Source organism: Quercus lobata, chromosome 5, assembly GCF_001633185.2.
Source record: "Quercus lobata isolate SW786 chromosome 5, ValleyOak3.0 Primary Assembly, whole genome shotgun sequence".
NCBI classification, from domain to species: domain Eukaryota; kingdom Viridiplantae; phylum Streptophyta; class Magnoliopsida; order Fagales; family Fagaceae; genus Quercus; species Quercus lobata.
Genome location: NC_044908.1, coordinates 72,212,289 through 72,354,652, shown reverse-complemented (window position 1 = coordinate 72,354,652; position 142,364 = coordinate 72,212,289). Strand labels below are relative to the sequence as shown.

At 35.9% G+C, this 142,364-nt stretch overlaps 13 protein-coding genes and 1 long non-coding RNA gene across 21 annotated transcripts; 7 read left to right on the top strand and 7 right to left on the bottom strand.

Annotated features, from left to right (window-relative positions):
- Positions 1-12,497: 12,497 nt before the first annotated feature.
- LOC115989296 (stigma-specific STIG1-like protein 1) lies at positions 12,498-12,941 on the bottom strand. Its single transcript, XM_031112970.1, has one exon. It carries the CDS (start codon positions 12,939-12,941, stop codon positions 12,498-12,500), a length of 444 nt encoding a protein of 147 aa, XP_030968830.1.
- An 809-nt stretch (positions 12,942-13,750) lies between these two features.
- Positions 13,751-14,987, top strand: LOC115991076 (cytochrome b561 and DOMON domain-containing protein At5g35735-like). Its single transcript, XM_031114823.1, has 3 exons — positions 13,751-14,153; positions 14,346-14,600; positions 14,706-14,987. Exons 1-3 carry the CDS (start codon positions 13,893-13,895, stop codon positions 14,985-14,987), a joined length of 798 nt encoding a protein of 265 aa, XP_030970683.1. The 5' UTR covers positions 13,751-13,892.
- A 15,405-nt stretch (positions 14,988-30,392) lies between these two features.
- Positions 30,393-33,624, top strand: LOC115988571 (pyridoxal phosphate homeostasis protein). Its single transcript, XM_031112140.1, has 7 exons — positions 30,393-30,706; positions 30,954-31,020; positions 31,116-31,162; positions 31,501-31,588; positions 32,558-32,691; positions 32,781-32,879; positions 33,265-33,624. The coding sequence occupies exons 1-7, from the start codon at positions 30,476-30,478 to the stop codon at positions 33,343-33,345; spliced, it is 747 nt and encodes a 248-aa protein (XP_030968000.1). The 5' UTR covers positions 30,393-30,475; the 3' UTR covers positions 33,346-33,624.
- An 8,058-nt stretch (positions 33,625-41,682) lies between these two features.
- LOC115989295 (pentatricopeptide repeat-containing protein At4g04370) lies at positions 41,683-44,657 on the top strand. Its single transcript, XM_031112969.1, has one exon. The coding sequence runs from the start codon at positions 41,985-41,987 to the stop codon at positions 44,238-44,240; it is 2,256 nt and encodes a 751-aa protein (XP_030968829.1). The 5' UTR covers positions 41,683-41,984; the 3' UTR covers positions 44,241-44,657.
- Positions 44,658-46,283: 1,626 nt separating this feature from the next.
- Positions 46,284-48,725, top strand: LOC115988742. Its single transcript, XM_031112361.1, has 3 exons — positions 46,284-46,438; positions 47,284-47,307; positions 48,055-48,725. The coding sequence occupies exon 3, from the start codon at positions 48,060-48,062 to the stop codon at positions 48,489-48,491; it is 432 nt and encodes a 143-aa protein (XP_030968221.1). The 5' UTR covers positions 46,284-46,438; positions 47,284-47,307; positions 48,055-48,059; the 3' UTR covers positions 48,492-48,725.
- Positions 48,726-49,936: 1,211 nt separating this feature from the next.
- Positions 49,937-53,122, top strand: LOC115988738 (peroxidase 29-like). Its single transcript, XM_031112356.1, has 3 exons — positions 49,937-50,192; positions 51,908-52,265; positions 52,684-53,122. Exons 1-3 carry the CDS (start codon positions 49,980-49,982, stop codon positions 53,085-53,087), a joined length of 975 nt encoding a protein of 324 aa, XP_030968216.1. The 5' UTR covers positions 49,937-49,979; the 3' UTR covers positions 53,088-53,122.
- A 1,569-nt stretch (positions 53,123-54,691) lies between these two features.
- LOC115992002 (glycosyltransferase BC10-like) lies at positions 54,692-60,741 on the bottom strand. 2 transcript variants are annotated; one of them, XM_031116036.1, is made up of 11 exons: positions 60,492-60,741; positions 60,038-60,378; positions 59,846-59,962; positions 59,080-59,180; positions 58,817-58,888; positions 58,583-58,664; positions 57,693-57,773; positions 56,929-56,970; positions 56,310-56,369; positions 55,913-56,059; positions 54,692-55,359 (listed from the first exon to the last, which is right to left on the bottom strand). In XM_031116036.1, exons 2-11 carry the CDS (start codon positions 60,353-60,355, stop codon positions 55,195-55,197), a joined length of 1,185 nt encoding a protein of 394 aa, XP_030971896.1. In that variant the 5' UTR covers positions 60,356-60,378; positions 60,492-60,741; the 3' UTR covers positions 54,692-55,194. The 2 variants fall into 2 exon arrangements, with proteins under 2 accessions (XP_030971896.1, XP_030971897.1); XM_031116037.1 differs by lacking the exon at positions 60,038-60,378.
- Positions 60,742-61,646: 905 nt separating this feature from the next.
- On the bottom strand, positions 61,647-71,324 carry LOC115991976 (leucine--tRNA ligase, chloroplastic/mitochondrial). The gene is made up of 20 exons (XM_031115990.1): positions 70,816-71,324; positions 70,226-70,370; positions 70,077-70,133; positions 69,274-69,393; positions 69,089-69,193; positions 68,742-68,965; positions 68,510-68,576; positions 68,271-68,425; positions 67,779-68,043; positions 67,438-67,632; positions 66,541-66,620; positions 66,194-66,256; positions 65,976-66,057; positions 65,542-65,619; positions 65,369-65,470; positions 65,068-65,240; positions 64,741-64,918; positions 63,822-63,899; positions 63,354-63,485; positions 61,647-62,287 (listed from the first exon to the last, which is right to left on the bottom strand). The coding sequence occupies exons 1-20, from the start codon at positions 71,199-71,201 to the stop codon at positions 62,045-62,047; spliced, it is 2,928 nt and encodes a 975-aa protein (XP_030971850.1). The 5' UTR covers positions 71,202-71,324; the 3' UTR covers positions 61,647-62,044.
- A 1,870-nt stretch (positions 71,325-73,194) lies between these two features.
- On the bottom strand, positions 73,195-79,618 carry LOC115991978 (lysine-specific demethylase JMJ25-like). Of its 2 annotated transcripts, none has more exons than XM_031115991.1 (13): positions 79,386-79,618; positions 77,843-78,343; positions 77,595-77,707; positions 77,403-77,502; positions 77,176-77,308; positions 77,036-77,099; positions 76,244-76,943; positions 75,499-75,828; positions 74,374-74,781; positions 74,227-74,299; positions 74,064-74,149; positions 73,837-73,956; positions 73,195-73,618 (listed from the first exon to the last, which is right to left on the bottom strand). In XM_031115991.1, exons 2-13 carry the CDS (start codon positions 78,335-78,337, stop codon positions 73,541-73,543), a joined length of 2,700 nt encoding a protein of 899 aa, XP_030971851.1. In that variant the 5' UTR covers positions 78,338-78,343; positions 79,386-79,618; the 3' UTR covers positions 73,195-73,540. The 2 variants fall into 2 exon arrangements, with proteins under 2 accessions (XP_030971851.1, XP_030971852.1); XM_031115992.1 differs by having other exon boundaries at positions 73,221-73,618; positions 77,849-78,343.
- A 10,407-nt stretch (positions 79,619-90,025) lies between these two features.
- LOC115992448 lies at positions 90,026-99,324 on the bottom strand. 4 transcript variants are annotated; one of them, XM_031116644.1, is made up of 8 exons: positions 99,233-99,324; positions 98,762-99,032; positions 97,315-97,539; positions 96,667-97,098; positions 94,419-96,547; positions 93,271-93,595; positions 92,155-92,388; positions 90,026-90,696 (listed from the first exon to the last, which is right to left on the bottom strand). In XM_031116644.1, the coding sequence occupies exons 2-5, from the start codon at positions 98,939-98,941 to the stop codon at positions 95,990-95,992; spliced, it is 1,395 nt and encodes a 464-aa protein (XP_030972504.1). In that variant the 5' UTR covers positions 98,942-99,032; positions 99,233-99,324; the 3' UTR covers positions 90,026-90,696; positions 92,155-92,388; positions 93,271-93,595; positions 94,419-95,989. The 4 variants fall into 4 exon arrangements, with proteins under 4 accessions (XP_030972504.1, XP_030972503.1, XP_030972505.1 ...); XM_031116643.1 differs by lacking the exon at positions 99,233-99,324 and having other exon boundaries at positions 93,271-93,598; positions 98,762-98,959; XM_031116645.1 differs by lacking the exon at positions 99,233-99,324 and having other exon boundaries at positions 93,271-93,444; positions 98,762-98,959.
- On the top strand, positions 98,953-104,316 carry LOC115992449 (mediator of RNA polymerase II transcription subunit 7a-like). The gene is made up of 6 exons (XM_031116647.1): positions 98,953-99,543; positions 100,113-100,270; positions 100,654-100,723; positions 101,688-101,854; positions 101,942-102,015; positions 103,840-104,316. The coding sequence occupies exons 2-6, from the start codon at positions 100,136-100,138 to the stop codon at positions 103,898-103,900; spliced, it is 507 nt and encodes a 168-aa protein (XP_030972507.1). The 5' UTR covers positions 98,953-99,543; positions 100,113-100,135; the 3' UTR covers positions 103,901-104,316.
- Positions 104,317-108,036: 3,720 nt separating this feature from the next.
- LOC115989174 (formin-like protein 5) lies at positions 108,037-111,486 on the bottom strand. 3 transcript variants are annotated; one of them, XM_031112838.1, is made up of 5 exons: positions 111,380-111,486; positions 111,120-111,212; positions 110,919-111,020; positions 109,349-109,523; positions 108,037-109,161 (listed from the first exon to the last, which is right to left on the bottom strand). In XM_031112838.1, the coding sequence occupies exons 1-5, from the start codon at positions 111,410-111,412 to the stop codon at positions 108,350-108,352; spliced, it is 1,215 nt and encodes a 404-aa protein (XP_030968698.1). In that variant the 5' UTR covers positions 111,413-111,486; the 3' UTR covers positions 108,037-108,349. The 3 variants fall into 3 exon arrangements, with proteins under 3 accessions (XP_030968698.1, XP_030968697.1, XP_030968696.1); XM_031112837.1 differs by lacking the exon at positions 111,380-111,486 and having other exon boundaries at positions 108,037-109,071; positions 111,120-111,346; XM_031112836.1 differs by lacking the exon at positions 111,380-111,486 and having other exon boundaries at positions 108,038-109,161; positions 111,120-111,346.
- Positions 111,487-120,454: 8,968 nt separating this feature from the next.
- On the top strand, positions 120,455-121,489 carry LOC115988820. Its single transcript, XR_004091660.1, has 4 exons — positions 120,455-120,540; positions 120,749-120,971; positions 121,146-121,252; positions 121,332-121,489. It is a non-coding gene; the product is annotated as an uncharacterized LOC115988820 (long non-coding RNA).
- Positions 121,490-125,476: 3,987 nt separating this feature from the next.
- Positions 125,477-134,609, bottom strand: LOC115988819 (calcium permeable stress-gated cation channel 1). The gene is made up of 12 exons (XM_031112433.1): positions 134,228-134,609; positions 133,044-133,367; positions 132,786-132,944; positions 132,315-132,450; positions 131,843-131,944; positions 131,431-131,550; positions 131,248-131,328; positions 130,111-130,451; positions 129,771-130,016; positions 128,675-128,999; positions 127,606-127,839; positions 125,477-126,156 (listed from the first exon to the last, which is right to left on the bottom strand). The coding sequence occupies exons 2-12, from the start codon at positions 133,355-133,357 to the stop codon at positions 125,887-125,889; spliced, it is 2,328 nt and encodes a 775-aa protein (XP_030968293.1). The 5' UTR covers positions 133,358-133,367; positions 134,228-134,609; the 3' UTR covers positions 125,477-125,886.
- Between the last annotated feature and the right edge of the window lie 7,755 nt (positions 134,610-142,364).

Here is a 142,364-nt window from a genome sequence, read left to right as displayed (position 1 = left end):
CTTCTCCTCAGCTAGAGCAGAAGAAGGATCCTCCTGCCAAGGCTTAGCTTTTAGGTTTTTAATTTTTGTACTTCTCTTTTTTTTTTTTTGAATGAGAGTCGTCCTGTTTTTGTGTTCTTTTGTAAGGACCTCTCTTTGTATTGACCTCGGAATATTAATATAGAATGTTCTCTCTGTTTTCTATGGATGTATGCTGGTACCATCCCTTTATTTAACGTTTGCGACGATATAAATAAATATAAACGGTCGAGATAGAAAGGATGTCGTGCAGCGAATTTGAATAAGGGTTGCAATGATGTTAGACCGCACGCACACCTTGAAATGATTTCCCTTAAGTAATAATTTCTCCTAAGTCTGTGACCCGAGGAACCATGCAGGACTTAGGTTCTGTTTAGAACTTGGATAAATTGTCATAAGTAATAATTTCCCCTAAGTCTGTGGTCTGAGGAGCCATGCAGGACTTAGGTTCTGTTTAAAACTTGGATAAATTGTCATAAGTAATAATTTCCCCTAAGTCTGTGGTCCGAGGAGCCATGCAGGACTTAGGTTCTGTTTAGAACTTGGATAAATTGTCATAAGTAATAATTTCCCCTAAGTCTGTGGTCCGAGGAGCCATGCAGGACTTAGGTTCTGTTTAGAACTTGGATAAATTGTCATAAGTAATAATTTCCCCTAAGTCTATGGTCCGAGGAGCCATGCAGGACTTAGGTTCTGTTTAAAACTTGGATAAATTGTCATAAGTAATAATTTCCCCTAAGTCTGTGGTCCGAAGAGCCATGCAGGACTTAGGTTCTGTTTAAAACTTGGATAAATTGTCATAAGTAATAATTTCCCCTAATTCTGTGGTCCGAGGAGCCACGCAGGACTTAGGTTCTGTTTAAAACTTGGATAAATTGTCATAAGTAATAATTTCCCCTAAGTCTGTGGTCCGAGGAGCCATGCAGGATTTAGGTTCTGTTTAAAACTATGAATAGTTGCGAATAGACCAGCGGGCACAGGATAATAACGAAACAAAACATAGGCAAAGTCATTTTCATTAATAATAGTATCTTCTTAGGTTATTTACATTCCACGGTCGAGGTACAGTTTTTTCATCCAAATCTTCTAGATAATAAGCGCCTATCCGGGCCACAGACGTGATGCGATACGGTCCTTCCCAATTGGGCCCCAGCTTGCCCCAAGAGGGGTTTTTTGCGCTGTCGAGAATCTTTCTCATCACTTCGATCACCCGGACCTAAAGGTCGCATTTTAACATTGGCATCATATCCTTGTCTCAGCTTCTGATGATAATAGGCCATATGGATCGTTGCTTTTTCCCTTCTTTCCTCGGCTAAGTCTAGACTCCTTCCCAATAGCTTGTCGTTACTATCTGGGGTAAATGAGTTAGACCTCAGTGTGGGAAAGTTGTTCTCAATTGGGAGCACGGCCTCAGCCCCATAAGTCATCGAAAAGGGGGTTTCACTGGTTGACCGTCGCGGCATTGTCCGATAGGTCCATAAGACGTGTGGGAGCTCTTCTACCCATCTCCCCTTTGCCTCATCCAGTCTTTTCTTTAGTCCATTCACTATGACCTTGTTCACGGCCTCGACCTGCCCATTTCCTTGGGGGTAGGCGGGAGTGGAGTATCGGTTAATGATCCCAAACTCGCGGCAATACTCCCTAAAGTTCTTGCTGTCGAATTGGAGACCGTTGTCTGAAATGAGTGTGTGTGGAGTTCTGAAGCGGGTAATAATGTTCTTCCAGATGAATTTCTGGGCATCCACGTCCCAAATGTTGGCCAAAGGTTCGGCCTCCACCCATTTGGTGAAGTAGTCGGTTCCAACTATTATATATCGCTTGTTCCCCGCAGTTTTGGGGAAAGGACCGACAATATCAAGACCTCATTATGCGAACGGCCAGGGGCTGAAGAGGGGGTTAAGGACCCCTCCGGGCTGGTGGATATTTGGGGCGAACCTCTGGCACTGATCACACTTCTTGGCGTACTCTTGGGCCTCTCTTTGCATGTTCGACCACCAGTATCCTTGGGTGAGTGCCCTGTGTGCTAGCGACCTCCCTCTGGTGTGACTTCCACAAATCCCCTCGTGTAACTCTTCAAGTAAAGGCTCGGATTCTTCTGGATGTATGCAGAGTATGTATGGCCCAAAGTAGGAGCGCCGATACAGTTTGTGGTCCTTCGATAGCCAGAACCTAGGAGCATTCCTCCGTATCTTCTCGGCCTCCAATTTTCCCTCCGGTAGGATGTCATTTTGGAGGAAGTTTTTTATGGGATCCATCCAGCTGGGATTCTTTCTGATCTGATGGACCTGGGCCGGGTCTCTTCTAATGGGACTCGCTTGGACTAGATCTTCGACAAGGATCATTCGCGGCAGATTATGTGCCGAGGACGTGGCGAGAGTGGCCAGCGAGTCTGCATGGCTGTTTACACTCCTGGAAACGTGTGTCAGATTGAAGGATTCAAAACTCGACTATAGGCGTTTGACTTTTCCTAGATACTCTTGCATCCTAGCATCTCCAGCTTCCAGCTCACCCATCACTTGGCCGACGACCAATTTAGGGTCCGAGAATGCTTCTATTACCTTTCCGCCCAATCTTTGAGCCATCATCATCCCTTGAAGTAAGGCTTCATACTCGACCTCGTTGTTCGTAGCCGAGAACCCGAGTCTCAGTGATTTCTTAATGGCAGCACTGTCCGGCGATATTAAAACTATCCCGACTCTAGATCCTCTCTGGTTGGCCGCGCCATCCACGTAGACCTTCCAATGCAAGGTCCTCCCTGCTGAAATTGTAGCAACCGATTTTCCATCCAGGTCTTTCTTCTCGGTTATTGTTTCTACAGAGGGCTCAGCAAACTCTGCGACCAGGTCTGCGAGGACCTGACCTTTAATGGAGGATCTGGGCATATATTTAATATCGAAGGCCCCCAAAAGCGCACTCCACATGGCGATCCTTCCTGTGTAGTCGGCGCTTCGAAGCACTACTCGAAGGGGAAGCTGAGTTAGAACGATGACCGTATGCGCCTGAAAGTAGTGAGGGAGCTTCCGGGTGGCATGTACTATCGCCAGAATTGCCTTTTCCAAAGGTAGGTATCGCACCTCGGCCTCATGTAATGATTTTCTCACATAGTAAACCGGTCGCTGCACCCCATTATCATCCCGTATCAGTACCAGGCTTACAGCATGGGGAGCTACAGCGACGTATGCAAATAATACCTCGTCTGCCTCAGGGCTGGACATGATGGGTGGTCGTGATAGGTATTCCTTAAGTTGCTGGAAGGCCCGAACACAATCCTTCGATCATTCAAACCATTTCCACTTATTTATCAAGAGGTAGAAAGGTCGACATCGATCCGCTGATCGTGATATGAACCTATTCAATGCTTCGATCATGCCAGTGAGCTTCTGCACTTCTTTCGGATTCCGAGGAGCCTGTAGGCTGTTAATTGCTTTGATTTGATCGGGACTTACTTCTATTCCCCTGTGGGTTACCATATACCCCAAGAATTTCCCCGACCCAGCCTCGAATGAACATTTGGAAGCATTGAGCCGCAACTTGTGCTCCCTTAAGATAGCAAAGATTATTTCAAGATCTTTCACATGCTCGGACACCACTTTACTCTTTACGACCATATCTTCTATGTAAACCTCAATGATTTTGCCTAGCTGTGGCTCGAACATCCTGGTCATCATCCTTTGGTAGGTTGACCCTGCATTCTTTAGTCCAAACGGCATCACCTTATAGTGATAGTTTCCGATGGGCGTCATGAAAGCCGTCTTCTCCTGGTCTTCTAACGCAAGGGGTATCTGATGATAGCCCTGGAAGGCATCCAGGAAACTCATTCGAGGGTGACCCACGGTTGCATCCACCAATCGGTCGACTCGAGGTAAGGGAAATGGGTCCTTTGGGCACGCCTTGTTTAGGTCCGTGAAGTCCACGCAGACTCTCCACTTCCCTGTTTTCTTCCTTACGACTACCGTGTTTGCCAACCATTCGGGGTAAAAGACCTCTCTGATAGCCCCTGCTTTTTTCAGTTTTGCCACTTCGTCTCTTACGGCACTAGCATGTTCCTTTGAGGGGCGTCGGGGTGGTTGCTTCTTCGGAGTGGAAAATGGGTTAACGTTCAGGTGGTGACAAATAAGGCTAGGATCAACTCCCGGGGCGTCGTAGGCGTCCCATGCAAACACATCGACATTTCCTCTGAGAAATCTGACCAGTTCCTCTTTTTCTTGAGAAGGCAACTCGGAGTCGACCTGGAAAAATTTCTCCGGATCGTTGTTGACAGTGAATTTATCTAAACTTTCACACCTTATCTCCTCGGCTAGCCCATCGTCTTGCCCTGCCGAGGCGGCTGGTTGCTATAAGCTCTCAGGGGCCGAGGACTCGGCATGGGACCGATGCAAGATGGCGGCCACCATACATTGCCTGGCCATAGCCTGATCTCCACGAATCTCTTCTACTTGTCCTTTGGATGGGTATTTTACTTTTTGGTGAAGTGTGGAGGATACGACTTCTAGGGCGTGGATCCATGGCCTGGCAACTATCGCGGTGTAGGGCGAGTAAGCGTCGACCACGATAAAATTTACCTCCACCACCTCCGATCCAGTCTGTATAGGTAGTCTGATCTACCCCTTTGGCGTAACGGTCTTCCCTTCGAAGCTGATAAGGGGGGAGTCATAAGCTGTCAAATCCTCCGGCTTCAGGTTCAGCCCCTTGTATAAATCAGGGTACATTATCTCTACCGCACTCCCTGAGTCTACTAACACCCTTTTCACATCGAAGCCTCCAATTCTTAACGTAACCACTAAGGCATCGTCGTGTGGTTGGATAGTTCCTCTCTTATCCTCGTCCGAGAATCTTAGTATCAAAGAGCTTCCCTTTTTTGACCTTTTGGATTCCCTTTCCCTGTCCTCGGAGGGGAGCCGATCAACAGCCAATACCCTGGAGAGGGGTGGCCCAGTTCTTCCTGGTGCGGCGAGGATGACGTGTATCGTTCCGGTGGGGGGTCTTAATGACACGTCCTTTCGAGGCTCTTGCATTGCTTGACCGGGATGGCCACTCGAGGGGTGCAGGAGATTACGTAACTTCCCTTCTTGGACCAACTGATCTAGGTGATTCCATAGATTCCTGCAATCCTCAGTGGTATGCCCATGGTCCTAATGATAGCGGCAGTACAGATTCTGGTTACGTTTAGAAGGGTCTCCAGCCATCTTTCCTGGCCATCTGAAATAGGGCTCGTTCCTTACTTTCTCCAGCACCTGTTGTACTGGCTCCTTGAACACAGCATTCACCGTCTGCGTGTTACTTTGTCTAGCCTGTCGCGAAAAATCTCTCCTCGGCTGGTTATGGTTATATTGTTCCGACCTGAAATCATTTGCTTTGGGGGGAATGACCTTCTCCTTTCCCCTTCCTTGCAGCTGATCTTCCTCCACCCTTTTGTACTTGTCAATCCTATCCCTTAACTGATGAACGTTGGCAACTAGTTTACCAGTGAGAGATTTCCTTAAGCCATGCTCGGTGGGGAGACTGCTTTTGAATGTGCTGATAGCAACATTATCATGGTTGTCATCTAATTCATTGTATACCTCCCAATATCTATCTGAATATGCTTTCAGGGTCTCTCCCTTGTGCATGGATAAGGACAATAGCGAACTGAGGGGTCGAGGGACTCTGGTATTTGTAATAAAGCGAGAGCAGAAAGCCTGAGTGAGCTGCTTGTACGAGCCTATGGAATTTGTCTTCAGGCTATTGAACTACCTCATCGCCATTGGTCCCAAGCTGGATGGGAAGACCTTGCACATCAGGGCTTCATTTTGCGAGTAGATAGCCATTTTTTGGTTGAACTGACTAACGTGCTCTACCGGATCTGCTCGGCCATTGTAGACGGCGAACCCTGGTTGGTTGAAGCGTCGAGGCAGCTTAGCCCCTTCAATTCTATAAATGAAGGGTGACCTTGAAATCTGGTCTAGCGCCCTCTTCATAGCATCATTTCCCGAACCCTTGCTGGATGGGCTCTCATATTTCCGTATAGGGCGTGGTTCTCTTTCGTAAGAAAAGCTTTCACTTGGGGGGGTCCTTGACCTCCATCGGTAACTCGCATCCTCCCCATTAGAGGACTCACCTGAGCTAGAGGGAGATCGTTTTCGCTGCACACGTCGTAACTTCCTCTTCAGGTCATCTATCTCTCGCTGCATGGCCTGATGACTATTTCGCCTCTGGGATACGTGACTACCTATCTGGGTGTGACTCTGGCTCGTCTGGATAGTATGCACACTTCCCTCACGATTCTCTCTGCCGCCTGGGTTGGCAGGGTTATTTTGCCTCTGGGACTCAATGGGTTGTGTCTGTTGGGAGTTAGCCTGGTGAGGATTCTCCTGGTGTGGACCTAGTTCTGCCATGCTCGACCGCTGTGCTAGCTGATACCCTAGTTCTTCCCACAGACGGCGCCAATTGTAGGGACACGATTTTCGTTAACCCGGTCCTGGACGATCAGGCCCTGGCCAAAGAAATCCCACACAGTGAAATTTGTAGAGTATGGGCTGAAGAACTCGGTTCCAGTTGGCTCAGACAGTTCGTTACATGTCCTTAGTGGATGGAGAAACGTCAATCAAGAAAGTGGATGTCAAAGTGGAAGTTTTATTCATGGACAGGCTTTCATACAATGACTTCTATCGTTTTCTCTCCTCCCTCTTCTCTTTTTTTCCGTCCCCCTTTTCTGGGGGACTCTTACATATGATATAGGCCCTCTTTTATCATCTGGGCCCTACACTTATTGATCATCCAAGCCCCCACTTGAGTACCTGTCCCATTAGACGCCCTTACCAGTTCTTTGTGAGTTGCAGTGACCAAGGTAACACTGTTCAAGGGTCTTCTCTTCATTAATGCGGCCAGGAGAGTAGTTGGGGTGCATTTAATGTGGTGGTGACAGCCTTTGCTTGGATATTTTGAGCCTTCTTTCTTTTTACGTGTTTGGAGTGAGGGCTACAGTAATTGGGATGCAGCATTGATTTGGGCTTTGGAACATCCAAGGAGGAGTTGCTCCTCGGACGTGTTTTCTTCACCCTAGTTGGCTTGGGCAGGGATTATGGGCCGCGACGTCTCCTCGGACATAATCGTCCTCGGACGGGCCCAAGACCCAGCCAACTTGTTATTCTGGGCCGGTCCCCACAAAAAATATATAAGAAATAAAGATGAAAATTTTCAAAATCTTTTTTTTTTTACATTTCATTTAACATTATTTAAAAATAATAAAATATAAAAAAAGTCCTTAAATGCTTATATTCTTCACACACCATGACTTTTAAAATCTAATGAAAGGTTCGAAGAATTTAACTCTCATTTAATGCCTCTATTATGAAAATCAACAGCCAGTAAAATATGATAATAGTAAGAAACATTATAAATAAGAACATGAAAAAACTAATTAGCCACTATTATTATGGAATATATGTCTTTTTTTTATGCATCTAAGAAAATAAAATGTATAGGGTTTACTTATTAAGGTATATGTAAAGATTGACATTAAAAAAATATGTAAAGGTTTTTTGAAAAAAAAAAAGTAAATGTAAGGTTTTTATTAACTTAAAAGACAGTGAAAAACCAATTTTTAATTACTACAACCGTTGCTACTCTACAAATCACACACAACACTATATTCAATATCCTAAATAACATAATTAGGCCCTTTTGGATATACACCACCATATTCAACTTATAAATTACAACCCAAATCAATCATACAATTACACAATCAAAGCATGAACATGTAACATGTATTACCTTTTGAATTATTGCTTGGAATTTTCACAATTATTGAAAGAGAATCTCCAAATTTAATTTTTAGAAAACATTAAGACAAGGTGAATTTTATTCTTTTTAACTTCCATAGAAAAAAAAATATTACACACATTATTTCAACCCTTATGGAAAAGAAGGTTTACATGTAGCATGCAAAACGTGTTTAATTGACTTAGAGATGTAAAAATTAGTCAACCAACTATGGTAGAATTAAGATTTCAAATTTTAAATAAAACAATTCTACAATAATAAAAAATTATTTTGTGATAAATATGATTATGAAATGCATTACTTTTCATTAAATTAGTTCAAATTACAAAATAATAATAATAATAATGAGATCACCATAAAAAATAATCACGTGCAACGCGCGAGTCTGTGACTAGTTTCATTAAAAGTGCTCCCAAAGCAAGTCAAAGCTTTATGATAATTACAAGGACCATTGGTCACAAAAGAATTGAGGTCTAAATAAATATAATTACACATTATCAACTTGTCACATTAGTGGGAATAAAATCCACCACCACTATTAGATTAAAAAGAATGAATAGAGCCTCCTCTAGGATGTACAACACCTAAGGATCATCATTACAAAAGTTCAACCTCTATTAGTAATTTGTCTAACTACTACTGGCTACAAAAACTTGTCTCAAGAGATCGCTGCCTACTCTGAAAAAGTTTTTGAAAGAATGGGATAAGACCGATCCCCATAAGTAGCATAATTAATAGAGGTGGGGGAAAAGCAAGTTTCTTAATGATGAATAGTTTACAAAGCATGTTATAATTTGAGAATTTTCAAATAAATTCTACAAAACTATTTCCAATAATAATATGACAAGAATGATTGAAATGATACAACACAAAGCTTCTCAAAATGCTTGCATAAAACTACATTCTATATTTTGTGACTTTTTTTTTTTTTTTGGCTGGAAAACAAAAACAAAAACAAAACAAAAGCGGCAATTGTGTGAGGGGGCATTTTGTGGGGTCCACCCCTATGTAACTAAGGGGTCATTTCATATTCCCATTACACCACATATATACCTTCTCCCTGCTTTGGTGAAAGTGAGTTTTGATGTCGCTAAGAGTGAGGAGAAAACATGCTTGGTTGTAGTAGAGAGAAACCATAAAAGAGAGATCATCTTCGCATGGACAGAGCTAACACAAGATCAAGGTCTCTTAAAGGCAAAAGCAAAAGGTAGCAGAATGTTGGTGTAAGAATGCAATTAGAGTCGCGCTAAATGTGATTCTTCCTCTACAGAATGATAAATCTTCTTCTCATTGGTTGATCCAATAAATTACTAATTAAACTAAGCTAATTTTGAATTCATGCTCAAATTGGTTTGTAAATCATTCATTTAGAGAGGCGATTGTGTGACCCATAATGTGGCTAAATGGGTTTTTTTGAAATGTTTTGAAGGAAGAATCTAGGAGAGAGTTTCACACATATATACACTTAGATTAGGCTATAGTAGAATTTTTATCTTGTATATAAAAAAATTAGTTTGATAAATTCTATATCCATAATTGTTTAAAGTCCAAATCTTTTAATTAAAACTAACTTACAAAAGTGTGTGTGTAATGGCCAAATGTTGGGGAGATAAACACTTCAGGAAGACACCTTGAGTAGTTAATATAACATATAGAGACACCACTTGATCCAAAAATGCTTGAATCCAATAGGTATATCAGCTCAATTATGTTATATTAACCATTCATTCCTCTCATCAATATATATATATGAAGGTAGAAACCTTATGTGAGAGTGCATTAGTTCTTACCATGTGGCACTCTAATGCATTTAGCCTTTTCTTTTTCTTTTTTACCTTTTTTCATTAAGTATTTGTAGGGACAAAGTCTGGAGCCCAAGCCCAAACTGTATGGAATCCTGATCCAAAAAGCTCAATACAATGAATTTTGTAGAGTATGGGTCAAAAAACTAGGTTTAGATGAGTTGAGCAACGGCTTGCATGGGGTTAAGAAGCAATCAGATACGAATAAAAGCTATTATGATCAAAGGACCTTCCATCTGAGGAGACTAGAATTTTACCTATTAATACAGATCACTACATTAGAGTTCTTTTACATGCTACAGTATTCTCTTCTTCTTCTTCTTCTTTTTTCTGCCCCCTCTTCATAGGGGCTTTTCCACATTATATAGGCTCTTTCTGATCATTTGGATCTTACACTTGTTAATCACCTAGACCCCCACTTGAGCAATCATCCCATCAAACACCCCTTTCAATCCTCTATGAGTTGCGGCAGCCAAGGCAGCACTGTTCAGGGGTTTTCTCCACATTAATGTGGCAATAAAAGTAGCTGCAGTGCATTTAATGTGGTGGTGGCAGTTTTTCCTTAGATATTTTAAGTTTTCTTCCCTTTCATGTGTTCAGGGGGCGTACTTCGACTGTTTGAGCATACACTTAGTCTGGGTCTGCCGTGTCCGAGGAGGAGTTCCTCCTCAGACCTTCTTCTCTTTGTCTCCCACTGATGACGCTTGTAATGTAGATCATCTAAGTCGTATTTCTCTCCTCGGACTTATTAGTGTCCTCGGACAAGGCCCAAGGCCCAATACATTATTTTGGACCATAGTCCCCACAGTATTTTTTACAGTTACCCAAAAATTTACTTTAACTTATTTTTATTGTTATTTCATTAATTTCTCATTAATTGTCTGAACTTACGCCATAAATTTCTCTCTTCTTCATATCTTTTAGCATACCCACTGTTTTAATATTAAAAACAAAAAGAAACAAAATAATTGAGTTAGGCATACTTGAAAAAAAATAATAATTAACCTGATATGGCATTGGGGAGAGATAGAAAGGCACAAAAATGTTGTGGACTATTAAATGAAACATACTGTTTCACTATTACTAAAATAAAAGACATGAGATTCACAAAGCATTTGCAAGAGAGAGAAAGAAGAATTTGAAGGACCGTTTCCTCCATCATACTGGCCTCCCACCATCATCAAGCCACTGAAACCCCTACGGGTAATTTTTTTTCTACAACAGTTTTAAATCATCTATAAGACACATGTTCACACTATGTCTTAATGTTGCACTATCGATGAGTGAAAAGCGGCAAGAGAGTTAGATATACTTTCATTTTATGGTATGCAATTTATGACACAACATAGATTAGTTGATTTTCATGGTCTGTTACTCTTTTCCATTTATTTTTGGTTTCATGATTTAAAAAATAATAATAACAACAATAATCTTACCTTAAGAATGCTACAAATGTGCGGTAAATCTACTAAACTAATTTTAAATATCTCAAAATGTGTATGTATCTTTAATTTAGTTTACTATTTTATTATAATATATGTACAACATTCTCCAAAATTATCTTACATAAAATATCACAAAATTATCTGTGCATCGCATGAGCAACTTATTAGTTATTTTTTAATGTGTAACTTCACTCATATTGTACACCCAACACCAAAGGTTTTGCAAAGGATCTATGTCTTAGTTCATAATCAACCCCAGCCCTAAACATTCATTTTCTAAAAAGAAAAGAAAAAAAAAAAAAAAAGGCTAAAAGTAAAAAGGAAGTCAAGGAGAGAAAGAAACTTACACTTGAATTCACATGCAAGGGTAGTGACAATGTAGGAACGAGGAAACCCCTTAATACCGTGTACGGTACACGGTATTAAGGGGTTTCTTCGTTCCCTATGCACACCAAAGGTTTTGAAAAGGATCTATGCCTTAGTTCATAATCAACCCCAGCCCTTAACATTCATTTTCTAAAAAGAAAAGAAAAAAAAGGCTAAAAGTAAAAAGGAAGTCAAGGAGAGAAAGAAACTTACACTTGAATTCACAAGGGGAAGTGACAATGTAGGAACGAAGAAACCCCTTAATACCGTGTACCTTCCCAATGCACACGTAAGGAGTTTGACCCAAATAAAAATTTCTTATTAAAAGGCGTGCACCACATACCTGAATGTTTGCAAAATTATGGAAGAAGGATCACTTTAAACACTGTTTGACATTTGTTTGGCAAACAACTGGGAGGGAAAAATAAAATATTTTTAAATTCTTAGATGCACACAAGAAGAAGTTGGGACCAAGAATCTACTAATTCAGTGACACTACCATGGATTCAAATCTCACCTCCTACTGGCTGTAAGAAAAAATAATAATACAGTAATAAAAAGATGTTGGGAGAATTACTATGCACCACATTTCATAAAGAGAAAATTTTCCAAAAAGAAATACATATTTATCCATTCCCTATAAAGTTAAGAAATTCACGAAAGTTGGCCAATTTTTAGTGTTACAAGTGTCATGCTTTTAATTTTTGGGTTAATGATGGAGACCAATTATGAGGAGCTTTGTATTTCAGTAGCATTATTATACCCAAAACAACTGTGAGGCTACTTGTCTCTGTCATTATTTTGGCTAATAAAGGGGACAAATAATTTCTAAAAGTGAGAAAGATATCAATTGGACTGTCACACATTATGGATAATTTTGTATGTAAGAAATCTTCAAACAGTTTCAATATTTTTCTTAAATCATTTTCCCTTTGCATGAAAAAAAAAATTGACAGTTATATATATGCTTTCATGATGTAAAACTGAATTCATTTTGGCTCCACTTAACAATATCCTTGACATATATGGAACCAAGATTCAATTTTGCATGAAGCTAGAGGCATAAAAGTATTACAGTTGCATACTATATAAAGTAATGAAATCATGCATAATTGCACATCCCATAAACACATAACTCTCCCTTCTTGCACTTCTTATTGCACCCACCACAATGCCTCTTGTCAAAGGAAGTATTCACACATTTTCCCTTGCAACAAATTTCAGAGTACTTGCACTTCCATCCACAGCCACCACAGTTCATGCGATCGGTAATCACATTAACACATTTCTTATTGCAGCAGTCCCGCCCCGGGCTATTCTTCAGACGACATACCCAAGGAAACTTGTTGCAAGTCATACTGGCTGGCTGGTGATACTGTGAAAGAAACCGGCCCACTCCTCTTAAAGAAGCAGCTTCTTGTTCTTGGTTTTCAGGCACTGTGACTTGACTTTGCATGTCCATGTCTTCGTTATAATCTTCTAAATCCAAAGCTGCAACAATAGCCATTGCTGCTAAGAATAAAAAGAAAAGTGTGAGCAGCTTCATGGCTATATTGATAATAAAGCAAGGGTTATTATTGGGAGAAAGGAGGAGGATGTATGGACTTGAAATAGAACATGGGCTTATATAGAGAACTTTGGTTATAGAGCTGACAATAGGAAAATGAATGTTCACGTCTTAACTTTTTTTGTGTGGCTTTAATTCATGAGACGTATTGCAAATTACTGAATATCTCTTAAGAAGAAATCATTTGATTACAAATCAAGAAAAGTTGGCACTCTGTATCCCCAATTCAAACATTAAAAGATGACCAATTATACCCCATAATTTTGGTTATTAGTACTTTTCCCATGTCATGAATTGAGGAGGCTAGAAATTTACTTTTTCCTGTTTCAAGACAAATTGTTAAAATTGGGCCAATAAAGTTGGAAACTAGTTATATGCATCCAATCTCTCACTTGTTGTATGGCCCATATGTCTGCCTCAAAATTTTTCTAGTACTTTTAGTTTAGCAAATTTATCCTTCTAAACTAAATTCTATTCGAAAGAGTCATGATTACCTAGCACATTATTCCTAAATTATAGCAATGAGCATAAACCTCGTGTTAGATAATTTATTGACACTTATGTTTCCAAAGAATAAGTTATTCGAAGAATCGGAATAATATCTGATTGCTTTATTGCAATTGAAGCAATTCAGAAAAGATGGCCTATTTTGATAAGAAAAGCACATATTCCTAGCAGCTAAGTAATACTTGACATATGTCTTAGGCCAATAACATAGAATGTCCAACAAGTTTTTGATGGATCATCATAGTTTCATACAACATTACTAACTTATATCTAACTAGAAAGCAATGGAACTGACTGGAAAACAGAGATTTGATTGATGTTGCACGATGGTATTCCAGCAGGACTTTTTATACACCATAACAAGGTGTTAGCCAAAATTTATTTTGAAATCTTAGATTTACACACATTTTTGAAAGAGAGACCATGAATTCTCATTGCCTTATAATTCTTAGTATGATGTTTCCCCTCCATTCTATCTCTGCCCAAGCCACTCCATGCAATGAGGGGTGCTCTCTCATACAAACAAGAAGAAGAATTATTGCCTGGCACGTTGACTCCAATATGAAACACATGGTGCCTCAGATGCATGTCACTTCTATTGAAAGCTCAAATAGTGAAGCCACAATAGACCTGAGATCATGGAGGGGCCATAAAAACTGGCATCATCGTCGTCGTCTCAGAAATGTAAGATCAGCTATTTCTTAATATCCTAAAACTTAATTTATGATAAAATTATTTATCCTTAGGAATTAGGACCCATCTAAGAGGACTTCATTTTAATGCGGAAAATTTTAAATTCTAGATATTAGAATGTATTAAGATGTTACAATAAATATGTAGATCATACACATATTAACTATTTTCAGATTTGGACAGGCCTATATGGTTTTAATCGTTATAGGATGGGGAACTTTCTTGCCCATTGGGGTGATTATTGCAAGGTACTTTAAAAAGATTCCCATGTTAAGCAAGGAGTGGTATTCATTTCACATAATATTTCAGAGCATTGGATATATTTTGGGCACAATCGGATGGGTAACTGGGATATGTCTTGGAAATACTTCCCAACAATTTGCCAATAGAACACAACGCATTCTAAGTATCCTTGTATTTACCTTCCTAACTGTACAAGTGAGTTCAAATTTCTTTGTCCATTTGTTGATATCAAATTTGTAGTTTCATTTTTGAACCTGACTTGTTCCAACAATTAATTAACATGTTAATAGTGTCATTCAGATGCTTGCCATTTTTTGGCAACCAAAGAAAGAAGATGAATTTCGCAAATGGTGGCAGATATACCATCGTTTTCTTGGGTGTGCAGTAATTTCACTAATTATAGCAAACATATTTGTGGGGATCAATAACCAAAGTCAAGCTGAGAAATTGAAACTGGTTTACGCCGTAATACTCGGAGGTTTAGCTTTAATAGCTCTAGCATTGGAAATTTTCCGATGTTTTACGTACAAAATACTTCATCGTTCAATGGAATTGAACAGCAACATGTACACTTGCCCCTGAGTTTGACGCATTGTATATTTTTTCCCCATATATGATTCATTCTTTTCTTTGTTAGTTTTCTAATAAGAATTTTTATAATCATATTTAGAAGATTCGATTGGAACATAGCCAATCCAAGATAATTCGTGATTTATCAACCAAAAAAAAAAAGATAGATCACGATTATAACTCATTGCATGCACTCCAAAAAGTATCATCAAATCAATAATAATTTTATTGCGGGAAAATTTGAATCATTGATGTCTATTAGAATTATGGATAAATGATTAAATTCATTATCATTTTTTAACAATTTAAAATTTTGAAATAATCAATAATTTAACATGATATTAGTATAAAAAATTTTGAGTTCGATCCCTTTTAACAAGGCAAGAATAAATCATGATTACGCAAGTGACAAATCTCTACTCATCTAATTATCAAAGTATAGGGCAAAAAAAGTGACAAAAAATATATAAATGAAGGTACAAAAGTGATTCTTAAATAAACTAATTATTGTGTCAAAAGAAAACTAAATACTTATCCTGGAAAAAATTGGTTTTTGCCCATTTCAAAAAAACAATCTAGCATTTTGCCCTCTTTCCCAAATTAATTAGGGAAATGCCCCTTTTTTGAAACTCAATTTTCTCAAAATCAAGTTAAGCCTTATAGTGACATTTTTAAGAATCCTATAGTGATGTTTTAAGGACCTATAGTGGCGTTTTGTATTTGATTTTCATGAAGTCAAGTTATAGGTAAAAAAAAGAAAAAAAAAATTGCATATAACTCGACTTCATGGAGATCGGATTACAAAATGCCACTATAGGCCCTTAAAACGTCATTATAGGTTCCTTAAAACGCCATTATAGGACTCCAGAATTTTATTTTTTTTATAACTCGATTTTGAGAAAATTGAGTTTCAAAAGATGGACATTTCTCTAATTAGTTTGGAAAATTGGACAAAATGCTAGATTTTTTTTTTTTTTAAAGGGGCATTTGTCCATTTTCTCCTACTTATCCTACCTAGAAACATAATACCGCTACGTAGTAATATTTCTATTATTATTATTATTATTTTGAAAACTTGATTGTTAAAGATAAGTTAATTTGAATTTTGAATGTCTTGGTTTGAAAATTGAAATACAAGAGATACCAACAAAGCTACAAAGCCCTGAATCGAGGATCTTTCTATTCTTTTCTTTTCTTTTCTTTTCTTTTCTTTTCTTTTTCTTCTTCTTCTTCTTCTTCTTTCTTTCTTTCTTTTTTTTTTTTTTTTTTTTTTTTTTTTTTTTTTTTTTTTTTTTTAAGGTAAAGATGATAGAAAGTGTATTATATCATAAAAAAGTATACAACCCCATGCAGAATACCACGGGTGAGAGGGGCACCAATAACACTTTAATGCTGGGCCCATGAGCAACAAAAGAAACATTAAAAATAAGAGACAGACATAGCCATGTGAAAGGAAAAAAATAGGACATTCACGCTACTCTTTGTGCTTCCATAAAGCTTTGGTATTCCTCCAGTAAGCCTCTTGCTCCTTTCCAAATTATCTGTGGCTGAGGTTGGAATTGTTCAAAGTATACTTTATTCCTTGCATTACGTATAGCCCAAGCTGTGACCGCCCATGTCTCTAGTTCTTGCTTGCTCAGTTTAGTTTGCATTTGCTTGAAGAGAAGAAAAAAGTCACTGTCTCCATTACTGCATTTTTGGATTTTTCCCCTAATCAATGCCTAAATATTTCTTGCAAAGAGGCACGTCCATAATATATGAGTGGTAGTCTCAAGTTCTTGTTTGCACAGCTCACAAGTCAGTTCCACTCGCACTCGCCTGCGGTGTAGGTTGTCTCGGGTCGGTGGCACATTGAGGGACCAAATCACTTTCCATGTCCACGCATGAAGCCGAGCTACTGAATGTTCTGCCTTGGGCTGGTTTTTCAAGCGAACCACTACCTTGTAAGCTAACCGTACGGAGAATTTTTGTGCTCTATTTTCCATCCAACAAACAGAGTCATGAGAGTTAAGATTTTTTAAGGGCAGTGACAAGATCTCATTTCGTGTTTAAGGGCTGAACATGGCATCTATTTTTCCTCGGTCCCATTGTCTTAAGTCTTGGTCGATTAGCTCACAAACCTTCATATCTGGTGGTGCATCGTTTAGTGGTACAGGGGTGTGAGACAACCAAGGATGCGTGAACACTCCAATACTGCGGCCATCTCCTACCTGCCATCATGAGCCCTCTCTGATGAGATCCCTTCCTGCTAGAAGACTATGCCAAACAAAGGAAGGATTATTCCCCGACTCAGCAAACATGAAGGAGCAATTTGGGAAATAACGAGCTTTGTAAACTCGGTAGAACAGAGAGTGGTTTTCATGTATTAATTTTGAAGTACCATAACATATTAATTAAGCCACAAAAGCTCTTTTGACCTTTCATTTAAGCATCATGGCCCAATATCCTAGATAGACAATTCCAGTTGGCCCTAAATGGACCGCAAACACAACACCATAGTTTCATTTAATTTTAAATTTAATATAACATTTTCTGGTATGTTAATTTAGGAATGTTATAAAAATTTTGTGATGTTTTGTGTGTCCCATGCATAAATCATAAAAATATTCTTTGCTGATCAAACATAATCCTTAATCCCTTAAAAAATATGTATTAAAACCCAAATAATAACAATGAAATGACCCAAATAACAAAAATAAATAAATAAATAAAAAACAACCCAAACAAACAACAATATTAGACTAAACAACAACAAATGAACAAAATATTCAACAAAAAGCTCATTCAAAAAATAAAAATCTCTAATCATTTCAATTTGTAACTCATCTCAACATTTTTAGTTCTCCATTTATCTCTCATTAAGCTCTTTTAAAAATAAAAAATAGAGGAAGGAATTTGTAAAATTTCAAATATTTGAGTTTTTATTTTGTGATGTCGATATATTCAAGTTCTTTTTTATTAGATTTTTGTATAATTTAAGTTTTTTAATGATTATCCTAGGAAAAATTGTAATAATTTCCACTAAGGTGATGTGTCTACACTTCTCAATGTGGAAATCAGTATTTAGGGCCTTAAGGGATACTTCTAATATTATAGTTAAGTTTAAAGAAGAAATCGACTAATTGTATTATTCAAAGGGCCTCCTCTCAATATCGATGAGAGAAGTTATACATATATATTTATATACAAATGATGTGTTTGTACAAAGAAGAATTTCAAAATGATTCAAGGTGTATAATTATGAGTGGAGTGATTTTCTCTTGTAGCCAAATCATTTGCTAATCTTCAGTAACAGTAAGAAAGCCAAATATGGTGTTGATTGAGTGATGGCAGAGGATTTTGTGTGATTTATCTAAGAATGAATGATTTCCAAATTTGTTTCTCTGTTAATCTTTCCTTTTGTGTACTGCTAACTTTTCTTCTCCTTTAAAGTTTTGGGCCTTAAGGGATGGCCTGTAGTTAGCAATCCAACTAGAGATTCAGAACATCGAAGTTGAACTTGATGCTAGAGTTATTGTGAACTTGATTAATTCTACAACCATTGTTAACAGAGCCTACTCCTCTCTGCTCAATTATTGCAGGTCATTGCTAGATAGATTTTACCAAGTCCGAGTGGTCCATGTCTTTCGAGAAGCAAATAAGTGTGGGGATGCTCTAGCAAAAGGGGGCTGCTCTCTTCTTGAAAATTTTGTTGTTTTTGATGTTTCCCCCACTATTGAAATTTCATCTTTTGTTTACTCTGATGCTTCTGGACTGTATTATTGTAGGCATTAAGCCACTACTTTAGCCTCTTCGGCTTGTTAGTTGCTAATGCTATTTCCTTTTAACCCAAAAAAAAAAAAAAAAAAAAAAAAAAAAAAAAGGAAAAAGAAAAGAAGGTATAAACAAGAGCGTCTATAACTTGAAGTATTAAATATAATTTGCATTACCTCTTCTAGATTAAGTGGTTTTAGTTAATGAATTAGCACAAGCTTGATCTTAGGGTTTTAATTGGCATTCTCAAGATTGATGAATATGAAAATTTAGGTAAGTTTACAACATGAATATATATATAAGAGTACTGTCAGTGAAATGCTAACATGGCAAAATCTAGATTATTAAATCATAAAAGAGTGATTAGAATTTAAGAAAATATATTGGTAAAGTATCCTAGGAAATCTAGAGAATCTGAATCCATTTGAGATAGGTTCAAGTTACACCTTTTTTGGACCATTGATTTGTATTCGATCTAAGGGTGAAAAAACACTCATAGTCTTATCATTAATATTCTTTAGAAATTAGTAATTTAAGGCATTACCTCTTCTTATTAAAAGGAAAAAATAGCATTAATTCTCCAAATGGATTCATTGGACCCCAAATCTCTCTCTCTCTCTCTCTCTCTCAAATGGATTCATCAGACCCTAAATCAAAATTTTAATTGCTGGCATCTCTCTATTCTTAAACTTGAACTCAGAGAAGAAGAAAAATAGATAATTTTTTTATAATTTTATTTATATAAGCGTAATGTCAATTCTATGAAGATAAAAAAAGCTTACCTAGGTAGTACATTTAAAGCAACTTGATTGGACTCGAAATTAGCCTTTAAATTGTCAGAGTTATCGTGGGAATCGCTATGCTATTTGTTGCAGAAATAGAGTGGGAATTTTTGTGTGAGTCACCATAGCACTCGTGGGAATTACGTTTTGAGTTGCCGGTTGAGTCAATCTCACCATAGGACCGAATTACAACTTGATAAACAAGAAAAAAAAAATGAACCAAGAAATTCAGTTAAAACTTCCAAATGCTAAAAAATTAAAACAAAACAAAAAATATATGATCCTAAACTAGACATGATCAAATCGAGTACTAGTTTGACCTTAAAACCTACCCAGACTGACATGTAGATAGTCCTGATTGGGGTTCATTCAAAGTTAGGCTAACACATGCATGGATTAACCAATTTGGTACCAACTTTATCCCATAATTTTATCTCAAGTCTAGCTAATATGTTCAAATTCTAAATTCTAGAAGTTGAACTTGTCACTTTTAAGAGACAAGTTTCACTTTAACCATATGCCACATCATAATAGCTATTTCAACATTAAGAAACAAGTTACACTTGAACAACGTCATCTTTTTAACAAAAGAGTTAAAAAAAATAAAAATAAAAAAGACTATATTCTCAAATAACTTTCAAATGGTATAACTTTACGAAATAATTCTCATAATAAATGATAACAAAAATGTATAAATTATTTTGATTCAACTTCCTATAAAAAATAAATAAATAAACTCCCTCAAAAAAAAAATTCCCATAAAAAAAAAAAATAACTTGACAAAAAATAACATGGGTATATATTTTGAAAATCTAATAATTAAATTGTAATGCTTTTTAGACCCCTTAAAATACAACCAGAATAACCTAGGTAATTAGCCAAGTGATTACTTAGTCAAATTAACAAAATTAGGTTAACACAAATATATCATATCAATGTATAGCAGTGGAAAATAAAAAAACACAACGATATGATAACCCAGGAAACCAAACCAGTAAAAAACCTGGGGAGGATTTAACCTAGCTATCCTCAAGGTAAAAAGCAAATCCACTAGAAAGAATCGAAGTTTTACAATAGCGACTTAGACCACTAACATCCTATTGCTACCCATCAGTAGAAACTTACTGACACGATCACGTGCAAGCTCTGAAACCACGGACTCCTTCTTTCTTTGGCCTTTGCAAAACACAAACACCCACGTTTGTGACTTTGAAATCCCACTCAAAGGTTTAGCAACACAAACTCTCCTGTTTGTGACTCTAAGACCACCCTCGAAGGTTTAGATCATCAGCACCTTTGATGACTAGAGAAGGCAGCAACTTCTACAACACCGAATCTTGAGATTCTTCAAGGAATAACACCAGTAGAAGACATAAGAGAGCTTTTGGATACAAAAGCCTAGATCTACAAAAGAGGCACAAGATGCACTCTAATCTCTCTAAAAAACTCTCAAAACCCCCACCTAGGGTTAGCTTATAATGTCCTTTAAATACTGGAAAAAACGACTCGCGATTTGACCTTCAAACGGATAAGTTATGACCTTTTTACGTTTGCTGATTTTGCTAATATGCAATTTTCAATCAATCGAAAATCACTAGCATTAATCAAGTATCAATCGAACCAACCAGCTTGTAACTCATTTGTTTTTATCCCGAACTTGAGTTTTTTGTCTTGGGCTTCAATGTAGACCATTCTAAACTAATGAGACTTAGTTTTTGTCATGTTTTGTCATGGTTTGCCAACATTACAAACTCAAAACCTAACAAATTGTATATTTTTTATGTTTTTAACATATATGATGAGGAAAATTTTGGACTACCCTAGAAAGGGACGACTAAGACTTTCTCAAGAGGAACGACCGACCCCAACAGAGGGACGACCAATCCCAAGGGGATGATCGGTCCCAGGGGGATGATCAATCCCAACAAGGGATGACCCTTTAAAGGATCGTTAGGCCAAACGATCCCCGGTGTTCGGACGACCCATCACCTAGGGTTTCCCCACAGATATGTGGGGCCCATCCACACATCCTTGCATGAAAATTACTTGCACACTACGACCAAAGACCCTATCACACAATCAGGTCTCTTATATATGGAAAGGTGATCCCGAGTATCTTGGGACCCTTCTCTCTACAAGGAAATTCCCCCATATCAAGGGATTCAGGTCAGCTCACTACCACTATATAAACCACAGACCTTACCCTTCTTGAGGTACGTGAATTCTCCCTAACTCTTGTACTCTTGAGTTTTTGGAGATTCTTCTATTACTGACTAACCTTCAGAGGGTCTTTAGCCGATACCCCACTGATGCCCTTTGATTGGTTCTTCTTTTTTGTTCTTCAGGTACCTCCATTGGCACATGTGTGGACAATTAACTCACTGACGATTTTTGTGCATTATCAGTTGGTGCCATCTATGGGAAACGTGTGATAAGCCGTATTGCCATTTCAAAGACAAAGAATTGTATGGTCTAGATGCGATCAATGGCTACCACCAACCAAAAGATCGGGAACCCGTCCAATGCATTGAAGAGGCAGGTGCAAACCCTAGTCATAGCAATTGAACGACTCACTCAACGAAACCATGAGTTGGAATGACAGTTGGAGCAATAGAACAATTGGGAGCCGAACGATCAAAACAACAAGCAGAATAAGGACGAACGCAACAACGATCGTCCCCCGACAAATGACCATCAAGAGAGGGACGACCAAGAGGAAAGCAATGCCATCAGTAGGCGCAACCAGCAGGATACCAGTCGTCCCTCCGAACTGGAGGTCAGCGCATTGCCCATGGTGCAAGAGATGCAGATGATGAAAGAAAAGATGGATATGATGATGAATGCCATGAAGGATCATGTGTCCACTAGCTTGGACGAATTAGTCCATCGTACCGACTCTCCTTTCACTGCACCAGTTACATCTTTCCCCATTCCAACCAAATTCAAAATGCCTCAAGTGGAAGCCTACGATGGACCGAGGGATCCCCTCAACCACCTAGAATCATTCAAAACCCTCATGCATTTGCAAGGGGTCCCGGACAAAATCATGTGCAAAGTCTTCCCTACCACTCTTAAAGGGCTAGCCCGAGTATAGTTCAGTAAGATAGCTCCCAATACCATCTCGACCTTCAAGGAGTTAAGTGGCCTTTTCGTCACGCATTTCATTGGAGGTTAACGATACAAGAGGTCCTTAGCAAACCTCCTAAACATCAAGCAACAGGACGACGAGAGCTTGAGGTCATATGTCACTCGATTTAACAAAGAGGTACTACTAATCAACGAAGCCGATGATAAGGTCCTGGTCACTGCCTTCACCAACGGACTCCAAACTGGGAAGTTCCTATTCTCGGTTTACAAGAATAACCCAAAGACCATGGCTGACATGTTGTAACAAGCCACAAGTATATGAATGCTGAGGATGTCTTGATTGCTAGAGGAGGTGAACTAAAGAAGCGAGAGAAGCATGACAATCCCCATCCAAAGAAGGGAAGGAAGGTAGCCAGAACAGGCGATAGAAGGGACGAACGTAGGTCAAGGCCCCCACCAAGGCGAATGGCCAACTTCACTCCACTTAACGCCTTATTCGATCAGGTCCTGATGCAAATCAGGGCCCACTTTGGCATAGCCCAGTAAGCTAAAGGGGGACCCAAACAAAAGACCGAGAAATAAGTATTGCCACTTCCACCGCGACCATGGGCACAACATCTCTGATTGCTATGACCTAAAGCAACAAATAAAAGCCTTCATTAGACAAGGAAAATTATAATGGTTTGTAGGGCGAGAAAGGGCAAAAGAAAACCCACCGAGGGACAAAGAGCCAAACCGACTAGTTGAGGAGCGACCTAGGGCACCACTTGGAGAATAAGAGTGATCATCGAGGGAGGCACCACGATTGGATCCATGAGGAAAGTAAGGAAGACATACCTATAAATGGTGCAAAATGTTCAACTCACCAGTCGTCCGCCTAAGCTTTCTCGAATAGACGATCCGATGATTAGCTTCACTGAGGAGGATGCCCAACAAGTCCATCACCCACATGACGATGCCTTGGTAATCAATCTGACCATTGCGGACTTCAACACTCGACGAGTCCTAGTGGACAAAAGAAGCTCAGCTGACATCCTCTACTACCCAACCTTCCAACAAATGAGGATTGATAGGAAACGGCTGACCCCAACAAACACCCCTCTGGTGGGCTTCAGCGAAATGAAGGTCATGCTCGTCGAATCAGCTACATTGCTAGTCATCATCAGCACCTATCCTCAACAAATCACAAGAGATGTCACTTTCTTAGTAGTGGATTGTTCATTAGCTTACAATGCCATCATAAGGCACCCAACACTCAATTCATGGAAGGCAGCTACATCCACACATCACCTACTACTGAAATTCCCAACAGAGTATGGGATAAGAGAGGCCCGAGGGGATTAAATGGAAGCCCGGGAATGCTATGTAGCTATGCTGGAGATGGATGAACAAGTGACCACAATGAACATTGAAGAGTGATGGGTAAATGTAGAGCCGACGGAGGAATTGGAGACCATCTCCCTGGATGAAGGACACACAGATCAGGTAACTCACATCGACACACAGGCCAACCCTTCGATTCGGGATGGGCTAATTTGTTTCCTAAGGAACAACCTAGACATCTTCACTTGGAGCCATGAAGATATGCCTAGGATTAACCCAAGCATCATGGTCCACCATCTTAATGTTTCCCCATCCTTTCCACCTGTTCGCCAAAGGAAATGAGTCTTCACTTAAGAAAGGGACAATGTCATAGCCGAAGAGGTTCGTAAGCTGTTAGATGCAGGCTTTATTAGGGAGGTTTACTACCCTGAATGGTTGGCGAATGTGGTCTTGGTCAAGAAAGCAAATAGGAAGTGGAGAATGAGTGTGGACTTCACCAACCTAAATAAAGCTTGTCCAAAGGACAGCCCCCTCCTATAAATCGACCTCCTTGTGGATTCAACTGCCGGGCACCAGTTGTTAAGCTTCATGGATGCTTTCTCCAGGTACAACCAAATCAAGTTTGAATAGTCAGACCAAGAGAAGACATCGTTTGTCACTAGCCAAGGCCTTTTTTGTTATAAGGTCATGCCCTTTGAATTAAAGAACGCGGAGGCAACATATAAAAGGCTTGTGAACAAAATGTTCATCTAACAAATCAAACGAAACGTGGAGGTATACGTGGACAACATGTTGGTGAAAAGCAAGAAAGAAGATCATCACCTGAAAGATCTTAGAACGACATTCAAAACTCTTCGCCTCTATGGAATGAAGCTCAATCCTAGCAAATGTGTCTTCAGGGTATCGTCAGGAAAGTTCCTTGGCTTCATGGTGTCCCAACGTGGCATCAAAGCAAACCCTGATAAGATCTAAAAAATCTTAGAAATGAGCCCCCCAAAGAACGTCAAGGAGGTACAAAGCCTGAACGGAAGAGTCGTGGCACTCAACAGATTCGTTTCGAGGGCAACGGACAAATGTTTGCCATTCTTCAGAATTCTGAGGAAGGCATTTGAATGGACTGATGAAAGTCAGGAAGCATTCGAAGAGTTGAAAGCATACCTAGCATTCCCACCACTCCTAAGTCCATCCAAACCCAATGAAGAACTCTTCCTATACCTGGCCGTATCCCCCATAGCCGTCAGTTCAGCCCTTATCCAAGATAAGGATCGCATGTAGTTACTCGTGTACTATACCAACCGAGCATTAAGGGAAGCAGAAGAAAGGTATCCCCCATGGAAAAGTTAGCCTTCGCTCTGATCACGGTAGCCCGCAAGTTCAGGCCGTACTTCCAAGCCCATACCATTGTAGTTCAAACGAACAAGCCTCTTCGGAAGACAATGGATAATCTAGAGGCCGCCAGACGATTGGTCCTTTGGGCAATAGAACTGAACGAATTCAACATACAGTACCACTCGAGAATCGCGATTAAGGCCCAAGCCTTAGCTGACTTCATTGCAAAATTCATGACCGGCGAGACCAACGACTGAGGGGCGACCCCTTGGAAGGTTCAAACAAACGGATCGTCCAACAAACGAGCCGGAGGGATTGGAGTGGTCCTTCGATCCCCCAAAGGAGATATCATCGAATGCGTCATCCAACTCCAATTCCCAACAACTAATAATGAGGCCGAATACGAGGCCATTCTCATGGGCCTTGATCTGGCCAAAGCAGTTAGAGCCTCATCAGTTGTCCTTCATAGCAACTCCCAGGTTGTCATTGGGCACATCAATGGGGATTACGAAGCCAAAGGCGAATGAATGAAAAAGTACCTCGACTTGATTAAGAGGCAGACAAGTCAAACCTTTAAGGTAAAATTTTTGCAAGTCCCGAGAGGAGAGAACGAACACGCTGACAGATTGGCCAAGATTGCATCACAGAATACATTGTGATTGACCAACATATCCTATCCTTCGTTCAACAGTACTCTACCATTGGAGAGTTGGAGATACAGATGATTCCAAGGGGTGCTGCTGACTAGACTACTCCAATCATCGCTTACCTTAAGAACGGGAGATACAGATGTTATCGCTTATGTTATCACTTTCTTTCTTTTTTAAGTAGTTGACAGACCAACTTTTTGGCTAATTAGACAGCAAGTTATCGACATTTTTATCCAATTATTTTAAAGGGAATTATTATTACCTACAAATAAGGAAAGGCTTATAAAAACTGAAGCCCTATTTTAGGGGCAGACAGACGATTAAGGATGCCCTCGTGCACCTAATCCAATCCTAAGTCCTACCTAAGAGATGGACCGGCGATCAAGGATGCCCTCGTACACTTGATCAAATCCTAAGTCCCACCTAAGGGTTGGACAGACAATCAAGGATGTCATCGTGCATCTAAGCCAATCCTAAGTCCTACCTAAGGGTTGGAGCGACAATCAAGGATGCCCTTGTGCACCTAATCAAATCCTAAGTCCCACCTAAGGGTTGGACAGACGATTAAGGATGCCCTCATGCACCTAATCCAATCCTAAGTCCAACCTAAGGGATGACCGATGATCAAGGATGCCCTCACACACCTAACCAAGTCCTAAGTCACACTTAAGGATTAGATGTTAGCATACCTAATCTTGACCAAAATCCAAAAGGGGGTAACCCGACGACTGGGGGGGGGGAGGTAGAAGGTATTAGATGAGATGATCGACGAATCATCGGACTTGAGTACCTAACAAAGAAATAAAGACCGCTGAATCGGCGGTATACCGACGATTCAGTAATAGACTATGGTGAACCAACGATTTAACCAAAGTCGTACTAAATTGACGATCCAAAAGTCAGAGTAAACTGACGATTCAATAATGGATTATGGTTAACCAACGATTCAAATCAAATAAATTAACGATTCAAAAGTCAATGTAAACCGACAATTCAATAATGGATTATGGTTAACCGACGATTTAACAAAAATGTAATAAACTGACGATTCAAAAGTCAAAGTAAACTGATGAACATCAACACTTGCGCAAAATATGTTATAAAAGGTTAAAGTATGAAATGTCAGCCCAAAACAAAGGGCCATCATTGTTCTTAACTTACAAATAAAAAGCTAATAAAAAAAAGGAATACAAATAAAAATTTATTTTAAGGACCTGCAGAAGGATCGTCGTTAGCAATAGGAGTCATTGGGGAAATAAGCTTTATCTGGATTTGGGAAAAGTCCAGGTCTGGAAACATAAGGACGGTCTATTTTCGAAAGTCCTCAAAATCGTACCCATAGTAACCCCCTGTCTTATTGAAGTAGGGTTGAGATCCCTGATACTCCTCAATGGCCTCCTCTTTCACCTTCCTATATGCTCATGAAGTGCAGCTGCTTTAGACTTTAGAAAAGCATTCTCCTTCACCAAATCGTTGGCTTGGTAGGTCATCCCACTCAGCTTGGCCTTTAGATCAACCACCTCCTAGCCAAAGGTCCGAGAAGATTCCTTAAATTTCTTCAAGGCATCCACTTTGGACCTTATGCGCTCCTTCAAGAGTTTAATCGACACCTCCCTGGATGCACAATGGACCTGTAAAGCACGTATCCTCACCAAGCCCTAAGTAAGGAAAGATAATCAAAATCAGGAGAGACGATCAAAGTAAGGAGATGATTAAGGTAAATGGACGATCAAAGTAAAGCGACGATCAAAATAGAAGGACAACCTAACAGCTAAGGGACGAATAAATAGACTTACCCTCATCATATCATGGAGATCAGAGTCGCCCAAAAGGTCGGTCTCATGCTCCGAGCACTCATCTAAATTAGCGTCTTGAACAATAAAGCGGGCAGTGTACACGGCATATTCCTTATCCTTCACTAGCAAGGGAAGGGGAGGAGGAACGATATGACCTTGGGAGGTTATGAGACCCTTCCCAACTCCATGACGAGGAGCATCCGCAACCACCTCGCGTACCTTCGGACAAATGGATGAACTGTCGGCGCCCTTGCCCGATGATTGAATGTCAAGGGTGTGCTTCCTCTTCTTGGAGGCATGAGGGGCTTAAGCCGATAACCCCCCACCTTGGGCTCTTAAGACGGCGGCCTTCTTAATCTCCTTCTGTCTATTTTTTGGTGCTTGTTTACTCTTTGATGACTCCATCTCTAAAACCGACAGGTATATTAGAAAGTGCATGGGTCCAAGCTAAAACAAAAAAGCATGACGAATGAAAGAAAAGCACTTACGAATTCTCGAAAAGCGGTCTAGTCGTCAGGCTTCCTCTGTGGGGACGGATCCACCACAGTAGGCATGAAGCGTGTCTAAATTAACAAGCTTCTTCCAAGACCTCTCCTCAAAGGGAATCTCAAAAACCCTCTCCAAAAAGGCATTTTTCTTAGGAAGGATCATCGAGCAAGCTTTGGCTGAAACAAAACAAAAAATTAGTCAAATCAACGATAAGTGCATACTGACGACCTAAGAGTAAACTGACGACTCACCAGACTTGAGTAATTGCCCCCAAGAATGATCATAAAAAGACCCTACACTATTCCACTCGTCGGGGCTACAAACCCAATTAACCCCCCGCATTGGCCTTCCACTAACAATTAGAATCGGGCATGTCAGATATCAGCCTTAAGGCAAGCCGATGACACACAAAATTGTAAAAACCCTTGGATTGGGGAATTTCCTAGGGTTTGTAGCAATGGAAAAATTCCTCCAAAGTAAGGGAACGATTGCCCCCACTATATTGTCCCCATAGCACTTCAGCCCCGATGAAAATCCTCCAAGCGTTCAAGGCTATTTGACTAACAGACATGCCCAAGTAAGAGGCTAACCAACGATGAAGGGTGGTGAAAGGCAGACGAAGCCCCGCTATGAAGACAGCCTCGTAAAAGCCTACGTCGAATGACTTCCCATCATAACAATTCTCTCCTAAATCACCCTTCCTAATAGGCACATTGTCAAGTATCTGAAAACAGGGTCTTAGCCTACCAAAGACCTCGTCACTCATATCTATAGGAAAATCACGAATGGACCAATCGTTGGGCAAAATGACATCCCGCAGTCATTGTCCCGACAGGCTGGCCTCCCCTGACGAGGATTCTGAGGATGAACTCCTATCGAATATCGACGAGTCGTCGAAAGAATACTCTGGCCGAGGACTAGACAAGTTGTCGTCCAAACCCATGCAGATCGATGGGGTACGCTCACTCGTCGCTTCACTATCTCCAGACATCCCCCACCTACAAGCGACAAATGAAAACTAAGATTCTACTCCACTTCCTACGTGTACAAACCAACAAAAAAGAAAAGGAAAAGAGAGAGTGGAAAAGAGAAAAAGATAGACTGACAAAGCATACCTAAGAAACGAACGAATAATAAAACCGACGAAGTAGGTATACCAACATAGCGAAAAACCGACAACTGAGCTCTGGGATTAAGTTGGGAGAATTGTCAGATAATGAGGATAATAACGGCATTGGACTATTTATAGGATGACATAGCACAGAAAATGAACTGTTGCGATGCCTAATTCCATGAATTAGAAGGTGACACGTGTCACTAGCCCCATCAGAAAGACATAATTACCCCTAAACCCCTATTTATGACGCACAGAAGACCAGGCATTTATGTCAACTCCGCGACCTGTCAACCATCCCGACGACAAACGAAGTGGAGGGCAACTGATGAGAAAAATTTTAGAGCTACCCTAGAAAAGGACGACTAAGACTCAGAAGGGAAGAACGCTTCTCAAGAGGGACAACCAATCCCAGGGGGACAATCGGTCCCAGGGGGACGATCAATCCCAACAAGAGACGACCCTTTAAAGGATTGTCAGGCCAGACAATCCCCGGTGTCTGGACGACCCATCACCTGGGGTTTTCCCACAAATTTGTGCCCATCCACACATCCTTACATGGAAATTACTTGCACACCACGACCAAAGACTCTATCACACAATCAAATCTCTTATATATGGAAAGGTGATCCCGAGTATCTTAGGACCCTTCTCTCTGCAAGGAAATTCCCTCGTATCAAGGGATTCGAGTCAGCTCTCTATCACTATATAAACCACAAACTTAACTTAACTTTCGGAAGGTCTTTGGTCGATACCCCACTAGTGTCCTTTGATTGGTTCTTTCTCTTTTGTTCTTTAGGTACCTCCCTTGGCACGTGTATGGACAATCAACTCACTTACGATTTTTGTGCATCATCAATATATGTCAAATTTTTCATTCAAATCAAATTGTAATTACTATAAAGATTAATAAACTTATTTTATGCATAATTTAAGATTACAAAAACTTAAAAATTAAATATCACTTGATGATAATCATGACATAGTTACTAAATTTTTATCTTCTTAAAATTTTTCAGACATGAAGATGATTGGAAAAAACAATCTAATTAATTTGTTAAAATTCACCTTCAAACAGTGAAAATACATGAGAAAAGTTTAACATATATTCTTTTTATTCCACCTCCCGTTCCATTTCTCCTTTTTAGTTCTAATTCTGAACGGAGTGAGTTCTGGCATGGCCACCACCTCGGCCGCCATGGACGGCGTGGCAGCAGCAGCTTTCCAGTCCGTAATCCAACGTGTCCAACAAGCCGCCGAGCGGTCCGGCCGCCGTGGGCCCCAACAGGTTCGAGTCGTGGCTGTCAGCAAGACCAAACCTGTCTCTCTCATCCGCCAAGTCTATGATGTCGGACACCGTTGTTTCGGCGAAAACTACGTTCAAGAGCTAATCGATAAAGCTCCTCAGGTTTCTTTTCTTTTCTTTTCTCTCTCTTATTATTTACAATTTCTGTTATGTGAATGGGAATGAATGAATTAATCTCTTAGTTTTGTACCCCCAATGAAGTAGTCTCTTATTTTTGTAACTTTTTTTTTTTTGGTTTCTTTAAAGGTTCCAAATGGTGAAAATTGTGAATTGCTTCTGTTTTTTTGGGTTTTTTTGTGGTGGGTTTTGTTGAAAGTTATTAATTTTGGTAATTGTTGGGTGATTTCAGCTTCCAGAAGATATAGAGTGGCATTTCATTGGAAATTTGCAGAGCAATAAGGCTAAGGCTCTTTTGGGTATGCTTCTCTTTCTGAATAAATGATATCGTTTTGGTTGAGGAGAGTAAGTAGAACTTAATTGTTAATTAAGTCATGGTTTAATATTTGTGCAGCTGGTGTCCCAAACCTTGCAATGGTAGAAAGTGTAGATGATGAGAAGGTAATTATTTTTTTTGTTTTTTTTTTTTATGGCTTTCTGAGTTTCTCAGCTGAAGCATACACAATCTGACACCATTTTTCTATAGAATGAAAAGGTATAAAGTGAACCAAGAATGAAAAATTTTAAGAAAACACACACACACACACACGCATACTTCAATGTTGGTTTGGACAGGATAGAATGGCAAAAAAGAATACATGAGGCTGACTCTGATTTGTCCGTTGAGGATCCATAACTGAGCCCAACATATTGGGATTAAGGCTTTGTTGTTGGTGGTGTTGTATACTTAAAATTTGGTTGGTTTCTTTTTGATTTTCTACGCTTTATGTGTTTTGCAGATTGCAAATCAACTTAATCGTGTGGTTGCAAGCATTGGGAGAAAGCCTTTGAAGGTCTTGGTCCAAGTAAATACCAGTGGAGAAGAATGTAAGTTGATTATGTTTGCTGATTTTGTTAAATTACTTATATTTTCGTAGGTTTTTTTTTTTTTTTTAATTTGTTATCTACAGTGCATGATAAATTTACCTGTTTCTTACGGATTTGACTAGTCTGACTTAAATTCCAAAATCTGACCTTTTATGGCTGCTTGAACAGTAGAATGACATGCTATAACAATTAATTTGGTTATGCCGTACAACATTTTGTTTTTGAAAATCATAGTATCAATCAGCATTTGGATTAATATCTAGGTTTGTGATTCCTTGTTTATATGTTTAATTGTTAACCTGATTGAGTAGTAGTGGTTTGTAATCTGCATTGTAATATCATCTATTGAAAATGAGCTATGGTTTTATTTTTTTCCCCTATTTTTTTCATGTGAAGTTTTAGTACCTGTTTTATCCATAGGTGTGCATCATTTGTCTTTTAGCATTTGTGATTTGGTGATGAAGGTTAATATATCCATTCTCTCTGTGAGGCATCTTGTTTTAAGCATTCAATTATCACACAAGCTCTTGTGTATCTATATGCAGCCCCCCAACCCCTGGGGGAATTGTGGGTTATTTTATTCTATATGACTTTATGAAGTTTCTCGTACAGAGAATTTCAATTCGCATCCGAAATTCTTTCATTTGCTTTTCCATGAAACCTCAGAGTTGAAGTGTTCAATGGTTTCTCTAGAAAACTTGATTTTCACATAACCTCTTTGTTCCATTAAATCAGAAACCATTAAATGGATGTGAATTACTTAAAAAATTATACCAACTAACAATCTTAGCCACCCTTGCCTAATTTTGGTGGGAGATATGTTTGAGAGTCATGGTGGTTTATTGTCTGCATTAGATTCTGAACTCTTCTGGAATGGTTTTGTTTTTCAAACAATGTGAGTCATCACTCATCAATGCCAGGCTTTTATAGAACAATCCCAGTCATTCATTTTGTGTCATTTTGTTGCAGCCAAATTTGGGGTTGAGCCCTCTGGGTGTGTGGAACTTGCAAAGCATGTTAGTTTGGGCTGCCCAAACCTTGAGTTCTGTGGCCTAATGACAATTGGTATGCTGGATTATTCTTCGACCCCAGAAAACTTTAAGGTGACAATCTCCACATTATGCATGGTTCTATGATCGAAGTGTTTTTCCTTGTGCTTCCTGAATTTTCTAAAACCTGTCTGTTGTTTTAGGCATTATCAAACTGCAGAACTGAGGTTTGCAAAGCACTAGGAATTCCAGAAGAGCAATGTGAGCTGTCAATGGGCATGTCTGCAGACTTTGAGCAAGCGGTAAAGACACTTCTGCTTCTGTTCTTCATAAGACTATATTTCATAACCGATTTCTGGTTTTTATGTTTTGATGTTCATTAATTTTCTTTTGTTAGGCTGGGATTTTTAGAGTATCAAGGAATTGAATTGAGCTATTTATAGAGAATTGGACTAAGAAAGCATAAACTTTAAACAATTACACTCCTGCTACCATGTTTACTTGCTGCCTCATTTATCATTTTTCTGCAAGTCAAATGGTTCTAAAACTATGTTGATACATGGAAATGAACATTTTAACTTGACGTTGTATCATTATGTGGAGTTGCTTTGTGTGTCTATTCTTATACATGTACACTGTAATACTGGAGGAATAGACTTATGGCTTGAAAACTTGATTGTTTTGCAGATTGAAATGGGTAGTACAAACGTGAGAATTGGATCAACAATATTTGGAGCAAGGGAATATCCAAAAAAGCAATCAAATTAGCTGTTCAAACCCGAAAATTTATGGAATTATGTGCATTAGGCCGTAGAATTGTGGGCTTATTCTTGTAACCTTTTTACACATTAATATTGGCTTGGTGTACTAGGAATTCTATGGTATTTGCTGGTTGGATTTGTGATTCTTACTCGAATGGATCAATTCGACCAGAATAAATACTCCTTATGAGCATGTGCGTGCTGTTCAATAAACATTGGGAGTGCAACTGTAACCGTGAAATTTATGAGTGCTGTTCAATAAACATTGAGAGAGCAATTGTAAACCCAGGGGGTTGGCCGGGTTTGATGGGCTCTCGGTCTCAAAGTGCTTGTACTGGGCTCGACTGGGTGTGCTCCTTAATTCAAGTCCTGCTACCTGCACTTTGAAAAGAATTTCCTGGGCCAGCACTTTACCCCTTCGTGGGCCCACCCGGCGCGAACAGTGATTAGTCTCTGGTTGAAAGTCTTGAGGAAATACTGTGGAAAACCAAAAAAAAAAAAAAAAGCAATTGTAACACCAGTGCCAAAGATTGAGGTTGAAGCCAAAGCCAGAAATGGTTGATGCTCATTTCTCCAGCTTCTTTTGTCTTCTTCAATAAATCAGTATTTATTTAGAAAAAAGGGGTTTATTTCTTTCATGAAACAGATTGTGATCAGAGAATAAGTTCAATGATTCTTGAGAAGACCTTGAAATGAACAAAGACAGAACTTGTGAAAAGTTATCACATAGGAGCCTAATTTTAAGAAGTTTTATGGGGCCTCAACCCTCAAGTAACACCAATAAGTCCAACTTTTGTAACAATACCAGCGCCACAACCAATATTACCATGAATCACTCTGACAGAATCAAATTATTTGCAATTGATTACTTTCTATTCTGACCAAATAACCAAAAGGACTGTCTAAAAATTGTAAGTCATTAGAGCACTCTCATCAGGTGTGCCAAATGCCAAATTTGGCATTTGGCACACCAAAAACTATCCCTCATCAACTCTTCCAAATCTCAAAAAATTTGAGACATAGCTACAGTATCGTCTCAAATATGAGATGGTACGGACAGCCATGCCAAAATATTATTTGGCTTATTTAATTTGTTTTTTCTCTCTTTTCCTATCAGATGTCTCTCTCTATTATTTTAATATATTATTTTAATGTGTAGTAAATATTATTTTAATGCGTGGTAAACATTATTTTAATGTATAGAATTATAGTATAGAACATCTGATAAATGGTATATTGTAAAATGATGTGCTAAAATGATAAAGTAGGTTTTTGGTATGTCAAAATGACATTTTTTATGAGAGAACTTGAAAGTTCAAAAACGTGTACAAAAACACCTTTGAACGTTTAGACCCCCAAATTACAACTTAATCAATTCAAGCAATATGTCAAACAACTAGTGTGCGGAAACTTAACATATGCTATCATACGAAATTGATTAAATACTATCTAAACCATAACAGATTAAAATCCACAGCAGATAAATAAAAGGCAAAGTTAGAGAGGAAGGAAGATGCAAACACAAAGACAACACGCGATGTGTTATCGAAGAGGAAACCGAAACCCTCGGCGAAAAACCTCTCCGCCGCCCTCCAAGCGGTAATCAATCCACTAGAAAATATAGTTGGGATACAAGGACAGCAATAGACCCTCCAAGCCTAATCTACCCAGTGCACCTAAGCCCTCCAAGCTTCTTGCTCCAACGAGGTTGCGCCGAACCTTTTTCTTTTCTAGCTTTCCGGATTCCGCTACTAGACCGTAGCATCAATCAATGTAGATTGGCTCCTTCCTAACTGCTTCCCAGAAATCCAAACAGCAGTCTCACAATGATGATGATGGTGAGAACCTGGTTTGGTATAATGCCTCTCAAGGATTTAACAATGGAGAGGAAGAGAGTTGAGGAATTTGAAGAGTCTCTAAGGTATAGATTGTTTGTGAATCAATCTAGTTTTTCTTTAGGGTTTCTCTCTCAAAATTCTCTCTGGAAGCTCTCTTTCAATCGTGGGTAATAGGGGTATTTATACTTGAGTGGAGAGGAATGTGAAACGTCAGGTTTTTCCAAAAACAGGGCTGGCTGGCGACTTGACCTCGCGACTTGACTGAGTCGCGAGTTCAAGTCGCGAGCTAACTTAATGGCCAGTCTGGATTTTTGTCGTGTAGTGCTCCAGGTGGCATGACTGTTCAACTCCCCTGCATACTCTGCACGTGAGCAACTTTTGGCGGCTTGCAAGCCGCGAGCCACCCGCGAGTCCTAGCCGCGAGTCTCTGCTTCACTGCACTGTCTTGAGCATTTCTTCACTCTCTCTCACACACTACCCTTACATGATTCCCACCTAAATACAAGGTTTCTAAGTGCTATATTACAAGCAAATTTGTCATGGAATAAAGCCAACACATGGTTGATTAAATTCAACCTTACAATCTCCCCCTTTGGCTATTCCATGACAAAACACCCTAAAACAGACTCTAGACTTAAACGTGAGTTTGGGAACAATGGCAAAACTCACTCACACCTAAATCTAAAAACTGTGCAGCTCTTGAATCATATGAACATGAATCTCCTGAAACACAACAATACACCATGATCATTGTATGCAGAAAAGCATGAAATGCATATGAAGCAGGCAATATGTGATCAAGCATAGATACACAGTGAACACCACAAGGTAGTGATCACAGTGCTCATTCACACTTGGAATGAACACAAGGACATACAAGTTGACAAGCACAAGGCAAGACACTTGTATGTTCAACACTCAACCAATGTATAATACACAAGGTATACGCATCTAGGAACAATCCTACAAGGGCACAAGAGTGACAGTACTTAACCAGTAAATGCATGACATTTGGATAGAAATACTGATTTAACAAAATCATAGAGGTTGCATAAAGTATGGTACAAACCATAAAGCCTACAAGTAATAAACCCTAAAAGCTTACAAAAGCAACATGGGTACAAAGCACATTATATTGAATAAAAACTTAAACAATATAAACTAAAAGTGCTTAAAGTTTCTTCCCTTCAAAATGATGAGAAGTTGTGATGCACTTAGAACATATATACTTGTAACCTGAAACACTTGCACAAAACACATTAGACCCTCAAGGTAAAGCAAGTAATAAAAGGACAAGTATAATGTAACAAGTAAATTGCGATCAAGTAAACAAGATGTGAAACATGTGAGCAACTTGATCATACACCAAAACAGTCATATAGAAATGACTACAATGATCACATAGCAAAGCAAATGATCGTACGAACATGCATTCAAAGAAGCACAATAGCATAGGGATAAATGCATGTCCAAAGCACAAACATGATGCAATGAGAACAATAAAGCATAACTCAAAGCACCATAAAGCCAACAAGAAAACAAACAGAACAAAGTTTTCAAGATAACACAATGTCTTCTCCCCCTTGGTATATGCATCTCCACTATGGAAAATCTCTCCCCCTATAAATGTGCACGAGAAATAGAATTTCTCCCCCTAAGGATGTGCACAAGAGTCATAACAAGAGTCATATAGAAATGACAAAACACTCCGATATACTCTCTAGAGTATACTCTCCCCCTTTTTGTCAGGAATAGACAAAGGGTCAAGGAGAAAAGAGGGCAAGAGATGAATGAACAAACAATGATAATGATGCATGAGGGGTGCAAGATGAATGAGAAAATGAAGCTCAAACCTAAGACAAAGTAACATGCTACAAAGTATAAGGTAAGCATGACATGCTAGGATGAAGAAATAAGGTAAAGACCAATGCATGACAAGGGTAACAAAAGTGTGTGCAAGAGGTGGCTAAGTGCAATGCATGACCAATGCATGAAAAATGCACATGTGGGGCAAAGTGTGCAAAATACACAACTAATGAACCAAACATGTTCCTAATGAGGAAATATGAGAAACCCCAAAGTTTGGTACTCATCGGAGTCCAAACAAGCGAGAAAATGTCTAAGAGGCATTTTATCAAACACCTAGCATGCACACTATGAACAAAAATGTGAAATAATGCATGAACATCATGAAATCCACCCTTAATACATGTTCTTTCTGCCACAAGGGGCCAACATCCAATGCATATCAACAAAAGAAACCAATCCCATGAAGAAATTTGACAAAAATTAAGTTTTCCCAACCCCAATGATAAAAATCCCAACCAAGAGCACAAAACTCTCCAAAACATAATCCAAGGATAAAAAATAATAGAAAGAATTTATAATTACCTTAGAAATGTTAATGGAATGAAAAACCATTCAAATTTGTTGGGTTTTGATGTAAAAATATTGAAAGAGGGGTTTTAGAGAGGATGGGAGAGGTTTAAAACAAGTTTCCCACAAAAAGCCCTTTAAAAAGCTGTTTCTGGGCGTTTCGCGACTGGGCGAGTCGCGAGGTTCAGTCGCAAGCAAGCCGCGAGCCGCGAGTTTCAGCCGCGAGCCGCGAGTTTCAGTCGCGAAAATTTTCGCGAGTCGCGAGTGAGCCGCGAGCAAGCCGCGAGTGAGCCGCCAAAAGCTTCTGGATGAACTCGCGACTGGGGTTTCGCGACTGGCGAGTCGCCAGCTGAGCCGCGAAAAACTCTGACACCTGTTTTTCAATACAGAACATGTTTAAACATTGAAAAACAAAGTAAGCACTAAACATAAACACAAAAAGTGATAAAAATCACTTCCAAAAACATATAAAATGATCAAAAATATTTTTGGATTAATCCATATAAGATTGAGCACACACACATCACATTTAGACAAGTACAATCTAACAAATGAATAAGACATTCATTGAACATTAGGCATGTGTGTTATGTGTGTGTATCAAATGTGGAATAGTCCTTAGTCTAGAGTGAAGCTTCAATGATCAATTCAATCAAGTCATACACAACTAGTGCTAAGTCAAGTGGTCTATCTCAATTATAGAAATGAGCATATATGACCTCCCACAAGAAAATGATTACATATGATGAAGCTTTTCATTTGGCTTCTTTACAATTCATAACATTTGATCATTTTGAATCAAAACATCTCATTTTGAGATCGATGCCTGAAATTTGTGATATTTCAATTTGATGAACAAGCCTTTGGCTTTTTGGGCATCATACAATTTCATTTAAGTCGCTTTCCCTTTTTCCTAGTCGAATACTAGTATGTGCGACGGTTTTTGCAGCTCATTATCTCTTTTCATTTTGAGATTTACATTTATTGAGCTCTTTAAGCAATAAAAATAAAAGAGTGGGAAGAGATATAAGCACAAGTCTACGCATGTATCAAAACCAACATGACTATTGACAAATCATTCATGACAAGCTTGAAGATCGATTTACAACAATCACACAAAGATGTCAAGATTTTTCCCACAAAGATATAAGTGCAAAAATAACAAGCTAAGCTCGTAAATGCACAAAGCCATTTGTACAAAGGTACAAGGCCAAACTCACATGTGATATGTGCTCAAACAAATACGATCAAACTTTTTGAATTTTTCACTTTTTATGTGGTTTTGGATTTTTACTCACACAAAATAGAAACATAAAAGTAAGATCAAAAAACGAAACAATGCATACAAATAAATGCAAGATGCACAAAATGCATGAAGATATGACATTTAATGCATGAAGGGTCCTACAAAGATCGAAAGAATTAGATCAAGGACCAAAAGAGCAAAAACTCAATCATAGGAACCCTTCCTCATCCAAACGGAATGATTGTTTGGAATGAGAGTCTCAAGGGAAGTGAGACAAGGGTTGGAAGAATGAGAACCGGAGATGCACATAGACAAGGAGGTAAGAGCATTAACCACTTTCTTCAACAACTTACCATTTTCCATCCAATCCGGTTTAGCTTTCAAAGCACAACTTCCAAAAAACTCAAGTTTCTCTTTTCTTTTGATTCTTTTAAAAGCATGAAACTTAGAGCATTGAGGTCTTAGATGACCAAAGGCACCACAATGGTGACAAACAATGTGTTTAGGTCCACTAGGCTTTTTGGGAAGGGATCTAACAACAAAGGTTTGTTCTCTTTTTAACTTGGGGCATTGGGGTCTTATGTGACCAATCACATCACAATGGTGGCAAGTTGGAACAAACTTAGATCCATTCAAAACCTTAGGTTGAGACCTAAACGAAGGCTTTGACTTAACAACCTTTCTCTCCACTTTTTGATTTCTCTTATGTGGAGGAATGTACACCGATTTGTCTTTTAAGGTAGAACACACACTAGGCACAAAATCAGGTACCACAACATGATTGCAACAAATATTTTCATCCTTTTTAACAATAGGTTCAGCAATCAAACACTTGGCATGCATCTTAAGAGATTCATTTTCACATTTAAGATCAACAACAAGTTTGTTAGACAAAACAAGTTTAGCATCCAAGTCCATATTCAAACATTCAAACTCTTTCAGCTTTTCATGAGAAATTTCAGCAAGTTTTTTATATTTCTCAACCAATTTGTTGGATTCATTGAGCTTAGCAATCAAATCATCCTTTTCAGAAAATAACTTGCTCAAATTCTTTTGAAACTTCTTAGCATTTTTCTTTAAGAGTTTGTCAACAACACCCATAGATTCAAATAACATGTCATCACACTTATGAGGATTAACACTCATAGAGGCATTTTCACAAACACGTGGCATGTTACATTCATCACCAATCAAATCATGCAAAGAGTCATACAAAGCACAATCCATGGCAAATAAACACAAGGGGTCAAGGATCACACTTAGGTATTTAAACCACAACAAGTGTACCCGCTCTGATACCAATTGAAAGTTCAAAAACGTGTACAAAAACACCTTTGAACATTTAGACCCCCAAATTACAACTTAATCAATTCAAGCAATATGTCAAACAACTAGTGTGCGGAAACTTAACATATGCTATCATACGAAATTGATTAAATACTATCTAAGCCATAACAGATTAAATCCACAGCAGATAAATAAAAGGCAAAGATAGAGAGGAAGGAAGATGCAAACACAAAGACAACACGCGATGTGTTATCGAAGAGGAAACCGAAGCCCTCGGCGAAAAACCTCTCCGCCGCCCTCCAAGCGGTAATCAATCCACTAGAAAATATAGTTGGGATACAAGGACAGCAATAGACCCTCCAAGCCTAATCTACCCAGTGCACCTAAGCCCTCCAAGCTTCTTGCTCCAACGAGGTTGCGCCGAACCTTTTTCTTTTCTAGCTTTCCGGATTCCGCTACTAGACCGTAGCATCAACCAATGTAGATTGGCTCCTTCCTAACTGCTTCCCAGAATCCAACAGCAGTCTCACAATGATGATGATGGTGAGAACCTGGTTTGGTATAATGCCTCTCAAGGATTTAACAATGGAGAGGAAGAGAGTTGAGGAATTTGAAGAGTCTCTAAGGTATAGATTGTGTGTGAATCAATCTAGTTTTTCTTTAGGGTTTCTCTCTCAAAATTCTCTCTGGAAGCTCTCTTTCAATCGTGGGAATGAGGGGTATTTATACTGGTGTGAGAATGGAATACGAAGAGTCAGTTTTTCCAAAAACAGGGCTGGCTGGCGACTTGACCTCGCGACTTGACTAAGTCGCGAGTTCAAGTCGCGAGCTAACTTAATGGCCAGTCTGGATTTTTGTCGTGTAGTGCTCCAGGTGGCGTGACTGTTCAACTCCCCTGCATGCTCTGCACGTGAGCAACTTTTGGCGGCTTGCAAGCCGCAAGCCACCCGCGAGTCCTAGCCGCGAGTCTCTGCTTCACTGCACTGTCTTGAGCATTTCTTCACACTCTCTCACACACTACCCTTACATGATTCCCACCTAAATACAAGGTTTCTAAGTGCTATATTACAAGCAAATTTGTCATGGAATAAAGCCAACACATGGTTGATTAAATTCAACCTTACAGAACTGATGAAAATGCTCTTAGGATTTAGGACTGTCATCTCGGATGTTTTGAAACCCAATAGGAATCTGTCCAATAGGCACCACTAGGCAATCCCTATTTTCTTGTTAAGGTATTGGGAAAAGTGGATTTGGATTGGATGCAACTACTAGAGTATTGCACCAACACCAATTACCCCATCCTTACATAAATTTTTTACAATTCACTTTTTTTTTTTTTTTTCATTTTATTTATTTAATAGTTAAGATTGAAAGTTATCACATCCTTAGTCACAAAATATTTACTTTTTTTCACTTTATTTATTCAATGATTAAGATTGAAAGTTACTTTTTTCAACTCTCAATCTCAACTATTAAGAGTTGATCCCCTTTTTGTCGTCTCTATATCGCTATACGGGAGAGATATGGGAACGTAAAAAAGAAAAAAGGGATGGGCTTTCTCTCGCTTTTGGCATAACGGCCCCGGCACCTCCGAATAATGAGTAGGTAGCTTGATCATTTTGATTCTTCTCTTCATAATAAAATGATGGGGGACGCGGAGCAATAGGTCGAATTACCATATAAAGAAGAGTTGTAAAGTATAGGACTTTTGTTCGAGTATGAATATTTCGGTTTTTCTCGTTCCAAAACCTCAACAAGGGAAAAGTCACAAATTAGTGAATTACCCCATCAGAGCTGAAACCAAATTTCTTTGTTTCACGTGTCTTTCTGCTTCCCCATGCATTCAATAGTTTCAAGTCAACTTTCTTCCATTCTTCATGCCTTCTAACATGAGTTATGAACATGCTAAAACCCTCTTCCCTAAACCCCTTAAAACAGCTACCACCATTTCAACCCGCCACTACCAAGTCATTCAACGCTAGCATCAACCAACTCTCATCCCAAGGCGCCCACCATGAAGTTTTACTCACCTATTCCTCTATGCTCAACACAAATACTCCTCCAGATGCCTTTACCTTCCCTAGTCTCCTCAAAGCCTGTACCTCTTTGGAACTGTTTTCACATGGCCTCTCGTTCCATCAACTTGTCATTGTTAATGGGTATTCCTCTGATTCTTATATTGCGTCTTCTTTGATCAACTTCTATGCAAAATTTAGGTGCGTAACTAGTGCTCAGAAAGTATTTGACATAATGCCCGATAGAAATGTTGTTCCTTGGACTGCAATTATCGGATGTTATTCACGCCTGGGTGATGCTAATATGGTGTTTTCTGTGTATAATGAGATGAGGCGCCAAGGAATTCGGCCCAGTTCGGTTACATTGTTAAGCATGCTCTCTGGAGCTCCAGAACTTAACCATGTGCAGTGCTTGCATGGTTGTACAGTTTTGTATGGTTTTGAGTCAGATATAGCTTTGGCTAATTCTATATTGAATGTATATGGTAAATGCGGAAGCATTGAGGATGCTAAAGACCTTTTTAAATTTATGGATCATAGGGACATGATTTCATGGAATTCTTTGATATCGGGCTATGCCCAGATTGGGGATATTAGTGAAGTTTTGCAGCTTTTAGATAGAATGAGAATTGAAGGTATGGAGCCTGACCAGCAGACATTTGGGTCTTTGGTGTCTGTGACTGCAACGCAAAGCAATCTTAAATGGGGGAAGTTGGTGCATGGGAAGGTTTTAAAAGCTGGATTTTACTTGGATGCACATGTTGAAACATCACTTATAGCTATGTATTTGAAATGTGGGAACATTGACAATGCATTTCGGATATTTGAACAGACCACAGATAAAGATGTAGTGTTGTGGACTGCAATGATCTCAGGGCTTGTGCAAAATGATTGTGCAGATGAGGCACTTGCAGTTTTCTTTGAAATGTTAAAATCAAGAGTGAAGCCATCTACTGCCACAATAGCCAGTGCTCTTGCAGCTTGTGCACAACAGGATTCTTATGATCTGGGGACCTCAATTCATGGTTACATATTAAGGCAAGGAATGACATTAGATATCCCTGCTCAAAACTCTCTTATTAATATGTATTCTAAGTGCAGTCATTTGGATCAAAGTTGTGCTGTTTTTGATAGGATGGCCAAGAGAGATTTGGTTTCTTGGAATGCAATAGTTGCTGGGCATGCTCAAAATGGCCATTTATTTAAAGCCTTGTCCCTCTTCAATGAAATGAGGACAACCCTTCAAAGACCTGATTCAATAACTGTTGTCTCCCTTCTCCAAGGTTGCGCTTCCACTGGGGCACTCAATCAGGGGAAGTGGATCCACAATTTTGTAATTAGAAGTTGCCTTAGACCATGCATCTTGGTCGACACAGCCTTGGTTGATATGTATTCTAAATGCGGTGACTTAGATACTGCCCAGAAGTGTTTTGATGGGATGGCACAACATGATCTGGTTTCTTGGAGCATAATAATTTCAGGATATGGTTGTCATGGTAAAGGGGAGACTGCTTTGAGGATGTATTCAGAGTTTCTACGAACTGGAATTGAACCAAACCATGTCATTTTCCTGTCAGTTCTCTCCACCTGTAGTCATAATGGGCTTGTCCAACATGGCTTGAGTATATTCCAGTCTATGACAGAAGACTTTGGTATTGCACCAAACCTTGAACACCGTGCATGCATTGTTGATCTACTTAGTCGTGCTGGGAGGGTAGAGGAAGCATATAACTTCTACAGGAGGATGTTTCAAGAACCTACAATTGATGTGTTAGGCATACTGCTTGATGCTTGTCGGTTCAATGGCAATGATGAACTTGGTGATGTAATTGCCAGAGATATTCTCATGTTGAGGCCTGCAAATGCAGGAAATTATGTGCAATTGGCACACAGCTATGCTTCAATGAATAGATGGGATGGAGTGGGTGAGGTGTGGACCCAAATGAGGTCTCTTGGCCTGAAGAAACTCCCTGGATGGAGTTTCATTGAACTTCATGGGGCCATTACAACCTTTTTTTCAGATCACAATTCACATCCTCAATCTGAAGATATGGTGTCAGTATTGAAAACTTTGAGCTGGGAAATGAGGAAAATGGACATTAACAAAAAGACTAGCCAAGTGCATTGTATATCCTAAAATGTTGGTAAGAGGCATTCAGGCAGTGGGTTTCTTAAAAGAAAACTCCCCTCAGCCAATGTGTTTGGGATGCCTGTTTTGTTAATGGACATGGAACCTGGAATTCCAAATTTTACTGAAACTTGTCTGTACAATAATTGCAGACTACAATTGTTTGTGCTCATAGGAGTGTTGTACAATTACATGGGACTGTTACAGTGTTCATTATATTCTTATAGATGACAGTTCTACAAAAAAGAAATTCAAGCTAAGATGCTCAACCATTGGGTACATGGAAATACAAAATCATCTCAACAGGATCACGCAGAAATGGATGCCATGATATGCCCACCACGTTCCTCCCTATTTATGTAACTTAGCCAAATACTTTCATTCTTTTCTTTTTCTTTTTTTAATAGAGTAGCCAAATACTTTCTATTCTCTGGTTTTTTTTTTTTTTTTTAATTATAAAAGTTAAAAAATTTTCAATTCTTTGTATGGACCATTGATCAAGATGTTCTTTCAAGCATTTTTTTAACCAGTAATAGAACTATTCATGTTACAATTAATAATAGAATTGATCAAGGTATATTTACACAGTTATTGTATTTATACATCTTTAACTTGACTTATGGGGGTGATTTTGGAGTTTGAATGTGTAAAATTGAGCTATTTTTCTATTTTGTATTATCTGATGCAAATGCTCTTAAAAAATTTATTTTTTCTTTACAAGCATTTTAAAATCTCAAGAGAATTTTTTTTTCTTTTCTTTTCTTTTTTCAGGTGATGATCTTTCTAATTGCTTCGAATAAGCACAACACCCTCAAAATTTACCCCTTGTGACAATTTTTTTTTTAATTTTTTAATTTCAAAACCAGACTTTATAAGTCATGACAATCTAATCTCAAAGACCAAGCTTTTCTACCGTTGTCTATTCCTCCAATGGATATTTTACATCTGCTTAATGTAGATGTTGCCAGTTTCAACTTATAGCGTCCATTCCTGATGAGTGCTCTTTATCATTAGACTAAGACACTAATCAGTTTTTGGTGTAGGCAGGGATTGAACCCCAGATCTCTTATTCAACCATCAGATATTTTACTAGTTAAGCTAACTGGAACCCACGAATAACTAATATATATATATATATATATATATACAATTTCTTAATAAAATTTTTAGGATTAGTTTCATTTTAAATCTGATTTCAAATTAAATCTTATATTTTAAAAATATTAAATTAGACTCTAAAATTTAAGGCAAAAACCTATCAATTTACCTTCCAAATCAAAGTACATGATTTTTATTTAAATTATATGATTTAAAAAATTGCGGATTATTTTAATTATTACTATTAAATATAAGATTTAATCCAAAACTAGTGAAATTATAGAGAAATGTTATGTCTACAATATTTTTAGAATTTTTACAACACTTTTAAGTGTTAGTTTGTTATTGGTTAAAAGTAATTTCAGGTTAAAACCAATAACAGTTTTCTACTTATAATTTGTTTTGATAGTGTTAACATTTCTCTAAATTTTAAGATTAAATGTGTAACTGTTTAAACTAGTCCTTAAAAATAGGATTTACGATAAGAAACCAAAAAAAAAAAAAAAAAGGGGGCATTGTTTCTGTTTCGTAGTTAAGTTTAATATTAAACTGTAAAATCCTTTGATTTCTTCCCAAAAAGAGTTCTAAATCAAACCCATCATCATCAATAATTATCCATTAAGATTTAAGGATATTCATCCCTCAAAGTTCAAACTGAACATGCGGTGCTTTCCTTTAATCTTAAACAAGTTCTCTAAACTTTCTTATCACTCGCTCACTCATTTCCTCATCAACATTCTCCTTTCTCTTCACTTCACTTCACTTCACTTCACAGAAATACAGAATACTATACATTTTGTGTGTTTTTTTTTTAATTATAGAGAGAGATGTCAGAATCAGAGTCAGTGATAAGATAATGAATTATTTTTACAATTTTAATTATTATTATTATAATTATAATAATTGGTTCCAAGGCCGAATTGAAAGATGGTTGAAGATTGGGATGGGCCTATGTGGCCTGTGTTTAGTGGGCTACATAGTGGGCCCACCTTTGTATTACCACCTCTCCGAATCACTCTCCACCACCGCCGCCGCCGTGTCTACCGCCCCCGTCTGCCGTCCTTGTTTCTGTGATTGCTCTTCCCAACCTCTTTTCTCTCTCCACGAAGGTTACTTCTTTTATTTCCTTCTTTTATTTTTTTTAATAACTAACTTTATAACCAACTGCCTTTCAAGCTTTTATTGTATCTGAGATTTTGTGGGCCTATTGACATGGATGTCGATATTCATTTTGGGACCCAATTTAAAAAGTGGTGGTCCTCTCCCCTCCATGGGCATGAATCCGCATGATGTTAAAAAAAAAAAAAAAAATGAAAATGAAATGCTTTTATATACTCCGTATTTCTTTTAATATTTTGTGTTCAAAATTAAGTTAAATTGCGATTGTTAAAATTTTTAAGGATATAATTATAAGTTTTATGGAGAAAATTTATGGATAGTTAATTCCAATTTTATATTTAATTTGTGGAATACCAATGAGATCAAGCTCAAATGGGAATAGAGGGTGAGCACATAGGTTTAAAATTTCAAAAATTGGTTTGTTGTGTATGCAACTTAACTAAACAATGATAGTTTACTTGATGTGAAAGAATATGAGATTCTACCGTATGGTGCAGTTTTTAACAAATTTTTATTTATTAAAGCTTTCACCTAAACAAAGTTTAGGTTTATATCAAGTATTAGTTCATTGAATTAATCAATGAAGTAAATGCATATATTAATTATTTTATAGTTGTGCATTAATTATTTTTATTTATATTAACAGAATTTATATAAATTTTTTTCTAAATTTTATATAAGAAACTATTTTTATTAGGAATTTACTAAACTTATTCGTACTTATTTAGTGTAAATGTTGGATATTTGACTGAGACATTAATTATGAAATTTCTCGTTCTCCGCTAGTTAAAGTGCATGCTTACTAATGTCCTGTATATGTCTGGTTTTTCTACAGGATGGAGCAACGAGACCCTTACAAGTAAGTGTTTTTTTTCTTTTTGGCCAATGTATATCTGTAAGTGTTTTTTTTTTCTTTGGCCAATGTATATCTATAAATGGTTTTGAGGTATAATTGACTAGACTAGGACTTAAGTCAGGACTGATGACTTTATTGAAGTTAAAGCATATGTTAATGGCATTATATATATTTTTCAACATTCATTATGGCTAAATCTGTTGCTGTTAGACTATTTTACGATATAACTTTGGATCAAGCGCAAGGCCTCAAGCTCTGAAACATCCTAGAGAGATGATAATGAAGCCAGTCGACAACTAAATCACTTTTGTTTAGTAGCATGAGAGAGTTAGCTTGCTGTTCGGTTTCTTATTAAAGTATTATATATATATATATATATATTTGTATTTTACAGTTAAACATAAGAATGGTCTGATTCATAGGCAAAATTTATCTAGTTACTCCACTTTCTGCCTATGTTAACATGGTCAGCATTAGTGAAAGTTTCAATAATGCCTTAGCATTCATGCGCAACAATAATGTTCTGCATACAATGAATATGCATGGTCATGGTAAAAAAAAGGGTTAAAATTGTTGCTACTTCATCTCTGAAATCTCATTTTGTTTTAGATGGGCATCTTGGCACTTGACACCTTTGTTTTAGTAAATGATACTGCAATTAAGCTTATTGAGCAGATTAAAATCTGTTGTACAGCATATTATTCCTTGAATTGTGGCATTATCACAATCTTGAATTGATATTTCCTTTAGATTGTATGAAGCATGAGCCTGGGAAGAGTGAAGAAATGGATACGGATCTGTTGTCAGAGGAACTGAGGCTTAGGGAAGCTGAAGCTCAAGAAAACCAGCGGCATGTTGATAGGACCCTCTTAGAGGCTAAGAAAAGGTCTTCCCAATATCAAAAGGAGGCAGACAAGTGCAATATGGGAATGGAGACCTGTGAGGGGACAAGGGAGAAGGCTGAAGCAACACTGGCTGCACAGAAGAAAATCACTGCAATGTGGGAACTCAGGGCTCGTAAACAAGGATGGACAAAAGCTCCCATTAAGCTCCCTCGAGAATCTCCCTCTAACCTCCATCAAGAACCTCCCTTTAAGCTCCTTCAAGAACCTCCCCCTAACCTCCGTCAAAAACCTCCCATTAAGCTCCGTCAAGAACCCCCCATTAAGCTATGTGGTCATGATTAAAAGATGTTAGCCTGGTATATATGGAATTTTAATCCACTAGGAATCTCTGTCTTAATCCTATCCATGGCCACCAATTTAATCATTCTTTTATTAGTTTATTGAGTTATAGCTTATTGGTTGCTTCTAATTTAAGCACAAAATCATTTCTGCTGTTCTTGGTTGTTTGAGGCAGTTTGCTTCAAATAGGAGCTCATTAGAATTTGATGTTTGATACAGGTTTTTTTTTTTTTAATCGTTTATTATCATCCATTCTCTTCCCTGATCTGCTAATTAGATCTCTCAAGTAAATTGTGCCTCTAATATGTAGTTATTGCAAAAGAAATGCCTCATTGCTTTATATGTCTATGTTCCAATTATTACCGTCTTTGATCATACCACATTACCACCTCTCATTGTACGTAGCATACCTATAGCAGCCGAGGAAATCGGTAACAGCAAGCCATCTTCCTACATTTCGTAGGGTAGGACCATTGTGTTGAAACTCCACATACTTGTGGCAAAATTGTCTAAGTCACAAGCATCTATTTTAAGTTTTTAACTACATAAGCTACTAAACTGTCAAAGCCATTTTATTACCAGTTTTACTGGACAAGAAATAATTTTAGACCACATATATACCTGTAGCACTTTCTCCAAATTACAGCAACCTTAAATTGCTACCAGCTTGTAGAAAACAAAAGGTAGACCATCAAGTTCACAACTTGACATGCAGCAAAATTGTGAAAATTACATGCATCTTTTTAGACAATACATTCTATTGGATAGTGATTGCACCATCATGAGGCTTGTTTTAACATCAACTGAACCAAATCTCACCGACGCTATATAATATAGCAGCACTCTGATGTGAAACATTGGCTTATGCCGACAGGTTTATTTGCTGAAAAAACATACTTCATTGAAAACAAATAGATCAAGACAGCAATTAATGGGTCATAGAACAATCAAACTTACAAAAATCAGTCCATTATGAGTACAAATATTTGCGTTCTGACTGACAAAAGATACCATCCCACCAAATAAAACAAATTCAAAAAACAATTTTGATATCTTCTGCAATGGATTAATTGGACCAGTCTCTTTAAAAAATAACATACCTATAACTTCATTTTTTTTTTGCTGTTAAAATTGATAAATATGCTGCTTTCCCCTCTGCCCATAACACAACAGCAGGCCCTGAGCCCTCTTTTCCGTGACAAGATAAGTTAATTAAATGTTGACTGAAACATGATAATATAATTTTTGAGTTATGGTCCTTCATTATTGTCTACATGCTTTGAACATCATGAAAAAAGTGAAGAAGTACAACTGTCAATTAGGAGGAAGAATAAGCAGAAGAAGCCACTAGTTTCCACAATATGCTTTTTAAACTGTCATTAATCAATGCAAAGCCAAGTCAAGAAACCATATAAAGAAAAGTCTTTTAGTCCTTGAGAGACATACTCTGCCACCATACAAATCCACTATTCAGTCTTGTGTGTTGAGAAAATGGGAGGTTGCTCTCCATTATTTGTGTTAGCAGTAGTGCTTATAGGTATCCCATTTGGTATAAATGGAGCAAAACTGGCTTATGACTACTACAAGTATTCATGTCCAAACTTAGAAACCATAGTGAAGAGGGAGATGCCAAGCATTTTCTTGACTGATGCTACTGCACCGGCAGCCTTTCTCCGGCTCATGTTCCATGACTGCCAAGTCCAGGTGAGGTTACACTTCCATTTGCTCTTCCTTTTTTTTTCTCCTTTTACTAGTTTTTTTTTTTTTTTTAGGCTTTCCAAATCATACAGATTATGTCACTAAAATTTTTAATCTTGTACTATCAATGATCAAAGTTAACAACAAGAAGTAAAGTAGTCATATTTTTTTGTTACATTTGAAAATTTTCAAGAATTAAATTGACATGGACAGGTCATGGATGAAATTGAATTCGAAGTAGAGTTCAAGGACCAAATCTTAGTTTTTTTTTTTTGTAACTTTTTTCTTTGAAATAAATTCTTTCTACACCTATAAAACATTTAATCTAACTACATGACCGATCAGCATTTACTCGCTCATTTATCTCACAATAGTAGATTGTACGTGAGGAAGTCACATGCCAGTGCCACACCTTTCTCAAAAAAAAAAGTCACATGTACATATGCCACACACCGCAAGTTTTTAAATGCATTAAATTTGCATCTATATATGTGTCTGTCCTTACACCTACTCATGCATTAAATTTGCATCTATATATATGTGTCTGTCCTTACTCCTACTCCTATGTGTCTGTCCTTACTCCCTACTCCTATATGTGTTTTGCACTTTTAGTTGTTGTACACCTTTTATTTTTGCCCTAATTTTGTTCCTAGTCTCCCACTTACTCTTTTTGTCCCTCTAAAATGGCAGTATTATTTACATCAAATTAGTATTTACAAAGAACCGTTTATCTGTTTCAAGGTGCAAAATATCCCACCAAAAATAAGGCATACGATAAAACTCAGTGTGGCTCGGTATAAATGTGGTACAAATATTGCTAGCCCCTTCCCTGAATCCCTACAATGCTTGCTGATCCGCACAAAAGTTAGCTTCTCTATAAACATGTCTAACTCTAGCAAGTAGGTTTCTACAATCAGTCCATATCTTCACAAATGTAACATGAACAGTTCTATTACTAGTTAAAAAAAACCTAATTAACCCATCTTCTTTAGAATTTATTGATAACAAGCAACTTGATACCTATGTATTGTTATAGCCTCCAACCTATACAGAAAAACCTAGACCTGCTTCGTGTGAAACACAAAATTAGGTTAGAAGCAGGAGAAATCTACCAAAAGATGCAAAATGGAGAGAATTACGAAAATTAACTCTATAGTCACTAACCTTAAGAAACATCCCAAAATTTTCATATATATATATATATATATATACACATTATCTCTCTCATAATGTGTAAATCTTGTAGTCGTATCATCACACGCATGTGAGAAGGATGGTGTATATATTTGATGTATGAAATAGATTGCTCGTGTGTTAGGATTTAGGCAATTTGGCTGCCTCTTGTTCATGCGAGGCTTGGGTTACCTCTTCAACATCAATTGCATATGCCTTCTTTTAAATGCATGAATTAATCTTTTCCTGAAATATCTAGAACCTTTTAAACAAACACTATAAACCTGAAAACTTCTCAATTTCACGAGCTGCGTGAGTCAAAAAGAGAAACCAATAACAAGTCACCTAACTTAGAAGTAAAGATTACTTTCTTACATGTACTTTATCTCAAGAATAATCTAGCTTATCTTTCCTTACCTGCACTTTCCATGTACATGGTTTATTTCATTATCTTTCATTCTATTAGCTTCTAGGCCTACAGAGATTGTACTTGCTTGAAGGTACATTCTCTCTCACACAAACTGAGTTTCAATTGCTATGATATACAGGGGTGCGATGCATCAATCCTGCTCGATTCAGACAATTCAAAACACAAACCCGAAACGGTTTCTTCAAAAAACTTTGCTATCAGAAAGCGGGAAACGATTGGCTACATAAAATCAATATTGGAAAATGAGTGTCCTGGAAAGGTGTCTTGTGCAGATATCATTGCTTTAGCTGCCAAGGAATCAGTGTCATTCTCAGGAGGACCCCATATTCAGATCCCTCTTGGAAGAAAGGACTCCACCACTTCTAGTTACCAACAGGCTGATGCAAGTCTTCCCCCACAAGGAATTAAAGTCCATGAATTAATTCATACTTTCGCCTCTAAAGGGATGAATCTTGAGGTGTCAATCGCTATCATCGGTAATGGACTAAATAATTTAAGTACTCCTACTAGCATGTTTAAAATAACCGTTAAGTTTAGGAAACACAAATTTTCACTTTCTTTTAATCAGTGATGAGGTAACATGTTGTGATTGGTGTTAATAAAAGTGGTATCAGTTATTATCACATGAAGAAAAAAAAATGATGTTACTCCAATCATAAATTACTAATTACTTTGTAAAAATATCAGCGTAAAAGAAACTTCATAGACAGAATGTTTTTTTTTTATGAATACACAGACAGACATAATTGTCTTCCTCATAAGTGGACTTTGAATACTACTATAATTGTTAAAGTGACTAAAGAAACATCCAACAAAATGTACCACTAGAAGTTTGAAATGTACACTATAATTTAAGTTCATCTTGTTTTTTTAACTTAAAATTGTTCTTTGCAGGTGCACATACACTGGGTGTGGGACACTGCATGAACATTGCTAGTAGATTGTACGATCCACAGCCTAATGGTCATATGCATTATGGATATGAGGCCTTCTTAAGACTTAAATGTCCTACAAGAGTTCCTTTATCAAACTTCACATTCGTTCCAAACGACATAACCCCCACGATATTTGATAACCAGTATTACAGAGATGTTCTAATGGGTAAAGGCTTGTTTACTATTGACTCAAGCATCTCTACAGATCCTCGAACTGCACCCATTGTTAGACACTTCGCCATTGATCAGAACTATTTCTTCCAAGTCTTCTCTTCTGCGTTTGTCAAGCTTTCTTCAACCAATGTTCTAACTAAAGGGAAAGGTGAGGTGAGGAAGAAATGCAGCCATATAAATATAAACTAGCCTCATCACACCTGATATGCACGTGCTCAGGGCCTTTTAATTTCCTCCAATATTTCATATGAAAAATTATATAGAAAATTGATTGATAAAAATAAAAATATATATTGTTAATTTGAGTATTTCATCTGCTTTGAAGACATGAAAGGCGTATCCAAAGTTTTTTTTTTTGGTGAAAGTTTCAACAAGACACCAATCAGTTTTTAGTGTAGACAGGAATTAAACCTCAAATCTCTTATCAGAAATTTTATCAATTAAGCTAACTGAAATCCACAAGTATCAAAATATATATATATATATATATATATATATAGAGAGAGAGAGAGAGAGAGAGAGAGAGACCAAAAAACGAACACATCCATGCACATCCAAAATAATAGTGTTCATTTTTTGTGCTAGTTTTATCACTCTACATCATTGGACAAATGCGTAACTTCAAATTGGGATTAATGGAAAATTGATATTAAAAAAAAAACTTTGAAAACGTAAACCTCAAAATTTTAAGGGATATGGATAAGGGATAAGGTTTAGGTCCAGTGCACTGGACCCGTTAAGATGGTGACATATGTCTAAAAGTAGATACGTGTCATTATTTCAACAAGTCCAGTGCAACTAGGCACAGGACCCAAACCTCTCCCATGGACAAAGGGTTAGAAACTTTTTTTGTATTCAAAACAATAGTAATTAGTAATTATTTTCCGACTTTTTAAAATAAATAGAAATAATACTAATTAACGGGAAGCAAGTGTTCCATGAGAAGTGGTAACATGTTATACTTTGACTAACCTGAAAGAAAGAGGTCCAAAAAAAAGTTGTAATAATACTATACTTACTAACGAGAAAGAGGAAAAAAACCTATTGAAACTATCTAAAAATACTATTCTGTTTTCTTTATAAAAAAAATTATTTTTAAATTTGAACTTGAGAAAGAAACTGGATGGAACAATGGTTTTTCAAATTTATTTAAAATTTCGGATTTTTAAAATTAGTAATTTTACATATCTACCCTTATTATTTAAACATTTTAAAATAGGTGAATTTGAGAATATTTTGATCATCCAAAAGTAAGAATCCAAATGGGAGAAACTTTTTAAATAATAGTACATATAGATTAAGAAATTTGCTAGAAACTTTCTCCTTTTTTAAATATTTGCTCCACTGTCTGTAATTTTTATTTATCGTCCTCTTATGATTTCATTGATTTTTTAAATACCGGGCTAGGTTTAACTTTTTTTTTTTTAATAATATATTATTGTATCAATGGACTCATACAACAGCATATATATAAAGTTTTCTTCTAGTTATGGCTAGTATATTAGAAGAACTTCAAGCAACAATCTTTGATAGTTGTATTTAACCAATATGAGTAGCCTGCTGAATTTAACATGAATGAAGCAATTCCTGTAATAAAATTTGTCATACACCAAATACGCAAAAATTAGTCAATGCTAGACCTCAAATTATCGTAGGTAAGCCTAAAGGAAAAGAATGTTATGCAGCTGATACTAAGTTAATGCGAGGAGAGGCCTTCTGACCATGCATGATTGCTTCATACTAGGCCATACACAATTAATCTACTCCTGCCTATGGTCGAATGTAACTCAGAATTGCTGTTTTGGGCATTTTCATCAGCCAACTCGTAAAAATTAAAACATTTAGAAGATGAACAACTTTCTGAACTACAAATTTGTAACCTTATAAAAAATGTAATGGGTCATACTGCCATGGTAATAATGCAATGAAGTTAAAACTAATCAAAAAGATCTCTCAGTGGGCATCAGCATGATGCATTGAAGCCCCTATGAACTATTTGATCCTACAACTCTTCGTCTCTGGAAGTAACTTTATGGTCCTACAACTCTTCCTCTCTGGAAGTAACTTTATGATCCTACAGCTCTTCGTCTCTGGAAGAAACTTTACAGCCGCAGGTACGATTCTTTTTCTCTAGTCTCTAGTATCAATATAGGTCCTGTGTGTAATGTATTCTGTAAACCTTTAGCAGGCATTCCACTTGCCGCCCAAATTATAGTTTTAAACGCATCACTAGATTGTTAGAGGGCTGTAAGAAGATAAGCCATAAATTATGGGGGTGCGCCTAGCAGTTCAGACTTCAGACTTCAGAGGTATCAGCGTGACCAACCACTCCATCACTCAAAAGGCGCATGGCAGCTCCCTGAGAAAATTTCCTAGAAAACAAAAAACAGGGAACAAGGGCAGAATTACTCCGACACCATTCTGTTCGGAACTCGGTCTCATAGTATACATGGTTGATGTCCTGTTGAATTAAAACAGACAAGTTAAACAACAAAAGAGAGTAGAGGAAATGGAAATTTATATTAAAAAGAGCCATAATTTACACACTGCATGTATTACAGCTCACAATAAAATAAAAGCCAATAGAGTGATATAACACGTTTAAAGTATGGATTAATAAAAGTAACAGATAACAGTTTTGTAGTAGAATCCCATTATTACAAAGCAGGAGAAATGAAGGTTACAGGCATCAATCAACAACTTTTTCACATTTTCCTTTAATGATTTTTTCATTTACTTAAAGAAGAGGAAAATATATTTGCATCATAACTCCATTTGCAGGGCATTATCCATCTCCATTCAAGAAACCCATTTTCACTTCCAACTATCACCAAGTGCACCATAATTTTGTGCCATGAAGCAGTCCCAAAGACCCAAGGCTTAAACAAAGAGTACTATACCATAAATCCAAAGGATGAAAATTTTAATTGAGAAAAATCACAATTTGTACATCCTTCTATCCAATGTTAAATATACAAGATCAACAATCAGAGGAAGTGAGGCAAAATGACTACCTTAATTTCCTTGATTTGTTTAGGGCCAGCATTTGCAAAATTGAATGTAAAAGGATGCCACCCTTTATTCTCCATTTTTGTAGCAGACTGGTTCCACACAGTATAGGTTAATGTTCTTCGTTCAAGTTCACCTTCAAGATCACTCATCTAACAGGGAAGCATAAAGAAAAAAAAAAATGAATAAAGTGATCCCACCAGGAAATCATGATACTAGTGGAAAACCAATCAACAAAGAGCACCACAATAAATGAAGCAGTCAATATTAAGTAAAAGATGGAGAGAAATCATTAGATAGAATTGATGAATAACAATGAAAACAGTGGCTAAACGATCGCAACCACAACATGCTGCAAACATGTAAAATGTAACATTGATAAAAGGGAAATCCATGACATACCGCTAACAATGTCTGCACATAATGCTCATCTGGAATACAGTTATGCTGCTTCTGAAGTTTCTGCATTTGGTATTTAGGCCAAGAATAGAACAAATTATGATTTAGTTAAAGGTGTAACAGATATAATATTCTAATATAAGATAAAGGGAACTGTTGCAACATCTGCAAAATAATATATATAATAACCCTAAGCCACATTATATGAGATTTGCAACTTTCTTTCTATTTTTGCATTTTATATGCATCTCACTTTATTTATTCCAGGAATATCCATTGTTCTTACTAGAAGAGAAAGAAAAAATACAAAAAGGAGCGCAAACAAGTATGTGCTCGTAACTGGATTTCCTATGTTAACGAACATGATGCTCTTTAAAGTACCAGTCAATACCGGTTGCATATAAACTCTATTTTTTTTAATTACATATAAACTCTATTGTGTAGACATTAACCTCAAATTTATTTACTTAAACTAGAAATCTAGGAGGAAAAAAACTTGATTTTTTTTATAAGTATTTTTTTTAAAATTAAAATATAGGATTAATTAAATTGATTGGTAAGGAAGCTATCTTCTAATTCTTCTTCATCTATCAACAAAAATTGGCAATCAAGGATCACTTACAATATTCAGCTTCCCCTTTTTGGCATCTACAGGCGGACGTCGCTGCAAAATGAGAAGTAGTTAAATAAGTTGTTGCACGATTTACCAAACCGAAATTTCAGAGCAGAAAAACAAGTTGTTGCATGATTAACCAAGAAACAAGCTCAAAAGCATGCAAATACACACCAATGGCTCTAGATCAAATGACATTTGTTCTTTCCCATAAAAACGGTGTGAATCGTGGGGTTATACGTGCAAGCCCCACTGGGTATGTTTGTAACTTAGCAATCATGGGCAAAGACAACAAAGAATAGCAGAGACAACAAAATACATATAAAAAAAACACCATCATGCTTGTGAAATAGTAAAGGAACATATCTTCATTTGTTGATTAGCAAAAAAAAATTGATTAAAAAAGAAAGTTTCAATGATGGACAAAAAGTTTATGCAGATGTAGCTTTCAAAACCTGTGTAAGTTTGCTAAACAAAACCCTTAATTTTCTTATGACCGATCACGTAGAATCTCATTTGAAGTTTTGAGCACGCACCACATTGGAGTAAGGCTCCACAAAAACTAATGCATATACAGTTTTAAAATTAAAACCGAGCCTACCCCCCTACCACCCCCCCCCCCCCAAAAAAAAAAAAAAAAACCTTCTCTCCAAGAAGAACAAAAGTATCATGATATCGATGTTCTATCCACAAGTAAAACTCAAACAAAGAAAATTATAAAGGACAAATACCAGAAAAGGGATAAACTTCATATAAAGCACGCAATCACATACCTTGCAAAATTTCTTAAATGCTGAAAGAATCACCTTATCGTCTACAATGACTTCGGCATGGCTTCGAACTAAAGTGATCCACTGCAATCCCAAAATCAAAATCAAGTTAAAAGGTAGATTATGAATAAATAGTAATAAAATGCTATCTTGATCCTCAGTCAAATAATGTTTTGATGACAATTGGGGTGATGAAAATGGTAATGAGATCTGAACAAGTAGTGCTTTTAAAACTGTTTATTCTGCTTTCCAATTAAGAAGATTGGCTCAGCAACCTACAAAGTGGAAGTGATGGTCTTTTTTTTTTTGGATAGGGAAGAAAAATTTGTATTAAAAAGAAGCTACCCCATCAAAGAGATGAAGGAAATGAAGGAACTATGTACAAGCAACAAAGGAAAACAAAAAAACTTATGTACAAGAAAAAAGTGAATCTAAAAACAGCGGAATGGATTTCGGAAGTGATGGTCTTTTAAAACTTTTTTTTTTTTTTTTTTTGAGAAAGTAGTTTCAAAGTTAAGTTCAACAAACAACAATCCTGTGGATATTTACAGCAACTTCTTATATCCAAATTTCACACAATTTAATCTCCTAAGTCTAAGCCAACTACACTAATGTTTTATCACATATAAGAGTACCAAAGTAAGAAAAGTTCTCGGGAAAATCAAACTTTACTTTTTGTCAAGTTACAAGCCATTGCTAACAAACAAACAAGCCACCATCTAACGCAAACCAACAATCCTACTAAAACCAAACTACAAAGCACAAATAAAAACCAACTGACATAGAAACATTAAACAATATTTCTTTCAATAATCAACCACCAAAAGAAAATAAAATAAAAAAATGAGACCTCAATACATTTAAATCAGCAATTGAAATGAAAGATAAATAACCTGGGACCCTTTTCGCCATTTCTCCTTTGGTATCACAGGTGACATCTTTGAGTTGTAGCGATTCTCCTTCTTATCAAGAAAGCTACAACAAGGAATAAAAGACTTAACATTTCTTCAATTGACAAAAGGGTAAAATAAAAAAATAAAAAATAAAAAAAAAGACTTTCTATCGATACTGAACCATCTAAAAAAAATCAGTGCTTTGCACCTCAACAATCAAAGCCCTCCATCTACCTGTCCACAAAACTCTTTGGAGAAGCCATCACGTAGTTGTATATAAAGCTAAAGTTGTACAGAGGAACACAACTGCAATATAGAGAAAGCGAAATTCAGATGTCAATTAGAAGGCCAAAACACAATCGGGCCTTCAACAAAATAATAAAAATAGCCAATCTTTCATATAGCACAACATCAAATTGAGTCCGGTGATAATTGAAATCATTATTCTAGTCACATGCTGTTATACGTAAATTCATTTGATATAAGTGAACTCTGACCTATCAGATAATAAAATAAATCTCTGATTTGCTGGATCCTCAAGCGCTGCATCAAATAGCAACCTCTCTGCCTGGATCATACTCGATTCTCCCCATCCCACCTGCAATTCCCAATCATCCAAACCCAATTCACATTCATGTCAAGCACATCAAATTACCAAAGAGAAGATTAAAACAAAACTCATTATCACTTCATTTAGCTTCCTACAATATACTAGAAAACAAGGGAAAATAGAAAATTTAGTCCAAAATTTTCCATTACTAGAACTGATAATTCAAATATCACTATTTAACTTAGGCCTTCCCCTGGAATCACTATTTTCCTTAGTTAGGATGTGTTTGGATGAGCTTATTTTGCTTTAAAAATAAGTTACACCTAGAAAAAGATCCAAACTTGTTACCATTATCGGAAACTAAGATATCATAATATAAGTAAATTTTCCCGCTTTTTATATTCTATGTGGAGCACTAAGCAATAAAGCACATAAATTTAAACTACATGTATGTTTACTAAGCAATCAAACAGAGACATTTACTTCATTTCCGAGAAAATGTGAAGGTGGATTTGTCATTACCCAAGACTAATAATAATAATAAAAAAATTCCACTCTACAGAGCCTGACAGTAACGAAATTCTTTTTTTTTTTTTTTTTGGTTTTCATTTTCATTCCTCAGTTTTCTCAGGAACCAAACAGAAGCTAAAAATTGAACAAAATTAAGAAACATGGAAAATGAATTGAAGCAATTTAAGAAGAAGAAAAAAGACCTGAATGCTATTCTTCAATTGTCGATCGCGAAAGAAAGTGGACCTCGATGTGGACTCATTGAAGACGAACCCGGGGGCCGAGTGAACATAGATCGAGAAGTTCGCCACGTCAGCATTCTGCGAATTTCCACAAAGCCAAGCGTTAAGCATAGGAAAATTCATACATTCATAAAATAAATAAAAAAAGAAAACCTCGAAGAAAGAGTCCCAGAGAAAATCGAGAGGGAGATTGCGACGAGCGAGAAAAAGAAAGGCGATCTTAGGGACGCCGTCGAATTGAAGGCGAAGTAGTCGGTGACGAGACGGAGACAGAGAGGAGGAGGAGGAGGAGAAGGAGATATCGGGAGGCGAATGTGTGGAGTGGAAGGTGAAGAGAGCGTAGAGGGTGAGCGCCACGGAGAGGAAAAGCAACAGCTTCAGCTTCCACTGACACTTACACTTACAGCTCCACCACCTTATTACTACGTGTCTCCACCACGCTATTGCTGCTGCGCCCTTCTTCGTCGTCATAGCTTCTCCTCCACCTCCTAATCCTTTTTTTTTTAATTAAGAATAAAGAAAAAATCCCCAAAACAAAACAAAACAGAATCAGAGTAATAGTATTTTAATTATTAAATACAATTTAAAGAGAGAAAGAGAGACATACATTGAAGGAGCGGTGGTGCATGGAGATGATGAGAGAGTCTTAACTCTTCTTAAGACTTGAGGCTTGTTTCGCTTTATCTCTAATCTCTATTTTTTACTGTTCCGTGTGTAATCGGAGTTTGGAGCTTGTAATTGTCGAGAAAAAGTGGAAAGGACTGGAAGAGTTTGGAAATGGAAATTGAAAACGGAAAGTGATTTAAAATAGTGAGAGAGAGAGAGAGAGAGCAACAGGTGTCGTGTAGTTGTAGTTGTAGAGCAGTTTCCAATTTGTTTGATAGGAGAGATATACGGAGCGTATGGGGCCCCTGATTGTGTGGTGTGGGCCAAAAAAATAAAAAAGGTGTTTTAAATAAAAGTCTTTACCGAGGACAACGCCGCGTCGTCAACACCCAAGTATACGTATCAATTCAATTCAATTCTTTTCTTTTCTTTTTTTTCTTTTTTTCTTTTTTTTAATTTTTGAGTAGAGTGACAGCAAAGTAGATTTTTTTTTTTCTCTTTTTTTTTTTTTTTCCTTTCTTTTTTTTTTTTTTGGGTTTTGTCTCACTCTCTTTGGGGTTTGGTAGAAGAGAATGATGTAAAAGTTGTATTTTGCTGAGATGCATCAAAGTGAAGGAAAAATTAAAGGACGTTGATGGGAGCTTGATTTTTTTTTTTTTTTTTTTTTGAAAGGTGGAGCTTGATTATTTTGACCAAGAATAAAGGTTCTTTTAATAAAACATCTTAAAATTCAAAATTCAGCTTTTTTTTATTTTTTTTTATAAATAATCCCATTTTCAGAATGAACTATATATATATATATATAAAACAAAACAAAATGTAATATAGGGCAGTAATAAGTGAGTTTGATGTTATTAGGTAACCTTTCCAAGTATTAATAAGGGTGTTTGGTGTGTGGTCAACCTGTCCTTTAACTACCTAAAAATGATTTCATATGGGGAATCAGAAGAAGATATTGACCAAGACCGATCTCTTATACAGTTCACACTGTGGGACTCTTTTTTATTGGTCCGAATGCTCCAAAGGAGAGGGATTTGCCCTATTTTTTATATTCTGTGTTTTAAATTTTAATGGGTTGCCCGGCCAGCACGCCATCACTTAATGCTAATCATACCATATAGATTTTATAAACTATATATATAAAATACCCTGAGAATGACAGAATCCATACTTGTTTGGCTGATGACCATTAAAAATATTACAAAAGCATGGATGACAGCAAAGAAACTTAGTGGACAACCTTAATCGATTCGCAAAGGTCAACCAAAAACCCACCCACAAACCTGTATCAGCTGGAAAAAGAAACCAACTGCGGTATAGGATGAAAAGGTGCTACTGCCTAACCAACAAGATTGCATCTATGATCATACATTCATGAATTGGTGCACAAACACCCATTGCTCGCATATAAATTTCCAGGCATTACTGCAAGGTCATAGAGGATTTGCATTGCAGGGCAAGATACAAAGTTGGTGGGTAAGTGTGAAGTCATGGCTGCTTCTTCCAGGTTGAAATGAATAAGCATCACCAACCCCTACAAGGAGTTGAAGAGGGCTATCGGGCACCAACCTTGATGTTTTCACGGTCCAATATAACATTCAAGATCTTGCCAGGGACATAAATTCTCTTTTTGATTGACTTCCCAGCCAAATATTTTGAGAGTTTTTCATCCTTCGATGCTAACTTGAAAGCTTCCTCCTCTGTACATGCTTCTTCAACCTGGATGGTACCCCTTGTCTTGCCATTGATCTGAACTGGTAAGACGATAGTCGAATCCTTTAAGTAAGCAGGGTCAGCCTGCAAAAGAACATATCAAGATATTGGTCAGCATTAAGAAAAAGTTCCGTCTTGAACTTCATACCACTAGTGTCTCCACATTACAGGCTAGCAAGATATAAAGAACACTCATTTCCCCTCATCATTTGGGCCACAAGAGCTCAAATCTATGTCATTCTAGAGGATTAGATTTGAGCATCTAGGTGCTACTTCATCTGTTGTCCAAAAGTCATAATATATTCTGCTGACGTAATTTTCACCAGAGAATAAACTGCAAAGCCATATGACTTCCTCACTTTCACATGCATATAAGGGTTCAACTATGTTTGTGGCTGTGTTTTTGTGTGCATACATATGTACGTGTGCCCCTCTATATTCCAATACTTCCACTTTACCTACATTACCAATAGTTGTTCAGTTATGATAAATCAACAGTTAATGATCCAACTAAAAAATAAAGAAAATCAATGGTTATTGGGGCCTTATGCATGCGGGTTAAATCAGCCCACATTATAGACAAAGTTTGAAGGGAGTCAAATATTGATGGTCATTGGCATCGCTAAATCACTTTTAACCTTTTGGATGTAAGGGAACTCAAAGATTCAAAATAAAAGTCAACTTCCTTAAGCTCAAAGTTCATTTGAATTATTCCCAAATGGAGCATATTTTTTCAACTATATCATAATAGTTTATTGCTACACTTCGATAAAAATTAATCATCATGGCCAGATATCTCCCCAAAAAAAATATATTTGACAACTTCCACACAGATTATCTTAAGTTCTCTATCATCAAGCTTGAAAGAAGTTGCTGAAGGAATGGCGATGGCTAAACAAATATTAGGTGGAGGCATGGAGCTGCACATATGTTCTATCAAAGTGGGAAAAAAAACCATGAAATATGACAGCCATACAATACAATCATGAGGATACCTAAATACTCAAAACCTATAATTTTATTCCACAATATATGAATATTGGCTAATCAGAAAGTATCCTGAAGGCCATTAAGAATTAGAAGATAATTGAAAATTAAATTAATAAGCCACTCAAAACTCCAAATAATTTAAAAGATAACAAAATAATACCTTAGGGAAAGGTTCATATGCGAGTGATGTTGAGTGTCCTAGACGTAACCAAAGCTCCTCTGCCATGTGAGGCGCATATGGTGAAAGCAACAAAACAAATGCTTCAAATATTGATCTTGGATGTTTATCCCACTAAAAATATGAAAGAAAAAAAAAAATGATCAGACCAATAAGAGAACCGGAAATTGAGATAGAACTAAAATTGGGGGGTGGGGGTATATTCTTCCAACCATCAACAAGATCATGAGAAGTAGTATTGCAAAGTGTTGGTTCTAATGAGATGAATTAAAAATTTTCTCCCAATGCTTATTGACATTCCTAATCCACTAAAGTTTTTGACCCCTAAAAAAATGAAGTATCTTCAAACTATAAGCAGAAAGTTCAAATAAATCTTTCTGCCTTGGTTAGAAAATTAACAGTTGATCCAAAATGAAAATTTACTAGTTCTAAAACTTTCACAGAAAAAACCTTATATGCTGCATTAATGAACTCCATCATTGCAGAAATTCCAGTGTTGAACCGTGTCCCTTCAATTTCGTCTGTTACCTGCAACTCAGAATCAATACTCATTGGTTAGAGGATTCTTAAATGTATAGATGCCAGAAACTTTTTAAAAATATTGCACCAATTCTAGACAGGTGTCAAACTCAGAACCATCATGAATTCTGGTAGAAAGAAGTCTTACTGCATCAATGATCATGAATGATGAACTAACATTACCAAGATGGTAGGCTATTTGGTTATCTATTTACAAGCTTTAAATACTTTATTATGCACCTTAAGCCCTACAGGATCATGCATACATTTGCACGCTAGCCCTTTTTGGGGAAAAAAAATATTCAAGCAACCAGGCATCCACAACATGTACAAGTATACTAACAACCATGGTTTATTACTGGTAGTAATACCCCGGCTGTGCATGCTACCCATCCCATACAGACGTATCACGTATGTGACACATGCCATATGGCTCTCACTTGAGAGATTCCAACCGCCAAAGATATCTGCTTTATGTAACTCTAGTATTCTCCTTTAAAAATAAAGAACGTTGTTAACATGCACTCTTTTATAACAGCTTTGTTTCATATCAGAGTACAAATTTATCTTACCCATCCTATGCCATAGCACATGATGGTTTCCCACAGGTAAGACCATATCCAAGTCTATGCAGCAAATATGTGTGTACTTAATACAATACAAGTAAAATATGGTTGTGCGGATGCATTCTTCAAAGTCAAACTACATCTAAAATTAAGTGATTCACAAGTGTCAAAATTAGTTGTACAGATTGAAATGAATCATGTCCAAAAGAAAACTTATAAAGAAGAGGAGCAACCAAAACACATATTTAAAAGAAAAACTATAATCACAGAAGTTGAGAGGTGACCTTAGCAATGCATTTATGGAGGGAACGAAGTTGTTCCAGAGTAGGTTCTTCATCAATTGCCACTGTGCCATCCCTGAATGTACCATCAGGTGAAGGTGAACCAGCAATCAGTCTCCAAGTTCTTCCTAAAAATCGATGAACACCTTCAATACCACTAGTATTCCAAGTTTTTGAGTCCCTAGAAGCACAATAAAGAGCAACATTACGTAAGAAACGAGAATATTTTTGTCAGTGCTCTTTATTTAGAAGCATGGCTTAAATTGACAGAGAGATCATAAAATTCTGTTCCAGATATGATAAAAACAAAACACTCAAAGGAAAACCTACCTTAAAGGTCCCATGAACATTTCATACAGGCGAAGAGAATCTGCACCATACTCAGAAACAACGTCATCAGGATTCACAACATTTCCCCTACTTTTACTCATTTTGTGAGCACGAGCAACCAAACGAATTTTTGGATTGTCTTTCAGGACAAAAGAATCCCCAGATTTCACAACCTACGTAAGAATTATGATTTTGTCAAAAGGGTGGAGAGAGCGATGCCAGATGACAGCGTCATCCCTTTACTAGAAGTGAAGGAATGCATTAAGATGAAAAAAGATTTTTAGAAGCACCCAGAACATACTTTCTCCTCAGGAATTCTTTCTTGATTAGCTTCACCCAACATATCAGCAGAGTCTGCAGATATAAAATTTCCATCTGAATCTCGGAAAGCCATATATTGTACCTGCAACCTGAATTATTAGTAACATGTAATGATGGAGAATTGCTTTATTATGCTTAAGAAACTACACATACTTCTCCAAGGATGATTCCCTGGTTTATGACACATTGGAAGGGTTCCTTGGTGGACACAACACCAATGTCATAGAGAACCTGAGATAGAGAAATGTGAATCAGATTCAATTTTAAGTATTGCAACAAAAAAAGGGGGGAGGGGACATTTGACTATCGGGCAGCATCGCTCAGTTCCAACAACCCCTAGCTCCATTTGGATTTGTCAAGCTAATGAAAACTATCAACAAGAATGAGACTCACCCACAAGCAAGCAGACTTATTTAGAGAAATCATAATTTCATAATAAATGAAAATTTGTTTTTATCCTAGACTTCAACCGCAAGAATGATTTTAATAGATGATAACAGACTTGGTAGTTCCAGAAACAAGTGCAACATCCAGTGGATCACAAGGATTGTGCCAAAGGGAAGTTGAATAATAGCATGTTCACAAACCTTGTGCCAGAACCTGGAATAAAGTAAATGAAGAACTGCATGTTCAGCGCCACCAACATACACATCAACAGGGCTCCAATACCTGCAGATGAGAATATGCTTCAAAAGCTAAGAAACTAAATCATGTTAAGCTAAAAAATTAAAATACCACAGATTAATCATGTAGAGAAAAATACATGAAGGGAAATACACATTTTGTTGGTAAAAACCACTCTTACCTTTCTTTTTCTTTATCCACCAATTCTTTTGAATTACTAGGATCCATAAATCTCAAATAGTACCTGGACATGGGTAATAAAAGTATAAGATCCCAACTCTCCAAAGAATTTTATATTTGAATTTGAGTAAGTAAAAAGGTCCTGCATATGACTCACAAAAAGTACTGAAAAGATAACAACAATAATACTTCCATTCAATCTCACCCCACAATTATCCTAACACTAACAGTTCTAACTAAAATTCAGACCTTATTAAACATTATAACCATTGACAAAAAATAAACAGCTAAAAATGAGTATCAACCAATTAAAATTCAAACTACTGAACATCATAAGCAAAACATTACCAACAAGAACCAGCCCATTGTGGCATGGTGCTTGTTTCTCGTGTAGCAGGTTTTCCAGATGAAGGATCCATTGTTTTTACCTGCAAATCATTCACAAAAGTGAAGGTGTCAAAAGTTAAGGAATGCTAAAGGACTGGTCAAAGTGCCACTCAAAAATATTTAGAGAAACTGAGAAGAGACCAATCAGAACTATCTCAAAGATTGAACAACACATAGCTACCTTAGCAATTCATTCACAACTCCAAAACCTGTCGTAAGGGCTTCCATTATCAGATTTGTGGCAGTGACATTAGGCAGATTATACTTGGATACATGTTTCAGGACTTTGTGAGTATTATGCCTCTGTAGATATGAATTAACACAGTTTCACAGCAACTCAAATTGATGTTTCCATGGGTCCATAGCCATTGCTGGCAATTGATATGAAGGTTGAAACTCTAAAAGCATCCCAATGAAAACCTTGACAAGCTTTCATTTTTTTAACTCTATTTTTCAGCATCCAAATTAACAAAATCATGCATCTGGTAGGATTATTGTTTAGTCTTTTAGTTGAACAAAAGTTAACTAATACCTCCCTATTCCCATCCCAACTCTTTACAGCCTGTATCAAAGCCTAAGGCAGGATTACCAATTAATCATTAAACTACTCTGATATTTTCATTAAAGGTTAAGAATAAAATAAATTTAAAAGGCATTTTTTTTTTAGAGAAATATATTATAAACCTGCAAAAAATGCACCCAGAATTTTGAGGTTTAAATAGATTTTAACTTTGTTGATGATTAACAATAAGATTATTATGTACATCACCAGAACCATAAATATGTTGAAAAATAAAGACACCAAATCATATATACAGAGTAAATGAGAGAGAGAGAGAGAGAGAGAGTTAAAATTACCCAAGACACTGCTTTTGATAGTGGTGGTTCGCCTGTTCCGGTGGGAGTGAAATCATCCAATTCTGGTAGGGTAAGAGGCAGTTCAGTTTCAGGAAGTGGAATAGTCTCACCAGTTTCATCCAAGAAAATGACTGGGATAGGTTCCCCCCAATAACGTTGCCGAGCAAAAAGCCAGTCCCTCAACTTGTAGTTTACCTAAAGAAAGACAAGTTTGAGATAATGCAAATTATATCGTACATATAAAAGGTATTATAAACCACCCCCACCCCCTCAGCCCTCCCCCCAAAAAAACGAAACCTCTCAGCCCTATCTTTAAACTTCAGATAAACTGAGAAAGGCACCTTTTTCTTCCCATTTCCAGTTTTATCAGCCCACTCAATGACTTTAGAAGCAGCTTCTTTGCTGGACAAGCCATTAATGTCAAGCCCCAACATTGAATTTGATGAATTTATAATCAGGCCTTGACCCGGAAAAGCAGATCTAGAATCAGTGAGACTTTTATCCTCTGGTGTCACAACCCAACGAATTGGAATGTCATACTTCAAAGCAAACTCATAGTCACGAGTGTCATGAGCAGGTACAGCCATAATTGCTCCTGTTCCATAACTGCACCAATAACGAAACATTAGCATTGCAATCATATTAAATAAAAACTCTCCAAAAAATATTAACAATTCCATTAAATATATTTGCATAACATGACATATAATCAACTAGTCTAAATCATAATATATAATATGTACAAGTAAAAGTTGCAACATCAGCATACATGCATCTGCCAAAAGATGAATTGCTGTCAATAAGGAAAGAGATGAAGTATGAGGCAAACACACCTCCCAAGGACATAATCAGCAACCCATATAGGAATAGCTTCCCCATTAGCAGGATTTCTTGCATAACAACCACTAAAAACCCCAGTTTTTTCCTTCTGAAGTTCAGTCCTTTCAAGGTCACTCTTCCTTGAGGCCAGATCTATATATTCCTTCACCTGTGCTCAATATTGTTGTCTTCTAATTAGCCATGGTAAAGAAATCTTTTGAGACAAATTAGGGAAAGAAACATAATCACATACATATTTGCTCTGGGCCATGGATACCAGTGATGGCAACAAAGTATGCTCCGGTGCCACAACTAAGTAGCTGCAAACAAACAACTGATAAGAATGAATCCTAATCTAGGGACAGTTATGATAAAAAAAATAATAATAATAATAATAATAAATAAATAATAATTGCTCTCTAGTTATTCCCAATGCATGAAAGTCATGAAATACAGGCAACAAGAAAAAGGAGTAAGAGGATTACGTAGCCCCAAATATGGTATCAGGCCTTGTAGTAAAAACTGTAATCTTTAGATTTCTTTCCTGTCCATCACTGTCAAGAACATAAAATTCCATCTCGGCCCCTTCAGACCTCCCTATCCAATTTCTTTGCATGTCCTTTACACTTTCAGGCCAGTCTAAGTCATCTAAATCTTCAAGAAGACGATCAGCATATGCAGTAATCTTGAGCATCCATTGCCTCATTGGCTGCTTGGTAATAAACAATGACACTGTAAAATTATAAAACCATTCAAAAACTGCAAATAAGAGAGGAAATTTTATAAAACAGACTCGTGGCTTATAAAAGATGGATGCATTGAACCAGCTTACCTTTCTTATAACTGGATGACCCCCCCGTTCACTAACACCATCTATCACCTCTTCATTTGCCAAGACAGTGCCAAGAGCAGGACACCAATTGACTGGCACTTCAGCCTGAACATATACTAAGTACACTATTAGATCTCTTTTATAATTGGATCCAAAAAAATAATGCCAGCAAGATTTTATTTTACCTGATATGCCAATCCTCTCTTTAACAACTGAAGAAAGATCCACTGTGTCCATTTATAATATTCTGGTTCTATTGTAGAAAATTCACGATCCCAATCATATGAAAACCCTAATGATTTAAGCTGTAAAGCAAATAAGATGCAAATACATGAGAAAAAACTTCACACCATCTGCCAGAACTATGCTATATGTGAGAGCAAATAAGATGCAAATACATGAGAAAAAACTTCACACCATCTGCCAGAACTATGCTATATGTGAGGCTGAATGATTAAATGAAAACCAAAATACTAGCATCAAAATTTAAAAGTGCAAGCAAAGACTATCATGCCTCTAAATTCTGTTGAAAACTCCAGGTACAATGAATTTTTTCTACCCCAAGCTACTCTAAAGCCCACTAACAGTAACCCCTTCACCCCCCCCCCACCCCCCCCCTGTTGATTGGAGTGCAATTAAATATGAAATGTTATAAATCCTCCAATAACTAAACATCATGCTGAACCACTACTACTAAAAATCAGATCAGATTAACAAACGTCCATATCGCACCTAGGTTTAACATAACATGGTACCATAATTAAAATATCAAATTTATGTATACAAGTTTTGAAGTACGTCTTTGAGTCACACTCGAGTGATTCCAGACCAGTAACTAACTCTTAGAACTTGAAAGAATCCCAATAGAATTCAATGCCCCATAACCAACATTGAGCTATAGATTGCAAATTCCTAAAATCTCTATTCATTACCAAATACATGCTTTATGCATTAGAGTTACTAAGAAACAGAAAGAACATTACATCACCTGAGAACGAAAGCGGTTGATATTCCTAAATGTTGTGATATTTGGGTGAGTTCCGGTCTGTTGGTAGTAACCAATAAACAAATGTGCATAAGCACCGCATAAACTCAATATAGTGAGTAGCATATACATATCACAACAGAAAAACAAACCTGAATTGCATATTGCTCTGCAGGCAATCCAAATGCATCCCATCCCATTGGATGCAAAACATTATAACCCCGCATGCGTTTGAATCTAGCAAGAATGTCAGTGGCAGTATACCCCAGTGGATGGCCAACGTGTAAACCAGCTCCACTGCATCAGTTGATGAAAATGAGCACAGGAACCTCAGTCACAACCACCCAACTCACAAAACTTACATTATCTAAATTACAAACAATCAGTCACATAAAAATCAAATTAAGTCAAAATTCCCAGTCAATCTAAATTTGCTTATTTCAGCATAGTTACTATAGAAGCCTCAAGTGGTGAAAATTTCATTGATCAAATTGCACAATAGATATACATTTTTACATGCTTGATCCTATAAATAATTTCGGACACATAAAAAATCAAATAACCCAAATTGGCCCAACAATCCCAAATGCCTAATCCTAAAACTCTTTACTAGTAGCATTACAACTTTTATCAATCAAAACTACGGACATAGAGTAAATAACAAACTGGGTCTTTGTTCTTTTACATTCTTAATTACTTGTGCTTCAAAAAAAGACATAACATTTGAGAAAAAAAGAGAGACCTGGGATATGGGAACATGTCAAGAACATAGAACTTAGGCTTGGAAGTATCAATTTCATCTGGGGTTCGGAAAGTTCGATTCTCCTCCCAATAACGCTGCCACTTGGGCTCGATTTCGAGAAAAGGGTAAGCCTTTTTCACCACAGGCTGCTTATCTTCTTCCACTTCATTCACTCCTCGAGTCACCGAGCTTCTGACAACGCTTACATGGCTGAAGAAGAAGCTATTCTTCTTGTTGTTACACAAGCTGAGACAAAAAGAGCTTTTCTTGGTGGTGAAGGATTTTCTAGACTGAAGAGTTTGTAATTGTGTGGGAAAGAGAAATGTGTGTGAGCGTGGTGGAAGTGGTTGGATTCGTATGTGAGTCTCTAGTAAATGCTTGCTCATTTCGCATTAACACTTTGAAAAGAAAAGAAGAAGAACAAGATTTTGGGAGTGTGTTTGAGAGTTGCAAGAGTGGCCTAGGATTGAAGGAAAGCAATTATGAGATAACGTAATTCTGGCGGTTTAAAACTGATCGGCTGCACTGGTCTTATTGATTGAAGTTTTGGGTCCAAGTCCAAGGATGGAGTTTGGACTTAACTAGTGAATTTAACATGTGGGTCTTTAGAATTTAAGGATTGGGCTCTCCCCAACCCATTTTCACTTTTCTTTTCTTTTTCTTTTCCTTTTTTTTTTTTGGGGGGGTTGGGGGGAGTAAAATTTATTTAGTGTGCTTAGTTTTTTATACCTTTATGAGTACATTTATTCTATGAACAATAATTTCACAAGAAGCTAAGATGTCAATTCACCTAAACTCAACGAAATTTTTTTGTTTCCATAGACTTTTTGCTATAAATATACCACTTGGTATTAGCTTATAAACTCAAGTCCTCAATCTATGAAGAACATTTAATAGTTTAGTTATTGAAGGAGTAGAGTCTTTTTGAGAATCAAAAGCCATCACAACTAAAAAGTTACTCAAAAAACAGAGAAGAGTGAGTCTGGTATGGAGAGAGGAGAGAGTTGTTCGGTGTAGTGAATGGGCTGGCACGAATTAGACTATACAAAGATAGTGGGTCCCACAACTTGAGTGTATTTACAATATTGCCATCAGAACTATTATCTCATCACTCGGAAACACCTTTTTTTTGTTTTCATTTTCATTCACCCATCACTTATTTTGTTGAGTTATAGGTGATAAGAACTGAAAAGAAAAACTTGGTCAAACATGCTTCTTAAGCGTGAGACCTATCAAAATGAGTAATAGGTGATGGAAACAAAGTAATGGGTGATGAAATTTGCCTAAACCAGATAGGCTCTAAATAGTTTGGTTATTGGAAAAGCCATCAAAATTCAAAAATGCTGCTAAAAATGACATATCCTTACTCTTTTGCGTGTCTCTCACAAAATATAGGTTGAAAAATGACATGTCTTCACTCTTTTGCTTGTATTTCATAAGATATAATTCTGAATTTCAATTTAGATTAATTTCATTTTAGAAATAAGCATCTAGGACTTTAAAATGAGTAGGCCTACTTTGAATCCAAAATAAATGACAAGTGATTTATTAAAATTGGCCATATAGTACAATCCACAAATTTACTGGATTTAATTCCCTTAGCTGGCCCAAGCCTACTTTTTCAAGAATTTTGCTGGCCCAAAATAACCAAAATTATTTTAAGTCTTTTAAAGGCTATGATATCAATCTACAATACAATTTGAGCCAATAAATTATAAAGAATTCTAGCCATTGATTTTAGAGGAATAAGAATAGTAAAATGGAAGTAAAAATATAAGGAAAAATAGGTTTTAAGATATAGAAATTCACTTAAAGATAACGATGCTGATAGTTTATTTCTTCCCTTTTTTCTTGCTAAAAAGAAAATGATAATAAAGTTAGCCGCAGCTATCCTCCAAATAGCTCCAATCACCCTTTAATCTACTTTAAGCGTGTAAAAGACATCAAATTTATTAGACAAAAGCTATGATAGTTTAAACTCACTTTTACATCAAATTGTTGGAGCATTTATAGATCCAAATTGTTCACACAAATCAAAGTATGAAGGTAGACAAACTTCCACATTTTAATTCAAAAAGGGCATCTTTATTTATTTTTAAACTGACAACTATTGAGCACAAGATTTGAATCCAATTTCTCCCCATAGATAATTTATTAATTTTCAAATTGTCCTTATTCATCAGGTCGTTTTTTAACTATTATCACAATAACTTCCATTATATGTCAAGATTTGGGTAGATCCCATAGACCCTGATGGAACATTGCCCTATTATAGATTACATTTCTTAATGAAAGTTTTATAATTTACCCTGAAACTTGTTAATGGCTGCAACAACATTGGAGAGGCTGTCAAAAAAAAAAAAAAAAACAACAACAACATTGGAGAGAGAGAGTATTTTATATAAACCTCAAAATAAATTTCATCATGTAATTGTCCCACTTATTACAATGTGTACCTCCACCCATGAAGGTCAAGCCCCTATTCCAAAAAGGCACTTCCATCTCACGCCAGTTATGTAATGTTTGCAGGCAAAAAACTGCTCCTAGCTCCCCATTTTCTATTTAGTTCCACCAAGTCTGAGTTGGGACAGCTTCCAAAATACTTTATTATGGCTTGGTGGAACTGGACAAGTCTGAGTTGGGGCAGCTCCCTATTTACTATATCTACAAAAGAACCTAATTATTTAGTTCCTCCAATGCTGAGTTAGGGCAGCTTACAAAATACTTAATTATGGGTTGGTGGTACCAAGGCTTCTAAATCAGTAATAGCTTGGTCAACTGCATAGATGATCATTTTCTTGATCTGTTCCACCCAAAGACCACACCAGAAAATTGGTTAGAATTAGAGTAGAATGAAGGAATGTTATACATAGTAACATAGACTAGAGACCAAGGTATACAAGATGAAACAAAGAGAGTAAATTTTTATGTAAATCCACACACAACTATGAACTATCACTAAAATAGTGATGGGGAAAAAAAGGGGGAGGGAGGCATGTTACCATAGAAAAGACCCATTACCTCAAGTTTATCTTCTCTGGCCTTGTGGTTAATAGGGAGTTGTCGGAACTCCTCAGTTAATCTGAGGCACTCATGAACATTTTCAGGAGAGACAAAGTCAACAGCAACTTTTGTACATGACTGTGCAGGTGGGAATAGAATAATTAGCACTATACAATAGAACATATTTGATTAGAGACATGTAACCTGACTGAAGATTAAGACTGATAATGTAAGGAAATTATTACCTTGAGATTCCTAACTTGGTGCGGGCATCCAGCAGGTATAAATACTGCGTCCCCAAGCCTTTGCACAAAGGTCCACGGTTCAACACCTACAAAAGTGAAGTAATTGTGTAAATAATCATGCAAGGGTATCACTAAAACATTATTGCATTTTTATCATACTCACCAAATTCTTCCTTTAGCTTCCTTTTGTGCTCCAAAGTTAAATAAAAGGATTGGTCATGAATTGGGTGGACAACCTAAAAAAGCATTATCTATCAGAGACTGCACATGAGACATGGCTAATCAGAAGCTTAACTTGCTAATAAGTTACCTGTTCAACAGGTGAACAATAGGTGTGCCTAAATTCGTTTGCATGCTTTCTAAGATATGACTCTAATTGAGGAACATCTTCCCTCCGAAAAATGTCCCATAAAGCGCTGCCTGTTTCTTCTGTTTCTTGTTCTGTGGAGAAACCAGGACAAGTAGCCCCTTCTATGTCACCTTTTGACATCTCAATTTTACCATCAAAATCAGATGGATGCTTGCTCATATCTGCAATTTCTAGGACCTCCATGTCCTCACCGTTGCTATGAACAAGTTTTTCAGTTGGACAGCTTAACTCCTCTCGATCTAGACGCTCCTTCCAATCTTGGGCCCTGTGCCTTTCTTTTAAGGTTGCAATTGCTGAGCGCTGCTTGTCGCTCAACACTACTTCTGCTGTATGTGTCAAAATATTCACCTGCATTAATCAACATTGGAAAAAACATGTAACAATGTTGCTTTCATAGTACCCAAAAAAAAAAAAAAAAAAAAAAGGAAAAATTTTTCTGCATCCCATTTCTATAAGGAAATTGTATTTTATCACATGTAGCAATTGTAGAGTATAAACAATTATCAAATAACACAATTTGGACCATTAACTTAAAAGAATACAAAATTATTGGCTACATGGCCAAAAAGGACACTTGCAAAATGATTATTCACATCTATAATGTTTCTAAGAGCCCAATATTCACATGTTCAGACATTGTTGGGAAGTTTTAAATCAAAATTGACCAATGCTTACATTCTTCACCAAATACACTGCATTTCTTAATTTTAAGTTACTCTGTTCACACACAGTTACAGCTAAGCAAGCCTTATAACAGAGTTTCTATATATTTTAAAAAAGAATTCTAAATATTAATTTCAATAACCACATTCGAAATTGTTAAAAGGAAAAAATTAGCAGGAAAAAATACTAATAGTTTTGAAAATATTTGTGCATGCGCAAAAAGCCAACAAAAACTGTTCCTTTGACTCCAAAATATAACTAAATTGCACTTTTCATATCCCAAAGTCTATGACAGTTTGAAATGGAAACAAAGAGAAACAATTTCTCCTCATTCAAGAAAAAATCTACGACCTCATATGGTGCGCAATGTCACGTGTTACAAGTCCTTTTGTTATAACATACCGCATCTGACATATCACAATGAAGCTTAGTTACAGAGTCCCCTCTTCCAAGCTCCTTTGCGAGCCCGTATCCGATATATGTTTTTGGACCCAGGTCTGGTTTCAACACACCAGGAGGCAACTTGACAGCTAAGTTAAGGAGGCCTGACCTAGGATCTGTGTACTCTTGAAATGGCAATGCACGGATAAATTCATCACAATGACGAGGCAAAAAATCCTCGAACTTGTTAGAGGGGGGCCAGTCCTTTAGTTTAAGCATCTCAGGCCAAAAGTTATAGTATGTTCTACCTTCCATATAGCCTTGAAAAAATTCACGGGTCTTAATCTCCACCTGCATATTTTAACAAAATCAACATTGGAAGTACAAAATTGAGCAGGCATAACCTAGTAGGATAATAATATATTTGAGCAAAAAAAAATAATGTTTCAATTAAAAGTCCAGAAAATAATGGATTTTGAAAACATAAGAAGTGGTATAATGGGTGCTTGTGTGATTGGGGGGTGTGTGTGTGCGTGTGTGTGTGAGAGAGAGAGAGAGAGAGAGAGAGATGTATGTTAGAACAAAACAAAAGACAAAGAATAAATTCCACACTCAAGAACTATAAAACCAAAAAAATCCTACAATTACTACATGGAAAAAGAAAAGAAGATTATATGATTTAACACGTGAAATCAAACAAGTAATACTGACAGACAGTCTTTGGCTGAGAAATATAGAAGTGCAGAAAGGGGAAAGGTAACTATACCTCACAACCAGCCAGGCAATCAATGGCCTTCATTTCTGACATTTTTGAGCTGATATCCAAATCCACACTTTCACATAACGCACGCCAGATGACCATTGGCTCCCAGCTTAAACCAGCTGTCTGTTCAAGAACATCACGAACAATAACTGGTTCACCTTTAGTCCAACACTGTTGGAAGTGCAAACGCTCTTCTTCTAGAAGACTGTCCCTTGAAGATGGACAGTACAAGTCATTGTCATCACAATCTACTCTAGAAGCTGCTCTTCGGAAAATCTTCATGCTCTTTCGAGTACATTTATGCTTAAAATTTGTAGGTTGAGCTCTAAACATCTCCAATAAATTTCCTGCTTTGGTTTCTAAACTTGAAATCCACCCCAGTGGAAGGATACGCCTGAGCTCCAATACACATTCACCACACCCACCAATTTCCTTTGGAGCACAAGTAACACTTCCATCACCATTGGCACTCCATTTGATAAAGGACTTAACATGTTCCTTAGAAGTTTTTAAAAGACATGATTCGGGTAGAGGATCTCCACCATGCATGTAATCATAGCCCTTGTTGATGTATTGAAACTTCATTTTGCCACGGCTTGTAAGATTTTCCTTTCGAATTTCTTCACAGCAACTGAGACAGAGTTCATAAGAACATGTTGGGCAGCTTCGATGAAGGTCTACAATTGAAGTTGCACAATGATTGCTGCTCCAAGGCCAATAAAAAAGGCATTTAAAACAAACATTGCAATTAGCACCTCATAGAATTATAGAATTTCATAAAGAAGAGTTTCTTACCAAAAGATACGCTCATCATTATAACAAATGGTTTGTTGTACTTCAATTTCAGAATATGATTTCCCTACCACAAATATTTCCCGTAAGCAATGTCTACAATTCAAACAGAAAACTCAAACCCAAAGCTTAATTATACGTACTTTGAATATTAGCCTCAATCTCCATTTCCTTAGTTTGTTCTTCACAAATTTGTTTCAAATACGGAAGCAAAGAACAAATCAAATACTGGAGATGGTGAATCTTTTCATGACTGGGTATGTCCCTCTTTGAAGTCTGAAGGTTAGAAAGATTAAAAATCTAATCAGAGCAAGCATTTGAAGAAATTTACAGCAGTGAGATAAAAAAATTAAATAAAATCAAAGACAACCTTAATCATCCCACTTGAGTGCAAGCACACATTACAGTTGCAGTTTCTACGGCAAAATGGGCAAAGCATCGAAACTTCTTCTTCTTCTAAGTGGGGGTACCTATATACACACAAAGAGCAAGAATGATGAATTAAAACAGGGGGAAAAAGAACATCTCTAAAGAAAAGTTGAATGTACGAGGAATACCATACCATTGCTTGATACACTGGATGCAATACATTTTCTTCTTACACTTAGTGCAAGGAACAACAACCAACTTTTTCTTCATACACTGATGGCATTTTAAGCGATCTTCTCCATTACCCTGTTTACAACAATAATTATGAATACTATGCAGTGAATGAAGAAAAAAACTAAAAGAACTAATTCCTTCAATGGAATTGGAATATGAAGATACATATAGGTCTACTATGAAAAAGGCATAGAGAAAAGAAGCTACATTCACATTTATTGGACTGCATCTCTCCTTGCTTCCAGTACACACATTACCATTCCTTGACTCATAATTTTTCTCTCTTGCATCATCTGAATTTCTTTCAGTCATCACACTATCCAAATTCCTAATTCTTTTCCGTGATCTCGCCTTAACAAGAAACATTGTTTCTTCATCTTCTTCAAACTCGTCGCTAAAACAATCATCTTCAGAACGTCTTTTCTTGTTTGAGGCACTGCGGCGCTTCTTTGGATTGCTTTGATCACGTGAGAACTCAACATCATGAATATTCTGTACTTTCTTGGATGAAAGCTTTGTTCTCGTCTCTGATGACAGAGCATGGCCATCCTCTTCCTTTTCTGATTTTGATCTATTACTTTCACTTTCAAGTTTTTCTTGAGCCCTTTCCTTCTTCTGAACCTTGGAAACCTTTTGAAAATTAGAGACTCTCTGATAATTGTTTGGATATTGGCCCAACCGTTTTGCACACAAAATCTCCATTGCTCACTGCAGAAAGAACAGAAACAATTGGATCTTACTTCATAGTTTATTGGCATCAAACTCCCAGTTCTATCACAGTTTCAAGCAATTAACAATAATTAATCTCAATTAAACAGAAACCATAAGGAACAAAATTACAATGATTGCTACATTCTAAAAAACTCAACCTCAAAGCTGTCCATAAATTTTTCATTCTCAGCCCAAAATATTAACAGCACAAGAGATCTCACAATTAAGATTGTACATTTAGAAACAATTTTCACAAAATCTCATGGAACCAAGCAACAGAAATTACCACATTCTAGAACTACACAACTCAATGCAACATGAACTCTTAGATTAGTCACTTACATGGTTCATTCATAGAATTATTTACACACACACACAGCTACACAAGTCAATTGCAACAAGAACTCTAAGATTTTCACTACTTTTTAATTCATGGCCCACAAAATTCAATGCAACAGGAACTCATACATTTGTCAATAAATCTTTTAATTTTTAGCTACAGAAACACACATATTCACGCATTATCAATGAAAATCACATTCAGAAACAAAAATTCACAGAATCATATGGAAATTATGACAATGCTCTTTAAAAAGAACAAAAACAAGAATTCCCAGAAAACATTTTCCAAAAACCATTCCAACCACATAGAAATCAAAAACCCACCTATCAAAACTGACAAACATGCAAAACCCAATAATGAATTCAGCGATCAAACATCATTGCCATTACCAAGAATTCTAAATTCTTTAAAGTCAACGCAGCAGAGAACACAGCCACAATCAGCAGGGTTGACCCCAACTCAGGAAAAAAAAAATCAATCCCAAAAAAAATAAAAAATCACTGGATCAAAAAATTTTGATTAGAGCTTGAAACCCATCACAATTTCAGCTACAAAAAAACCCAGAATTCAGATTCTCAATATTTCCACACCCAAAAAAAAAAAACAGAGACATAAATATTGCTGATAAACAATAAAAAATAATAGTTAAAGATGAATTCTTTTCTAAAAATAAAAAATAGGTATTGAATTACTGACCTGATTATTGAAGAGGCAAAGGAAAGCAATGTATAAAAGCATGAAATTTGGGTTGGTTGGAATCAAACGAGGAAAACGATTCTATTTTCTTTTTTGTTGTTTTGTTTGTTTGGGTTTTTCTTTTTTGTTTTTCTTGGTCTGGGTGTGTAATAGTAAAATATAATAAAAAGGGTCCTAAAATTACCAAAGGGCAATGATTTTGAATGGTAAAAAGAAAAAGGGTGGGACTGAAACTTTTGCAAATGAGAGGGTGGGTATATATATTAATATATAGGAGTGCGTGTGTGTGTGTGAGAGAGAGATTGGGAATTGGGTTAAAATGGCACTTTTTTGCTGTTTTGGTTTGGTTGGGTTTTAGTTGTTTTTTTACTCAAGTTTCTGAGTGAAAGTTTTAATTTTTGTCGGAAAGTAAAGAGTCTTTTTCCTTGTGTCATACTACTAACAGGAGTAGAATTAGTAGTACGGTAGATAGTAATACAGCATTAAAAAATGAATATTTCAAGATAAAGTGTGAAAGTATGTACTTGGCTTGACATGTAGGGGAAGCAAAAGAAATGCAAAAAGATCTAGTCCCAAAAAATATATACATGTAAAGTTTTGCCACAATTTTATTATTGGTGAATAAAAAGTGGTGGCTTATATGAAAGTAATTAACAACTAATTATAAATTTATTTTTGATGTAGAAAAATTCAAAGAAATTAGTTTTTTTTTTTATAAGAAGTGGTTGCATAATAATCTTTACATAAGATAAGTGTGTTTTTTTAATGGGAAACTATGTTAGATTCTAAATTAAATTATTGTTGATATAATTTTTTTGTGGTGGTAGAAGAACTCAAAAAAATGAGTTTTTTTTTTATATTGATACCCACTACATAAGATAAGTGATTCTCAAAAAAAAAAAAAAAAAAAAACTACATAAGATAAGTGTGTGTGTTTTTTTTTAATGGGAAACTATGTTAGTTTCTAAATTAAATTATTTTGATATTTTCATAATAAATTATGATCAATGAGGTGAATACCTTTCTACCAAATCTCTAAATAAATTTTTATTTGGTAATACTTAATACTTCTTCATTTAACATGTATTATATATATATATATATATATTTTTTTTTTGTCAATTAAAGAGCATTTCTATTTTTATTTGGTTTATTTAATTTATATATAGCTTTTAAAATATCATGACATTACCACCTCACATTCTTGATGCAATAATCATTTTATAAATATAAATATTTATGAAACATGAGGAACAAAGGTGCTCTTCAAGTAAAATTTTTATTTTATATCCAAAAAAATCATGGTATATTATTTATTTTCATAAACTTTACTTTACATTTTTTTTACACCCAAAAAAATAAATAATAATAGTAATAAAAAGTTGGCGTTGATATGAAGGAGAGGAGGATATAATGGACCCCACCTGCTTTCCTTCTGATCTGATTGTCAGCTGATGATGACAAATTGCCCAGACTTTATTATACCTATATGTCCTTGTTCACCTCGGAAATAGCTTTTTCAAAACAAAAATAACTGTGAAATAAATAGCACATGAAATTTGCAGTTTTGGATTGGGGACCGCAGTCAAAGACTCACAGTGCTTCTGCAAAAACAGCTAAATTTTGCAAACAGCTGAAAGAGATATGTTGTGGACCATGGGGTAGAACCTTTTTTTTTTTTTTTTTTAGAATCAGAAAAAAAAATATAATAAGTTCAAACTTTAAAGGGGATAATTTTGAATTCTTGATTTATTTAGTAATAATTGTATAATAATTCTTTTACTGCCTAAATGAGGAAAATTGTGAGACCTATTTATAGATGAGACAAAGGTCTTATACATCCAACGCATACAAGAGACTTTTGCCCAAACAAGCAATGTAAATTAGTATCGTTAATTAGAAAAAGAGTCAGTATCATAAAATATTGATATAATTAAATTTTCAGGTGCAAATACGGTAAGAATCTACCTTAAAATGGGTGTGTGACTTTTGCCATAAATAAATAAATAAAACCATTAAAGGTGATTTAATGATTAGTTGACACTTGACATATGCCAAAAAAAAAAATCACTTTTACATTAATTTGATAATACGAAAATGTTTTTTTTTAAATCTTTTATCTCTCAAGATCTGCCCAATTAACAAATTTAAAAAAAAAAGATTTGAAACAAGTTGTGTCATGTGCGTGATTACATTTATTCAAAAAATAATGATAGGATTTGGAGGTGCAAAACTGCAAAGATTGTAGTATAAGAATTATATTATTAAAAATTTTCCTTAAAATGCGTGTGACCTTTGCCTTAAATAAATAATAATAAGCATTAGTGTATTTTGTTTTGTGGGCGCCCCTGGTTTTCCACTTAATAGTTATCTACAGTACCTTAAAAAAAAAATTATCTACCGTATTTGTTTTAGTATCCCCATGCGTTTTGTTCTCATCAAGCCAAACGCAGCTGATGACATAAAAATGTTAAAAAGGAAAAAACAAATTTTTAAAAAATTGACTTTGACATTATTATTTTTTTGAGAAACTCTTTGATGGTTGATAGATTCTTATTATCATATCAAGACATCAATTGGTTATTTTGACATAAAACTAAATATCATATCTTTAAATTACTATCATGATAAAATCAAATGTCCTCCTATTTATAATTATTTACTAGATTTTCAAAAAAAAAAAAAAAGTTACTTAGTTACTAGAAATTCACTGTTCTTATCTATAAAAAAAAAAAAAAATTTCACTTCTCTTTTACGAACATAATTGTCAAAACATGAATCGATTTTTTATTTTTCTAAGATACATAATACTTAATAAAATTCATAAGAAATTATAGATATCTATATATAAAAAACGTGAAGGTGCAGATCTACAGTAGCTACAATGCTTTTTTGGTTTGTTGAATTGGCAATATTTAAGGCCCGTTTGGTAAGAAATTTCTAGTAACGTTATTTATATTTTTTGGAAATACGTGCGGGTGAAAAAGTGTGTAAAAATACGTGTAATGTTATTAACAAACGGGCTCTTAGTGTTCACTGGCCTTCTTTATATTTTTTTGGTAATATTAACCGGTCAACTGGCTCAACCCTTTATATATAAAATAATAATATATTAAAACTACAAATTGTCACAATATTTTCACAATTGTTAAGGTGTTAATTCTTTATAAGTCAAAATAAAATATCATATTAGAACCAACCACAACTAAAAATAAAAGTATTGTGAAAAAAGAAATACTACATCTACAACATTTCTCACAACACTTTCATAACAAATCATAAGTGGTAAATTGTTACTGTTCTAATTCAAACTTACCAATGAAATTACTTTTTTGCCAATCAATAACAACTTGTAACCTATCAAAAAATAATAAATAAATAACAACTTATAACAACCTACTACTTATGATTTGTTGTAAAAATGTTGTAGACATAGCATTTCTTTTGTGAAAAACATTAAGACATCTTGTTGTCGTCATAATATATTCACAACTGCTGAAGTGTCAATTCTTTACAAATCAAAATAAAATATATCAAAATTATAAATGTATTATTATTATGAAAATGTTATACCACGCTATTGTGTTTCTAGAAATTGTTTTTGGTTTAGTCAACTTTGTTAAGCCAAAATTCACTATTTCACATCCATTTTTCTTGGGTTGAATTTTTGTATTTTTATCTTTACACAAAATTTTGAGTAAAAGCACAGTTTTACACCAAAAAAAAAAATCAAAAACTTAGGATAAAAACACTTCTCATCATTTATATATGGAGTAGTTCACAATTTCTCTTTAAACTTTAAAAGTAAGAAATTTTTCCATTAATATTTTGAAAAATAGCAAATATGTCATATTGTTATTCTCTCAGATAAACCCTAATGTAAACTTATGATTTTTAAAATATTCCATTGTGTAGTATCTAAAATACTCACACTAAATTTTAACATCCAAAAAAATTTCTTCACATATTTTGAGTTCTAGATGGTAATTGTAAGGGCAAAATTTGGAACCTAAGCCCACACTGTATGGAATCCTGGTTCAAAAAGCCCAATGCAATGAAATTTGTAGAGTATGGGTCAAAGAACTAGATTTGGATAAGTTAAGTAGAGGCTAGCATGAGATTAAATAACACACAGACAAGAACAAAAGCTGTTATGATGAAATTATTTCTGGTCCGAGGAGACACAGAATTTCATTATGAATATAGATCACTACTTTAGGATTCTTTTGCATGCTATAGTATTCTCTCCTCCTTTTTTCCGTCCCCTCCTTATGGGGGCTTCCATACGTTATATAGGCTCTTCCTTATCATTTAGGCTTTACACTTGTTGATCATCCAAGCCTCCACTGGAGCACCTATCCCATCAAACACCTTTTTTAGTCATTTGTAAGTTGTGGTAGCCAAGGTAACACTGTTCAGGGGTCTTCTCCACATTAATGCGGCCAGGAAAGTAGTTGTAGTGCATTTAATGTGGTGGTGGCAGCTTTTGCTTAAATATTTTGTGTTTTCTTCCTTTTCATGCATTTAGGTTATGCGCTTCAGTGGCTTGGACATACCTCTGCTTCGGATTTTCAGTGTCTGAGAAGGAATTCCTCCTCGGACCTTTTTTCTTTGTTTCCCGTGATAAGGCTTAATGTGAATCGCCTAAGCCACGTTGCCTCCTCGAACAGGCTGGTGTCCTCGAACGGGCCCAAGGCCCAACTCGTTACTTTGGGCCATAACCCCCATAGAAATAATACCTAGAAAGTTGAAATTGTGATATATAGCATTTTATTTATTACCTAGAGAATATTGATTTTCTAGATTTAATCCTTTGAAACTTATAATTTATCTAATGGAAAATTCGAAAACACATGCCTTTTATTCTTTTTTTTTTCTTTTTTTGCCTAAAATGTGTGTTCATTAAAAAGTAAGTAAGCTGAATATTGCACCTAGACTCATGTAGAATGATAAAGAAGAAAGTATGAATGACAAAATTTTCATTACGTATGGTTGAAGGCATTTGATGAAAAGCTTCAATTGTAGCATATGACATCATTCATGATGAAAATTTAAATATGTGACAATGTCGTAGCAAAAATCAGTTGCTTATTATTGGAAGATAATGATATTTGTTATCATTCTTAGAAGTTTTTAATGAGTAAATATTACCTTTAGCAAATAAGTATTAAGAAATTGTAGAGGTATTGGGCCCAGGAGCTCATTATCCATGTATGTATTGGGCCTAAAGCCCAAGCCGAGGATTAGAGATCGTCCGAGAATGAGTAAACATTATCAAGAGAGTCTGTGTTAGTAGGTGACGAGGTCAGTTTTGGTCATAATGGCACAAGAGGGTAGGCCGAGGATAAATGTCACCTCGGCTAACCAAAGCCGAGGTACGAATAGGTGGTCTGCCGTCCAGGGGGATGTTCTAGGAAGTTTTGCTGGCACGGATAAGCATTGCAAAAACAAAGTACAGAGGGGAGTCCTAAAATATATAAGGAGAAAGCTGCTACCACCGCATTAATTGCTCTGCAGCTAACTTTCTAGCTGCATTAATGTGGAGGTGATACCTGAACAATGGCTTTCAGTCTTACAGCTACTACCTAAAGGTTTTAGGAAGGTGCTGATGGGACAAATATCAAGACTAACCATCTGGCCTGCACATGGAGAGTAGAGATGAAAGGAGAAAGAGTATAAAAGAAGAAGGAAATAATGAGAGGGGGAGATTGAAAATTTGTAAGAGAAAACACTGTAGCGACTTGAACCATATATGTAACCATTTTTCAATCAATATATATACTAGAACAAACCTCCTCGAATTGTGCCGAGGACAAGTTTACTTAGATAACTCCAGTCCATTTCTTTTTTATTATCTGTTAAAATCCATTCTAATTGTTATCTCATTCATTAGAGCCTATTTTTCCAACCTACTCTCTACAAATTCATTGTATTGGGCTTATTAGATTTAGATCCAATCATACTTTGGGTGTAAGGTCCAAAACTCATCCTTACAGAAACTATTATAGTAAAATAGACATTCATATGTTAAATAACTACCATAACTTTATGCATGATTAACTATCAAAATTCTTATACAAATGAGATTAACTTTGTATGACATACATTTTTTATATATGTATATAGTTTTATACTTCTTCAAATATAAATTTTATCTTAATTTCTCACTTAAGAGTAGTGGCGGAGCTAGAAATTTATCTTAGGGGGGCCATATAATATATATATTTGTGTATGAAATCTAAAATAGTAATATATAATACTTAATAACTCAATATGTGCTATAAACAACAACTAAATACATGTTAAGTTTTGTTTGAAGTGCTAAATGCATGTTAATATAGTAGTATATACTATATATTTTAATCAAACTAATCAAATACATTTATAAATTATAATGTCATACGGTATATAATATATTGATTAAGGTCCCTTTGGATATACACTACTATCAATTTCTTTAAGACCTTCTCCTTTCTCCCTTCTTCTCGTGTGTGTGTGTTAGAATACTTAGTATTCTAAAAAAAAATATTGATTATATAATAACAAATAATAATAAGAAGAAGAAGAAGAAGAAGGCAAATGCCAATGGAGAGAGAGAGAGAGAGAGCATTATAAGCAAAATTTTCTGCAATTATGTATGGACTTGGTGTGGCAAATCTCAACAAAACTATTGACCTTTCAATTTTTCTATTGTTGTGGTACAAGTAAGTTCTAGATGTGTTGTGATGAAAATTAGAATTTTTTTTTCCTTTTATTTGTTGAGGTAATTGTTAAAATACTTATGTGTTCATTCTAAAGATGCTGAATGTTTAATTGTTGTAATTTTTTTACATATATATTTATGGATTGTATTTTATTTTAAAATATTTTTACAAAATTTTGATGTAACTAACCTCTTATTGGTTTTTATCTAGGCCAACCATTAATACAACATTTTCACTTACCAATAATCACTCACCACATTAATAGTTTTTAATATTTTTTATAAAATAGTTTATATTTCTAGCATTATTCTTTTATTTAAATGAAAGTTATTGTGGGGGCCGTTCGATCAATAGGCCCATTAAGGTCAGGATCGTTGGGCCTGTGGCCCATCCGAGGATGCATATCTGTCCGAGGAGGCCAAGTCAGGTCATAAGGCAATTACCGAGGGGGGTGGTAGTCAATATCACGAGGGTAGAGTTCTGTATTCATTCGAGGACGCCGTACTCCTCGGCAGTATGCGTTTGAGGACGATCAGGACGTGATCTTGTTGCAACCGGACCTCAGAATTACGTCACCACTAAAGATAGGATAACAGACCAAAGGTAAAAGGGAAAAGACCAACAAATATCTATAACTACAGCTGCCTCCGCATTAATGACCTCTCAACCAACTCTCTGGCCACATTAATGTGGAGGTGATACCTGAACAGTAAGGAGGCAGCCTTACAGCTGCCTATAGGAAGTTTCAGGAGGTGCTAGATGGGACAGGAAGAAATCCTCCGAACCCAACCTACAAGTGTGTGGTGAGGATGGAACACAAAGGGTGGTATATAAACTGAAAGAAGAACATGCAAGAAAGGATCGGAAAAAAATAGAAAGAAAGAAAACAGAGACAAAAGAAGGAGAACAAAAAGAGAAAAAGAACTGTATCGATTACCAAAGAAAACGATCGTTGTGCCAGCTCTGGGCCTTCAATATACGTGAGGGTGAATCTTTTTATTATAAAAAAGTTAACCTAGTTCTTTACACCCACGCTCTACAAATCATATTGTTTGGGCCTTTTTACGTGCGAACTCAATATCATTTCGAGTCGTTACAAATCGTGTCCCTACAATTAATTGTGGGGGCCGTTCGATCAATAGGCCCATTAAGGTCAGGATCGTTGGGCCTGTGGCCCATCCAAGGATGCATATCCGTCTGAGGAGGCCAAGTCAGGTCATAAGGCAATTACCGAGGGGGGTGGTAGTCAATATCACGAGGGTAGAGTTCTGTATTCGTCCGAGGACGCCGTACTCCTCGGCAGTATGCATCCGAGGACGATCAAGACGCGGTGTTGTTGCAACCGGACCTCAGAATTACGTTACCACTGAAGATAGGATAACAGACCAAGGGTAAAAGGGAAAAGACCAACAAATATCTATAATTACAGCTGTTTCCGCATTAATAACCTCTCAACCAACTCTCTGACCGCATTAATGTAGAGGTGATACCTAAACAGTAAGGAGGCAGCCTTACAGCTGCCCATAGGAAGTTCCAGGAGGTGCTAGATGGGACATGAAGAAATCCTCCGAACCCAACCTACACGTGTGTGGTGAGGATGGAACACAAAGGGTGGTATATAAACTGAAAGAAGAACATGCAAGAAAGGATCGGGAAAAAATAGAAAGAAAGAAAACAGTGACAAAAGAAGAAGAACAAAAAGAGAAAAAGAATTGTATCGATTACCAAAGAAAACGATCGTTGTGCCAGCTCTGGACCTTCAATATACGTGAGGGTGAATCTTTTTATTATAAAAAAGTTAACCTAGTTCTTTACACCCACGCTCTACAAATCATATTGTTTGGGCCTTTTTACGTGCGAACCCAATATCATTTCGGGTCGTTACAAATCGTGTCCCTATAGTTATGTTTATTTTTAGACTTTCTTAAATATATATGTATACTATTGGGGGGTATAGGGGGCTAAAATGATAAAGTTCTTTTAAAAGTTTTCAAATTATTTAGGATAATTCCAAAAAAAAAATCCTTAATTTTTATGAAAAATTTTAGGGGGGCCAAGACCCCCCTCGGACATAATGATGGTCCGCCACTGCTTAAGAGGTAACACGTACCTTGCACATGCCACCCTAACTAATACATTTGTAAAAAGTTATATATTAATTATAAATTTTGAATATAGACTAATTTATTCATCACTTATGTAATCTGACTAAATAAATCAAAGTAGCATGAGTTTATTATAGGGGATATTTATGGAATTTCCAAATCTGTGAGATGCAAAAATAAAGAAAAAAAATGTGTCAAAGAAAACAATCACACATGATTATATTTATGTGATTCAGCAATTTGCTTATGTCCACAGAATTGCAGTGATTTTACTATTTTTAAGAAAAAATATAAGATGTGGTAGTAAAATTTTTCTCTTTCAACACAACACACAAAATCCTAATTTGAAACAACTGTATTTTATATCATATACAAAGGATTCGCAATGGGCTAAAAATGGACCAAAAAATTTCCCCTCAAGTTTCCACTTCATGGACTAAGCCTCATAAAATCTCCCATTAAAAACCATAACACTTTTATATTGGATTGGGTCATAATCCGGATTAAAAACAACTAGGCTTCACATAGCCCAACATTTATAACATACACATTCAAATTGGTTAAACTAAAAAAATAATAATACATTACAAATGACCTAAAAAAATAAATTTTTTTCGTTATATTGTCTAATCAACTCCATCTAAGTCAACTCTATTTGAGAAAGTTATTTGGCCTCTTTCACATGATGCTACAATTGAAAACCCAATGTGCAAGGTAAACTCTCAATGTAAAATGTGTATTTGTTGTGATGTATATGCATATATCTCATACTTTAATCACAATATAGGTATTTATGTGTTGTGTTTCAGATTATAGGTATTTTTTTATATGCCCGTTTTTTACTGAATTGTTCTTTGCATTTCATCTTTTGATTGAATTATTCTTATTAATATTTTAATACATGATTCTTTTGTTCTTTTATGAAATTTTTTGTTTGAAAGATAAGATTTTGGTTGATGCTAATAGCCATTCCTTTAATTGGTTTCTCAATTCCTCTTGTGTTCTATAATGTTATCTTGATCCCACATCTTCAGCCACTTAGAAAGGCAAAAAAAAAAAAAAAAAAAAAAAAAAAAAAAAAAAAAGGGATTTTTGTTAATATACGGGTGTCTCTACATGATATCAAGTTTTTACATGATAAAAACAAACTCCCGAAATTCAGAGATAAAGATAAAGATGGCATTGTTTTCTCTTCTGTTTTTTTTCTTTTTTGTTTTCAAAGAACATACCTTCAACCTCCGTATATTAAACATTAAACGCAAAATGATTATCATTTGAAATACCTACAGGTAGATGAATCTTTTAATTTCATGTTGTGAGAAAAATAAAAAGCGATGCTTATTGCGTATTTAGAATTTAGTATTTAATTCTTTCTATGAAGATGTATATAATTCTATTTTTAGTGAATTGAGAGTGAAAATTTGTACCAGTCTTTTTCGTTTTTAAATTAAATTGTGGTGCAAATGTTAGCTTTCCATTTTTCTTTTAGGGATGATTCAAAAGCTGTTGTTTAAGGGGTTACATTTTCAGCTCAATCCAACTTAACACTCATTTTTATTCTAGCTCTATACAAACCTAATAACATAAGAACGCGTCCTTTGATTTTGAGACCACTTGGATAGAGCCCAAGTGTTTTTTACAAGAACTTCGTCAACATAGAAGTAAAATGACTCAAGTTTGGCTTCTTCAATACATCAATACAACTAACCATAAAATAACAGAACATAATACACACACACACACACACACACACACACATATATATATATATATATAAAGGAGGTCCAGGACGCATGTAAGAGTTGTTGGATAAGGAGCATTGACAGTTATGTAGCTTGGAAGATGAAACTGTATCTCTCATTCGGATGATTCACTCTATTTACACAAAAATGTTTTGTCATAAAATTCCCACATGAAGTTTAACTTAGGCCTATAAAAATACAGGGATTCACAATAGAATTATCAAGTGGAGGATCCAACAATTAACAGGCCGGTTTAGGAATAATACACAAAAAATTTCTACATTTTACCAGCCTGCACTCTAGTCATTTCATGCACACCTTGCAACGACAACTTGCTTTCTTGCTGGAGTTCTTAAAGGTTGTCCTGACCTCCTGTCTCTCTGTGTTTGTATACGCTATTCTTGTTCTTTAATTTACAGTGCCAGCCTGCCCATTAGTACAGTTCTGTGAAGGTGAAACAAACAGTAAGAAGCCAAGTTTCCAGCCTAATTTATGGCTTGTTTGGATGGAGGGGGGAAGGAGGGAGAGTAGAGTAGAGTTGACTAATTTTGCTGGGAGCTGGTGTATTCCTTCGGGACTGGCGTTTTGTGGGCACAATCACAATCACACTCTCATTCTCCCATCTGTCATCATTAATTTCATCATCTTCTTCGTCTTCACTAGCTTTAAAAACTGGATGTACATATGCATTTTGAAGATAGCCTTTCAAGTTCAGGTTTGGTTCCTTTGCCCGTTCTAAAGTATCTTTCATCATTGCTTCCTAAACGCACAGCATGAAATAATGATTAAAATGATGTGGAATCCCTAAATGTGAGAGATAGATTAATGAGAGCTGAAATCAAGTGTGAGGAGAAATAAATAGAACTGAAAATTTGCTTTCTGATTGACAATAATGACCAATATCACTTCTTTTTTTTTGGTTAAGTAAAAGATAGTGTAAAAGGAAACCTGAAATGAGTACAAAGAATCAAGGAACAGTAATGGCCAATATAAAACATAGATGATGATTATATATTATTCAAGAACTATAAAAAGGGGGGGGGGGTTTGGAACAAGAAATATCACTCAAAAACAAGAAATATGGTCATTGCAGTATTTCACAACGCATTCTCATACTAATACAATAAATACTAACAGACTCAAGCCCATTGCCAAACTAGTATTCTAGATAATGTAGACTGATACAAAGCCTTAATGGGGGTAGAGGTCTCAGGTTCTATACCCATTTCTCTATTTTATAAATCTTACAAAAAAATGTAGACTGATACAAAGTTCAATTTTTGTTCTGACGCATATTTCCCCTGGCTAATAGAAACAGCCACTAAATCTCTAAGTCCATCTAAAGCTAGAACCAGGATATGATCATGTTTTGTTAAGGTTGTGATGTTATAAGCCTAGAGAACATGGTTCTAATCAATAAACTCTTGACATGAAACATGGATTAATCATACTAATACATATTGAATATCAGACTCAAAGCTTCCAGAAAGTGGGTTTATGCCTCAATGCTCACTCCCACAAGACAGCTTTATGCATTTAAAGCTTCGCACCAGATGAGAGCCATGTTTATAAGAATTTCTTTTCATGATTAAGCATACTCATGGTCTATGCTACACAAAAAATCAGAGATCTTCAGAATCTAGGTCATAACATATCTAATCTACCCAAGAGAATTTGAGCATTACGTTGTTGAGTGAAGATGTATAATTCCTTAGAGAAAAGAGTAAAGGTTCAAGACACAGTGGAATCAGATTTAGCAGCAACGAGGGCTGCCTCTATAAGGTTCCACAAATTCAATACTAGATTATTGCTCCATAGCTTAAAACATATTCAGCTTCAACCCAAAGTACACCTCAATCATATAAGATCACACATTTAACTAAAACAATACCAAATAAATTTAATTAGTAATAGTCACATATGACTAAGATGATACACAAAAAAACATCCACTAACAGATGCATTCACACAGACATAGGCATCTTCCATATCAAAGACCAAAGCATGACACTCACCATATCTTTCTGAGTATAAGACTTAATCCACAGTTGTATTAAGTAGTTACAGGAATTATAGACATAACTATCATATATTGGGGAAAGAAGAATGTAAATCACCACAATGAAGACATGCATGCCAAGGAGTTTCTGTCAGAATGCATGCAATAATTTTAAATAATAATACAACACCGACTTTGCAACTTGTAAGTTCAACAAACCTGTAGTGGATATATAACAAATGCTGCTTCATATCGGCCTTTGCAGAACCTATTGAACCATATGGTTAGAATTGGAAGTGCAATGAGAAATGGGGTTGACTGGGCAGCTTTTTTTGTGCTCATCAATCCCATTAGAAGCACTTGCGAAATGACCAACTCACTTATAACACGCCCATGGACATCAGGCCAAAATGCCGCAGCACTCTCATACTCTTGGTTATAAACATTTATGATCTGCATTTTCAAAAGTAAGATGTAAGATATGGCAGAAAGAAAGGTCTCTTACTAACATTATAAATTGCTATGCTAAATACTGAATACCCACACACACACACACATAAGCAAACCTGTTGAGTAGGTTGTACAGAGATCTAACAAACAAAATAAATTTTTCATGAAGGAAAGTAATTAAAGAAAAAAAAACACATCTAGGAAGAACTGAATTTCAAGAGAAAACCTAATTCTCATAACCAGGAATGCATATGTCAGATATTGTCATCTGCAATATTTTTATCTATAAGCACACACCATATGTGCTATAGGTAAAAGATGTTGAGAAGATGAGTCAATATGTATGCCTTTTATGGTTAAGACATAAAGGAATATACAGTTAAAATTAGGTGAAGCTGGTTCATTGTTGGCAAGAGGGAAAAAGAAAAAAGAAATATGAAAAAAAAATATACAAGGTTAAAAATACAATTTGTTTCTATTATTTCTCTTTTTTTCTCAGTCAAAAACTCTTCTATAGAAAAATTTCCCTTGGATACAAACTTTGGTTGCTCTCCCATAGGTTTAAGTTTAGCTAGTTAAATGAGTAACTTCTACTACAATAATAACAATAAACAAAGCCTTAGTCCCAAATTTTGGGTTAAAAAAAAAAGGTTTTGTGTTCTACTTGTTTCAACCTAAAAAGGCACAAGTATTACACATTTAACTAGTGTTCTGCACAAATGGGCAGCAAGCACTGAATGTACACCTCCCTAGCAATTTTTCTTAAAAAGCCTTCCAACAATTTGATGCATTGGATTGATACTGCCATAATCATAAGCATGTGTACTTAAACCCTATATTGTCCTTTATACATAAAATTTTATAATGAAAAATACCACTCTGTACCTGATGGCGGAATACAACATAAGCCAGGCCGAAGAAAATGATTATGAAAGGAAGTATAATAGGTGTCACTGTAGCATACACAAGGCCCAGTAGTAAATAGAATTGTATACGGGGTTCTCCTGTATTGAAACCAAGACTTCCTGTATCCATTGCCTCCTCCCTATCCTTTTCTGTCTTCACCAAAAAGAAATTCTTCAAGTGATACACTATAAGAGGTTTCAACATTAGAATTTCCCCAGCTATACCAGCCCATCCATCAACCATAATATAAGTTATGAAGAAAGTTGTTCTCATTGGAATTGCCACGCCTATTGTTTTAGGAATCCTGCTAAAATGAAAACAAATATACTAATTTTATAAAATCTAATTCTAAGATAAAAACTTAAATTGCACAAAAATTAGAAGGCATGAACTAGTCTATTTAACCTAAATTATGTAAGTTTGATAGATAATCAATGGTCAATACTTGATAGATGGTTGTAGATTATGTAATTATATAGTTAAACATTTCCAAAATTTTAACATTTGTAAAAAAAAAAAAAAAAAAAAAAAAAAAAAAAAAAAAAAAAAAGAACATGCAATATATGTTACAAATTGCCGAAGAGAAACAAAAACAGTGGAAAGTCTTGTCCTCGTTGACTAAAAGAAGAAGCAAAATAATACCCACCAAGATACTCATCATGTTTTTCTTTATAAGTACAGGTACCAAGATACTCATCATGTGGCTACGGGATATCCTAATCCATGCCTAATGACATTATTCTCTACCATTTAATACAGCATTCACCATTAAATGCCAACTGGGACTCTATTATATGATTCTGCTAGTAACTATTTATCAGATATCATCTTCAGCCTCTGTGGTTCTACAGATTTTTTATTTAAAAGCTTACAGACTTACATGTAAAATGCCTATTTTGTGCAGAAGGGATCAATTTTGATAGATATCTACAGACTTCATAGAGTCACAAAAGTTTCCTAGAAAGTTACAAGTTAACATATCATTTAATACTCAAATACTCAAGCATGCATATACAATATACAGAGCACTAGCATATACATGCACCCACATACAAATCTATTTGCATTGCCAAGAAAAAGAGACACTGAGCAATTAAGGGAATGGCACACATTTGAGAATATCATACTTGTTTGCTGATTGGTGAATAAATGAATTTAGCTGTTCAAATGCACTTCCAGCAATTATGCTCCCTAGGAATACATTTACAAAGTTGAAAAGATAATATCTAGAGGTCGATCTCCTCTCTAGAGATGATAGAGAATTAAATCCTTCAAATTTAGACATGATCATCAATATAGCTGGCAGAAAGATGAGGAATAACTTCAATGCAATCCCAGGTAGAAAACCTTGGATGACTGATTTAATGAAACTCCTGCATTGCAAATCATAACATCATGAGTAATTTGAAGTTATTGCAGACTAATTATTAACACAAGAGGCCCAAGGATGAGCAAGAGAAAGTTGGGGCTCCCTTAATTCCTGCCCGTGCCTCCCTGCCAAGACAAGTAGAGTCTAAAACCGACAGTTCTTCGTCTTCACTGTCAAAGCATAAACCTTCTGACTCCGATTCTATTGACTCTGAACAGTTAAGTGGTCAAAAGCAGCCTCGAGAATAAAAAGCCCTAAAAAGGCTTCATCAACACCATAGTTGATAGTAGTACAGAAAAATAAAAGTTAACCACTTCAACCAGTAGGGTTGGAGGGCCTTTTCATGTATATATATTATGCACAAGTTGTACCAAAATTTTTATCAAAAAAAAAAATTAAAAAGTTATTCAGATGAGCAGAGATGAGAAGGAAAAAAGAATGTATGAAATTTATCTCCTTCAATTGAGATTCTCAATCGATTTATGCAAGTAAAAGTTGTAAAATTGATTGACTGCTCTGTAAAAGGCTGCTCTCTTTATAGAACAATAGAATACTTCTCTTTTTAAAATTTTCACCCCTAATGATAACAAGAAAATTACAAGTACAAGAAAGAGAGAATTCCTTGAAATGCTTCTCAGCTGTCTCCTTTAAGTAACATCACGTGAACACTCAGAACATAATATAGTAAATATACTTCCTTTCTGCACCATAACAAAACAGATAGAAAATGAAACAAAAGTACATACAAAGAGGCCTGATCCAGAGTAAAACCCCAAAATTAAGCAAAAGTTAGGACAGTGCTCTTAAATTTGATGGCAAAAGTTTCTCAAAAAAAAAAAAAAAAAAAATTGATGGCAATGTCAAACACCTTATACTTAAAACCTAACTCCAAACACACTGAAAGCATCTATTTCTCACCACTTTTTCTCTTGAGTGATCCACTTAAAGCAGCCTTAGCTTTTGACCACTCTTTCAGAGAAGCAGCACTTCTCATAAAAGAACAAGTTTCACCAATTATAACATTTCTAGTAGATGTTAGCTTTGGTGCTGAATCATGTTTTCTCTCAAATATTGGAGCAGGGGCCTCATTATTACCCACAACAGTCTGCTGATGTCTCTGTGGAGTACTCCTAACATCCCTTCCAGTTACCAAAATAGTAGATCCATTTCCAGGCAATTCACTATTATCATCTTTCCTTAAATCACTGTGCTCACCGTTGGTGCAATCAACAATGTCCACACTATTGGGCTTTGCTTGCACTTGCTTTTCATAAGAAATACCAGGCAAAAGTTGTTCAAGGCTAAATGAACTATTGTTATTCTCACTAATCAATTGTGTCCAAAGAGGATTTCTGGAGCCAAGCAGCACCTCTTGCCAGAATTACTTGAAGCTGCACTAGGTTTGGCAGGCTGAGTTTCTGTGACCTCTTTAATTGTTTCGCTTGAATGACTTTCCAAGTGATCTCCATGCCTTACTAAGTTGTCATTTTTGCTGACAGTGGAGTCAGGCACAGATGAACCATCAAATTTTGGTTGCTGTTCCTTGCTAGAGGCAATGCCTGGCAAGATATGTGAGACACTGAATGAAGTGTTGCTCTTATCACCAACAAGAGCTCTCCATGAAGACTTCTGAGACCAAGAAACAACAGGAGCTGATTGTTGGATACCAGATTCTGGTTCAGCCAGTTGAGCTCCCAATACAGCTGATTCATCTGAATGGTTTTTTAACTTCCCCTTGCCTCTAGTGATAGCAGAGAGAGATCCATTTTCATCACTTTCTTGATTGAGTGATTTCCTCTTCTTGTTAGGAGGTACGGTATTCCTTTTCTGCTCTTTGAGCGCATTCTGATTTTGCCCATCCTTGGAAGTTCGCTTGCCACTGAAGTCCTGGGAGTCCAATACAGATAGAGAAATTTAGGCCAGAAAGACAGAAAGTATAGCGATCATCAGTATAAGTAAAACGGAAAAAAAAATTATACTCTACAAATTGAACCTTAAAAATCTACCTGATTTTCAGAAATTTGCTCCTTTTCCTGGACACCTAACAAATCTATCCTATTGTTTTTCCTTTTCACCACATTAATTATGAGATTATCTTCATCCGTTTCAGAGTCTGCTTCATTCTCATCAAATTGCAAGCCAGAAATCAATTTGGCAGAATTATCTCTTTCCTTGGCCTGTCCATTTCCACTATGTGCAGCATCCGATACCTTTTCCCTTTCAAAGAGCTTGTTCATCACTGAATTCATTATGTTAATCTCTTCCTCATTCATGCCCCCACTTTGTGCTTCTAGATCATTAGTTTGTTTTTCTTTTGCAGGGTGAGGATCAATAGAATGCTCTTCACAATCACAGAAATGAATTGGGAGAGGAGGAACCTCAACATTTCGGAAACTGTATTTGTGTTTGCCACTTCCACTTAATGGCAATACTTTCACCTGCACAACAGATTCATATATAACCATGCAAAGGCACAGTTTCAAGCAACAGTGCATTCAAATGCTTGATCCCAGTTGTTTTGATGCAGTGATGTTGAGTGCAAATGAGAATTGACAATATATAGACACATAAAATTGTATACACGCTAAGAGAAAATGAGACACATCAACTTGTGCAAATGAAAATCAAAACATACATATCAGACCCATATTCACCTTTCTTAAGCTGGGAAAGTAAATCCGAAGTTGCTTTGTTTCTAAATTAAGGTCTTTCTTAGGCTTGTTGGAAGAGGCTATGTCTTCATTCGCATCAAAACCGTTATCAGGTGCCTTACTTGCAAGTTCAGCTTGTTCTGCCCACTCTTGTTTCAAACGGACAAGATAATGTTCTTTAGCCTTCTCAAGCTTCAACCTCCCTCCCTTCCAGACACACCCATTATACTGTGTAGTTGCATAGAGGGGATCAGTGTAGGCAATAAAATCCAGCACATGTTAAAAAGAAAATGTAAAGAGAAGTTCCAGCTTCTCATGATGGACCTGTACAGGACTGAACCTGTGACCACATCCTTCTCCCTTTGTTTTTGGAGGAAGAGAGACCAAGATAACACATCATAGCAGGTAACTAAATACACAACTTGATTTCATTCACGTCCATGTAGCAGGTGCTAGAGCCCTGCTTTACTCAGATATTTTACCATTATCTCTCACTGAAGGCATTTGATTATTATGTTGCTACAGCGTAACACGCTGTAATTCCAAGTTTTGCATCAACTTTGTTATTTTATTTTCTGCACCATTGGATACAATATCTATTACAATACATGTACACTGGAGAAACAAAGAATAGTGTTGACAATCCACAACAGGGAGTGCCATGGGACTGTGGTAAGCTAATGCTTTTGTTATTCTTTTGTTCTTAGAGCCATTGACTCTCTTCAACTTGTTCCCTTTTCCATATTATGCACCCAAAATTTGCAATTGAATGGTTCACCCTAAAACAACATTTATCTGTCACCAGTCAAAGTATTTCCAAGAGCAATTGGGCACAAAAAAAAAATTTTGACTTATGGGATCTAAGTTCTGATATAGACATGGGTCAGAGAGCCATTGAGCTTTAGCTCAGCTGGCACCTCCTCCCTTCTAAGTTCTAGCTAGAGGTCGAGGCTGTGGGGTCTAGATGCATTGGATGCGTGTACACACGACTGATCCTAACTAATCTGTTGAGGATCCATACCGACCCCAAAATTTTGAGATTAAGACTTGTTGTTGTCGCTGTTGTTAATGGATTGGAGACACAATGTTCTATGCTTGTATCTACACATTACAAAATGGCTTGTTGCATGCACATGTAAATGGAGAGCTTAGTCTTAATCATACACACTCAACAAATCAAACCCTACAAAATCCCACACGGGGAAGCATGGCTGTATTATGTGCTAGTTAAAAAGTTGGTCTTGTATTTGCAACGAATTCAACTTAACAACATAAACAAATTCCTATTCCATACTAAATTGTGGGGTTCCAGTTAGTTTAACTAGTAAAGTCCCGTGTCGTCAAACAAAAGATATGAGGTTCAAACCCCGCCTACATAAAAAAAAACTAATTTGCGCCGGGTAATAATAAAGAGGAATGAAAAGGATTGATAGTGTTTTTGTTTTCTTACAGTGCTGAAGAGCTTGGAAAGGGACTTAAGGGAAGAAGGGGAGAAATCGACATAGGCAAAGCTGCGAGACTTGGACCTGACAATATCAAGTCCCTGAACCATTCCCAGTGACCCAAACAACCTCTGCAAATCTTCAGCCGACACGCTCTCCCCCAATCCTCCCACGAATATCCTCATCATCTGAGTCGCTTTTCTGCTTCCTTATCTTCCATTGTTTGATGAGGATTCTCTTTTCAAGAGTTCTGACCGGACCGACGCCTAAGGACTGAGGCTGAAGATGATGAAATAAAGAGTTAGGCAAACCAGAGGGCAGCTTCCCCTTGTTTGATTCCCGAGAATTCGCAGGAAAACACAATGCAAGGAAATGAAAAATTCACTTTTTTTTCTTCCTTGGCTTTTTTCTTATAAGGTTAAACGGAGAATAACTGGAAGGAAAGAAAAAAACGAAGAGTAAGGAACAAGAGTGAGAACCTGAGGAGGAGAGGAAGAAGCTATTGCATCAGCTGAGAATAGCCGATCTCGAAAGAGAGAGAGAGAGAGAGAGAGAGAGAGAGATGGAGGGAAAAGTACGGAACTGTAAAACCCTAGTTTTTCCGAGGTTAAAAATGTAAGTATAAAAAAGCCCGTTTGGAAACAAGGATTTCCAAATCCAAATCCCCGTTTGGGCTAACAGATAAATAAAGAAATAGATTTGGATTTGGGGATTTGAAATCAGTGGGAAACAGAGCAACTAGGATCAGCGAAGAAGAATTCAACTTCACAAATTTTCGATACTCTAACAGGTACTTCCGGGCTCTCTCTCATTTTCGTGTCCCTGTCTTTTGAGTTTCAATCTCTCTATTTCTATGCTTTTCAATTTTCAGATTCGTTTTCTTTACTTATATATATCTCTTTTTCTGCAATAATTTTCTCTGATTCAAATTCAATGCAACTGTCAGCTTACAATGACTGTTGCTATTTTGGGGGTTATTTTCAAGACTTTGTTAAAGATATCGAATTTAGCTCTTTGATTTTTGGAGTTGTAAGTTTTTTTTTTGGGGTTTTGTGTATTCGTTTTGGTTTTGCATTGGATTATATGAATTGGGTTTCTTTATTTTTGCTTATTTCATGGTATGTGTTACGTTTTGGAGTTAACTCTTTCTTTTAGGGGTTGTTGGATTTAGTACATGAAGTCCAAATATAACATAAGTAGACATGTCAATTAAAGAAGTAACAAGGATTATAACTTCAGATAGGATAGAATGGAAAACCTTTAATTCAAGAATTCATGCAGGTTTAACTTTTTTTTTTTTTTTTTTGGTAATCTTTGACAATTGAATTTATATTTGTCATGAACTTGTTTGATGTTCAGGGTTTGGTTAGGAAGAGCTTCTAATGGCAACAGCTACGTACCCACCACCACCACCGTATTACAGACTGTACAAAGATTACTTACAAAACCCAAAGTCAGCTCCTGAGCCTCCCCCTCCTACTGAAGGGACTTATGTTTGTTTTGGAAGCAACTACACTGTGAGAATTCCCTTTTATTTATTTTTTATTATTCTTTCTTTCAAAATACATGTGAATATCCTAGTTTCGAATTATCGGTCCTGCCTTTTTTAGGTGTAATGTTTAGTCATTGAGTTTTTATGAGAAAGTTAATTGGGCTGAACTATTGTTTGTATTTAACAATTTGAAGAATGTATCCCCCTGTTTGTTCACAAGTAACAATAAGTGAAGAGGATTTCCTGAAAATGCGTAAACGGGGAAGGTGGTTTCAATATCATGAGTTTGTAGGTCTTAAGTCCAAAGCTTGGATTTGATGAAATCATTGAGCTTATATTATGATTGAATTATTAGGCTTCTATCATTATTCTATTTTTCCATGATAATTTTTCCAATGTTTTGTCTAGACCGATGATGTGCTTCCAACCTTGGAAGAACAAGGAGTGCGCCAGCTATACCCAAAGGGACCAAATATCGGTATGAATTTGTGGCGCTTTTACTAAATCTTTTGCAAGTACTACTTAAAAAAGAAGAAGAGTAGTCAGCTATTTGATCATGTATGAAGTTCTCCTTTCTTTGATAATAAGAGTTTTTTCCTTTTTTTTTTCCCAAATAAATTGGTCAGGTTACTAGTAGAATTAATTTTTTCCTCTTCACTCTTCCTTGCTTCTTCAATGTTGAGTAATTTATTATTTTCCGGATTATTGATAAAAAAGGTAGAAAGCACCATTAGGAGGGAACTCTTTCCCTCCCATTTCTTAAACTAGTTGGACACTAGTGATGAATGATTTTTTTTTTCTTAATCTGGATTTTTCCATACACTTTAGATCTTATGGGTTTTCTGATTGTTAATCTCTTAAGCACATTGTCTACCATTGCAGCCTTTTGAAACTTCTGCAAAGATGAAGGAAATTGATTCAAAGTAATTGGTTTCCGTATTGTTAATCTCAGATCTCTATTCTGATTTGAAAGGAAAATTCTCATACTATCATAAAGTGAGTTTACAATGCCCAACCTTGGATATATATATATATATACACTATGGAGTTGGTTATGCTGACAACTCCGTGACAAACTATGCTGGTACTACAACTACCAACAATTATCTACATGTCCAAAATTATTAACACATGTTTGAAAGAAAGTACAAGTAATTCTGCACGTGGAATACTCAGCCATAACCCCATTGCCATGTGAAATGCCCTACATCAGAGAGAGAGAGAGAGAGCTGATTATCTGTTTGCCCATGTATTTCATCAAATTATGATACAATTGATAGGGAAAATAAACAGCTGGTAGTGCACTCTGTAACCTCCCCCCCGGCCCTGGTCTCTCCTTTTGTGGTTAAGTGCTACTGTACTCTGAATGCTTCCCCCCCCCCCCCCCCCCCCCAAAGTATTTTTTTGCTACTAGATTTTTTAAAGCTGCTGATTTTTTGTAGATTTTAAGAAGGAACTGAGGTCCCTTAATAGAGAGTTGCAGCTGCATATTTTGGAGCTTGCTGATGTTCTTGTTGAGAGACCATCACAGTATGCAAGGAGAGTGGAGGAAATATCCCTTATATTTAAAAACTTACACCACCTTCTCAATTCATTGCGTCCTCATCAGGTAAAATCATTCTAGATTATTTGTGATCATTTCTTTTAGATGGTTTTCAAGAATCTACTTCATCATATATTGTCCTTTTGCTTATAGGCTCAAGCAACGTTAATTCACATTCTAGAACTCCAAATACAACACCGTAAACAAGCTGTGGAGGATATAAAGAGGTATGACCTTAGAAAGTGTGTGTAACTTTGTCTCCCTTTTGAACTTATCAAAAAATGTTTATCTTCCTTTTGAGCATTTTATATGAGAAATTTCTTTTGCACTTGATTTCTTGTAAGGTCATTGGAAGGGTGTCATCATTTTACCTGCTGAATGTATAGCTTTTAGTTCCAAAAAAAAAAATGAAATTTAATCCATTGATTGTTAGTGTGTGTGAGAGAGAGTGATAGTTACAATTGAGCTTTTAAGTGAGAAAATTGCTTTTGCATTTTGTCCCTTTTAAGATTGTTGGATAGATGACTTCATTTTACATGCTGAATTAATAGCATTTAGATATTTAAAAATAGAAATAAATTAAAAATAATAATAATCCTTTGTGTGTCTGTTGAACCAGGGAGAGTGAATGAGTGATGTAGGAAAATTTAAGCACAAAGTCCCATTACTCCGTTTTTCAATCCACTTGCTATCACAGGACCAGTCTTTTATTTCTCTTAAGTTATGCTTTGTTATTATTATGTCTATAGTATTTTTAAAACTTTTGTGAATAGAATGTGACTGTTAAATGAAGTTAAATGCTTAGGATTTGATTGTTCTATGCAAGTTGAATGGATAGGATTCTAGGTTTACTAAAGACTATTATAAATATCACCTCATTTGAGTCATTTTAGGCAATCTTTTCTTATATACTTTATGAAATTTTAGATTTGAATATTTATTGAGCTGTTTTATATCCTAGCAATCGATATTTGATTGTTCCAACTTCATTCCTATTATCTTTTTCTTTGATTTAGTCTTGTTTATTATTGGTTTTTTTTAAAAAAAAAAAAAAAAAAAAAACCCTTTTTCTACCCTTGAACTAAGTTTTCTTAAACCCTTCTACCCTAGAACTAATTTCTCACTGTATCCCGTGGCATTAGAGCAAGCATCCTAGATCTAAGCCATAATATTTATATCTGACTCAAAGGTTACAACTTTAACCTATGGTTGGTCATGGTGGAGATCGTGGGGTTTGAGGAAATCTAGACCAACTGGCAGAGAAGCAGGAGCCCTTATAGGAATTATGTAAGTTGACTACGAAGATTAGGACATTCCAAAAGGTGCTCTATGACTACTTTTCATGCCAACCTCTTGTAGTTCATTCCTGGACTTGTTCAACTCAATTACAATTAATGTGTTGCCATAAGATGGAGGAATAATGATGTTGATGTGTTTTCATTTTTTTTTTTTCTCTCATCTTAATAAAATCTGATCTTGTAGGCTGGTGCAGATTTGTAATTATGCTAGGAAATATCATTAATCTTGTTTGTGGAACTCTGGAAGCACAAGAAAATTGATAGTTGAAATCAGCTTCTCTTTGTCCTCAGTATGGTGTTTACTGAGCGTTGCCTTTCTTCGCCTTAAAAGGCAACTTATGATATATAGGACAATTATCTATGAATTACAGCTGACATTATGCTGACTTTAGGGTCTGAGTGACACACTTAGTTCTACCTCAGATGGCACCTCCTCCCCTTGTAAGAGCATGGTAGAGGGTGAGGTTTAAGAACCATTGAGTGTGTAGCCATAAACTTCCGTGGAGGGAATTTGAATTTATTCTACTTGAAATTGTTAGAATAAACAAAGTTGATTGGCAGTATATGCCTCTTGTTGTTTTTCTTTATACCATAAGGTAGGAACCTTCATCTTAAGCATTATAAGTTTCTTCTCAACATTTGCATTATATGTAATGAAGCTGTAATGTCCTAGGGCAGTGAACATGTAGTCACTATGATAGCTCCCAAATGCTTATTAAATTGACCTTACTGTTTGTGTAATTGCTTGTTCAGGAGAAGAGAAGATGCTCGGAAACTTCTCAAGGAGTCAATTGCAACCTTGGATGGAAACTAGTGCATGAATTAGATAATTTTTGATGAAATGATAGCTGCATTTACTCAGCGCATCTTCTGTTTTCTCACACTTCTGGAAATCTGACCTGAATATCTCTGTTGTGTCACATATGACCGTTGGGGTTTAATTTTAAGTATGCCAACTGAGTAATTACGAAATTCTAATGAAAGGATCTTGAGCACAAGAAGCCTATTAGAGAATTATGAAGAAAGCTGAACAAATACTTGTGGATCTAAAATCTGCTATTGTAGAAATATATGAATGGCCAACTTTTCTCGAAACCAATTGGAGGACCCATTATGTGGTGATTTATAAGATCATTTATGTATTTGGATGGAGAGAAGCAACAAAGCTTACAAATAGACTCTAGAGCAAGAGCTTATGCTGAGATGCTTCTGTCGGTTCCTCCCCCCCCCCCCCCCCCCCCCCCCAAAACAGTTCAATTATGAATTTATTATGTATGTCCAGGATTAAGTGTCCTCTGTATGACTATCATCTACAGAGGAGAAAAAAAAAATTACATTTTTATATTGTCCCCTGAGATGCTATTAGCTTGTACTGTACCAGTGCCTTCACTATAGTCTGTCTTTTTATCACATTCTACGTGATATGAGATTGCACGTGCATTCTGCATACCGTGAAGCAGAATCTTTGATTTTCTCATAGCCAATTGACTAGCCATCATCTTGTTGTACATGTTTATTCTCTTTGATTTCCATTTTCTCGGATGCATTCCTTAGTTGTCTTGACCGAAACTTGCTTAGTCCACGGATATTGGGAATGTTTTTACTGGGCTGTTAACTACATCTTTAGAAGAAGGCCACAGCTCATCATAATTACAAGGCCAACAACTGGGTCATCATTGCTGCATAATCATCACCTGTGAGGATATTGAGTCAGATGGATACCATAGTATTAAGAGAGAGGAGGACTTAGAGACTCTTCAAAGTTAATCAAGTTCACCATGCTCTTCTATCAAATTTTTTGACGGGTTTCACTTTTAGTTTAAGACATGTTACGAACTCCAAAAAAGGATAACAATATATATATATATTTTTTTTAATACAAGATAGAGATTTTACTTTAACCTAATATAAGTGTATATGTGTGTGAAATTCCCTCCTAGAGACTTGAATTTCGACCCTTACTCCTCACACTTCACAAGTACTTATACTTATGGAATGACCATCACACCAAAAATGTGTGGTGATACAACCATTCTAAAATTGAAAAAGGAATAGGCTATAAGCAATCAAACAAATTTCCTAATACTACTTCCACTTATGGAAGGAAAAAGAAGCAAACTCAAAAATTTGCCAAATCAATTCCTAAAATTTAAATCCCTCCTATAGAGAAGAGCTTTCGTCTCTCTCTGGGCCTAAACATTCACGTCCTATAGTATCTGACCTATAGGAAGCATAAAAGCACTCGTGTAAATGTACTAATTGTTAAGCCATCAATAACTTAATAACCATCAGGCATGTACTAACATGAAAATATCCGGGCCCTCAGTAACAGCTAAAATGGCCAAATATCATTATTGACCAAAATTATTAGTATTTTACTACTGTTTGAGAAATATTTAGTAATTTATCACTTTTTAAAACTCAAGTTTAAGAAAGTCGAGTTTAACATGGAACTCGAGTTTCAAAAACTCGAGTTCCATAAAAAAAATGCTGCTGATGTGGATTATTTTAATTAAAAATGCCACACGAAACTCAACTGTAAAAAACTTGAGCTCTTTGTTGTACTCAAGTTTTCTAAACTCGAGTACCATGTAAGAACTGCTTTCATATATTGATACGTTACTTCTTGCACCTTCATGTAATGGAATATTATACAATGAACATTTACTATACTTAAGTAAAAGCATGCAACATTTGTTATTTTCTATGCCCCTGACACACATCATTAAGGTGGTGTTGTTTTTCTTGATTTCCCAATTAAAGTAGGGGTAATTTAAGAAAATCATGTTGACTTAAACAGTATCTATGCAAACTTAACAGGTGCTGGCCAGCACCATTTTTTTACTCTTTTGGATTATTGGTTGACTGGGCAAAGTGTAGACTATGATTTGTGCCTGCTCTGTTTCTAGCCTTTCACGTGAATCTACATCTCTTTTTTTGTGTTGACTGGCTTGAGTAGAGTGTGGTTGGATTTCCAATGCCAAACAGTTAAAATATTCTTTACAAAACTTGAAGTACGTATATAGAATACATTCTTACATGGTACATGAGTTTATAAACTTGAGTACCATATTGTTAGGAACTTAATTTTCTTAAACTCAAGTTCTTTGTGGAATATTTTAATTCAAATAACCTAAGTCAGCGGCAATTTTTTATGAAACTCGAGTTTCATGTCAAACCCGAATTTCTTAAACTCTAGTTTCAAAAAAAATAGTACATTGCTAAAAATACTAACAATTTTGGCCATTTTCACCCCTCAGTTACTGCAAAATAAGTACCATTACTCAGGGTCTTCTAGCCTTGCCTTGTAGATCAGTCACCAATGGACTTGAAAAGGCATTTTAATAGTAAAAAGAAGCCCATTATCACAAATATGATATCCTATCTCTAGCCTCTCATCAGCTCCAAGATTTAAAGTAAAGAGAAAACAAAGAACTGTAACTTGTCACAGTCAACTATATTTATCAAGGGAGTTCTTTATTCACATTATCAGAAATGTCAAGTGATCATTGTTCTGCCTTTCACCAGCCATTGTGCTTCAGAATAGAATGCACATCTTCTAGAAATGTCTGAAGAGCAAAAACAAAATCACATTTTAAGAATATACAGCCAGGGCCGGCTCAAGGCCCTAGCTGAAATCTTTAAATGGAGTCTTTTATTATATTTTTAATTATAAATTCATATATTTTTTTCAATTAAAATTTATTTTTCTTGCTTTTTGAGAGGCAAAATTATTAATTAAATTTTTGCATTCAAGTTTCGCTAACATTTCCTTTTTAATTGGTAATATGGCTAATCCACTTAATCTTTCTTGTGACATAGTTGATATTAAATAGGATTTTATTAATTTTAATTTTGAAAAACTTATTTATGTGGAAGCAACTGTAACAGGTATAGTTAGTAATATTCTAAAAGTAATACATGCATTTGGAAAAGATTCTAGCCTCTTTATATAATTTAGTACATTAATTAGAGAGTTTTCATTTATTTGCAAAACTTCTTTTAAAACTTTTAGTTCTGAAAATAAATCTAAGCCATCAATATCGGAATAAGTTTCATGTGTGAGAAAATATTCAAGATTAAGACAATTTTTTTTCAAACTATACAATTTTTTGATGGGATATTATATAATATTATATAATATATTATTACTATTTGGGGGCCTCTTTACCAGTGGGAGCCTTAGGCCACTGCCTAAGTGGCCTATAACTTCAGCCGGCCCTGTATACAACAAAGGCAATCGATGGGCTAATAAGTTTACAATGGCATTCTAACATGTTTCCTTTTCCTCCACAATGCCAACAAAATAATTTTATGCAAGTTCATCCATAAAGAATTTGGGGCATAGAATGAATACACTGAAACAATGATGCATGTTTCCTTTGCAATGAAATCAGTTGCAGTCCACAAAAGGCACATTGAAGCCAAGCTTATCTTCATCTGTATTTTTTGAGCACTGTAGTCTCCAGTCACATCTACACATCTACAATATTCAAATAAATACTGGCATGACGACCAGGTTTTTTTACAGTATTACTCACAACTCTTCATGTTGCAATGAGACCATAAAATTAATAAACCCTTGCTCATAAATAGACCTGTTCATTTTGCTGTCCTATCTGAGTTTAGGGCAGGTCTCAGCCTAGATTCAGGCTGAATTGTGAAGACCTGCACCTGGCCTGCTCAGGAGAGAGGACCTAATGTTTCAGCCCTAGCATATATGCTCAATGGAGCCCAGCCTAAGCTTCTTATTTATTCTTTCAAGGCTTAAGCCTATACTGAAGGAGCCCCTTAGGCTACTTGGCTCCCTTTTATGCCAAAAAAATAAAAATAAAAAATTGCTCAGCATGATTCATTTCGGAAGATAAGTTTTCATAGTTTCATTTTTGGAGAGAAAATTTCAAGGTTGCAACTCTACTCAATATTTAAATACCAATACGCTATTGCATTATTGTAATAACCCTTCAAGCACTATACAAAAATAATGGGAAACAACTACTTCTCATATGCTATGTGCATAACATAAAAATCTATACAAATTAAAATTTCATTTTTCTCATTTTCTTTTCAGCCAAATATACGGAAATTTACATCAGTTTTCGTCCTTCAACTAATTTCTTCTCTATCCTATCACTTTTGAATCATTACTATTCTTTCTATCCTTCCAGTTTTTCTTACCTCCCACTTTTTATCATCTATCCTCCCTACCAAATGCTCTTTCCATCCTCTCCCTACCAAATGATGTTAGGCTTTCTCTACTCATCTAGCTCCTAAGCAACTTTGCTATTCCCTCTGGCAATGGAGCTGGTGTCAGTTGCACTAGATCGATTTCCTCATCATTGCTAATCCAGCCATGGTAAGGTCGCCTCCTTCGGGTAGGACGAATATCTGGTAGTGGGGATTGGTTCACATGTGGAGGTGACTGAGCAAAACTTTTCCCAATTGTTGCAGCACCACCAGAACTTGCTGCCAGTGGTGGTGGGAGATAACGCATACTACCTGCAATATGTGGAGGTGGCTGGGCAAGATTTTTCCCAAGAGTTTCAGCACTACCAGAATTTGCTTCCAGTGGCCGTGGGAGATAGTGCATACCATCTGCAATATGTGGAGGTGATTGGGCAAGACTGTTCCCAAGAGTTTCAGCCCTACCAGAACTTGCTGCCGGTGGCCATGGGAGATAACGCATACCATCTGCAATGCGTGAAGGTGATTGGCCAAGACTGTTCCCAAGAGTTTCAGCCCCACCAGATCTTGCTGCGGGTGGCCGTGGGAGATAATGCATACCATCTGCAATACGTGGAGGTGATTGGCCGAGACTGTTCCCAAGAGTTTCAGCACCACCAGAACTTGCTGCTGGTGGTGGTGGTGGTGGGAGATAAATCAAACCATCTGCAATGTGTGGAGGTGACCGGGCAAGACTGTTCCCAAAAGTTTCAGCACCACCAGAACTTGCTGCCTGTGGTGGTGGGAGATAACGCATACCATCCGCATTAGGTGGAGGTGACTGGGCAAGCCTATCCCCAGGAGCTTCAGCACCACCAGAACTTGCTGTCGGTGGGAGATAATGCATACCATCTGCAATATAAGAGCATACATAACATGATTAAAGTAGCAGAGAAGTTCTCCTGCAATTTATTTATGGGTCAACCACACATAAACCTTTTGGTTAAATGTGCTTGAATTTATATGTTGATTGTTGAAAAAAGAAAGAAATTGAGTAAAATATTATTTCAAAAGCTGTAAATGAATAAAAGCGGATTACGAGATTCATGTGCACTGTCTGGAGCCTCATTAGGCTGTGAGGCTGAGTCCAAAGCCTGGTTAGTTAGCAACATAGCATCTGTGGCCCCTGAGTTGGAGCAAGTAGGTGTGGATGGCCCAACAGCTGAAGATTCTTTATTATCTGCATCTCCCGGATCATGTTGAGGAGAATCATCCTTCAAGAATAATTGGGAAATGAAATTATTATTATTATTATTAATTTGATTAGTAATAATGTGAAGGTTCAAACTAGCTTCATGACTACATTGTACAATTAATTCCTCTTGTGCAAGGTATAAACTAGCAAGAGCCAAACTGTAGCTAATTATAAGATAAATACTACGTAGAAGTGCCAATGAACTCTAGCTCAAATTACACTTCCTCTTCCCATAATATTGAGATGGTGAATGAGATTTTCAGTTCAAGACTCACTAAGTGCATGTAGATATTACCAACCAATAAATTATTATCACAGAAGTTCAACTAATGAACCACAAAGCTGTATAGAATATATAGAACTAACAGAAATAGGTATTAGTATTACTCTGCTAAAGAGAGTAATTGAGGGTGTTAACTAGATAATAACACAATGAGTCATTGCCATAGGGGATCAAGTATTAGGGATGTCAGTCAATTAGAGAATAATTTGGAGAGTATCAAGAAAAAAAATAAACTTCAGTCTTCATTATGGAGCCTAACTGCAACATCAGTTAACCTCCATGTTAAAATTTGCAGGACCTATGAACAACACATAACTATGGGTTTCCTCAAAGGGAAAGCGAGAGAGAAAAAAGGGGGGAGGGGGTTGTTGTTGAGGGTTTTTGTCTACAGGGGATGAGTGAATCAAGTCATATCTCAAATTATGACCTCTTTTTTTGTAACAGACTCAACAGCACCACTTAAAAATTTGCAGCTGTAAATTGGGAAACAACTAGTATGCGTTCCTAGTTTTCGACAGAATAAATGAAATAATGAACATGGCTTGCCCAAGGCACAGTGATGTAGTTCTAACTCCTAAGTGAACATTTAGTGCTATACTCCTTTTCCAGATATAGCTTCAATGCTTCATTAGTTTCTGAAAGGCATAAGCACGTCTCACAGAATTGCAACCCCCAATGGAATAAGAGCCAACCAATAACAAAATTATTGAATGTTTCTTTCTTTACAAGTGAAATCATGGAATGTAAATAATATCAGGCCTCTAGAATGCAACAGCTAAACTGGTTTGATTGTTCACTAACTTTGCTTTATTACATATAGATCCTATACAAACTGAAATGGACAAATTAACATAATGCCTAAGTACAACTTCCCTCAATGAAGCCATATATGAATGGGCTCAATTAAAAGGTGGATGACACTGATTTCCCAAGCAAGTTATATTTCATTTTGTTCTTTCTTTCTTTTTTTTTTTTCTTTTTTTTAACATCAAGATATCAAGCATAAAAGAAATAACATTTCTTAATGAGCTGTAATTCAAATTGCATGTAACAATAAAAGAAATCAAAGCATATGAAAGGGGGAAAAATGAATACTTATGTAGCATATAACCAAAAAAAATCAAACTTTACCTTCTGATCTTGTGGAGCATTTGTTTTTTCAAGTAATGTTTCAACAAGGACGGAGTAAGAAGAGTCTTCAATAAAGACCCATCCTTCATTTCCACCATAAACCTGAGCCAAAACCCAGAAACCTATTATTGTTTTTTGCTTTAAAAAACACATTGAAACATAGAAAGCAAAAAACAAAAACAAAAACAAAAGCTGACCCACATTGAGTAGCTCTCTTACGGCGACTTCGACAAAATCCTGAGGAAATCCATAGGGGCGCATGGCGTCAAGAGCTGCAACCAGACGAGTATCTTTCTGCAAAACCAAGTGTGTGAGAACATGACAGAAAATAACATGGGAAAGAGACCATTTTTTAGTTTTTAATAATACAATGTGGGATTGTGTTTGTATCCAACAATAAAATTTAAGAGAAGAAAACATTAGAGAGAAAAATGAGAGGGAAAAGAACAAAAAGAATGAACCTTTTTTGGACGACCTCTTGGTCTTGAAGCCATTGATGATCTCTCTCTCTCTATTTTTTTTTTTTTTTTCTTTTTTGAAAGTCGCAAAAGAGTAATGATACAGACACAACAATTTCCAGAAGGCTCAAACACACAATTAATGGCAAGTTATGAAGAAATGTATGACAAATTGTGTGATGGTGATGTTGAAAAGTTCAACCTAGATATTAGTCAAACAAGTCAAAAAAGAAAAACAAAATAATTCGCTATTAATGTGTCCAATTGTTATTGGTATAAAAAAAATTATTTATTTAAAATGGACTAAATAAAAATAAAAAAATTAGTAAAAATTTACAACTAAAATTGAGTAGATTGTGAAAGGGATTTGAGGTTGTTGCGTGTATGTTGTTTGGGGTGGAGACATGAAAAATTGAAGAGGAATATCTAAAAGAATTATAGAGAAATTGGGAAATTTTGGCCATACTGCTTTTTTTTTTTTAATTTTTTAAAATTTTTAATTATAAATAGTTGAAGGATCCTTAAAAAGAATTTTACAAGCTATCTAATTATTTAATAAATCTAGTAATTGATTTTTTTGGTGTAAGGTTTTTATTATCTTTTAAAAAGGTAATTATTTATTGCATAATATTTCCACCATAAATTATTGAGTGACATAACCAAATGCAGTTTCATTAAACATAATTGCTTTTTTAGTAAAAGTTTTAGAAAAATAGTAAACACTATTTCTTATAAGAATATACCTTAGGCGAAATTCAAAGTCTATTTACAAAAAAAAAAAAAAAATCTTATCTTTATGCCTTTGAAGGTGGAAGTTTAAATTTAATTTCATATATTATAAAAACATCGAACGATATATTTGAAATTTTGAATTCCAATAATTTTCAATGATTTAATTTAAATCCAAATAACGGATTTTGAAATGTATATAGTTTAAATCAATTGTCTAGAATTAAAACCAAGGGTGTTAATACCGTACCGGATGCTGTACCGGTTTAGTCAGCGGTACGATATATTTCGGGTACCGGTCAATACCGGTGTACCGTTTCGGGATTACCGCTAATATATATATATATATATATATATATATATTAAATTTTAAAGTGACAAATTCTATATAAATTAATATATTTATTTACATTCAATTTTTTACCTCTTTTGTTCAAATTATTTTAAGCTAATGCCTAGCCCATTTCACTACTCAATAATAATTAAAAAAAAAAAAATTAAAAACCATGATAAGACTTCTGAGTGGTCAAACAGAAAAGAAGAATAAACAGTAAACTAGGGGCAGATAAACCACGTTGGTTTGTCCGCCCCTTAATAACTTTTTTTAAATAATAATAATAAAAAAAAAAAAAAAACAAAAAACCTTTTAGTAAGAAGCAGAAAGTGGGTAGGCGTAAAACAAGTGGAAGTCATCTCATCTTGTCCTCTGGGTTTCTCTGCTAACATTTTGTTTAGAAACCCAGACCAGAAATGCCAAAAGAAAGAGAGTGACAACGAGGAAGAGAAGAAAACTCAAGAAGCTACTATGCGATGGCAACGAGCTCAAGCCTCAAGATCTAACAATATTTCACTGGTGGATGAAGGTTCAATAATGGTGAAGAGGTGCTGTAAGTAGCAATTTTTTTTTATGAAAACCCATTTCAGTTTGTACCGGTTCGGAACGAAGATACCGCCCGAAAAGCACCGGAATCCGCCGAAATGGCCGAAACAAGCCGAAACACACCGGTATTTAAGACGGTACGAATCAACCCAGTTTCTGTACCGGTCCAGGCACCGGCACGAAAAATTCCGGCCGTACCGGCCGGTACGGTACGAAATTAACATCCTTGATTAAAACACCAAACTAAGGATATGTTTGATTAAGGTGAAAAGGAGGAACATACAAAAAGAAAAGGGCGAATGTAGAGAAAAGTTTGCCAAGAACTCAGCGATGGAGAGAGAAAGACTGAAACGATCAGATGAAGAGGAGGATACTCTTGCTCGCAGTACCAAGAAGTTTAAGGATAGCCATCGTGTGGATGGAATGAGGGAGAACGTTAAGGGAAACAATGTGGAGAGCTATAAGGATAAGTTGGTGGGTGCAATTCCTGGAGCATTTGAGCAAGCTTTTGGTTTTGATTGCTCTATGCAAGAGGATGTGGAGTCTGATAATGAAGAGGATAGAGTTCATGATGGAGATATTAGAATTGGATTTTCAAAAGAAGAGAAGATGCGCATGAGAGCTCCTTGGCAAAAAGCACTGATTATCAAAACTTTTGGGAGGAGGATGGCTTTTTCTTTCCTTGTTGAGAGGATAAGGAAAATGTGAAATCCGTGTGGAGGAATGGACTGCATAGATTTGGGTTATGATTACTACCTGTGAAGTTTGAATTAATGGAAGATGTTGATACCATCCTTAAAGGGGGTCCCTGGTTTATAGGACAGCAATTTCTTGCTATCAGGCAATGGGAGCCAGGTTTCAAGGCCTCTAAGGCAACTCTCTCATCAGTAGCAGTTTGGTTAAGGCTCCCTGAGCTACCCTTGGAGTACTATGAACCGAATGCTCTTAAAAAAATAGGGAGAGCCATTGGCCCAGTCCTCAGAATCGATTCTCACACTGTCAATTGGGAACGGGGTAGGTTTGCTAGACTATGTGTCCAAGTGAACTTGGATAAGCCTTTTGTAAGGAGGATATTTATTGGCAAGATTGAACAAAGTGTGCTCTATGAGGGTATCAATGCCCTCTGCTTCTCGTGTGGTAGGATTGGGCATAAACTTGAAGCATGCCCGTACATTGTTAAGGAACAATTCAAGGAGCGGAATAAGGACCAATGTGAAGTGCACAATGAGAAGACAAATACCCAGGAGGAAGAGGGGTTGAAGGATAGAGAAAAAGGAAAAACTCAGGAAGAATATGGGGAATGGATGGTGGTCAATAGGAAGAAAATGAATAGTAGGAAAAAGCCAGTGCAAAATTCAGTAGAGACGAACCACTTGGCTGATGTCCAGCTGACGCAAGCATCCTCTGCTACAGTTGCCATATCTAGAGTGGCGGGTCAAAATGATAGAAATGGCAAGAGAAAAATGCTGCACACGCAACCTGCTGTATTGCAGAAAGGGACAAATGTGATGGCTATGTCTAGTCAAAGCCAACCAAAAATAGGGAAGGGCACAAAGGATAAGGGTGTACGCGCCAAAACAAATCAGAAAGTAACTAGTTTAGTTGGGATGCAGTCCAAAGTGGTGGGCCAGAGCAAGATTAACGGAGTGTTTGTGTTTGGGTCTGAAGCTGAGCCAGGCCCATTTTGCTTTTCTAGCCCGTCCAGCAATAAAGTTAAACCAAGTGACTTAATAGAAAATTCTGTAGCAGAGGGCTTTGGTAACAGCGATGGAGAACAAAGAGAATTGGGCAATCTTTTACAAAGGAAAGGTGATTCCTGTGGGAAAAGAGACAATCCGTTGGATAAAGCAAGATCCAACAGATGTATGGGGCTGGTTCGAGCAAGACCTGATGGTGGCGTGGAAGAACATGTTTCCATTGACGGAGAGAAGCAGGCTACTGGGGTATCTGCCAATGAAAGACGAAGCATGGATCATGACTCCGAACCCGTGGTGGAGGTTCTTAACGGATCGACCTCCAGTGCCGGTGCTGCCGGTGACAAGCTCAAGGTCATCAGTCACAGGATCAAACATGCAGAACTCCGAAAAATTTCTGTCGGAAGCGGAAGTGGGGTGGACAGAGTCAAAAGTTGCAGTAAGGAAGATGATGCTAACGGCTTCGGTGGAATGCTCATTGATGGGCAATCTACACAAGGTGAAAATGATCCAATTTACAGAACCGGAGATGAATGGCACGATTTTGATCAAGGTTACTCAGGAAGAGCTGGGGATAATAAAACATGCGGTGACTCTATTCCGGGGGATTTGGGAGTCGAGGAAGGAGCTAATGGAGCTATGGAGATCCAGAGACACTGAAGATACTTCTTCTTTGTCCGAGTCCGGTGTTTCTACTTATTCAAAAATTATGAATATTTTGATTTGGAACTACAGAGGGGCTATGAAACCCCTATTCAGGAAAACGGTTATGGATTTGGTGGATTGGCACTCACCTTTACTCATGGTGATCACTGAAACTAGAATGAGTGGTGCACGAGCTGATGAGATTATAGAGACTCTGCCTTTTGATGGGTGTGCAGTGGCAGATACAGTTGGGTTCGCTGGAGGTATTTGGGTGCTTTGGCGTACTGATTTGGTGCATGGTGAAGTCCTGGCAGCTACTGAGCAGGAGATCCATGCGCTAATTCGGGTAAGATCTCAATCCTTTAGCTGGTTAATTAGTGCTATATATGCTAGTCCTAGATTTGAAGAACGTTACATTCTGTGGAATAACCTTACGATTTTAGCTAATTTGCATGATCTGCCTTGGGCACTTATGGGTGATTTTAATGAAGTTTTGACTGCTGAGGAGAAGTATGGGGGGAACCCGATTTGCCAGAGGAGAGTTAGAGCTATAAAGGAGTGTATGGATGAATGCAGTATCATGGACCTTGGCTATACAGGTCCTATATACACCTGGACTAACAAGAGGGAGTTGGATAATTTAATTCAATGTAGGCTTGACAGGTGCTGGGTTAATCCGGGTTGGAAGAGTTTTTATCCGGAAGCTAATGTAACTCATTTAGCTAGAATTAACTCAGACCATTGTCCGTTGTTATTGAACTTAAATCCTTTTTTGGGCTCCAATGTGGACAGACCATTTAGATTTCAGTCTATTTGGCTGAGTTATTGTGATTTCCCGGCTGTGGTGAGGGATGCTTGGGCGGATAGTGAGGGTGATCTTGCTGAAGCTTTTTCTATTTTCAAAACTAAAGCACAAAATTGGAATAGAGAGGTATTTGGTAATGTTTTCATAAGGAAAAAGAATATTATGGCGAGACTGTTGGGAACTCAAAGGGCATTAGCTCACTGCCCTAATACTTTTTTGATCAATCTTCAAAAGCAGCTATCAGAGGAGTACAATTTAATTCTTGAGCTTGAAGAAGAGCTGTGGGCTATGAAATCCAGAACCAATTGGATAATTTCAGGGGAGAGAAATACAGCATACTTTCATATTTCTGCGCTCAATAGGAGAAGTAAGAATAGAATCACCTGTGTCCAAAACAGTGAGGGTGAATGGTGTCGTAATATAGAGGAAGTTAAGGAAATTTTCAACTCAAACTTCAGGAAGCTTTATCAATCAGAGCAAGTTTTCTGTCCTATTACTACTCAATGGAGCTCGGAATGGTGTGCTAAGCTTAGTCAAGAGGAGGCTGGTAGCTTAATCAACATTCCCTCGGATGGGGAAATATGGAATGCCCTTAAAACTATGAAGCCTTACAAAGCTCCTGGCATTGATGGGCTACATGCTGGATTCTTTCAAAGGTTTTGGCTGGTGGTTGGGGACTCGGTAAAGAGAGAGGTTGAGGAAGTTTTCACAAGGCAGAAAGTTCCTGAATATCTAAATCAGACCCTTGTTGCTTTGATTCCTAAACAACCGGGGCCTAAGACGGTTAGTCATTATAGACCCATTAGCTTATGCAGCACGATATACAAAGTCATTTAAAAGATAATTGTTATGAGGATTCGTCCTCTGCTGCCATCCTTAATTTCCCCAATGCAGACCGCTTTCCTCAAAGGGAGAAGGGGTACGGATAACGTAATAATTGCCCAAGAGTTAATTTATTCTCTTAGGAAGAGAAAAGGAAGAACGGGATTTATGGTTATTAAGATTGATCTGGAGAAGGCGTATGATCGCCTAGAGTGGTCATTTATCAAAATGGTGCTAGAGCATTTTGGGTTTCTAGAGATGTTGATAAAATTGATCATGTGCTGCGTCTCTACTACTACCACTTCCATTTTGTTCAACGGAGGTAAACTAGAGTCCTTCCAACCTTCGAGAGGAATAAGGCAGGGAGATCCTATATCTCCCTATTTATTCCTTCTATGCATGGAATACCTTGGAGCCCAAATCACTAGTATGTGCGAGGAAAAGAGATGGGATATGGTTAAAGCTTCAAGAAGTGGGCCGAGCTTCTCTCATGTTTTCTTCGCTGATGATTTGATGCTTTTTGCTAAGGCGGATAGGAAAAATTGCGAAGCTATCATTGAAGTGCTGGATAATTTCTGCAATCTTGCTGGGCAGAAGGTGAATCTGACAAAATCAAAGATTTTATTTTCCCCTAATGTGGCTGGTAGGAGAAGGAGCATTTGTAGGAGGCTTGGGATTGCCGCAACCACTAACCTAGGAAAATACCTTGGTTTTCCCATTACTCATCAAGGTAGAATGGGAAGTGCTTACAACTTTGTGATCAATAAAATACAAACTAAATTGGCTGGCTGGAGGACAAATCTTCTATCAAGGGCTGGTAGAATGGTGCTAGTTAAGTCAGCAGCAGCTCCTGTGGCAGAGTATTACATGCAATGTCAAGCACTACCCGTTAAAGTTTGTGATCAAGTAGATAAGCTTATAAGGGACTTTTTGTGGGGATCAACAGAAGAAAAAAGGAGAATGCACTTGGTTTGCTGGGATAAGGTAACTCTCCCTAAAGAGCTTGGCGGGTTGGGGTTGCACAAAATGAAGGAAAGAAATAATGCCATTCTTGCAAAGCTTTGCTGGAGATTAGCTTGTGAAAAGGAGGCTCCATGGGCAAAAATGCTTGTGGCCAAGTATCTTTCAGCAAGCAGAATGACTGTTGAAGGAAGAAAGCTTCCAGGCTCTAGCTGTTGGGCGGCATGTAAGAGGGGTGGACCAATTTACGTTAAGGGACTGAAATGGTCAGTAAAAAATGGTGATACAGTGAAGATCTGGACTGACTTTTGGCTCCCAATGGGTACACTGAGATCTCTCATTGAAGGGCCATTGTATCGTGAGGAAGAGCTCATCACGATAAAGCAATGTGTTGATCATAATCAGGTATGGAAAGTAGACCTATTATCCTTTGATTTACCTGAAAATATTCTCAATGCCATTAAAGCTACCCCACTGTCTTGTAATAGTGAGGCAGAGGACTCGCTCCAATGGGCCTACTCTAAGAATGGATTTTTCTCCTTGAAGTCTGCATATTTGTTGGCAAAGGGGCTTAATCCTTTGAAGCTTGAAGCTGTATCGATGGAGTGGGTGTGGAAAATTGAAGCTTTCCCTAAGATCCAATTTTTTCTTTGGTTATGTTTACATAACAGTGTACCTACCGGAGAGGTTTTGGGGTTGAGAGGCCTGAATATTGATGCTTCCTGCAGTTTGTGCAACCGAAGTAATGAGTCTGTTGATCACTTGCTGAAGGGGTGCGAGTTTGCTAAGGAGTATTGGCAGCAACTTCATTTTCCGACCTGCTTGAGGGAGACTTTCAACTTATCCATTGGTGATTGGCTTGAAGTAAATTGCAAATCAGATGTCATTTCTAGGTGGATGGGGATTCCTTGGAAAATTTTGTTTCCCATAGGAGTGTGGAATCTTTGGCTGCATAGGAATAATTTTGTTTTCAGGACAGGCAGGTTGGAGCAAACATTCTACAAGAAGAGCATTAATGATAGTGCGGAATTTTTCTCTGTGGGAAGGAATGCCAAGTTACCTAAAGCAAAAATTGTAATTGAAGTGGGTTGGGAGAAGCCTCCAATGGGGTGGGCGAAGTTGAACACAGATGGGTCTGCTATTGGGAGCACTGGAAGGGCAAGTGGTGGTGGAGTCATTAGAGATCATGATGGGCAATGGTTGAAAGGATTTGCAAGGCCTCTTGGGGACTCAAATAGCTGTATGGCAGAATTGTGGGCTCTAAGAGATGGACTTCTATTAGCCAAGGAGATGGGGCTTAGTAATTTAATTATAGAGTTGGATGCTTTGAGTGTTGTTTTGTTGATAAATAATAATACTATTAACTTGTTAATGGAACCATTACTTACTGATTGCAGGAACCTGCTGAGCGAGATCCCCAACAAGCAGATAGTCCACATATATAGGGAGGCCAACCAGTGTGCTGATACGTTGGCTAAGTTTGGTGCTAGTAGTGTTAACTCTTTTGTATTCTTTTTGAATCCTCCGTCTGTGGTGGAAAGTATATTAGCTGCTGACAAAGCTAGCCTAAGATGTAATAGACTTATTAATTTTTAAGTTTAATGAAAGTTCTTTTGCTGACCAAAAAAAAGAAAAAAAAAGAAAAGGAGGAACATAAAAAACTTAGCTGAAGAAATAGTAGGATGATTATTATTTTTCTTTGTTTGGCAAAGAAGATGGAAGTATACTATTTTTACCTTAGACCAATAAAATTCTCTCTCCAAAATGGAGAAAAAATAAAGGTATAAAAATTTTTGTTTGATTATAAAACAACTTGTTTGATTTTACCTTAGACCAATAAAATTCTCTCTCCAAAATGGGTAAAAAATTTTTGATTTTACCCTCACATCTCTCTATCTGTAAGGTTGTTTGTAAGGTGTGATTTAATCTAGTCCATTTTTTTTTATTGTATAAAAAAAGGAAAGAGAAAATAAAATAAAAGTTGAAAATGCAAAAATATCCTGAATTTGGGCAAATTATAAAAATACTTCATGGGTTTAAACTCTTCTTAATAATTTTTTAAGATTTTCATATTCATAAAATAAACCTTTAAAAATAACTTTCGTTAGCTATCATGGAATGAAAAATCACATAAATCACGTGATCTTAAGTTGGTTTATTTGTGGGTTCCAGTTAACTCAACTGATAAAGTTTTTAATAGTTAAATAAGAAATCTTAAGTTCAATCCTCGTTTATATCAAAAACTGATCGGTGGCTTAATTTGATGATAAAAAATTATCATCAAGACAATTACTATAAGTTGAAACTATCTATAAAAAAAAGAGAAGAGAAATAATATATCCAAACTTTTTTTTTCCTATTCTCTCTACAAACATCTAAAAATTATTTTTCTAATGGGGGCAATAACCCCTTATTTTATAGCCAAAAAAAAAAAAAAAATCTATAAAATTATTTTGATTAATTTTACGAATTAGGTAATTAGAAATTAGAAACACTGCGTACAAATAATGAATTCGAATTCCACCCTCACTCACAGTCTCACTCCCACTTTCAACTCTCTCTCTCTCTCTCTCTCAGAAAAGAAGATGCAGTATAAGAAAGAAATCTACAGAAACTTTCAGCGTGGCAGGTAAGTCTTCTTCTTCTACTTCTTTGGGTTTTCTTTACTTTTCTTTAACAATCGTATATTCAATTTCACACCTACTTTTATTGCTCGCTTTCTATTCTCTCTAATTTTTTTTTTTGAAGTCTGAAAGTTTTATGTTGTAGTATTGATAAATTAACAACTGGAAGCATTGCTATCTTTGCTGAACAAATAATTAAACACTTCTCTACAGGTTGAGAGAGAGAGAGGAATTTAGTCAATTCCAAGACAGTTGAGTTTGATAATTTCCTTCGTAAGCCAAATGCAGTTCCACCAAACTCTACTCTTGCCAGCCAAAGCCCACTTTCTGGGGCCAGACCAAATGCATTCCTAGGAACTGCTCAAAATAGTGCCCCTCCTTTGGTCACAAGTTTTAGTCAACTAGGTGCTTCGCAAATTGAGGGTCTTGGAATAATGTAAGAATCACTTATCAAAATCTTTACTTAGTTACCTCAAATATCATAGTTTTTTGTTGATTATAAAACAACTTTTTATTACTAATATTACTGAAGGGTCACACAGATTTCTGGATATACTGTTTCTTTCATTGTCGTTGGGCTCTTAAAAATCTCTTAAGCAAATTTTCTCAGGCCCTCTACGCCATCTAACAATGCTTTTGCACAACCAAATGCCTTCCCAAATTCCAGTCAGACATCAAGTGCATTTGGGACAAACAATTTTCCATATAAAAGTGAAGGTACAATTATTGAAGGTTTTCTTTCCTCCATTACTCGTTTAGGTGTTTTTGTGTTATTTTTAATGATGTCATTTGGTAGGTGCATTTAGCTTCCAAAATCCTACCCAGACACCTGGAAGTTCCATTACATCCAACACAGCAGGCTTCAGCAATGGTGGTAACATAATTGGTGGAAGTAACTCATTTTTTGGCAAAATTTGCTAAATAGACTGATTTTAGGAACTATTTGGGTGAATAGTATGCACGTCAAAGAATTTGGTTAGCTAGACTGATTTTGGAACTTGAGTTCCAGTCATGGAACTCGAGTTTGCTAAGCTCGAGTTCCAAGTGGTTTTTTTTTAATTCCACGTCAAATTTATGTTGGGATTTTTGGGCTAGAACTTGAGTTTGGTAAACTCGAGTTCCAAAATCAATCTAACTAACTAAATACTTTGACGCGCATACTATTCACCGAAATATTTTACCAAACTCAAGTTCCAAAATCAATCTAACTAACTAAATACTTTGACGCACATACTATTCACCAAAATATTTCCTAAAATCAGTCTATTTAGCAAATTTTGCCCTCATTTTTTCCTCTGGTAGCACCTGCACAAATATCCATTTCAACTAGTAACAACTCACCCATCCTTACAAATGGGCCCAACTTTAATACAGGTGGACCAGCAATCACAAATGTTCAATTGGGGTAAGTTTGTGGAAAAACTACTTAGATTTGTTATTACTTACCAAAAAAAAAACTACTTATATATTGTAAGCCAATTGAAAGAAGTCTAATTAAATAAAAAATTCTGAGTTCCATTCCAATTATCAAATTTCACTTGTTTGTGTTAAGTAACTAGGATTAGTCAGGCATTTTTTGTTTTTCCTTTCTGAATTATTTCTGTTAGATTAGCTGACTGATTTGAAAATATCAAATTTTACTTCTTCGGCCTCTATATTATTATTATGATGATTTTAGTCAGCATGGGCTTGAGTCCAAACAGCATACCTGGACCGGCTTCAAACTGTTTTTGACCGTTGCTTCATGTAAGGCCACATTTGCCATCAAAATTACCTTATCAAGAAAGGAAAAAGTTTGGCTTCAAAAATGTTTAGAGCTATCTTGCTCCATGTCTAGTTTTTAGTCCAAGATTTTTTTTAATAAGTCATATTACTTATTTAAATAATACACATGAATAGTTTTATAAATGATAGCTTCAAATAGGTTTGGAGCCAACCTTTGTCCATCAAGAGGGGGGAGGGGTGTAACATTTATCATGGTCTTTTGGCATCTATAACTTAAATAAAATTTGTCTTATTCATTGTGTCTCTAGAATTTGCAGCTGGATTGGACTGGAATTTCAAACTTACTAATGAAATTACTTTTTTGCCAATCAATAACAACTTGTAACAACTTACTACTTATGATTTATTATAAAAATGTTGTAGATATAGCATTTCTTTTGTGAACATGTTAAGACATCTTGTTATCGTCATAATATAATCACAACTGCTGAAATGTCAATTCTTTATAAGTTAAAATAAAATATAAAAAAATTATAAATGTACTTGTGTTTCTAGAAATTGTTTTTGGTTTAGTAAACTTTATTGAGCCAAAATTCACTGTTTCGCATCTAGTTTTCTTGGGTTGAATTTTTGTATTTTTATCTTTACGCATAATTTTGAGTAAAAACACAATTTTACTCACCAAAAAAATAAAAAATAAAATAAAAAACTTAGGACAAAAACACTTTTCATCCTTTATATTTGGAGTAGTTCACATTTACTCCTTAAACTTTAAAAGTAAACAATTTTTCCATTAATATTTTGGAAAATAGCAAATATGTCATATTGTTATTCTCTCAGTTAAACCCTAATAAAAACTTATGATTCTTAAAATATTCCATTGTGTAGTGTCTAAAATACTAACACTAAATTTTAACATCCAAATTTTTTTTCCGCATATTTTGAGTTTTAGACGGTAATAATACTTAGAAAGTTGAAATTATGATATAAGACATTTTATTAATTACCTAGAGAACATTTATTTTCTAGGTTTAATACTTCAAAACTTATAATTTATCTAATGGAAAATTCGATGACATGTGCCTTTTGTTATATCTTTTTTTTTTTGGGCTTAAAGTGGGTGTTCATAAAAAATTAAGTAAGCTAAACATTGCACCTAGACTCACGTAGAATGCTAAAGAAGGAAGTATGAATGACAAAATTTTCATTATGTGTGGTTGAAGGTATTTGATGAAGAGTTTCAATTGTAGCATATGACATCATTCATGATGAAAATTTATATACGTGACAATGTCTTAGCAAAAATCAATTGCCAATTGTTGGAAGATGATATTCGATATCATTCATTCTTAGAATTTTTTAGTGAGTGAATACTGCTTTTAGCAAATAAGTACTAAAAAAATATTATAGTAAAATAAATATTCATATGTTAAATAGCTACCATAACCTTATGTGTGATTAACTATCAAAATTCTTATACAAATTAGATTAACTTTGTATGACATACATTTTTTATATATGTAAATAGTTTCATACTTCTTCAAATAGAAATTTTTATCTTAATTTCCTCACCTAAAAGTAGCACGTGCTTTGCACATGTCACCCTAACTAATATATATATATATATATATATATATATATATATATATATATAAAGGGTATATACATTAATTATAAATTTTCAATATAGACTAATTTATTCATTACTTATGTAAGCTAACTAAATAAATCAAACTAGCATGTGTTTATTATAGGGAATATCTATGAAATTTCCAAATCTATGAGATGCAAAAATAGAGAGAAAAAATGTGTCAAAGAAAACAATTACATACAATAATATTTACATGGTTTAGCAATTTGTCTACGTTTATAGAATTACAGTGATTTCACTATTTTCAAGAAAAAATAAAAAATGTGGTAGTAAAGTTTTTCTCTCTTAACACAACACACAAAATCCTAATCTAAAACAACTTTATTTTATATCATATACAAAGGATTCGCAATGGGCTAAAAAGGGGCCAAAAAATTTCCCCTCAATTTTCCACTCCATGGACTAAGCCTCATGAAATCTTCATTAAAAACCATAACACTTTTATATTGGATCAGGTCATAATTTAGATTAAAAACAATTAGGCTCCACATAGCCCAACATTTATAACAAATACATTCAAATTGATTAAACTAAAAAATGATAACACATTACAAATGACCCAATTTTTTTTTTCTTTTCATCATATTGTCTAATCAACTCCATCTAAGAAAGTTATTTGGCCTCTTTCACATGATGCTACAATTGAAAAACCAATGTGCAAGGTAAACTCTCAATGTAAAATGTGTATTTGTTGTGATATATATGCATATATCTCATACTTTAATCACAATATAGGTATTTTGTGTGTTGTGTTTCAGATTATAGGTATTTGTTTATATGCCCCATTTTTTACTGAATTGTTCTTTGCATTTCATCTTTTGAATGAATTATTCTTATTAATATTTTAATACAGGATTCTTTTTTGTTCTTTTATGAAATTTTTTGTTTGAATGATAAGATTTTGGTTGATGCTAATAGCCATTCCTTTAATTGGTTTCTCAATTCCTGGTGGGTTCTATAATGTTATCTTGATCCCACATCTTCAGCCACTTAGAAAGGATAAAAATAAAATAAAATAAAACAACAAATAAAAAATACAACAACAACAACAACAACAACAAAGGGATTTTTGTTAGCATACGGGTCTCTCTACATGATAGCATATGGGTCTCTCTACGTTAATTTAGAATTTAGTATTTAATTCTTTCAATGAAGATGTATATAATGTTATTTAGTGAATTGAGAGTGAAAATTTTTACCGGTCTTTTTCGTTTTTTAAATTAAATTGTGGTGCAAATGTTAGGTTTCCCTTTTTCTTTTGGGGATGATTCAAAAGCTGTTGTTTTAAGAGGTTACATTTTCAGCTCAATCCAACTTAACACTTATTTTTATTCTAGCTCTATACATACCTAATAATATAAGGACGCGTCCTTTGATTTTGACACCACTTGGATAGTGCCCCCAAGTGTTTTTGACAAGAACTTCGTCAACATAGAAGTAAAATGACTCAAGTTTGGCTTCTTCAATCCATCAATACAACAAACCATAAAATAACAGAACATAATACACACACACATATATAAAGGAGGTCCAAGACGCATGTAAGAGTTGTTGGATAAGAAGCATTGTAGTTAATGTAGCTTGGAAGATGAAACTGTATCTCTCATTCGGATGATTCACACTATTTACACAAAAATGTTTTTGTCATAAAATTCCCACATGAAGTTTAACTTAGGCCTATAAAAATACAGGGATTCACAATAGAATTATCAAATAGAGGATCCAACAATTAACAGGCCGGTTTAGGAATAATACACAAAAAATTTCTACATTTTACCAGCCTGCACTCTAGTCATTTCATGCACAGCAACGACAACTTGCTTTCTTGCTGCAGTTCTTAAAGGTTGTTGTGACTTCCTGTCTCTCTGTGTTTGTATACGCTATTCTTGTTCTTTAATTTACAGTGCCAGCCTGCCCATTAGTACAGTTCTGTGAAGGTGAAACAAACAGTAAGAAGCCAAGTTTCCAGCCTAATTTAGGGCTGTGGAAGCTCTTGAACAGCCTCAGGCAGAGATGGGGGGGAAGATGCACCACTAATTTTGCTGGCAGCTGGTGTATTCCTTCGGGACTGGCGTTTTGTAGGCACAATCACACTCTCATTCTCCCATTTGTCATCATTAATTTCATCATCTTCTTCGTCTTCGCTAGCTTTAAAAACTGGATGTAAATATGTATTTTGAAGATAGCCTTTCAAGTTCAGGTTTGGTTCCTTTGCCCGTTCTAAAGTATCTTTCATCATTGCTTCCTAAACGCACAGCATGAAATAATGATTAAAATGATGTGAAATCCCTAAACGTGAGAGAGAGATTAATGAGAGCTGAAATCAAGTGTGAGGAGAAATAAATAGAACTGAAAATTTGCTTTCTGTTTGACAATAATGACCAATATCACTTCTTCTTTTTTTTGGTTAAGTAAAAGATAGCGTAAAAGGAAACGTGAAATGAGTACAAAGAATGAAGGAACAATAATGGCCAATATAAAACATAGCCGATGATTATATATTATTCAAGAACTATAAAAAAAAAGGGGGGGGGGGTTGGAACAAGAAATATCACTCAAAAACAAGAATTATGGTCATTGCAGTATTTTACAACGCATTACTAATACAAAAAATACTAACAGACTCATGCCCACTGCCACACTAGTATTCTAGATAATGTAGACTGATACAAAGCCTTAAGGGAGGGGGGGGGGGTAGTAGTGGTCTCGGGTTCTATACCCATTTCTCTATTTTTATAAATCTTATAAAAAAATGTAGACTGATACAAAGTTCAATTTTTGTTCTGATGCATATTTCCCCTGGCTAATAGAAACAGCCACCAAATCTCTAAGTCCATCTAAAGCTAGAACCAGGATATGATCATGTTTTGTTAAGGTTGTGATGTTATAAGCCTAGAGAACATGGTTCTAATCAATAAACTCTTGACATGGATTAATCATACTAATACATATTGAATATCAGACTCAAAGCTTCCAGAAAGTGGGTTTATGCCTCAATGCTCACTCCCACAAGACAGCCTTATGCATTTAAAGCTTCACACCAGATGAGAGCCATGTTTATAAGAATTTTTTTCATGAGCATACTCATGGTCTATGCTACACAAAAAATCAGAGATCTTCAGTATCTAGGTCGTAACATATCTAATCTACCCCAGAGAATTTGAGCATTACGTCATTGAGTGAAGAAGTATAATTCCTTAGAGAAAAGAGTAAAGATTCAAGACACAGTGGAATCAGATTTAGCAGCAATGAGGGCTGCCTCTATAAGATTCCACAAATTCAATACTAGATTATTGCTCCATAGCTTAAAACATATTCAGCTTCAACCCAAAAGTACACCTCAATCATATAAGATCACATGTTTAACTAAAACAATACCATATGCAATAGTCACATATGACGAAGATGATACACAAAAAAACATCCACTAGCAGATGCATTCACACAGACATAGGCATCTTCCATATCAAAGACCAAAGCATGACACTCACACCATATCTTTCCAAGTATAAGACTTAATCCACAGTTGTATTAATTAGTTACAGGAATTATAGACATAACTATCATATATTGAGGAAAGAAGAATGTAAATCACCACAATGAAGACAGTACCAAGGAGTTTCTGTCAGAATGCATGCCAATAATTTTAAATAATAATACAACATCGACTATGCAACTTGTAAGTTCAACAAACCTGTAGTGGATATATGACAAATGCTGCTTCATATCGGCCTTTGCAGAACCTACTGAACCATATGGTTAGAATTGGAAGTGCAATGAGAAATGGGGTTGACTGGGCAGCTTCTTTTGTGCTCATCAGTCCCATTAGAAGCACTTGTGAAATGACCAACGCACTTATAACACGCCCATGGACATCAGGCCAAAATGCCGCAGCACTCTCATAGTCTTGGTTATAAACATTTATGATCTGCATTTTCAAAAGTAAGATGTAAGATATGGCAGAAAGAAAGGTATCTTACTAACATTATATATTGCTATGCTAAATACTGAATACCCATTACCCACACACACATAAGCAAACCCATTGAGTAGGTTGTACAGAGATCTAACAAACAAAATAAAGTTGTCATGAAGGGAAGTAATTAAAGAAAAAAACACACATCTAGGAAGAACTGAATTTCAAGAGAAAACCTAATTCTCATAACCAGGAATGCATATGTCAGATATTGTCATCTGCAGTATTTTAATCTATAAGCACACACCATATGTGCTATACGTAAAAGATGTTGAGAAGATGAGTCAATATGTATGCCTTTTATGGTTAAGAAATAAAGGAATATACAGTTAAAATTAGGTGAAGCTGGTTCATTGTTGGCAAGAGGGAAAAAGAAAAAAGAAATATGAAAAAAAAAGAAAAAAAAAAAAGACAAGGTTAAAAATACAATTTATTTCCATTATTTTTCATTTTTTCTCAGAGACAAACTCTTCTATAGAAAAATTTCCCTTGGATACAAACTTTGGTTGCTCTCCCATAGGTTTAAGTTTAGCTAGTTATATGAGTAACTTCTACTACAATAATAACGATAAACAAAGCCTTAGTCCCAAATTTTGGGTAAAAAAAATGGTTTTGTGTTCTACACAAATGGGCAGCAAGCACTGAATGTACACCTCCCTAGCAATTTTTCTTAAAAAGCCTTCAACAATTCGATGCATTGGATTGATACTGCCATAATGACAGGCATGTGTAACCCCATATTGTCCTTTATACATAAAATTTAATAATGAAAAATACCACTCTGTACCTGATGACGGAATACAACATAAGCCAGGCCGAAGAAAATGATTATGAAAGGAAGTATAATAGGTGTCACTGTAGCATACACAAGGCCCAGCAGGAAATAGAATTGTATACGGGGTTCTCCTGTGTTGAAACCAAGACTTCCTGGATCCATTGCCTCCTCCCTATCCTTTTCTGTCTTCACCAAAAAGAAATTCTTCAAGTGATACATTATAAGAGGTTTCAACATTAGAATTTCCCCAGCTATACCAGCCCATCCATCAACCATAATATAAGTTATGAAGAAAGTTGCTCTCATTGGAATTGCCACGCCTATTGTTTTAGGAATCCTGCCAAAATGAAAACAAATATACTAATTTTATAAAATCTAATTCTAAGATAAAAACTTAAATTGCACAAAAATTAGAAGGAATGAACTAGTCTATTTAACTTAAATTATGTAAGTTTGATAGATAATCAATGGTCAATACTTGATACATGGAGGATTATGAAATTATATAGTTAAACATTTCCAAAATTTTAACATTTGTCAAAAAAAAAAAAAAAAAAAACCTGAACATGCAATATATGTTACAAATTGCCGAAGAGAAACAAAAACTGTGGAAAGTCTTGTCCTTGTTGACTAAAAGAAGAAGCAAAATAATACCCACCAAGATACTCATCATGTTTTTCTTTATAAGTACAGGCACCAAGATACTCGTCATGTGGCTACGGGATATCCTAATCCATGCCTAATGACATTATTCTCAACCATTTAATACAGCATTCACCATTAAATGCCAACTGGGACTCTATTATATGATTCTGCTAGTCACTATTTATCAGATATCATGTAAAATGCTTACAGTCTTACATGTAAAATGCCTATTTTGTGCAGAAGGGATCAATTTTGATAGATATCTACAGACTTCATAGAGCCACAGAATTTTCCTAGAAATTTACAAGTTAACATATCATTTAATACTCAAATACTCGAGCATGCATATACAATTTACAGAGCACTAGCATACACATGCACCCACATTCAAATATATTTGCATTGCCAAGAAAAAGAGACACTGAGCAATTAAGGGAATGGCACACATTTGAGAATAACATACTCGCTTGCTGATTGGTGAATAAATGTATCTAGCTGTTCAAATGCACTTCCAGCAATTATGCTCCCGAGGAATACATTTACAAAGTTGAAAAGATAATATCTAGAGGCCGATCTCCTCTCTAGAGATGATAGAGAATTAAATCCTTCAAACTTAGACATGAACATCAATATAGCTGGCAGAAAGATAAGGAATAACTTCAATGCAATCCCAGGTAGAAAACCTTGGATGACTGATTTAATGAAACTCCTGCATTGCAAATCATACATAACATTATGAGTAATTTGAAGTTATTGCAGACTAATTATTAACACAAGAGGCCCAAGGATGAAAGCATGCTCACATTTCAATAACACTTTTCAAGAATGGGGCAGCTTTCTCAATGCCCTCGATAGTTGCAAGAGATTGTACAAATGCAATGGGGATCATGAAAAAGAAGGTCAAGAAGAAAAATGCAACAGCTACAATCAGCCTTCTAACTGTGAGGGAAACATATGGAATAGCCAGGTTTGGCCAATATACATCACGTGGCTCTGGAGCCCACTCCGTTAACCAAATAGTTGGGTTTTTGGATTGTTGAGTTTGCGCACAAACAGCAGCTCCCCAACGAGTTTTGAAAGAAACAAATGCTGCAGGCATGATAGATTTTGGATTGTTTGTAATTCTTTCCCTCTCTACAGCTATCTGAAGAAGAATTGATCCATTTCAATTATATTGGACCTTAATGTGTACCCAAATTGCAGAAAAAAAAACAGCCACATAATAAAATGCAATAACTTTTCACCTAAATCTAAATGGACGCATGAATGTAACAGGCAGTGACCAGAAACGTCCAGTCCAAATTTCCACTTAACATGAGCATTTTGAAATAATTAAGGACAGACAAACAAAAAAGGCTCCTGGGATGCTGTAAATGTGTAACGGGAATTTTCCCCTCCCATATGAAATATCATATGCATGGTTGTTGAAAACCTCAACTAGATATATATTTAGCTAAAGAACTTCTAGCTCCGGTGGAGAAATATTTTTTTAAAATTAAATTAAATTTTTAATGAAAAAGATAAGAGGGCAAAGCCCTAGTACATAGGGATCATAGGGATATAGAGCTAAATTTATATTCATGGGTGTTTTTATAATAATAAGATCACATTAATAAGGTATCGCCAACAAGCATATCAAACAGAACACTGAACAGCTTGGCTAAGGCTTTGACAGTGAAATCACGTTGTTTATGAGATCAGTGGGACAGCAATTTGACCAGCCTTATGGTTTAAACATTCTGGATGTGGTCTAGGTTGAAGCAAAATGCCTACTTTTTTAAATTTCAAAAAATCATGACAAAGATCTTCAACCTTACTTAAAAGATGATGGCATAATGCACATGCTCCTATGATGCTCATGGCAAACTGACAAATCAATATTCACAATATTGCGGAAAAATAAATTCAATTAATCAAGAAAATCAAGGAGTTGCACTTACTTCTTTTGACAGTTTCTCAACTTCAGACTCATGATGATCAATTGCATCCACTTTTTTTCCCCATAGCCCAAGAAAACCAGTCTGGATGAGAGAACACAAGTACAATTGGGTTAGAGAAAGTGGTAAATTTGAACACTGATACGGAACAAGCTACTAGAGACCTATCAGATTGCATTGAAGTACCTTCATGAAGGGCCTCTGAGAACTTTTTCTAGTATATTTATTTTGGTAGTAAACAAGCCAGTTCTGCAATTTTTTCTTCTTCTTGACCAGTTTGTCAAGCTTGTTTGCATCATATACCACCTGCATATCACAGTCAATACATAGTAAGTCAGAGAAGACATAATCACAATAAGATAACTTAAGTGCATGCTAATAAACAAAGATGATTGCATAACTTATTTTCCTAGGAACCAAAGATCCCTAAAACAGTAAACTCACTAGCAACAATTCACAGTCTCACACCGGCTACTCAAACAAATGAATTTAAAGCATGCCAGCAGTTCATGGCTCCTTAACACAAATCAGAGTAAAAGATATCATCAGTTTTCTTTATTATTATTTTTATTTTTCATTCTGTTTAGCAAGAACCAACCTGATGAGTAAGATAGTGATCCGGATGGTTGACTAGGAAAAAATGCTCCACGAGCTCACTTGTAGATTCATCAGGGTCAGATGGAACATTTCTGACAAGGACCTGTAAACAATTGAAAATTTGAGACAAGTTTATATCAGGCTGCAACATAGAAAAATTGTCCTGTTACCATAACATAACATAACATTAGAAATTATCAATACAGTTCATAAAAAAAAATTGTTACAACACGTTAGCCTTGAAGAATATCTCAAGCATCTATTTTTAGTACTCCAGGGAAAAAAAAGCCACAAACAAGTTATTTTCATGTTTGGTACTTTAAGTGGTTTTAATATTAAGAAAGAGAATAGTCACTAGTGAGCTTCTTTGTATAAATCAAGCATCTGCTCTTATTTAAATCAAAGTCAAATTTCTCATAATTAAAACTTAAAAATAATCTGAACTAATTTATGAGACAGAGATATGATCTCACAGTGAATTGATCTGGGCGGCGTTTTTCTGATGCAAGAAACTGCAACCGCATTAAGGCAACGGTCTCATACTCCTTCATCAACACATAGCATGTCCAAAAGGTAAAGGCATATGCCATCAATATATGACTCCAAAACCTGTGATCCAGGATGTGGCATAAATATTACATTCAGGTTATGAAGATGAATCAAAGCATGAACAATCCTTCAGGAATGAGATGCTAATAACAGATTTCTGGATAACCCCAATAGCATGGATGCTATAGGAGAACAATTGAAAGAAAAATAAACCAATACATCAAAACCCTTTATATAAATTGGTAAATAAGTTATGCTGTGTGTGGACCCAAAAATTAGGGTTGAAAGAAGGAACCATAGAACAATTACAAAAGATAAGCGAAGTTCTGAATGGTTTTATTCATGTCAAGAAATAACATGGCAAACGAAATTGTCAAGGAAAGACAGTTTCAAACCTTTGTGATCCAGTTGGGATATTTGAAATAGAGAGCTTATCGATGTTGCTAGCAGTTACATTGGAGACCTTGGTTGCATCCTCTAAAGTGCTATTTGTCCAGTTAACTGGCACCAAGATAGACCATGCAAGCAAGGCTATAGGAACAAAGATCTTAAGTCTGCATGAATAAATTATAGAGAAATCAGTACAATTTAATATATTTACATTTTCACAAATATACAGACATGAGACAATTTTGACTTTGATTAGTACATACCCTAACAGGTAAATCCGCAAGTAAACAGCAGAATCCAGTCCAGCATGCTCAATGAGTGCAGGTTCCGGCATTTTCAGTGCGTCTGGCATCCAATTCAAAAACCTTATATATGACCTAAAGTCCAGGTTCACAAACTTGCTTACAAATGTTCCGGATGTTGTTGGATCTGTTCTTAAATTCCTAAGGTACCACTTTGGGAAGTACACTCTATCATTGAAAGGTTGAAGCCTTAAAAAGGCGAATGCCAAAAGGAAAATGAATGCACTGAGAATGTTGATAGCTGCTGAAACTCCAATATCTCCAAGTGTAGCCATTTATATATATCTGGATATGAGAATTTCCTTGAGTAAGAATGTACAAATGACGAGTAATATCAACCTCTAATAAATGAAAGCCCAAACCCAAGTGTTATGTCCAATTTAAACAGAATAGTTTGCCCCATTTTGTTTTACATATAACCTAGCACACACTATCACCATCAACGCAACCATTTCACAAAATCAAAGTCAGCAGCGAAAATTATATAATCAAAACCCGAAGAAGTGGCACTACATCCCACGACCACAACATAGTAAAACAAATCCAAAACCACCGGTTCCGGGGACAGTTTCAATTTTCTCAAAATCCTTTCATCCAAACACACAATAGAATCCTCTCCATTTGTTTCTGAAACGGAGAGGAAACCATCTACTTTTTTTTCAGGTACAATTGTACTTCCACCCACTTTCACCAAACAACAAAAAAGCTAATCCAAAGGCATGATAATAGATTTTTTTCGCGAATGTAAAATAATTTAGACACAGCATCACATCATTTAAATAATCAGATATCATTCCTTATAGATGGACTGAGATTGATATGACATGGCACCATTTCCACCTTTAAATTCATGAAAAATAAAATCTAAATTTTCTGATTCACCAAACACATCCTAAAATTTTCTAGAGTTTCCATATCTGACTAACACTAATTAATCCAATAAACACCAAAACTAATCAAACTTAAAAGTTACTAAACAGATTCTATTAACTCACACACACAAACACACATATTATTCAATCAGAACTAGTTTTCAATAAATATTTAAAAAAAAAAAAATTAAAACTTAAGAATTTCATACTCAGTAACAGTCACACTGTTCTTCATTCTCATCCATAGTAGCCCTAGTGAAAACTCTGTTTTACCTTGGATTTGAGCCGAAGATCGATCTGGAAAATTGATTTAAGGAGCGTTTGGATTGATTTGCTAGCAAAACTTGAACAAAAGAAAGAACATTCCTGCACTCGTTCAAAGGAAATACTACGGCACACGCTATTTTACAAAGTTAAAGATGGAAGAAAAGAAAAGAAAAGAAAAGTGAATCCAAGAAATGGTGATTTGGTGTGGAATACAGGGAATGAGTGAGAGAGATTAGATGATTTCAAGGGAAAGTTTTGGATTAACAACTCTTAAAGAAATGGAAGTTGTGTGAGAGAGAGAGAGAAAGAGAAGTTGAGAGGTTTGGGTTTTAGTGGTAGTTGATAACAGCTATATAAAAGAGAGGTTAGGAGGTGGGAGGAGAGTGTGTGAGAGTGATCTTCTTTTTGTAGTCAAATTGGTCTTGATTGCATAAATGATTTTTTATTTTTTATTTTTTTAATATTTTAATGATCTGGAAAACACGGATAGTAGTAGAGTGTCGTTCGATGTCGGCAATGTGCCACGTGGGTTTCAACGGCTACTTTCTGTACGGTTGTCTGCGTTTGCAAGGATAATATGAAGGTTTCTTTGTGTCACGCGCGGCTAGGGTGGGTGAGTGTGAAAGATGGATAGATGAAAAACCTTTTGTAGATTTGATTCTGTAAAAATAGAAAGTTCCTTTTGTGGATTTTTAGATGTATTCGTTACTATTTCCTTTAATTTTGAACCTTCTTATTGTTCTTTTAAAAAAGAAAAAATCTTTGATTATAAAGCTTAATGTTTGTTGCACATACAGTACACAAATCTTATAAATCATGTGTTTAAGAAATTATTTTAGTTATAATTTTGAAAAAAAATAAAACCATGTTTTGAAAACATGATTTTACAATTTAATTTAAAATTTGTGTTTTGAACACATGATTTCAGTTGATATACACACTAGTATGTACTTCTAAATGGTCTAAACTATGTCTTAAAAAAGACATGTCAAATTTTGAATTTATAAACATTAATTGTGTCTTAATTAGTTGTGATACTATTTTTTTTTTTTAGTCTAAACTAGTCATTTTTATTCTTATAAAAAAAAATAGAGAAATATTAGGTTCACTAAACTTTCACTACAAATTCAGTATGACAAATTATTACTAGTGGTTGAAATGCTTAAGCTTGCACCTTTAGTTCTTTGTGACATTATTTTATGAACAAATGGTTAATTATGTAACTCTTAATCTCTCTATATATTTTTTTAGTATATCACAAAACCCCAATATGAAACTGCTTGATGTGAAAGTAAAGGGATTATTAACTCTTACACTCTATAGGGAAGGGCTTCGTGTCTTATGGGGAAAGCATGAGGGGAATTTGTGCAATTTTATTTTCATGTAGTTGCCAAAGTACAACTAGAAAGAACCACCAATTATTGACCTAGGGAGACAGTGTCCCCATCGAAGATAAGAAAGAGAAAAGGGAGTGGGAGAGGTTGAGGTTGAGGTTGAGGTTGGCGTGTGGATTAGGAATAGGAATTAGGGGACATAACATAATAGAGATCGGAGATACAGTATGCCGCGTGGAGATCGCGTTGGTTACGTGGGCCGGTGTGTGTTGGTTAGGGTGGGGTCCCCATAGACAGTTGGTTTAGATATGCGACCGGCGGAGCGTTGTGATGATGATGCTCAAGACTTCAAATAGGCGGCTGTGACTTCTATTCATAACAGGCCTATAAATAGTTGACACAAGGACCCCATGAAATCATCATTATAATTTTCCCCAAAAAAAAAAAAAAATCATCATTATAATTTATAATAATTTAAAAAAAATAAATTTATACATAAATTTACATCAAATTTGAAGACCCCTCTTTTGGAAGTATTTAAGCATTAGCCACAAATTCCAATTTTACATTCTCATGCCCAAAACATGATTTACATCAATATATTATTTTATTTGTTTTGTTTTATAGGAAGAGATTAAAAAAAAAAAAAATTAAAGAGAGAGAGAAATGAATAAATAAATAAATAGAGTTGAAAAATAACAACCGGAATGTTGGGTGAATTATAAATTAAAATAATAAAACAGATAAAATAGTTTTTGAATGTGTAAAATATGTATTTTTTTAAATACCCAGATGCAAACACTCTATTGGAAAATAATTACTGTTCTCGTGTTTATAGTGAATTTAGCTCAGATGACAAAGTATATATCTCAGAAAATAAAGAATTTGGAATTTAAATTTTGAACCCATTGGTGACAAGCCAAACTAATTACAAATTGAGGCCTTAAAAAAGTATAATTATATTTTATAAATTAATTTTGACTCAATAAGATTGAGTCCTATATTGAATGGTACTAAAATTATATTTAATAATAAAAAAGAAAATTTAGCAAATTTTTTCTTGCTAAAAATCTCATTCCCATATTGGTGGTCAAAATTAGGATTGAGTTCAAAGATAGCAATATCAATTTCATTATGTTCACATCTATGAGTCATCATAACCTATACGGATTTCAACATATGAAATTTTAGTATTTTAGATAGATAATTGAGTGATAAATATCAAATTTTGAACAATTGTTTTCAATTTAATTAATTTCTCCATCAAATTACTAATGCTTTAAAAACCTTGAATATTAAATTTAATAAACTATTTTTTTTTTTGGTTGAGAAAGTTATAAACTAGATAGTAGTTATACACTTGCACGGTAATTCTATGTGCAATAAACAAAAGCACAAAAACCAGTACACGAAATATAACTTAAAAAAAAAAAAAAAAAAAAAAAAACAAATAACAAAAACAATAGCATAAAGCCATAAAGTAAATAAATATAATAAACACCAACTTTCTGTTTTGAGAATCAGCCCAGGAGGGCATTAATAAACATAAACTAAAGTAAAGCTGAGCACTGCTTTACCAAAAAGAGAGACTTTATCATAACAGAGAAAAATCACAACAAAAAAGAAAACAAAACAAAGAGATAGATAATTAGATAAACTATACCTTACCAGGGCAACACTGATTGTTGGTTTGGAGGTGCCGGTCACTGAAAGTTGACTGGAGGCTGTGTAGAATCAAAGCCGATGAGAGGGTTAGGAAGTTTTTGTTATATTTATATATTTTTTCCCCCAAGTGAACGATAAATATATACTAGAGTTGTTTTCTCTTTTTTGTATCTTTTAGGAGTCTGATTTACAAGGGATTTTTTTCCTTATATTGCTGATTTTTTTTTTTTTTTTTGATAGCAATGCTGATTTGGAATTTTTTTTTTTTTTTTGGTTTCAAAAAAAAAAAAAATTTGTTTTTGTTATAGGTTTTTTGGTGTTTGAATTTGAAGGGGCTTTTTTTAAATTAAAAAAAAAAAATCAAAATCAAAATGGGATGAGCTATTAGGGGAATTTGTTTTTGTTATAGGTTTTTTTTTGGTGTTTGAATTTGAAGGGGCTTTTTATAAATAGAAAAACTCAAAATCAAAATTAAAATCGGATGAGCTATTAGGCCAAACACTGGGTCAATGTTTTATTTTATTTTTGGGTTTTCTTAACGAATTTAAAGATTTCAAGCTGGATTAAACCAATAATTTTTTTCCTCAAAATACTAGTGGGGCCAATATGTTTATCTCCATGTAATATATATGTAATTTATCAATTTACCATAAACTCAAAGAGACAAAAAAAGAAGAAGAAGCAAAATGCCAAGGCATGCTTCTTACCTCCTTTCTCCGGCATTGAAACCATTTACTATATAATAAAAAATTATGACGTTATAGATTAAAATTTTATTATATTTATATTATATAATTTATTAATTTATAACAAAAGGAAAAAGAAAAAGAAAAAAAAAGAAAAGAATAAGAAGCAAGGCATGCGCCTTAGCTTTGCCATTGAAATCATTTATATAAAAAATTATGACGTTATAACTTTATACTTTGAAATTCTATTGTATTTATATTATTAAAAAAAATTTATGTTTACTCTTTTCTAAATTATTGTCTACACTCAATTGTTTCTGCATCCCAGATTCGTAGTTTAAATTTGTATTCTTACTTATCTTTTTCCCTTTACCCTTTAGAAGAGTCAAAATCAGAAACTTTCATACATTCAAAAGATGATAAAATTCTTTGTTTGCATTGGACCGTAAAGGTAGGAGAAGGAAAGTTGGGCTAAATCAAAATAAGTTGGGCTAAATCAAAATACTCTAGTAAAACCACTTGTTTCACATTACACCCCGTTTTTGACAAGGTAATTAGAATTTAGAAGAATGAATCTTTGCATTTTGCACTCTTTGGAAAGTATTGATATGAGCGATGACAAACATTACTTGAATATTATTTCTTTAATATGTATAAGTTTATCAATGCAGACTATTTTTCAATGATAGGAGTAACATATATTTATAAAAAAATAAAATTTCTGAATAATAATTTTATCACTTAATGAGGATGATTTGTTCATTCTTGATCACATGTTGGAAACAAATCAACCAATAATAAGGTAGACAAAGGATTTTGATTTTTGAGTATTTGGGTTTGAGTTCCTCCATTTGCAATCTGTTGTGGACTTGCGGTTCTTTATACTTACCTACAAGCTGTTCACTTAACTCATTAGTGACTGCGACGTCACTGACGTGGATGTTTTAACCTAAAATAGTTAGAGTACTACTATGGTCACATTTAGGTAAGAAAACCACTATTCTCCTTCCTCTAACCATTTTTCTATTAAAAAAAAAAAAAAAAAGTAAACCAAGGATTTTGAGTGTTTGTTTGGTTTGATTTTCTTTTAAGAAATCTTCTTTAACTTGTTTCCAATTTTACCGGATGTCCCCAAAGGAACATTTAACTTGTTTATCTATATACAACTTTCTTAAAATTACATTCTTTTTAATTAAAACTTACAAGTTATAAGTTACAACTATACTGTTATCGAGCTAATATTTATTGAAGCCAAATAAACCATAAAAAAATAAGCTATGCTGAAGTACAAAACTTTGAAATTAGTAGCAACAATCTTGCTACGGTTAAACTAAGGGCTCTGAGTGCCTATTGCACTATTTTAATATTCTTTGTGCTAGAGCCTAGAAGTCTATCCTTGTTTTTAACATATTGTTGGGTCTTATTTATTTATTTATTATTTATTACTTTCCTTTTTTTTTATAAAGAAAATTTTATTACTTCCCTTTGTTGTTGGAAAGTGGAGATAGGATGCAACAGCAGCAACATATCATAATTAATTGGCTAAGAGAAAGCTGTCCATACAAAAATTTGAGGGTGACGAAAGAGGACTTTTACTTTATTATTCACCGTGAATTAGATCAATATTAAAATATTTAATGGATGCTAATTGGACAAGTGTGATTGAGTTAGACAATCAAATCTTGTGGCTTTTGGGAATGCGACGGTTTTGGATCCAATTCGACGCAATAGCGACATGGTGATGGGTCCAAGTTTCCTGTCCTCATCGGTATGGTCGGAGCTACATGTAGATGTAGGGCCAAAATTTGTTAACCACATTTAACCATATAGATAGCGATTGAATGTCGATACAGAGTGTTTTTTTTTTTTTTTTTTAAGAAAACGATAGCTTTTTAATTACACATTTTACACACGCATTTTGGCACTAAGCAAAGGTTAGGCGACTTTTTAAAGTTTGACATTTTTTTTTTAAAAGTAAAGTGTGGGTTTGGATTCACGGTCATGTTTTGCTTCTGTTGATACTCATTTTCGCGACACATTTTGTACAAGCCCGATTCAAGCAAGTCCGACTTTCTTGTGAGCTCAATTCATATATTATATTATATGTTATTCTTTTAAGCATGGCCCGGTTCCTTACGAACCTTTTGCATGAGCTCAGCCCATGCGTGCTACCAAGTGGACAAGGGATACTAGTAGCACCTCAAGCTCATGGAGGAGGTCTTGTATCCAAAATTTCTACCCCAAAACAGCTTTTATGCTCTGTGTGACTGTGGCCCAAAGTTTCTGCCTAAACCATTTTTTTCCTTTAAACATAGTTTGCTCCCATTGGCCAACTCCATCTGTTATCCCTCACTTAGGTGACCCTCCCAATGGTTTGAAATTTCTGACCAAAGGCAACCAATTAAAGAAAACCCACTTTATTTCCAAAATCATGCTAAAAGCATACCAAACTTTTCCCTAAACAAAAGCAACCCAAGCCAAAACACCAAAATAGTATTATAGGGGATAAAAGCCTCTTCCACTACTCAAGAACCAGTTACTTAGAGCACCTCAAGTTCAATACAAAAGGCCCCAATCAGATTCAAAGTAGAGGAGCCACGTTCTACCTAAAGACCTGAAACTTCAGAGCAAAAACCCATTTAGCCAGCCAACAATCTCACAATTCTGAAGTTTGGGGGTGGAAATATGGGTACAGGGGAACCTTCACTCTCTTCCTCACGACCTCCCTTAATTTCCTCTTCTGTGTGACTATGGGTCGAAGTTTCAAACTTGTTGAGCCACGTTCTACCTAAAGACCTGAAACTTCAGAGCAAAAACCCATTTAGCCAGCCAACAATCTCACAATTCTGAAGCTTGAGAGTGGAAATATGGGTACAGGGGAACCTTCCCTCTCTTCCTCACGACCTCCCTTAATTTCCTCTTATGTGTGACTGTGGGTCGAAGTTTCAGACTTGTTAAGCCAGGTTCTACCTAAAGACCTGAAACTTCAGAGCAAAAACCCATTTAGCCAACCAACAATCTCACAATTCTGAAGTTTGGGGTGGAAATATGGGTACAGGGGAACCTTCCCTCTCTTCCTTACGACCTCCCTCAATTTCCTCTTCTGTGTGATTGTGGGTCGAAATTTTAAACCTGTTAAACCACATTTTCCCTATGGACCTGAAATTTCAGAGCAAAAACCCACTGAGCCAAGAGACATTCTCACAATTCTGTACCTTAGGGGTGGAAATATGGGTACAGGGGAACCTTCCCTCTCTTCCTCACGATCTTCCTCAATTTCTTCTTCTGTATAACTGTGGGTCGAAATTTCAAACCTGTTATGTTTTTATGCTTTTTTTTGCACTTTCATTATTAGCATTTTGATTTTTTCTTGTCAAAGCACCATTAGCCTTTTGTTTATTATACATTTGGAATTTTGGGCTTGATTCTCCACAAATAAACACTTCTAAAGAACCCAAGGGGAGATTTGGGCCATTCTCACATTTTCGGCCCCTGTCGCAAAAACTTCCCCGACAGCTTCTTTGCGCATTTTCAGTTTTTTTTTTCCTTGATGCGCGTCTGGCATTGTTCATTGTCTATGAGTAGTGATTTTAGGCTTATGAACAGTAAAAAAGAGTGAACAGTAATTTTTCACACATTTAAAAATTATTTTGCTACAGTGTTTTCAATTTTCAGCAAAACAAGTTGTATCCAAACGGACCCTAAGTCTGCCCCCAAGAGATTGAAATTGTAAATTTTGATAGCTACGTAAAAGGTAAACATCACCGGGTTTTTTTTTTCTTTTTTCCAATTTTGAGATTATGCCTTTTAAAAAACAGAGAAGGGTTTTATTTATTTATTTTTTTTTAGAATCCAAAGCCAAAGGCCCTGTATTATTGAAAAAGAAACAAAGAGAACTACAAAAAGTCACGAGTGGCAAGGGGAGCTATATCATCAGGGATGTTATTATACCAAACTTATAGCTCACTACCAAACTTTAGATTTTCTGGCTAAAAAATGGACAACTAAATTGTCTATACGTTTCATATGGGAAAAACTACAAAACTGAAACTCTCTAACTAAAAACAGACCATCTTGAACCACATGCCTATTCTCTGGGTGAGATGAATCCTCATGCCGATAAGGGCTAAGTTGAATTTCTGTTGATAAAATAATATGCATAAGGAAATCTTACACAGTCACCCTCCAAATTTCTTCCAATATAACATAATGAACTCAATTTTATTGCAAAAAGACTACAAAATATAGTATCTTGTTTGAAAGTATAATATTTTAATGAAGATGGCAGACTTGAGAGCACAAAGTTTGATCAATGGACGGCAATCATATTATTCATAACCAAAAAATATGCCATATTTACTTGTAAAATGTGATAAATATGTATATTTTGGCTGCAGACTGCCATTTGGGTTATTCTAAAATTCCCTCACCAAGAAGTAGTTTAATTTACTTGTTTGA

Coding starts and splice junctions, on each gene's coding strand:
- LOC115989296 (XM_031112970.1), bottom strand. CDS start 12,941: ATGAAGCTGCTCACACTTTTCTTTTTATTCTTAGCAGCAATGGCTATT.
- LOC115991076 (XM_031114823.1), top strand. CDS start 13,893: ATGAATTCTCATTGCCTTATAATTCTTAGTATGATGTTTCCCCTCCAT. Junction 14,154..14,345: donor ATCGTCGTCGTCTCAGAAAT/GTAAGATCAGCT, acceptor AGATTTGGACAG/GCCTATATGGTTTTAATCGT. Junction 14,601..14,705: donor TTACCTTCCTAACTGTACAA/GTGAGTTCAAAT, acceptor AGTGTCATTCAG/ATGCTTGCCATTTTTTGGCA.
- LOC115988571 (XM_031112140.1), top strand. CDS start 30,476: ATGGCCACCACCTCGGCCGCCATGGACGGCGTGGCAGCAGCAGCTTTC. Junction 30,707..30,953: donor TAATCGATAAAGCTCCTCAG/GTTTCTTTTCTT, acceptor GGGTGATTTCAG/CTTCCAGAAGATATAGAGTG. Junction 32,880..33,264: donor CTGCAGACTTTGAGCAAGCG/GTAAAGACACTT, acceptor ATTGTTTTGCAG/ATTGAAATGGGTAGTACAAA.
- LOC115989295 (XM_031112969.1), top strand. CDS start 41,985: ATGAACATGCTAAAACCCTCTTCCCTAAACCCCTTAAAACAGCTACCA.
- LOC115988742 (XM_031112361.1), top strand. CDS start 48,060: ATGAAGCATGAGCCTGGGAAGAGTGAAGAAATGGATACGGATCTGTTG.
- LOC115988738 (XM_031112356.1), top strand. CDS start 49,980: ATGGGAGGTTGCTCTCCATTATTTGTGTTAGCAGTAGTGCTTATAGGT. Junction 50,193..51,907: donor TCCATGACTGCCAAGTCCAG/GTGAGGTTACAC, acceptor TATGATATACAG/GGGTGCGATGCATCAATCCT. Junction 52,266..52,683: donor GGTGTCAATCGCTATCATCG/GTAATGGACTAA, acceptor TGTTCTTTGCAG/GTGCACATACACTGGGTGTG.
- LOC115992002 (XM_031116036.1), bottom strand. CDS start 60,355: ATGACGACGAAGAAGGGCGCAGCAGCAATAGCGTGGTGGAGACACGTA. Junction 59,963..60,037: donor TCTGGGACTCTTTCTTCGAG/GTTTTCTTTTTT, acceptor GGAAATTCGCAG/AATGCTGACGTGGCGAACTT. Junction 58,889..59,079: donor TTTATTTTATTATCTGATAG/GTCAGAGTTCAC, acceptor TCTATATTGCAG/TTGTGTTCCTCTGTACAACT.
- LOC115991976 (XM_031115990.1), bottom strand. CDS start 71,201: ATGAGCAAGCATTTACTAGAGACTCACATACGAATCCAACCACTTCCA. Junction 70,134..70,225: donor CAGAGCAATATGCAATTCAG/GTTTGTTTTTCT, acceptor TACTACCAACAG/ACCGGAACTCACCCAAATAT. Junction 65,241..65,368: donor AAAGAATTCCTGAGGAGAAA/GTATGTTCTGGG, acceptor ATTCTTACGTAG/GTTGTGAAATCTGGGGATTC.
- LOC115991978 (XM_031115991.1), bottom strand. CDS start 78,337: ATGGAGATTTTGTGTGCAAAACGGTTGGGCCAATATCCAAACAATTAT. Junction 77,708..77,842: donor GCAGTCCAATAAATGTGAAT/GTAGCTTCTTTT, acceptor TGTTGTAAACAG/GGTAATGGAGAAGATCGCTT. Junction 73,619..73,836: donor CCAGAGAAGATAAACTTGAG/GTAATGGGTCTT, acceptor TGGGTGGAACAG/ATCAAGAAAATGATCATCTA.
- LOC115992448 (XM_031116644.1), bottom strand. CDS start 98,941: ATGATGAGGATATTCGTGGGAGGATTGGGGGAGAGCGTGTCGGCTGAA. Junction 97,099..97,314: donor ACTTTCCCAGCTTAAGAAAG/GTGAATATGGGT, acceptor TCTGTTGTGCAG/GTGAAAGTATTGCCATTAAG. Junction 96,548..96,666: donor AGCAAATTTCTGAAAATCAG/GTAGATTTTTAA, acceptor TTGGACTCCCAG/GACTTCAGTGGCAAGCGAAC.
- LOC115992449 (XM_031116647.1), top strand. CDS start 100,136: ATGGCAACAGCTACGTACCCACCACCACCACCGTATTACAGACTGTAC. Junction 100,271..100,653: donor GTTTTGGAAGCAACTACACT/GTGAGAATTCCC, acceptor TGTTTTGTCTAG/ACCGATGATGTGCTTCCAAC. Junction 100,724..101,687: donor CCCAAAGGGACCAAATATCG/GTATGAATTTGT, acceptor GATTTTTTGTAG/ATTTTAAGAAGGAACTGAGG.
- LOC115989174 (XM_031112836.1), bottom strand. CDS start 111,338: ATGTTTTCTTCTCTTAAATTTTATTGTTGGATACAAACACAATCCCAC. Junction 111,021..111,119: donor CCGTAAGAGAGCTACTCAAT/GTGGGTCAGCTT, acceptor GTTTTGGCTCAG/GTTTATGGTGGAAATGAAGG. Junction 109,524..110,918: donor ATGCTCCACAAGATCAGAAG/GTAAAGTTTGAT, acceptor TTATTCTTGAAG/GATGATTCTCCTCAACATGA.
- LOC115988819 (XM_031112433.1), bottom strand. CDS start 133,357: ATGGCTACACTTGGAGATATTGGAGTTTCAGCAGCTATCAACATTCTC. Junction 130,452..131,247: donor TTGAGAAACTGTCAAAAGAA/GTAAGTGCAACT, acceptor ATTCTTCTTCAG/ATAGCTGTAGAGAGGGAAAG. Junction 127,840..128,674: donor ATGTTGTATTCCGTCATCAG/GTACAGAGTGGT, acceptor TTGAAAATGCAG/ATCATAAATGTTTATAACCA.